General features: G+C 37.7%; 1 protein-coding gene and 1 pseudogene across 1 annotated transcript; both read left to right on the top strand.

The window, feature by feature from the left end:
* LOC116628404 overlaps nucleotides 1–3013 on the top strand; it is an 18875-nt pseudogene extending 15862 nt beyond the window's left edge.
* Nucleotides 3014–71276: 68263 nt separating this feature from the next.
* Nucleotides 71277–132670, top strand: VAMP7 (vesicle associated membrane protein 7). Its single transcript, XM_032398751.1, has 8 exons — nucleotides 71277–71410; nucleotides 81287–81441; nucleotides 87059–87116; nucleotides 89128–89265; nucleotides 91615–91705; nucleotides 124153–124220; nucleotides 126806–126898; nucleotides 130696–132670. Exons 2-8 carry the CDS (start codon nucleotides 81296–81298, stop codon nucleotides 130762–130764), a joined length of 663 nt encoding a protein of 220 aa, XP_032254642.1. The 5' UTR covers nucleotides 71277–71410; nucleotides 81287–81295; the 3' UTR covers nucleotides 130765–132670.
* The last annotated feature ends 11509 nt before the right edge of the window (nucleotides 132671–144179 follow it).

Raw genomic sequence — 144179 nt, 5'->3', positions numbered from 1 at the left:
TGTTCTGCTTGGTATTCTCCCAGCACCATGGTCAAGAAGGTGTCTCCAAGCACAAAATCCTAATAGGGCCCACTTTATTTGTTTTCCTTGTTTTAGAGGTCACAATCCTTTGCTCTTGTTTTCCAAAGTCTGAAAACTGTCATTGCATATATATTTGTCCACCTTTTTCATTGTTTATAGTGGGAAGATAATTTCAAATGTTAAGGTTTGAGTTTGGATCTCAGACATTTTCTTTTTTCTATACTCATACCTTAGGTGATATTATCCAATCTTATTGCTTTATATAATATTTATATCTTGACACATCTCCAAAATTTATTTTCCAGCCTGGACTTCTCTCAAATCCAGATGTATATAGTCAACTGGCATATTCACTTGAATGTTTAATGGACATCTGAAGCTTCACATATTTAAAACTAAAGTCTTGAGGAGAGAAAGGGAAGTGAGTGAGGAGCTGCCACCAGTCTTGCCAGCTGCCTGTCCTTGGACTCACTCCAACAGATAAAAACCCTGAGAATAAAGAAGAAGCATAAATTCAAACAAGTAGCTGAGGCATATGAGGTGTTATGAGATGCTAAAAAACAGGACATCTAAGACAAATACAGCAAAGAAGGATTAAATGATGGAGGTGGAGGTGGAGCTCATTTTGACAATCCGTTTGAGTTTGGCTTCACATTCTGTTGCTTAGATGACATTTTCAGGGAATTTTTTGGTGGAAGAGGTCTGTTTTCATTAGACTTCTTCAAAGACCTATTTGAGGACTTTTTTGGGAGTCTAAGAGGCCCCCCGTGGAAGCAGGAGCCAAGAAACAGGGTCATTTTTCTCTGCCTTCAGTGGATTTCTGTCTTCTGGAGAGGGTTTTCATCTTTTGATACAGAATTTACTTCCCTCAGGTTACCAGGTCATGGCCTCACTTCATTCTTTTCCATGGCATTTGGTGGTAGTGGGATGGGCAACTTCAAATCTATATCAACTTCACTAAAATGGTTAATGGCAGAAAAATCACTACAAAGAGAATTATTGAGTGGTGAAGAAAGAGTAGAAGTTGAAGAAAACAGCTAAGTCCTTAATGATAAATGGTAAGGAGCAGCTGCTACACTTGGATAACAAGCAACTCGATGCACATATGTCTGAGGGTTACAGAAGGGAGGGAGTGGGGGGATGGGGTAAGTGGGTGATGGGTATTAAGGAGAGCACGTGTGGTGATGAGCACTGGGTGTTATACACAACTAATGAATCGTTGAACACTACATCAAAAACTAATGATGTATTACATGTTGGCTAATTGAACATAATAAAAAAAATCAATGCATACATGTGACAGAAATGTTACCTGTAACCAGCACCATCGAGGATTAACAGGAACATTTTTTTTGAAGATTTCAAACGAACTCAACTTTCAGCATAACTGTAACTAATCTGAAGTATTTATACACATTGGAGCCCTATTTGTCATAAACTTTTGAGTTTATTGTTAGGACCACATAGTAGGACCATTACTTTGGGGCATTTTGTTTTTTTGGTTTTGTTGAGGTTTTTTTTATTGTTGCTTTTTGCTTTTGTCTTTAAAATTGTTGTAAATCTCTGTATGCACTTTGCTTTTTATTAAACATAATCCAAGGTGGCCATGATTCCTACACTAACACCAGCATGGACCTGCTTTTCCATTGTGTTTCAAATGTGGCCCAAGTAGTCAGCCTGCTGTGAAGTTAACATTGCCAGGATGAATCTTCCACAAAAATAATTTCAATTTTTATCAGTATTTAATAACGAGAGATATTAATGCATTAATGGTAATAGATTTTTCATTTAATATAAATTGAGGATGCTTTTCTAGTTGTGAATGAATGCTGACAATTTAGTAAGTTTTTTTTTTAAGATTTTATTTATTTGACAGATAGAGACACAGTGAGAGAGGGAACACAAGCAGGGGGAGTGGGAGAGGGAGAAGCAGGCTTCCCGCTGAGCAGGGAGCCCGATGGATGCGGGGCTCCATCCCAGGACCCTGGGACCATGACCCGAGCTGAAGCCAGACGCTTGACGACTGAGCCACCCAGGTGCTCCAGACAATTTAGTAAGTTTTAAAAATTGTTTAAATATGTAACATCAAGCTTAGGTTTAAAAAAGTAAAGCTGGTAAACTGGATCTTTGTCATTTGCTTAAAAAAATGCAAAGGTGTTTGGTGCAAAAAACCAAACCAAAACAAAACAAAAAACTCAAAAAACCCTAAAGTCTTCATTCCTTTATCCTTTCTTTCCAAACCTTCTTCTATAGCAGTGTCCATTTACATAAGTGACAACTCCATTATTCTAGTTGTTATGTCCATCCTTGAGTCTTTTCTTTCTCTAACACCCCACATGTAATCTATCAAGAAGTTCTTTTGGCTATGCTCCTCAAAATATATATAGAATACAACCCCTTTTTATGACCTGAACTCCTACTACCCCATCAAAGCTTGCATTATCTCTCACCTATATTACCTTAATAGCCTCCTAACAGATTTTCTTACTTCTGTTACTGTACTCCCCACATTCTATCTCCTCAGAAAAACCAGAGTGGTTCTGTTAAACGATAAGTGAGATAACATCATATCTCATCTCAAAATCTGTAATAGCTTCCCAGATCATTTTCTTTCCTTGATCATTCCACCTTAGCAGGGCCAGGACTAGAGTGAGGCAAAAGAGGAACCGAATACACAAAATTTAAGGAAGCATTCATTCTCAGGGTCGTGTGAGTGCCTAACCCTTGTCCTGGCCCTGTACTCTAGCCATATCAACTTCTTTGCTGTCCTTCAAAAATCCCAAGAATGTTTTGGCCTTGGGTCCTTTGCATTTGATGTGCCCACTGCTTTGAATATATTCTTCCGCCCAGTACTTGCATGTTTTGCTTGAGCTCTTCATTCAGGTTGCTATGAAAATCGCCTTGTCAATGAGGCTCTACCTCACACTCTCACTCTGTTATTCTGTCCCTTTATGCCTCTCTAGTTTTCTTCTTAGCACTTACCACCACTTAATACATTATATCTTTATTCATTTATTGCCTATATCTACTACAAGAATATAAGCTCATTGAAAACAGAAATTTTGTTTTATTTTGTGCTGTGTCCCCAGGAGTTGGAATAGTGCCTGGTCCATTGTAAACATTCCATAAATTATTTGTTGAATGAATGAATATGCATGGCCTCTTTTTACCTCTTTTCATTTCATTCCTTGCAAACAACACATGCTTAGATGATTTGTTACTCAATTTTACAGCCTTTGTCTTTTAAAGAGATAACTGAGATTATCCATATTTTGTATAATATTTGATACACTTTATTTAATTTCTTACATATTATTTAATACACATTATTTAATAAATGTTATCTATTTTACATTGTTTTGCCCAAGTTTGCTAATTTGATCAAGCTATTAATTCAGTCTTTCCTTTGTTAATTTGTGAGCTCTAATATGCCTTACCATTTCATTAATTGTTACCTCAACTTTCAAACACATTTGCCTCCACTATTATTTAAAAACATGATTTCTTCCCTATTAAGATTTCAGCTACTCCAATATTTTTATTTAGAATATTTTCTTATTTATTTGGAATACTTTCACTTTTTTCCCTCTACTAAATTCATACTTTTTCTAGTAAGATCTTTAGAATGTGTTTACTTCTCTGTTTGCACTCCTTTTTTATCCACAACTCTTATTTTTCATAGATGAGGTAGTACTTTTAGTTCTAGACATAGAAATATGGAACTTCTATTTCAAAAGTCCTTATTTAACATTTATATTACCCATTTCTAGATAGTCTATTATTATCCACTTACATTAACTACTATATTTCATATGCAGACTTTTTTTTTTTTCTCTTCAGGGATTATTCCCCTATTGTTTGATTAATTTGGTTACTATGTTTTTTTCTCCTTCTGGAGCTGAAATTATTCACATATTTGGCCTCCTGCATCTATATATCAATGTAGATCCATGCCACAGAGCTTTTTGATATTGATCCCTAGGCACTTGTGCAGCTCACAGTGTAAAAAGCCCAGCACCAATTCTTTTTATTATAATTATCACAGTATCAAAAACTCCATTTGTCTCCAGGCTATAGGTGCCATTTGATCCAGGTGAGGCAGATAATTCAGAGTTAGTAGAGGAAAAGTGAGCTTTGTTCAGATATCCATCTTTCTAGAGGGTAGGTTTTAAATGGCAGTTCACTTGGGAGAGCATTGTTTTCTTCTAAAAGTGTGGAGAGATAACATATTTTTTTCTCTTTCCCTATTTCTTCCTCATTTTTGTTTGTAATGGTAAGGGTACTTTCAGCTAGGTGTACTCAGAAACTTTGGCCTTCTCTCCTGCTACTTCTTTTATATACTCTTCCCCCAAAAACTGAAAAAATAAGAGTGGTTTGAGGCATACTCTTCTTTAGAAGAGGCTAAGCTATTTCTTAACCAGAGCTATTCTTTGTTTTTTTATCTGTTCATTCATTTAAAAATATTAAGTACCTATTCTGTGCCAAACACTGTTCTAAGTGAGTTAGACATATACAGTCTCTACCCTCATGAAACCTACATTCTATTGTGAAGAAATAATCACAAGTCAATTTCATATAGCTACAAATGAGGTAAGGAAATTGTGGGATGGTGGGGAGTACTGGGATAAGAATGTGAATCAATAATATCTTGGAGAGAAAGGTTTGAGTAAAGAAGCCTGGGGAAAAAAATCAAGGGAAAACTTTTGATAGTAGAAATCCTTGTCTACCACTACACAAAGGTAGGAAAAACACACAGGGCTTGCTCTTTTTCGGAACTTCATGTCAAATTATAAAAACAATTTGTGGCTTAGAAATATATAATCAGGAATAAGTTATACTCCTGACCAGGTAGAATAAAGTCTCATACCAACAATTTAACAAATTTCAGAAGAACCCCGGTGTTCCAACTAAAGCTGTGCACAAATCTTAACTGAGCTTCCCATTTATATTCACCTGCCCCCAAACTTAGAAATGAAAATTCATGGGCCCCTCCTCAGACATAGGAATTTGTATTTTAACAAGCCCTCCAAGTGACCCTTAGCTAAGGTAAAGTTTGATAAATGCAAATTTAGAGCATAATATATAGGTGGAAAGAACTTTAAGTTGCCAACATTTTATTAGTGCAAAAAAGGAGGTCTAGAATAGGTGGGATCACCCATGTTAACATATAAGCAAGGTGAAAAGAAATACCATAGCCAATATTCAAACACACTAGGGGAAAAGTAGTCAAAAGAACTAAATCTGGAAGAAAATATATAACAAATACTGAAAGTCACCCCTCATCTTCCTCAAGTAATAAAATTCCTGTGTTATGTCTGGGCATATGGTTGCACAGTTAGAAAATGACATTGCTCAGCCTTTGTTACAGCTAGATGTGGCCATATAATTAAGTTCTGGCCAATAGGATGTGGGAAAAAGTGATATGCTTCACTTTCAGATCCTCCTCTTGAAAGGAATGAGTATGCTCACCTTACCCTTCCCCCTTCTTACTGGCTGTAGATATGAAAATGGTAACTAGAGAAGCCTGCTTAGACACAGACATTGAAACTACACAATTTGTCCTACCAGCCACATACCACCTTACCTCTGAACTATAATGTGAAATAGGATAAAATCGTATCTTGTTTGAGCTACTGTATTTTGGGGTCTCTTTGTTACAGCAGTTTTGAATATACCCTAATAAATACACTGCATGAATCCGATAAAACAAGAACTGAAAGACAAATGATAAAACAACAAAATAAGATGAAAAGGTAGAGTGTAGAACTCAGGAATCAAATCAAAGATCAAAACAATACTATTGGGGCACCTGGGTGGCTCAATTGGTTAAGCAGCTGCCTTCGGGTCAGGTTACGATCCCAGGGTCCTGGGATTGAGCCCCACGTCGGGCTCCCTGCTCAGCGGGGAGCCTGCTTCTCCCTCTCCCTCTGCCTGCCTCTCTGCCTACTTGTGCTCTCTCTGTCAAATAAATAAATAAAATCTTTAAAAAAATACTATTGTAGAATTAATAATTAGGAAATTGAAAAGAATAAAAAAGATGGGTTAAAATATTGTTATTAATATAAAGAAATGTCTGAGATATATTTACTCAAGAAATACTTGTGTAGCAGCTACTTTTTTCCACAGTGTTCTAGGTACAAATAATTGGGAGAAAGAGTTTACATAGGTTGTATTTCAAACAAAGGAAACATTATGAGTGAAAACCTTGAGGCCGAAAAGAGATTGGTGTTTTTATTCATAATAGAAATGAAGTTGGTGCAGCTAAAGCCATATGAACAAGGGGCCAGAATTGTATGGGATTAAGGTGGAAAGTTTGAGAAGGACAAGATTATGCAGGGCCTCTATGGACCATGGTAAGAACTTCAATTTTATTCTAGGCTAATTGGGAAGCCACTGGGATATTTAAGGTGGTGGACAAGCATGATCTAATTTTGTATTTTGAAGCTAGCTGTTATATGAAGGATAGATTACAAGGGGATAAGAATGGGAGCAGGGAAACCCACTGCTCCCTTTCCCTCCAATAACAACTCTAAGGCAAGTAATAATGATGGTCCAAACTAGGAAATGCCAATGAGTAAATACCTAAGTGATGTTTCACAAAGATTCTGTGTGTAGATATGAGCTCAGACAAAAAGTCTGATCTGAAGATAAAAAATTGGAAGTCCTCAGCACATAGTCGCTGATTGAAGGCATAGAACCAAATGAAATCAGGTAGAGCTGAAATGTAGAATAAGAAGGTAAGAGAATTCAAGCCCAAGCTCTGAGAGACTCTCAACATTTATAATGGGGAGAGGGGGAGAAATTTCCAAGTAATATTGAAAGAGGGAATTCAGAGGGGTAGGAAGAAAGTAAGAAGAGTGTGGTGCCATTGAAGGTAGAAGAGTGTGTTTCACTAAGTAAAATGTTGCATGGAAAGGTCAAATGAGATGAAGACTGAATAGTGTTTATTGAATTTAGCTATAAAAAAGTTTTTAATGGGAACTCTCTTAGATTGCAGATGGTTAAAGAGTAAGAGACAGGTATATAAGTGTTTTTAATGATGACTGCCAGACTGTAGCTCCTAGGAGAAACCATAGCTTACTTTTTTCTCTCCTGTCCCCTTTCTTTTTTCAAACATAATGTCCGGGTCTAGGGAAAACAGTCTAAGTCAGCATAGCTGTAGGTACTGAGCAATGTTTTTCTTCCTTGATTCCACTTCTATGGCATTGGGAGATGTGGCCTTTCATGTTATTGGAAGGTAACATCAGAGGTTCTGGTTTGGGCTTGGAAGGAAGCCACTTAAGTCTTTAGGCTAAAAGAGAGAGGGAGGGAGGGAGAGCAGAGAGAGAGAGAGAAACAGAGAGAGAATTTTTCTTTCTTTTTTTTTTTTTTTAAAGATTTTATTTATTTATTCATTAGAGACAGAGAGAGAGAGGCACAGGGAGAAGCAGACTCCCAAGGAGCAGGGAGCCCGATGCGGGACTCGATCCCAGGACCCTGAGATCATGACCTGAGCCGAAGGCAGACGCTTAACCATCTGAGCCACCCAGGCGCCCCGAGAGAGAATTTTTCTATGTGACTCACACCAGCCTACTAGAGTTTTTATTTAATATTTGGTTCCAAGTTCAAAATATAATCTCAATAGATCCTTTTAACATCTCCCCATTTCATCTTCTTACATGACCAAGCTACCAACTTGAATTGCAGATCCTTTGACAGCCTGTCTTGTTCCCAAACCTGTGCTTGTACTTTTATATTGAAATCTTTTTGATATTCATATACCTCTCATCTATAGTAATAGAGTCATAACTTTAAACTTCAATCCTATGGTTGTCACCCTCCTGCTGACAAACTCTCCCAAGAAATTGACCATATACCTGGGCCAATTTCTATAGTTTGTTAACACTTTCCCAATATCAGGCTCTGTTCAACTACCTGACTGAAATTTCACATGTCATGTGCATTGAATCTGCTATTTAGTACTTGCCTTATGTTAATGAGCATATCTAGGCTTCTGTTACCAATCCTTCCCAATGTGATCTGTATAGTCATTGACCAATGTGCTAAGTTTTAGCCTCATTTCTCATACTTATAGAAAAAAAGTAATAACCAATTGTGGTTCCAATTGGCTTCTTGAAGAATAAAATGATCTAATTTTGAAAAGAGCTCATTGGTTCTTCTCTTTTAAATATATTTGTCCGTAGTGTTTCCTCAGGTCAATACTAACATCTCTACCATTTGCTTATTGTAATAACATTTCATTGAGTTTACTTTTGTGGCTACCTAGATTTGGGGAGAAGACCTTTTTCCCTTCACAAAATGACCTAATAGCTTAAAATTTTTATAAAGTTATTATGTACATACAATAAAGTTCATCCATTTTAAGTGTACAGTCAGATGAATTTTGATAATTGTATACAATTGTGTAACTACCACACACATAGCCAGGTTTGGGAACCACTGCTACCTCTATCTACATTCAGACTATTTTTAGTAATTTTCTCAGGTAGTTTTTATAAACACTCCAGTTTGAGCACCACTGACATATTTATTATTGTTGCTTGGCCCAGGGTTACTTTGAATCCGATCCCCTTTCTCTCTTTTTCTTTCATAGACTGTTGATATGTTGTGGGGGAGTTGGTTTCCCAGCATGCACAGATAGCTGACTTTTATTTTTCTTCTGATATTACCACATGCAGAGCCATGCATTCAACTGGTGGACTCAGAGAATGGAAATTGTCATTCTGTTTGGCTTAGCATATTAATGAGGCTTAGTGCTTCCACAAATGCATGTCCTGAAGTTCAATGCCAAAGAGAAATGCTTTTTGTCTAAACCACTGTTTGTAATTCGGTGGCTATAGGTACCACTGTGGCCTGATATTCCAGATATCAGGGATGCACCTATAGTAGGTAAAGAGGAATAAAGGTGATGAGGAAAACGATTACTTTTCATTTTAATAGAAAGCAATGACTTTAGAATTAGACGTTCAAAATTTATGTCCTGAGTTTCTGCACCAACATGATACAGAATAAAACAATGTGGGCCAGAAATTTTCTATGAGATGCACTGTTTAGTATCATTATACTCTTCTCCCAGTATTCTCTATGGAGGTATAGAGTGGGTGAGTAGTAAGTTAGAATCATTTTCCATAATAAAAAGCATTCTGAGAATGAAGAATACTTATGCATTAGAGCCATGGGATCTAATCCTGACTTTGCTACTAACTCTGTTCTAATGCACTTTCCCCATTTTACAATAAGGACGATAAATTAAATAATCTCTGAGGACCCTTCTAGCTCTGAAATTCAATGAAGCTGTAATTCTCACCACTTTTCTCCTCCCAAACTGTGGGGAGAGAGAGGTGTGTTGGATTGCTTTTACTCTTTCAACTTAACAATTAGCTCTTCAGTTGATTAATGCTCTGCTGGCAACAACAGCATCTTAGTGAAGATGATTTAGTATTTCAGCAATTGCTAGATGCTTATAAATGTGCCAGCTTGGTGTATTGAAATTAGTGAGGTTTCTAAAGGTATTTCAAACTGGCTTTAATTAATTAAATGCTGGATAGATGCAGTCCAAGGTTAACCACTTAATAAATTGGCAACCAAATAAAAAATTGAATCAAACATTTTGAGCAGTTTACTGGAAGAGATCTGGGCTTTCCACCAAGAGATTCTGTAGCAATGCTGGCAGCAGGGTGGGCCATTTTTAAGCTCCTGACTCATTGTCACTATACCCTTTCACCCAGGATTGAATCCTTCCCCACAAAAAAAACTGCACAGTGTCACTTGATTGGTAGCAACAATGTCTGTGTTAGTGTCCGCAGACTAAAAGAAAGTCCCCACATGAAATGTTAATAGTTGAGACAAAAGCCATCTTTAACTCACTGTGTATTTGAACATAAGAATATTGTAAATGGTGATAATTCTTATGTATGTAGAAAAGTTCCTTGCTATTTCTCTGAATTGGTATTTAAGTTGAAGACTAGAAAAAGGGATCATAAAGTAAGATAATATGATTCTGTTTGGAAGACTGTAGAGAGTGTTAAGGTGTTAAAGATCTGAAAATGAGAATTAAGGGTTGCCCATGCACCTACTAAGAGATTAATTCAGGGAAATTTCTGTTTTCTGAGAAACTAAAGGAGTAGATATTATCACTCAGGTTGTCAGGAAGCTGTATTTAAAAAAACCTGAGCATTTTGTTAAGTTATAAAACCAAGAAACACATTAAGCAGCTACTTCGTGCTCAACTCTGTGCTAAATGCTATGGAAAACATGAGAAAGAAATGAGATTCCTACCTGAGAGTACTTACAAAGACAGCATAATATAATGGAAAGAGTTAAGGACAGAAAGTCAGAAGTCTTGGATTCCACCAGCTTACTCTGTGACTTTGGTAAGGGACTTCTCTCCAAGTTTCAGATTCCCAGATCATTGAAATAGAATTCAATGTGATAATATGTGGCAGTACCTCAGAAATTATGAAGAGCTAATCACATGTGGTCAATGACAATACAGTTGCTAATGACTGGAGGTAATAATGGTATAGTAAAAACAAACAAACAAACAAAAAAACCCCCAGACACTCTGATAGACAAATTTGGGTTAGAATCCTGTCCTTGTCATTTACTGTGTGGCCTTGGGAAAGTTACTTAAACTCTATAAGCCTCAGTTCCCCATTTGTAAAATTAGGATAATGATAACAATAAAAACTTACCACATAATATTGTTGCCTATCACATAGCAGGTATTTGGTAACGGTAGCCTTTATTACTCATCAAAATAAATACAGTTAAGGGCGCCTGGGTGGCTCAGTCAGTTAAGTGACTGCCTTCAGCTCAGGTCATGATCTCAGGGTCCTGAGATCAAGCCCTGCATCAGGCTCCCTGCTCAGCGGGGAGCCTGCTTCTCCCTCTCCCTCTGTGGCTTCCCCCTACTTGTGCTCTCTCTCTCTCTGTCAAATAAATAAAAAAATAAAAAAAATCTAAAAAAATAAAAAAAACCCAAAACAAAAAAACAAAATAAATACAGTTAAATAGGAAACTGTATTGTATAAGCTGTAAAGGCAATGGGAATTTAAAATTCCATGTCAAAATATACTGTGAACAAAGCTACCATGACAGCTGAAATAGCTGAGAGTATCCCTTTTTAGAAATTTTACATAATGATTTTGTATTCTTTGGGTAAATACCCAGTAGCATGATTGCTGGATGATAAGGTAGTTCTATTTTTAACTTTTTGAGGAAACTCCATATTGTTTTCCACAGTGGCTGTACCAGTTTGCATTCCCACCAACAGTGCAAGAGGTTCTCCTTTCTCCCCATCCTCACCAACATCTGCTGTTTCTTGTGTTGTTGACTTTAGCCATTCTGACAGGTGTGAAGGGATACCTCATTGTAGCTTTTATTTGCATTTCCCTGAAAGTAAGTGATGATGAGCATCTTTTCATGTGTCTATTGACCATCTGGATGTCCTCTTTGGAGAAATGTCTGTTCATGTCTTCTGCCCATTTTTTAATTGGGTTATTTGTTTTTTGGGTGTTGAGTTTTGTAAGGTCTTCATATATTTTGGATACTAACCTTTTATCAGATAAGTCATTTGCAAATATTTTCTCCCATTCTGTAGGTTACCTTTTAGTTTTGTTGATTGTTTCCTTCACTGTGAAGAAGCTGTTTATTTTGATGAATCCCAATAGTTTATTTTTACTTTTGTTTCTCTTACCTTAGGAGACATATCTAGGGATACATGCACCCCCTATGTTTATAGCAGCATTATTTACAATAGCCAAAATATGGAAGCACCCCAAGTGTCCATCAATAGATGAGTGGATAAAGAACGAAATCTTGCCATTTGCAAGGACATGGATAGATCTATAGAGTATTATAATATTCTAAGGGAAATAGAGAAAGAAATATACCATATGATTCCACTCATGTGTGGAATTTGAGAAACAAAACAAAGGCTCAAAGGGGAAGAAAAAGAAACAGAGAGGCCAACCAAGAAATGGGCTTTCAACTATAGAGAACAAACTGATGGTTACCAGAGGGGAGGTAGGTGGAGAGTTGAGTTACATAAGTGATGGGGATTAAGGAGTGCACTTGTTGTGATGAGCACAGGGTGATGTATGGAAATTTTGAATCACTAAATTGTACACCTGAAACTAATATAACACTGTATGTTAACTAAAAACTTATAAAAACCTAAAAAATAAAAAGAAATTTTATATAATGAAAATAGGCCTTTAAAAGAAAACTATGTTTGTATGTTTTAAGAAATTATGTGAGATTAACTCAGGCAGAAGCAATGGAGATAGATATGAGAGTTGTTGAGGAGTTAAAATCTATGAGTTAATAACTCACTGGTGAGTGAAAACATGACAAGTGAGGGAAGGTGACTCTCAAGTTTTTGGCTTGAGTGATTGGATAGATGATGGTACCTGTTCATTCAACAAAAATTTACTGATGTCTACTATATACCAGGTCCTAGAAATAGGGCAGTAAGCTAAACAGACATAGTTCTTGTCCACATGTACGTTACAATCTAGTGGAGGAAACAGCATATAAACAAAATATACCAAAAAAGTAGTTCTAAACCATGTTAGGTATTAAGTAAGACAAGTACAGAATGCTATCTCAAAGTATGCCAAGGAGACATAATGAATGCAAAAGGATAAGGTTTTGAGTGAAAGACAAAATTATGACCTCATTTTTTGAACATGTTAAGTTTTGGAGTATCAGTGGGAAACATAGTTGAAGATATCCAGATATCATGTGAAGATAATAGATTTAGAACTCAGAGTAGATCTGGGTAGCAGATATTAAAAGAAAATTTATTCAGATGGTGACTGAAGTTATAAAATTACATGAAGTCACCTAAAAACAACATACAGAGCAGGGGCCCCCAGAGGGGTGTTTGTGTGTGTGTGTGTGCGCACGTGCAAATATGTGTATGTGTGTGTGTGCATGTGCAGTCTTGTTTTCAATTGGATTTGAATGTCTTCCGTTGGGGCACACACTCTATACTTCAAACACAGTCCATATCATTCCTTATTTTCTTATACCTGAACAACTTCAATTTCATAAATATATTTTACCTATTTGGCCTCTGGAAACATTTGAGTTTTTATTTCAGGTAGAATAAAAAGGAGTGGACTTCCTAACATTTAACATTTAAAACAAACACTAACCTACCAAATATGTTAAATATTATTTGTAAATTATCATACAAAAAAGCACTTTTTTCTATTTTGATGTAAAGTTCTACGAATTTTAGCATATGTATTGATACATGTAACCACCCTCACAATCTGGGCACAGAACAGTTTCAAGAGCCAAAAATAGCTACCTCATTCTACCACTTTATAGTCATCTCTCCCTCCACCCATAAACCCTGACAATCTGTTCTCCATCCTTTATAGTCTTGCCTTTTTCAGAATGCAATATAAATGAAACAATGCAATATGTGGCCCTTTGAGAGTGGCTTCTTTCATGCAGCATCATGTCTTTCTTCGAGAGTCATCCAAATTGTTCTGTATAACAATAGTTTGTTCTTTTTATTCTGAGTAGTATTCTATTGTATGAGTGTACTACAGTTTATTCAGTGTTTGCCCATGGAATGACGTTTAGATTCTTTCCAGTTTTGGACAATTATAAATACAGCTGATATACACATTGCTGCTTAGACATAAGTTTTCATTTCTCTGGAGTAGAGACTCAGGATTGAGATTGCTAGGTCATATGGTAAGTCTATGTTTGACTTCACAGGAAACTTCCAAACCATTTTCCAGAGTGACTGTCACATTTTTGTTCCTTCTAGTAATGTATGAGAGTCCCATTTGCCCATATCCTTGTCAGTGCTTGGTAGTATCAATATTTATTCAAATTTCTTTTTTGTTATAAAAGTAAAGGATGCATGAGTTGATTTTTTTAAGGAAATACACCAGAAAGGCAAAAAAATGTAAAATAAAATCCTCCATTGCCTCTCCCCCTAACCAGGATAAACCTATTGGTTTCAAGTGTATCTTTTCAGAAGTATTTAACTTATTTGTAAGTGTATATGGACATATACAACTATCCTTGTGCTGCTTTTTAAAATTCAAATGGACAAAGATATCAGACAAGAAATACTTACCTATACCTTGATGATAGGTAATATATTGCTTTGTCAGGAAAATGCCTTCAAAAAAAAAAAAACTATATTGTAATGCTTTGGTAAGAGTGAATTGTTACAACCATTCCCATTTCCATGAATTCATCCTTACTCTAAATGGGGATTTAAGAATACAGTAAGAATAAACTAAATGTTTATAGCAGTTTGCCAGTTTGACATCTAATTGCCAAAATTGGAAACAAGCTACGTGACCTCCAGCTGTACATCCATCAATGGAATACTACTTAGCCGTTCAAAGGAACACACTTCTGATAACGTACAGAAACATGGAGGAATCTCAAATGCATTATGCTAAATAAAAATAATTTGTTTAGCTGACTCAAGAGTTACATAGTGTCTGATTCTGTTTATATGACATTCTGAAAGTGGTAAACTATAGGGATGCAAAAAAATTCAGTGAAGGGTTTTGTACTCCAGGGATTGAGTATGGGGAGTAAAGATAATGACAAAAGGGACATAAGTGAATTTGGGAGAATGATGGAACCGTATTATACTTTGATTTGGTGCATATTTCAAAATGTAAAAATAATGACTTGCATTCTATGTAAATTATACCTCAATAAAAAACAAATACCACCACCCAATAAATAAATAAAATTCAAATGTATTATAAGTGAATATGGCTCTGTACATAAATGTACATTGTACATTAACATCTACAATCCACTTTGAGACAATTTCTTTGTAAGGTGTAAGGTTAAGGTTGAGGGTGTTTTTGTTTTATTTTGTTTGCATACTGATGTTCAATTGTTGCAACACAATTTGCTGAAAAAACTATCTTTACTAAATTGAATTGCTTTTGCACCTTGGCCAAAAATCACTTGGCCACATTTGTGTGGGCATATTTCTTTTTTTTAATTTAACACTTTGTTTTTTTATTTAACTTTTTATTTTTATTCTGGTTAGTTAACATACAGTGTTTATTAATTTCAGGAGTATAATATAGTAATTTAACACTTCCATATATCACCCTGTGCTCATCACAACAAATGCACTCCTCAATTCCCATTACCTATTTCCCCCATCCCCCACCCATCTCCCCCCTGGTAACCATCAGTGTGTTCTCTATAAATAAGAGTCTGAAAGCAATGAATCGTGGATCACTACATCAAAAACTAATGATGTATTGTATGGTGACTAACATAACATAATAAAATAAAATTTAAAAAAAGAGTCTGTTTCTTGGTTTGCCTTTCTCTCTTTTTTCCCCCCTTTGACCCTTTGTTTTGTTTCTTAAATTCCACATATGAGTGAAATCATTGGTATTTGTCTTTCTCTGCTTTATTTCACTTAGCGTAAATATTCTCTAGCTCCAGCAATGTTGTTGCAAATGGCAAGATTTCATTCTTTTGTTTGGCAGAATAATACACACACACACACACACACACACACACACACGTATGTATACCATGTCTTCATGTCTTCTTTGTCCATTCATCTATTGATGGACACTTGGGCTGCTTCCATATCTTGGCTATTGTAAATAATGTGGCTATAAACATAGGGGTGCATGTACACCTTTGAATTTGTATTCTTGTATTTTTGGGTAAATACCCAGTAGTGTGATTGCTGGATTATAAGGTAGTTCTATTTTTAACTTTTTGAGGAATCTCCATACTGTTTTCCACGGATCCTGCACCAGTTTGCATTCCCACCAATGATACACAAGGGTTCTTCTTCTTCTTTCTCCATATCCTCACAATTACCTGTTTTTTTCTTGTCTTGTTGATTTTAGCTATTCTGACAGGTGTAAGGTGATATCTCATTGTACTTTTGATTTGCATTTCCCTGATGAAAAATGATGATGAGCATCTTTTCATGTGCCTGTTGGCCATCTGTATGTCTTCTTTGGAAATATATCTATTCATGTCTTCTGCCCATTTTTTAAATTGGATTATTCATTTTGGAGGTGTTGAGATTTATAAGTTCTTTATATATTTTGGATACTAACCCTTTATCATATATGTCACTTGCAAATATCTTCTCCCATTCCTTAGGTTGCCTTTTAGTTATGTTGATTATTTCATTCACTGTACAGAAGCTTTTTATTTTGATGTTGTCACAATAGTTTATTTTTAATTTTTTTCCTTGCCTCAGGAGACATACCTAGAAAGAAGTTGTTATGGCTCATGTCAAAGAGGTTACTGCCTGTGTTCTCCTCTAGGATTGTTATGGTTTCAAGCTTCATGTTTGGTCTTTAATCCATTTTGAATTTATTTTTGTGTATAACAAAGTGGTCCAGTTTCATTCTTTTGCATATTGCTGTCCAGTTTTCCCAACACCATTTGTTGAAGAGACTTTCTTTTTCCCATTGAATATTCTTTCCTGTTTTGTTGAAAATTAATTGACCATATAATTGTGGGTTCATTTTTGGGTTTTCTAGTCTGTTCCATTGATCTCTGTGTCTATTTTGTGCCAGTACCATACTGTTTTGATGATTGTAGCTTTGTAATATAACCTGAAGTCAGGAATTGTTTTGCCTCCAGCTTTTCTTTTCCTTTTCAAGATTGCTTTGGCTATTTGGGGTCTTTTGTGGTTCCATACAAATTTTAGGATGGTTTGTTCTAGCTCTGTGAAAAATGCTAGTGGTATTTCGATAGGGATTGCATTAAATCTGTAGATTGCTTTGAGTAGTATAGACATTTTAACAATATTTGTTCTTCCAATCCATGAGCATGGAATGCCTTTTCAATTCTTTGTGATGTCTTCAATTTCTTTCCTCAGTCCTTCATAGTTTTCAGAATACAGGTCTTTCACCTCTTTGACTAGGTTTATTCCTAGGTATCTTATTGTTTTTGGTGCAATTATAAATGGGATTGATTCCTTAATTTCTCTTTCTTCTGCTTCATTATTGGTGTATAGAAATGCAAAAGATTTCTGTACATTGGTTTTGTATCCTGCAAATTTACTGAATTTGTGTATCAGTTCTAGCAGTTTTTGGTGGAGTCTTTTGGGATTTCCATATAGAGTATCAAGTCATTTGCAAATAGGGACAGTTTCACTTCTTCCTTGCTGATTTGGATGCCTTTTATTTCTTTTTGTTGTCTGACTGCTGTGGCTAGGACTTTCACTACTATGTTGAATAAAAGCAGTGAATGTGGACATCCCTATCTTGTTCCTGACCATAGAGGAAAAGCTCTCAGTTTTTCCCCATTGAGGATGATATTAGCTGTGGGTCTTTCATATGTGACCTTTACTATGTTGAGGTATGTTCACTCTAAACCTACTTTGTTGAGGGTTTTTATTGAGAATGGATGTATTTTATCAAAGGCTTTTTCTGCATCTATTGAAAGGATCATATGGTTCTTTTCTTTTATTGATATGATGTATCATGTTGATTGATTTGCAAATATTGAACCACACTTGCAGCCCAGGAATAAATCCCACTTGATTGTGATGAATGATTTTTTTAAATATATCATTGGATTTAGTTCGCTAGTATTTTATTGAGAGCTTTGCACCTATGTTCATCAGGGATATTGGCTTGTAGTTCTCTTTTTAGTGGTGTCATTGTATGGTTTTGCTGTCAGGGTAATGCTGGTATCATAGAATGAATTTGAAAGTTTTCTTTCCTTTTCTATTTTTTGGAATAGTTTAAGAAGAATAGGTATTAGCTCTTCTTTAAATGTTTGGTAGAATTTACCTGTAAAACCATCTGGCCCTGGACTTTTGTTTGTTGGTAGTTTTTGATTACTGATTCAATTTCTTTGATGGTTATTGGTCTGTTCAACTTTTCTATTTCTTCTTGATTCAGTTTGGGAGGTTATATACTTCTAGGAATTTACCCATTTGTTCTAGGTTGTCCAATTTGTTGGCATATAATTTTTCAAAATATTCTTTTATAATTGTTTGTATTTCTGTAGTGTTGGTTATTTCTCCTCCCTCATTTATTATTTTATTTATTTAGGTGCTTTCTTTTTTCTTTTTGATAAGTCTGGCTAGAGGCTTATCAATTTTATTAATTTTTTCAAAGAACCAGCTCCTGGTTTCATTGATCTGTCCTATTGTTTTTTGTTCGTTGTTGTTTTTGTGTTTTTTGTTTCTATCTCGCTTATTTCTGCTCTGATCTTCATTATTTCCTTCCTTCTGCTGGCGTTAGGCTTAATTTATTGTCTTTTCTAGCTCCTTTAGGTGTAAGGTTAGGTTGTTTATTTGAGATTTTTCTTACTTCTAGAAGTAGGTCTGTATTGCTATATATTTCTTTCTAATGATTGCTTTTGCTGCATCCCAAAGGTTTTGGACTGTCGTGTTTTCATTTTCATTTGCTTCCATGTGTTTTTTTTTTTAAATTTCTTCTTTGATTTCTTGGTTACCCATTCATTCTTTAGTAAGGTGTTGTTTAACCTCCATGTATTTGTGGTCTTTCTAGATTTTTTCTTTTGTTGGCTTTTAGTTTGATAGGGTTGTGGTGAGAAAAGGTGCATGGTATGATTTCATTCTTTTTGTATTTGTTGAGGCCTGCTTTGTGATCTAATACATGATCTATTCTGGAGAATGTTCTGTGTGCACCTGAAAAGAATGTGTATTCTGCTGTTTTAGGATGGAATGTTCTGAATATATCTGTTCAACCCATCTGTTCCAGTGTGTCATTCAAAGCCATTGTTTCCTTGTTGATCTTCTGTTTAGATGATCTGTCCATTGATGTAAGTGGGGTGTTAAAGTCCCCTACTATTATTCTATTATTATCAATGAGTTCCTTTATGTTTGTTATTAATGGTTTTATATATTTTGGTGCTCCTGTGTTGGGTGCATAAATATTTACAATTGGTATATCTTCTTGTTGGATTGTCCCCTTTATTGTGGTATAATGCCCTTCTTTATCTCTTGTTAGAGTCTTTGTTTTAAAGTCTAGCTTGTTCAATACAAGTATTGCTACTTACACTTACTGGTGTGGGCTGAGGTTTGTGCTAATCTTCTGGGGGAGGGGCCTGCCATACTGGGACTGAGGCAAGTGTGATTGAGAAGGGCAGTCCAGCCAGAGTGAATGGGTGTGGGGCCTTGTGTAAGCAAGTTAGGTAGCCAGGGTCAGTACTGTGCTGCTTCCTGCAGGTTGCTCTGTGTTTATGCTGAGGGGTCGGGAGGAAAAAGGCTCCAAACAGCTCTTTTGTTCCTGGAGAGGTGTCTCTGTGAATGCTGCCTCTCAGGGACACCCAAGAAGAGCTGATAATCTCCCCACTGTGTGCCCCAGGTGTTCTTCAGATTGCTGTTTCCATACTGTCTGCCCCCCCACCGCCCCGGGTTGTTTGCCTGCCTTCTCTCCAAGAGCAGCACAGTGCCCTCTGGGCTGTTTCCCAGCCAAGCCTGCTGACCTTTAAAACTCCAGGCTTTAAGCTCTGCTGGTTGCAAGAACCCTTGAAATTCAGCCCCTCCGGATTTCCAAGCCAACGGCTTTGGGGAGTTCTTGTGTCTTCCTCCGTGTGCTCCTCTTTGTCTCACCTTTCTCCATAAAAATGGCTTCTTCCCCTCCACAGCAGCCGTAGTACATTTCTTCCCTAACCACATCTCCCTAATTCCTACCTTCTTCAATGTGGCCTCTTCTCTCCCTTTGGTTATGGAGTTCGTTCTGTCAGTCTTCAGGTTGATTTCCGGGGTATTTAAGATGATTTGATAGTTATCTAGTTGCGTTCATAGGATGAAGTGAGCCTAGGGTCCTTCTAGGGGACCCTAACCCCAACTCTCTCTGTTTCTTCCAGCCTGCTGTTCATTCCATCAAGGGTGTTGCTCATTTCATTTATTGAGCCCTTTATTTCTGGTATGTTATTCCTTATATCTGTGTTAATGGTCTCACTGAAGTCCTCCACTCTTTTCTCGAGTCCAGTAAGTATTCTTATGATCATTGTTTTAAACTCTCCATCAGACATGTTACTTAAATCTGTTTTGCTTAGATCTCTGGCCATGGCTTTGTCATATTCTTTCATTTCGGATAAATTTCTCTGTGTTCTCATTTTGTCTAAGTCTCTGTGCCTGTTTCTCTGTGTTAGGAAAGTCAGCTAAGTCTCCTGTTCTTGAGAGTAATGGCCTTATGAAGAAGAGGTCCTGTAGTGCCTTGCAGTGCAGTGTCCCCTCCTCCCCACAGCCTGGCACTTCTGGAATGCTTCCACTGTGTGCTGCATGTACTCTGCTCTTGAGTACTGGCCACTTTAGACCCGTCATCTGCATAGGCTTTCTTTGCCTGTTGTGGGCAGTGTTTGGCCCCTGACCTAAATGCAGTGTGTGTGTGTGTGTGTGTGTGTGTGTTTAAAGATTTTATTTATTTATTTGACAGAGAGAGATAGCAGAGAGGGAACACAAGCAGGGGGAGTGGGAGAGGGAGAAGCAGGCTTCCTGCCAAGCAGGGAGCCCAATGCAGAGCTCGATCCCAGGACCCTGGGATCATGACCCGAGCCTAAGGCAGATGCCCAACAACTGAGCCACCCAGGTGCCCCTAAACGCAGTGTGTTTTAACTAGGTGTGCACTGGTCTGCTTGTGAAATGAGACCTGCTGCCACCAGAACCAAGGCTCTGCAAAACTCCCAGGTGGGAGACAAAGTTTTCCTTAATTAGCAATAATCGCGCCTCAGATAAACCTCATACTGCCACTGCGCAAAGCTTCAGGTGGGAGACAAAGTATTGGCAGGAGTTTGGGCCAGTCTTCCTGGGGAGGGGTCTCACTGCATTGGGACTGAGGCAAATGTGACTGGGAGGGGCAGTTCCAGAGGAGCATGTGGGGGCGGGCAGGTCTTGGTGTAAGCAAGTTAGGTAGTGAGTGTCTGCTCTGTGCTGGTTCCCACCAGTGTGCTTATGCTGAGAGGAGGGAGTGGGAAATGGAACTGGCCAGTTCCTTTGTTCCCAGAGGGGTCTCCTCGTAAATGGCTACCTTTATGGGATATGCTCTGAAATGAGCAAATAACCTCCCCACTGTGTGCCCCAGGCACTCTTCAGATCACTATTGCCATGCTGTACGTTCCTGGGAGGTTTGCCTGCCTTCTTTCCAATAGCAACCCCAATGCCCTCTGGGCTCTATCCCAGCCAAGCCTGCTGACCTTTAAAACTCCAGACTTTAAGCCCTGCTGGTTGTAAGAACTCATGAAATTCAGGCCCTCTCTCTTTCCAAGCCAATTGCTGTGGGGATTCATTTTCCCTGTGCACTCCCCTGTGTGCTAGTCTGTTTCTTGCCCTTCTCTATGACTGGGTCTCTCTCCCCACCATAGTGGCCATGATCTGTTTCTCTCCCAAACTGTGTCTTTCCCTATTTCCTACTTTCCTGATGTGACCTCTTCTCTACCTTTAGTTGTGGAGTTTGTTCTTCCAAACTTCTGGTTGATTTCTGGGGTATTTAGGATGATTGATAATTATCTAATTGTATTCATGGGACAAGGCAAGACTAGGGTCCTCCTACTCTGCTGCCATTTTCCCCTCTCTCTGGGCATATTTCTGGGCTCATTATTTTGCCCCATTGATCTATATGTCTATCCCTTTGCTAATGTTATATTGTTTTGATTAGCATAGCTTTACAGTAATTCTTAAAATAAGGTAGTGTGATTGCTCCAACTTGATTATTCTTTTTCAAAATTGCTTTAGCTAGGGGTGCCTGGGTGGTTCAGTCAGTTAAGCATCTGATTCTTGGTTTTAGTTCAGGTCTTGATCTCATGGGTCATGACATTGAGCCCTGTGTCAGGCTCTGCACTCAGCAGGTCTACTTTGATATTCTCTCCCTCTGCCCTTCCTCCCACTTGTGCTCTCTCTCTCTCAAATAAATAAATAAAATCTTTTTTTTTTTTAAAGATTTTATTTATTTATTTGACAGAGAGAGACACAGCGAGAGAGGGAACACAAGCAGGGGGAGTGGGAGAGGGAGAAGCAGGCCTCCCGCCGAGCAGGGAGCCCGATGCGGGGCTCGATCCCAGGACCCTGGGATCATGACCTGAGCCGAAGGCAGACGCTTAACGACTGAGCCACCCAGGTGCCCCATAAATAAAATCTTTTTAAAAAATTGTTTTAGCTATTCTGTTTTGTTTGTTTCCCTTATAAATTTTAGCATCAACTTATTTATATCTACAGAAAAAAGTCTTGCTGAGATTTTGATAAGAATTGCATTAAATTGGGGCACCTGGGTGGCTCAGTTTTTGGGCATCTGCCTTTGGCTTGGGTCATTACCCCGGGGTCCTGGTATCGAGCCCAGTGTCGGGCTCCCTGCTTGGCAGGAAGCCTGCTTCTCCCTCTCCCACTCCCCCTGCTTGTGTTCCCTCTCTCATTGTGTCTCTCTCTGTCAAATAAATAAAATCTTTAAAAAAAGAATTGCATTAAATTTATAATTAATTTTGAATATAATTTATATTTTTATATGCTGAACCTTCCAATCCATGAACATGGTATATTTATTTTTAGGTGTATTTAGGTCTTCTTTTAATTCTTTCATGAGCATTTTATAGTTTTCAGCATACAGATCTTATACATGCTTTGTTAGATTTATACTTAAGTATTTCACTTTTGGAGGGTTATTGTAAATGCATTATTTTTAGATTTTTTTCATTCCCAAATGTACACTAATAGTATATAGAAATATGATCTATTTTTGTTATTATTGACCTTATATCCTTTGATCTTGCTAAACTCACTTATTAGTTCTATATGGTTTTTGGAGATTATGTTCATATATCACTGAATTCAACTTGCTAATACTTTGTGTTGAATTTTGCATCTATGGTCCCAAGAGATATTGGTTTATCATTTCTCGTAATTTTTTGTAATGTCTTTGTCTGGTTTTGATATCAGAGTAACATTGGCCTCATAGAATAAGCTGCTAAGTATGCCTTTCTCTTCAATTTTTGTTAAGAGTTTGTGTAGAACAAACATTTCTTTCCTAAATGGCAGAATTCATCAGTGACAATCTGAGCCTGGTGTATGTCTGTTTGGGGGAGTTCATTATAAATTAAAAATATAAGGATATTCAAGCGATCTATTTTTTTTTTGTCACACAAAGGAAACTTTATTTGTAGCAAATAAGGATATCACGGGAATAACTTGAAAGTGGTGACTCCCCAAATGGGGGTGAGTGAGTTTCTTTTATTTAAGGATAGGATGAATACTCAGAAAAAGAAGTTTTGTCATCACATGTAGAGGTGGGTATAAAGCAACTGATGCTTACTTAGGAAACATGCTTATACGTGTACTGTATGTTATGTTAATGAGGTTTATGTTCCTCCTTGAGTGGAGATTTTAACATTATTATGAGGTAAATGTGACTATTGGACACTCCATGCTCTCTCTGCACAGGTGTGAGGGAATGGTTGAGCTCAAACTGGGTTTAGGCTGGCTGGAGCTCTTCCTGTTGTTTGCCTCTAAAAGATAAGGTTAACATTCCTGTGAAGAAGAAGAGAGGGTCATTGGGGACCTTTCTGATGACAGTTTTAACCTCATTGACCCCATGGGGCATGGTTTCAATCTCCCCTAGATTTATGATCATTCCTCAGTTTTGAAGGAATTGGGACAATGACCACTCTGGCTATGTCCTGCTAAAATGGAATGAAGTTTTGGAGTTTGAGGAATAAAACAACTTTGCACTTTGTTGGAAATCTACCCTGGTACTTGGCTAACAGTGTACATTTTGCATGGCCAAAATATTTGGAAAGCACATTTCATTATTACATATAACCCAAATTTTACTAGTCCTTGTAACATTGATTTAATCCTTTGGGGATTCCAGAAAAAGGGTCCAGTGTTTAGTATGATTAACTTGTTCCCAGTATAATGTAGTTCTCTGACTTAATTTATCATAACTGGGGGTTATCTATAAGAATCTGTCTCATATCTGGAATAAATTTCTATCAAAAGTTCTTGTGGTGTGGTTACAGATTAACATTCTCTCCTTTGACAAGATTTTTCTTAGAAAAACAACATAGATCAACATTCTTTTCTCTTAGCTGGAACTTAACTGTTCTGTTCTGGACCATAGGTGAGAAATTTGCTCCATATCTTATGAACTGGTCTTAGTCTTGAAAATAGGTTAGTTTAACAGTTGTCTCATTTCAGGAGGCAGTCTTGCAGGTGGGCTCTCAAAATTAGGTCTATATTGTGCAAGCAATTAGGTAATTAATGAGACATTTCTATGGAAACAAAAGAAAAACACAGATTAATGACTGGAGCAAATTATAAACCCAGTGTCTGAGTCCTGAGTGTTGCCAGTGAAATATTTCTAGATGTTGGGTTGGAAGCATCCTCAGTGGGAGTGGGAGCAGGCAGTGGCAATCTGATGGATTGTTTCTGGTTTGAACTTATTTGAACTCAAATGTCTCTAGTGATCTGAGTGGCCAATACAACAATAGGCATGAAGATTGTGTAAACATGGGGTGTCTGGGTGGCTCAGTCGGTTAAGTGACCAAGTCTTGATTTCAGCTCCGGTTGTGAGCTCAGGCCCCATGTTGGAGCAGTCTGCTTGAGATTCTCTCTCTCCTTCTGCCCCTCCCCCCAGTTCTGCACTCTCTCTCTCTCTCAAATAAATAAATAAAATCGTAATAAAAAAGATTGTGTAAACATGGGCCAGTGAGGCAATTTCTCTGAAGTTTACCTTAAGTTGTCTAGCTTCAGTTTTCAGGGCTTCAGGAAAAAGGGCAGTTTTAGGTCTCAGTGATTCCAAATCAAGAGAATGAAAGAAAATTGGAAACTTTAGTTTGGGGAGTCATAGCCAGATATTCAAGGAAACCAGAAGAATTCAGGATCCAGCCCAGTTTTATAGGAAACAACAAACAGTCAAAGATAATTAATCAGAACTAGAATCTAACATCTACAAAGATGTGTTATTGAAACAATTTTTCTCTAAAATCACACTCATTTCTGTCAAAGATAGCCAAATTAAGGCTAATTTTGTTTGTAAAACAAATCCAGTTTTAACAGATTTTAGCTAACTATTTACATATGTGTAGCAAGAATAGTGATTGGCCATATAGGTTTCCTTAAATCTGCTTTGCTGGAACTTTTCATAAGGAATTTTAGATTGAACTTTTAATAGCCTCTCAAGGCTAAGAAGCCAAGCCAAATACTTGCCATCAGACTCACCTGCAATACCTATAAATTTGGGTTACTTCTTCTTTTCCTGAGGTCCCCAAAACATCCTGAGGTTCCTGCACCTGCCAAAAAGTGACATTCTTTACTCACATGATAAAGTTGCTGGGAACTCTGTAAGCAAGGTATCAAGCCAACATCTCCAAGGGGCTTTATTGGCTTCCTAAAGTCAACCTTAGTTCTTTAAAGCTGTCTGGTCATATCTGAATCTATGTAAGTCTTTCTCAAATATGACATTCCAGTCAAAGTCTTGGTAATATAACCAGTGTTTCCAATGGTGTTCTGCTCAAGGAAAGCAGATTCTTATTGAACATATGCAAATAACTACAATTGCCATGAAAGAAAGAATACTCAATGAGAGTTTCTGAATTTTGGAGGGTTCAGGTAGGGAGAAAAGATAAATGTTCCAATTTGTTCACAAAGGAATATTTTACCAAATCTCTGTAAGTCATAGATAGCTTAAGAGAAAATGTTTGTTTTTTAAATCTAAAAGAACAAATATTAGAGAACCAGCAATGTTTTATACAAAAGTGATAAAAACTATAATCATCTTTCTCAAATCATTTAGTCCCATGTTACTAATTCTTATTCTGTTTGAATGCAGTTTTTTCATTAGTTCCAGAAATTCTTACTCAGTTTAGTTATACAATTCTAAGGGGATCAAAAACCTGTATTTGTTGAAAATCCTTCTCATGAATCTCCTTGAAGCTGAAACATTTTTGCAAGAGCATGAGAACAATAACTGTTAATGACAAAAGATTCAAAAATGGACATGGTTAAAGATCTGATGAGAATTCATTATAGTGTAGTTGACAATGAAATTCAGTTATTTTTGTGACACACATTTTAATAATTAGAATTTTAAGTGATGACATTATATCAGTACATATTAAAACTTTAGGAATTTCATATACTTTCTGGAACTGTTACAGCATTTACCCATACAATATAACCTATGAAGGCTTATCATCATTTGTTTGACAATGCTTGTCATGTAAATTAACATACCAAATAAACAAGTCTGATTAATCAGAAAGACTTCATTTAGAATTTGAATTTCTGGGAAATTTGTTAAAAAACCCAGAAGGTTTTAAAGCACATACCTAAGTAGGATCACAGATCACTATAAAATTTAATATTTTATTATCTATTTAACCAAGGTGGTGACAAGAGATTCCAAAGGCAAATATAGAGGGTTATACAGGTATTAGAGAAACTTAGCTCCTTTAATATTGAGAAGATTCAGGTTTTTTTTTTTAAGTAATCAAGGACCTGTTTCCAATGACTCAGGTTGCTGCTGTCTCCTTTGTCTGGGATTGTAAAGGAAGAAAGAGAAGTACAAGGACCAAGTATCCAGGGTGGAGATTTAAACAGGGAACAACAACAGTGTCTGGCATGCCTCACAAACACACCAAACAACCAGGTGAGGCAGAGATTTTTCTTTCAACCTCCCAGATTCTAAACTAGTCTCTGTTGGACCATTCCTTGTTTTGCCAGGCTGGGGCATCCAAGCCTCTGAATGGTCAGGTTGTGTGATCCTTCATCACAGGCTCAACTTGAATAAGTATTCAATCCCCCAGAGTACTCTGTTATTCTGGCTTGCCTAGACTTTGTGAGACAACTCTAGTTTTCCTCTAAAAGCTGTGCTATAAACCCAGCGTAACTTATCCCAACTGCGATCCTTTTGAGTAAAAAATACTCAAAGTGGCCTTTGGATTTCAGGTGAGGTCAGAACACTGGGCCAGTGTTCACAAGCACCAAGGTGAGTCCTCCAAGGAGTTGACACCAGGCCCTGGTAGCTTAACCCAGGTAACTAGAGGGCAGAACCTAAGAAGGACAAGTGTCCCATCTGAGTCACCAAATTTGTAATTGAACTAATATGAGTTTGCTCCTTGGTGAGTTACGGATAGAGACTACACCAGGTGGAGTTGTCACACGAAAAAAACTTTATTTGCAGCAAATAAGGAGATCACGGGGAATAACTTTCAAAGCCATGACTCCTCAAGTGATTTATTACTTCTTGAGTGAACCTTTTTTTTCAATTAGGAGAGGCCATCTATGATAAGACCTGAGTATCCCTTCAAGTTCTTGCTGGGTATGCCAAGAATACAAGGCCCTGAGCACTCTTTGCCTTGGTCATTTCTCAGTGTTGTGTTTTCAGTGAGCAGCCTAGAAGGATGAGGTAATGTCTGTCCCTTAGACAAAGAGCAGTGGTTCACTATAAAAATGGCAAATACCCTAATCTCAGTGTTTCTGTCCTGTAATGCAGCCCACAGAATGTGTATCTATCTAGGAGTCTCATGTTTTCTGCCAGCATTCATGAACTAGTAATAGTAATAATAATAGTAAATCTCAATTAGCTTGTAAGCAGGGTAAAATTCTAGACCCTCACAGTTCCTGATAGTTTTGGCAATGAGGATGGGTGTGTGCTGTGATATGGGATATGAGAAGATTCCCCAGTATGTAATAGAGAAAGAATGCTTTCTCCCCAGTGATGAGAGGGCCAATATGGGAATAAGGGTTCTCCACTGCTCTGTTAATGAGACCAGGAATTAGAAAAAGCCTTGTTAAAAAAAAAAAAAAAGATATTAAGAAGGGAAAAATGAAGGGGGGGGGAAATCAGAGGGGGAGATGAACCATGAGAGACTATGGACTCTGAGAAACAAACTGAGGGTTCTAGAGGGGAAGGGGTGGGGGGATGGGTTAGCCTGGTGATGGGTATTAAAGAGGGCACGTTCTGCATGGAGCACTGGGTGTTATACGCAAACAATGAATCATGGAACACTACATCAAAAACTAATGATGTAATGTACGGTGATTAACATAACATAATCAAATTAAAGTTAAAAAAAGAAAAAAAAAAGAAAAAGCCACTCCAAAGGTGTTTTGATTGTTGTTGAATCTCCTCTGGGTGGCAGTTTGTAGGGATGTTATCATGACAATGGGGCAGCAAGCCCTGGGACTCCAACCAAAATGCAATGAATGTTGTGACTGCTGAGTCAAAAGGCCTCCCATAAGGATATAGTGTCAGCATTGAGAATATAGAGCTTTGAGTGGAGCAAAACATTAGAAGTTCACTTGTTGAGCTTGAGCAGGTATTCACTTGAAAACAAAAGTAAATGTAAAGAAATTTCTTTCTCACTCTACACCCCCTGATCACTCTCTTCCATCCCAATCTCAAGTGATTTAGGAAAAAAAACAAAAACAAAAACAAGTATACTGGGGAATTTGTGGGGAGAGGAGGCACTCAAACTTTTATAACTGTTAGATATAAGCACCCAAGTCACCATCTTATCTGGTCCTGTGGGGGTTTAAAAACATTGAGGATTACAGGGAAAACATGCAGCAGCATTTGTGGGGGCAAAAAGGTAGCAACTGGGCCTGGGCCCTTGCCGATCTATAGGAGGTTCATGGGGAAGAGATAGCACCAACTCTGGGTTAAGGAGCCAAAGGGAAAAAAGCCTCCCTGCAGCTCAGCTTTATAAAAGATATCTACAAAAATATTGCAGCATGCATCATATCTAAAAATAAGAGAATGGATACTTTCTTCTAGGATCATGAACAAGGCAAGATTGCCAACTCTCAAAATTTGTATTCAACATAGTACTGGAAATCCTAGTCAGTAGGTAAGGGAAGAAAAAGAAATAATAGGTACTGATTGCAAAGGTAGAAGTAAACCCTTTATTCACAAATGACATGATCATGTATGCGTAAGATTTTAAGGAATCTATATAAAAAGTTATTTGAACTAGTAAGGTCACAAGACATAATGTCAATATACAAAAATCAATTGTATTTCTATGTACTAAGCAATAAACAATTGGAAATTGAAATTTTAAAATGTCATTTACAGAAGTATATAAAAACATTAAACATGGATGGGTCAATTGAATAAAATATGTGCAATACCTATACACCAAAAAATACAAAACATTGTTGAGATGAATAAACAGATATACCATGGTCATGTATTGGAATGTTCAATGTTTTTTAGATGTGTTAATTTTCTATTGTGTGAGAAATTGCCACAAACTCAATGACTTAAAATGACACAAACTTATTATCTCATATTTATGTGAATCAGGAGTTGAGGCACAAGTTAGTTGGATCCTCTCTGTTCAGGGTCTCACTAGGCTGGCTGAAATCAAGGTGTTGGCCAGGGCTGTGATCTCATCTGAGGTTCAGGGTCCTCTTCCAAGCTCATTGGTTATTGGAGAATTCAGTTCCTTGCAGTTGTAGGACTGAGGATCAGAAAAAGAGTTGCTGATAGGTCCTCTGAAGCACTAGAGCAAATGGGTAAGTTGGAGCTTTTCAGGGTAATCTAAAAATCCAATTACAGCAAGCAATTAAAGTAGGACTGATGGGGTTTTGAAATATAGGTCAGGTTCAGTGGAGTGAGGTCCGGAGCGGACGGCCAAGAAAGAATTCTTGAGACGTCTTTGATGCAAAAAGGTGGTTTATTAAAGCACGGGGACAGGACCCGTGGCCAGAAAGAGCTGCCCCAGGTTTGTGAGGGGTGGCTGATTATATATTTGAGAGTTGGGGAAGGTAAGGAAAAGGGAGGTTTCAAAGGATTTTCACATGTTAAAGAAGACTCAGAGGATACCAGAGGCCTTGCCATTGTCAAGTTAAGGTTGTTTTTCCCTCTAGCAAGGCATTAACATTAAGATTGTTGGGAACTTCCAGGAGGAACATTATACTCTGTCCACTTCAAGTATCTGTTACTGGGCTGCAGGTTATAAGGACATTTAATTGTATCTACATTTCCTTCTGGAAGCTAGGTTATTGATAGAAATGCTTTGTTCTTATAAATTGCTAAGACTCTTGTAAACTGAGGGAGACTCGTGTCTTGCAGGATTGTGATCTCTATAAGTTAACTATTTGTTTTTCCTTTCCTTAGCTTTAGGGCTGCCAGGAGTGCCTGAGGAATGTCACATATATCCCCCCTGGGGGGTGGGTGGGTTGTGAGGTGTCAGCTTCTGCTTTGTCCTCAGCTAGCCCTGTGCTCCCTCATCAGGACTATGAAGTAGGAGCTTATGTAGAGGTCTATGGAAAGCTGTTGCCTTTGTGTAAGCTGTCTTTTCTTTGGGGCTTAGTATCTGATGGTATATCTGGGGCCACTGTTGGTCAGCAGGGTCAGCAGTTGGAAAGAAGAGATAGATGCTGAGCAGAGGAGAGCAATGACAAACTGGAATCTCCAAGGCACCTCTGCATTTGTCTATCACCATATCAACAACAGATTTGTATTTTTCAAAGATGGTTGCAACAATATTCCATCCTATATGCTCTTCTGCAATATGACTTTGCCACTCCCCCATCAGGAAGTACAGTCTAGTTCTCACCCCATTGAATCTGGGCCCTATCTGTGACTATTTTGACTGAAAGAATATGGTGTAAGTGAAACTATGGCGGTTCTAGGCACAGCACTTACCTGGCATAAAACTTCTGATTCCTGCCTCTTGGAACACTCACTATTGATACAGTCCCTTGTGGAGCTTCCATACTATAGAAGCCCAAGCCATATTGTGAGGCCATATATAGCCCACAGCTCCAGCTAAGTTCCCAGGCAACAGCTAACCATGTGCATAAACCATCTTGGATGTCCAGCTGAGTTGATTTTTAAGATAAATCCAGCACCAGATACCATCTGAATGAAGTTGTGAAACCCCAAGTGAGAACCACTCAGCTGATCCCAGTCAACTCACAGAACAATAAGAGAGAATAATAATTTTTTCAGCCACTAAGATTGGGGATGATTTGTTATGTAATAATAGATAATCAGAACACCATCTGATCATGAAGACTCTCCAAGAATTATAGCCATTGTTTCACTTCTACCTCGTAAATCTCACACAGATTCCTTTAACATGGAACCATTCATATAAAGGGTTTCTAGGAAATGTAGTTTCAAGCTCAAATAAGTTGACAATAGAACACCTGGTATATTTGGCTTAGTTGTGTAACTTTGGCTATTAGAATATGAATTGACATGACATAAGCAGAGGGTTTAAATGTATTTGCTTTGTGTTGGCTTTTTCTTCTAGTTTTGCTATCTGCCATGAGATGAACCTGCCTTGGATAACCTCTGGTGTGGTCCTACAATGATAGGTGAAGACCTGAATCCAACTCTGGGTCTAGAGTTGAACTAGCCAATCCCAGCAAGGCTCAGCAGAACCACAAAGAAGTAGCAGACTTGTGAACAAGAAATAAATATTTGTTGTAAGCCACTGAGATTTTGAAGCTGTTTGTTGCATGGCATTATTTCAGGCCATAACCATCTATTATAACTAGTAAATAAATGGAAAGAACCAAACCTTTTTTCTGCCTTTCTTGATGAAAGTACTTCAAGGTAACCCAACAGTTGATGTAGAAAAGTTCTTCTTTACAGAAGAATCCCAACTTATAAATGCAGGAAGAATGATGGGATATCACCATTTTGAAACATATAATGAAATGATAGTTCTAAGCAGAGATCATCAAGAACTGTAAAAATTATTAGGTGAGAAGTGATTGGGTAAGTTTAAAATAGATTGATCAGGCTGTCAACACATAAACAATTTAATCAGTGTTTACATTGCAAAAAAAGAGAGACAACCAAATATTACGTCTCCTGATGTGATGCAATAGAAAATACAAACAACACCACTTATAGCTTATTCTTATTAAAAGTTGAATCTAAATCTGATAAACCTCTATACCTAGCTACAGGAAATACAAGAGTCAGAGGAACTGGTGAGTGGTGGTACCAGTTAATGAGTTGGGAACCCTGGAAGAAGTTAAATATTTGACACCATGGGGAGGAGCATTTAGCAAAACCCAGAGTGTGGGAAATTTTCCAGGACAAACAACTGATTTCTTCCACAAATACACTGAGAGGAAGGAGAAGAGAAATATAATCTATAGATTAAAAATATTAGAGACATAGCAATCAAGTCTGACTTATGTACATTGGTTGGATCCTAATTCAAACAAACCAATTGAAAAATAATGTGGGAGAAAACTAGAGAAATTTAGACACAATATTTGGTGACATTAAGGAATAGCTGTTATCCTTAGATGTGATAATATATTTAGATGCAACTAGGGGATAGTTGTTATCTTTACATGTGGTATTGTGATTATGTTTAAAAATGAGTCCTTATCTTTTTGAGATATATACTGAAATGTTTATAGATAAAATGATGTATCTTGGTCTTGTTTCAAAATGGAGGGCAGTGGGTGGGGGTATAGATGAAACAAGATTGGCTAAGAACCTGGGGTTTTGGCTGGAGCAATTGGGTGCATGGTGGTACAGTTAGTGAGATAGGAAAGTCAGAGAGAGAAACAGGTTTTGATTGGGACAAAGGGATCGGCAGATCAGGAGTTCTCTTTTTGACACATTAGATTTGAAATGCCTATTAGAAGTAGTAGGAGTAGAGATATTAAGCAGTAGTAGAGATATCAAGTAGTAGAGATATCAAGAAGTAGTAGAAGTAGAGATATCAAGCAGATATGAGAGTCATATGCTCCCTGAGAGGTCATGCTGGAGATGTAATTTTGGTGTCTCCAGATTGTGTAGTTTATACTCTTCCTATGTGAACTCATCCATCCACATGTCTTTAATACTTTCTAGATTAGGTAGGAGCTATTCTGTTTTTTACAGTTTCTAGCATTCCTACAGGGAGTGTCAGTGTGTTCAGCCATTTTGGATAAGTTAACAGTATGTATTAAAATTAAAATGCACATCCTCAATGACCAATTCCACTTCTCTGTATCTACCCTAGAGTTACATTTGTACATGAGCAAAAGCAGACATGACAAGAATGCTCCTATTTATTTGTAATGGCAAAAATCTGAAACATTCCAAATGTCCACTGACAGGGGAATGGCTAAATTAAAAATATTTTCACACTATGGAATATTATGCAACAGTTAAAAAGAAAGTAGGATATCTCTGTGTATTGTAATGAAAAGATCTTCAAGGTATATTGTTGAATAAAAAATGCAAGTTGCACAGGAATACTTCTACTTCTATGTTGATAACTTTAAAAAACTATGTGTGTGTATGTGTATATACATATAGTTACATATGTGTATTCAAATTTAAAAGTATTTCAAATACTATACAACAAACAGATAACATTGGCTCTATCTGGGTAGGATACTAATGTGGGTGGCTGGTAAAAAGAACTTTTAGCTTTATCAGTAATGTTTTCATTTTATAATAAAAAGATATTTACATATTACTTGCAAATTTATCTTTTATCTAATATAAAAGAGTAAAGCAATTACATGTAACTATCTGCAATCAAGTAATAGCAAATGACATAGTGAAGTGGCTAGGAACAGGGGCTTTGGAGTGCAACCTCCTGGGTTTACACCCTGGCTCTGCAATTTAGTAGCTGTGTCTGAGCAAGATGGATAAATTCTCCATGCTTCTATTTCCTTATTTTTATTATTTTATTTTTTTAAAGATTTATTTATTTATTTATTTGACAGACAGAAAGAGAAGGAGAGAGAGTGCACACAAGCAGGGGGAGCTGTAGGCAGAGGGAGAGGGAGAAGTAGGCTCCCCGCCAAGCAGGGAGCCCAACGCTGGGCTTGATCCCAAGATCCCGAAATCACGACCTGACCCTAAGGCAGACGCTTAACCAACTGAGCCACCCAGGTGCCCCTATTTCCTTATTTTTAAAATGGAGATAACAATAGTACTTGTTTCAGGGCGCCTGGGTGGCTTGGTGGGTTAGGCGTCTGCCTGCAGCTCAGGTCGGGATCTCAGGGTCCTGGGATCAAGCCCCATGTTGGGGTCCCTGCTCCATGGGGAGTCTGCTTCTCCCTCTCCCTCAGCCCCTCCCCCTCTCTCATGTGTGCACTCTCTCTCTCTCACATAGATAAATAAAATTTTTAAAAAAAACAATAGTACTTGTTTCAGGGTTGTGTTAAAATAATATATGAAAGAGGCTTATAAGACTGCCTAGCACATAGTCAGTGATCAATAAATCTCTGCCATTTTTATTATTTCAAAAATCTATTCATTTATTAAATTCAAGTATAATTAATATACAGTGTTATATTAGTTTCAGGTATAAATGTAATCATTCAACAATTTTATAATTATTCAGTGCTCATCATGATAAGTGTACTCTTAATCCCCTTCATCTATTTCACCATCAGGGAAATGGAAATCAAAACCACAATGAGGTATCACCTCATCCCTGTCAGAATGGCTCAAATCAAAAACACAAGAAACAACAAATGTTGGCAAGGATGTGCAGAAAAGGGAACCCTCTTGCACTATTGGTGGGAATGCAAGCTGATGCAGCTACTATGGAAAACAGTATGGAGGTTCCTTAAAAAATTAAAAATAGAACTACCATATGATCCAGTAATTACACTACTGGGTATTTACCCAAAGAAAATGAAAACACTAACTTGAAAAGATATATGCACCTTATATTTATTGCAGCATTATTTACAATAGGGAAGATATGGAAGTAACCCAAGTGTCCATCCATAGATAAATGGGTAAAGATGTGGTATATACATATATATACAATAGAATATTACCCAACCATAAAAAAGAATGAAATCTTGTCATTTGCAACAACCTGGATGGATCTAGAGGGTATAATGCTAAATGAAATAAGTCACTCAGAGAAAGACAAATACCCTATGACTTCACTCATATGTGGAATTTAAGAAACAAAACAAATGAGCAAAAATTATTGTTATTATTTCCATTTCTTAATAGACTTCTGGTTTGGTATATTAAGGGTATCTGGATATTATTCTTGTGAGTGAGATGGTGAAATGTGGGCTGAATGGTATTGTTAGGATATTCATAGCAGATTCATTCATTAAATATTTTGCATACCTATTATGTGCAATTATGTCCAATGTGTTTTCATTCATAGATGGCTTTCTGCTTGGAAAGGCATGATATGGTACTATTCAATAGTTTTATCAAAAATTTGAGAAGAGGGACGCCTGGGTGACTCAGTTGGTTAAGCATCTGTCTTCAGCTCAGGTCATGATCCCAGGGTACTGGGATCAAGTCCCACATCAGGCTCCTTGCTCAGCAGGGAGCCTGCTTCTCCTTCTGCCTGCCACTCCCCATGCTTGTGCTCTCTCTTTCTCTCTGACAAATAAATAAATAAAATCTTTAAAAAATTTAAGAAGAAAGAAAGAAAAAAGAAGGTGCAAATTACATAAATCTTCAAGGGAATACGAATTCCACAGATAACATGTGGGGTTGAATCCAGTAAGATGAAAGTATTTTTTTCATAAAGTAAGATAATCTTAAATTAGATCTTAAAGTTTCTTTCATCCAGCCACTCCATGCTATAATATTCCTACAAGTATCCCAAATAAGAATCATTGTACTTCTTAAGTGTTGTTTTGAACAGAGGACTCATTATTTCATGAAGAAGACTGTTCAATTGTTGAACAGCTAGAACTGTATCTTATGTTGATCCTAAATCATCAACTCAGCAACTTTAAGAGGTGGCTCATTTTCCTACGATAGCTACACAAATCAATTCTCTTTCATCTTTTACATGGCAACTTTTTGAATATTTGTAGACAGTGATCCTGCCACCCTAGAATCATTTCTTCTTCAGGCTAAAAATTCCTGAACTTATTTGATTTTCTATCACCCTCCTTATCCTTTGGACTAATTCCAGTTCAGTGGTGTTCTACTTAAAGTGTAGGACTTAGTATTTTTGTTGCTGGGAGAATATATCTGCTATTGCCAATTCTCCACTTTCGTACATAACAGAGAGATAATCTGGAGCAGTTGTTCTTCTAATGACCTCATATAATTAACCCTTCTGGTGTCTAATTAAAAATAAACATATATCAGGGTCTCTATGTTTCCCTGTGGAACTGTTCTAATTCATCTTTGTCCTCTGGTTACTATTTTACATAAGATAACCATAGGGCAGTTAATTTTGGAAACACATATGATAGAAACTTGTAGTTCAGTTTTTTCTCTTAATGTACTTTCAATCAGTCCTTCCAGTTATACTCGGTGATAATTTTCTTATATCTGTTTATTCTTCCATTCATAACCCTACATAGGAAATACTGAAAAGTAAATCTTAAAATGACATGGCCTAGAGCATTACCCTGATATCAAAACCAGACAGACTGTACAAAAGAGAAAAAAAAGAAAAATACAGGCCAATATCACTGATAAAGATAGATGCAAAATCCCCAACAAAATATTAGCAAACTGAATTCAATAATACATTAAAAGGATCATTCACCATGGTCAAGTGAGATTTATTCCAAAGATGCAAGGGTGGTTCAATATTTTCAAATCAATCAATGTGATATGTCACATTAACAGAAGGAAGGATTTAAACAATATGATCATCTTAATAGATGCAGAAAAAGCATTTACCAAAATACAACATCTGTTCATGATAAAAAAAAAAAAACCCTCTTAAAAAATAGAGTTAGAGGAAACACACCTCAACATAATGAAGGCCATATATGGCAAACCCACAGCTGATATACTCAATGGTGAAAAACTGAGCTTTTCCTCTAAGATCACGACCTCTAAGATGTCCACTCTGGCCACTTTTATTCAACTTAGCACTGGAAGTCCTAGCTGCAGCAATCATACAAGAAAAAGAAATTTTTAAAAAGTCCAAAATGGGCAAGGAAGAAATAAAACTGTCACTATCTGCAGATGACATGATACTATTAGTAGAAAACTCTAAAGACTCCATCAAGAAACCATTAGAACATGTAAATGAATTCAGTAAAGTTGCAGCATGCAAAATTAACATACAAAAATCTGTCGCATTTCTATACACTAATAATGAAGTAGCAGAAAGAGACATTAAGAAAACAATCCTGCTTACAATTGCACCAAAAAGGATAAAGTATTTAGGAATAAATTTAATCTAGGAGGTGAAAGACCTATTACTCTGAAAATCATAAGACACTGATGAAAGAAATTGAGGACAATACAAATAAATGGAAAGATATACCATGCTCATGGATTGGCAGAATTAATATAATTTAAATGTTTATACTACCCAAAGCAATCTACAGATTCAATGCAATTCCTATCAAAATACCAACAGCATTTGTCACAGAACTGGAACAAATAATTCTAAAATTTTTATGGAATCACAGAAGACCTCAAATGGCTAAGTAATCTTGAGAAAGAACAAAACCGGAGATATCACAATCCCAGATTTCAAGATACACTACCAAGCTATAATAATCAAAACAGTATGGTATGGGCACAAAAATAGACACATAGATCAATAGAACAGGATAAAGAGCCAAGATATAAACCCATGTTTATGTGTTCGGTTAATCTATGACAGAGGAGGCAAGAATATACAATGGGAAAAGACATTGTTTTCAATAAATGGTGTTGGGAAACTGGACAGCTACACAAAAGAATGAAACTAGACCACGGTCTTACACTATACACAAAAATAAACTCAAAATGAATTAAAGACCTAAATGTGAGACCTGAAACCCTAAAACTCCTAAAAGAAAACAGGCAGTAATCTCTTGGATATCAGTCTTAGCAATATATTTACGGCTATGTCTCCTCAGGCAAAGGAAACAAAAGCAAAACATGAACTATTGGGACTACACCAAAATAAAAAGCTTTTGCACAACAAAGGAAACCACTGACAAAACAAAAAGGCAATGTATTGAATGGGAGGAGATATTTGCAAATGATAAATCCAATAAGAGGTTAATCTCCAAAATATATAAAGAACTTACACAACTCAAAGCCAAAAAAATAAACAAAAACAAATAATCTGATTAAAAATGAGTAGAGGGCTTGAATAGACATTTTTCCAAAGAAGACATACAGATGGCCAACAGACACATGAAAAGAGGCTCATCATTACTAACCATCAAGTAAATGCAAACCAAAACCACAATGAGATATTGCCTCACACTTGTCAGAATGGCTAGTATCAAAAAGACAAGAAATAACAAGTATTGGCAAGGATGTGGAAAAAAGGAACCCTTGTGCACTGCTGGTGGAAAAGTAAATCAGTACAGCCACTGTGGAAAACAGCATGGAGTTTCCTAAAAAAATTAAAAATAGAAATAACACATGATTTAGTAATTCCACTACTGGGTATTTACACAAAGAAAATGAAAACTGATTTGAAAAGATATATGCACCCTTATGTTTATTTATTATAGCATTATTTACAACAGAGAAGATATGGAAGCAAGCCAAGTGTCCATCCATAGATGAATGGATAAAGAATATGAATGGATAAAGGAGATACACACAACGGAATATTACTCAGCCATAAAAATGAAATCCTACCATTTGCAACAACATGGATGGACTTAAAGGGTATTATGCTAAGTGGAATAAATCAGATAGAGAAAGACAAATACCATATGATTTCACTTATATGTGGAATCAAAAAAACAAAACAAAAAAACCCCTAGACTCTTAAATACATAGAACAAACTGATGGTTGCCAGAGGGGAGGTGGGTGAGGGGATGGTTGAAATATATAAAGGGGTTTAAGAGGTACAAACTTCCAGTTACAAAATAAATAAGTCATGGAGATGAAAAGTACAGGATAAGGAATACAATCAATGATATTTTAATAATGTTGTATGGTGGGGTGCTTGGGTGGCTCAGTCAGTTAAGTATCTGCCTTCAGCTCAGGTCATGATCCCAGTGTCCTGGCATCGAGCCCTACATCAGGCTCCCTGCTCAGTGGGGAGCCTGCTTCTCCCTCTACTGTTCTCTCTGCTTGCACTCTCTCTCTCTCTCTCTCTCTCTCTCTCTGTCAAATAAGTAAGTAAATAAATAAAAATCTTTTTTAAAAACCCTCAGATTAAAAAAAATAATGTATGGTGAATACATTTATTATCGTGAATTTTGAGTAATATATAGAATTGTTAAATTGATATGTTGTACACCTGAAGCTAATATAAAATTGTATGTCAATTATATTTCAATTAAAAATGACATGGCCTATGTTATTTCCATCCTCAGATCTACCCACGTTTCCCCTCTGTAGCCAGGTAACAGATATTTTCCTCAACCAGAGAAAATCTTGGCCTACTCTCTCTCAGAAATAAGAGAAATCCTGGGGAGGCCACATCAGCGTACCTGAGTCTGTATCTTTAGGCTCTTATTGACCCTGTGGTTGTCAAGTTCTGACTCTTAGCACAGAATTTGCTCTTTTATTAGGATCACTGAGTTCAGAGCTGTTTTGTTCTCCTGGCACTTTAAGGTAAGTCTCAGTGGATTCCCATAAGATTGAGTAACTTTCAAACATTGGGGCTCCATCCTTGGATCTCTTCCCTGTCTACACTTACTTTCCTCCATCAACCAGTTTTGTAGTGTTAAATACCATATATATGTTGGTAATACAAAATGTGTATATCCTGTTCAAATCTCCCTGTTGAATTCTGACATCCATGTTGTGAGATTCATCCTATGGCTGACTCCCTTTAAAGTCATAAGATGGCTGATGGCACACATTGGAACTACATTCTTCCTTGTTCCTGTCTAGTGAAAAATAGACTGCATTGCTTCCCACAGTCAAAATGTTATTTATTTTTAAGGCTTTTTCTATAACAGATTTCCATTATCATGTAGTTTTCTCTTTTAATCTGTTAATATGGTGAATTACTTTTATATATGTTCTAATGTTAAACCACTCCTGCCTATCTAGCATAAGACCAACCATTGTATTCAATTATTAATATTTCATGTAGGATTTAACATTTATAATTATAAATGAAACTGAAAAGTCATTTTCCTTTTATATAATGTGTTTGTCTCTTTGGTACTATGATTATGCTGTCTTCAAAGATAAGTTATGAAGTATTCTTTTTTATCTGTTGCTTGGGAGAGTTTGATTAAAATTAGGATGATCATCTTGAAATTTAGTCAAACTTGCCTGTGAAACCATCTGGACCAGGTATTTTCATTGGAGGAATATTTTTAAAGTACTGCTTTATTTCATGATTCTAGGACTATTCAAAATTATTTTTTTTTTAGGTCAGTATTGGTTAGTTTAGGTCAAACTTCTTGTGATGTTGATATCTTCTATACTCTTCTGGATTATTTTTGTCTCCTTGATCTTACACTAATTGAAAGAAATGTATTAAAATCCCCATGTAGTAGATTTATCAACTTCTTTCTGTAATCCTACCAATTAAAAAAACTCTTCTTTTTGGCTAAGTTCTAAACACCTGATGCCATTATTGTTGACTTTTAAGAATTTTAACAATGTATATGTAACCTTCAAATTGGCACATTTTGATCACTTACCCTTTAATTGTACATGGAAGTTAATTCAGAGAAATCCCAATTATGCAGTTGGCCCATAACATAGGCAGACTCAATGACACACATTCAATTGTGCAGTTAGTTCATAATTATTTCTAATTGTTGAAGCTTGCTGCAGGTACAGTTCATGTCTAGTACTCCTCTATTACTGCATATTCCTGCATTTAAATGGTGGATTTAAAATAATGATAGTACAGTGGTTGTAAAGATTAAGAAAAAACCCTTGAGTTACTTCATTTCCATCATTCTGTTTGATCACTTGGGGTTTTTGTTTTGAACTCTGTTACTAGTGTAAGAGAGTATGAACTGAAAGATACAATATTTTTGTGTCATAGTGAAAATTTTAATTCACACATGAAATATTTTGCTCATTTTGAATAAAGTGCTTAAAATTGAAATTTAGTCCTTTTAAGATATTGTTTTTAAACTAAAAAAGAAACCAAAAAAATAAGGATGAAACCAAGATTTTTACTTATTATTACATGATTATCATTGAAAATAATTTTGCCATAGGAAGGAAGAGAACACTAAAAAATGATCTGCTCCAGTAATAAATACACTAGGTATGCCACTGTTAGGCAATTTGCTCATTCACTTTATAGGCTCTTAGAATTTTGTCTTTAAGATATTCCAAAATTTCGGGCGCCTGGGTGGCTCAGTTGGTTAAGTAACTGCCTTCGGCTCAGGTCATGATCCTGGAGTCCCGGGATCGAGTCCCACATCGGGCTCCCTGCTCAGCAGGGGGTCTGCTTCTCCCTGTGCCCTCTTCCCTCTCATGCTCTCTGTCTCTCATTCTCTCTCTCAAATAAATAAATAAAATCTTTAAAAAAAAAAAAAAAAGATATTCCAAAATTTCAGGGTGCCTGGGCAGCTCAGTCAGTTAAGCATCTGACTCTTGATTTTGGCTCAGGTCATGATCTCAGGGTCCTGGGATTGAGCACTAGGACAGGCTCTGCACTCAGCAGGGAGTCTGTTTCTCCCTCTGCCCCTCCCCCTGCGCACTCTCTCTCTCTCAAATAAATAAAATCTTAAAAAAGAGAGAGAGAGAGATTCCAAGATTTCACTATCACTAGGTGTGGGTTTTTCCCTATTTATCCTTAAGAGCACTATCAGTAAGAAATGTTGTTTATCTTTAATTCTGGAAAGTTCATCTACATTCTTTCTTTAAATTTTTCTCTTTCGTATTTTAATTTTCTTCTTCATTTCTGGGACTCCCATTACTCAGATATTTTACTTCTATCACACATACTTCCAAGGTTTTCTTTTACATTTTCTTTTTGATTGAAAAATGTCTTCAATCTAGTTTTATAATTTGTTAATCCATTCCTTAGCTGTATCCATTCTCCTATTTATCCCAAATGTTATACTGTTTTTTATTTATCTTAGATATTGTATTCTTTTTTATACAAAGTACTTCTGCTTTGTTCTTTTTTGTAATGTTTTAACCACCTTTAATCACTAAGATATACTTTATATACAGTAAACGTACCCATTATAGTTTGGTGAGTTTTGACAAATGTATATAAACATGTAACTACCATCAATATCAAGATGTTGAACTTCTTTTTTTTTTTTAAGATTTTATTTATTTATTTGAGAGAGAGAATGAGAGAGAGCACATGAGAGGGGGGAGGGTCAGAGGGAGAAGCAGACTCCCCGCTGAGCAGGGAGCCCGATGCGGGATTCGATCCTGGGACTCCAGGATCATGACCTGAGCCAAAGGCAGTCGCTTAACCAACTGAGCTACCCAGGCGCCCAAGATGTTGAACTTCTTATGAAAGTTCACCCATGAAAGTATTCTTACCCATGAAAGTAATTCCATCACCCATGAACGTAGTCTCAAGCCCCTCCCCCAACCCTCAAGTCCATCTGCTTTCTGTCACTGTAGTTTACAATTGAATTTCATAAAAATGGATTCAGACAAAATGTACCCTGTGGTGTCTGGCTTCTTTCAATTAGCAGACAGTTTTTGAGATTCATTTATGTTGTTTCAGGTATCAGTAGTTTATTCTTTTTTTTTTTTTTATTACTGGGTAGTATTCCATTGTATGGAAGTAATAATTTGTTTATTCATCTGTTGATGGGAACTTTGATTGTTCCCAGGTTAGGCCTACTAACTACTAAGCTGATATGAATATTCAAGTACAAGCCTTCTTATGGAAATATCTTTGTATTTATTGGATAAATACCTAGGAATGGAATTACAGGGTTGTATGGAATGCATATGTTTAGTTTTATAAGAAACTGTTGAACTGTTTCCTGCAGTGGTTGTACCATTTAATGGTCTTACCAATAAGATGTGAGAGTTTCAGTTTCTCCACATCCTTACCAATACAGGGTATTATTACATCCTTTAATTTTGGCCGTTCTAGTGGGTATACATTAGTATCACTTTGTGATTTTATTTGTATTTTCCTTTTGACTAGTTTTGCTGAGGATCATTTCATGTGCTTATTGGCTTATGTATCTTCTTTTATAAAATGCCTGTTCAAATTTTTGGCCCACTTTTTCTGTAGGTTGTTTTCCTTTTATTATTAAGTTTGAGACTTCTTTGTATATTGTCAATACAAAACCTTTTCAGATATGTTTTGCAAACATTTTTTCACAATCTGTTACTTGTCTTATTTTAACAGTATATTTTGAAGAATAAAAGTTTTAAACTTTGGAGAACTCCAGTTAATCAGTGTTGTTGTTTTTTTTCTTGTGTGGCCCATGCTTCACAGTTGTGTCCTAAGAAATTTTTATTCACCCCAAGGTTGAAAATATTTTGTCTTGTCTTTTTCTATTGCCCATCTTTTTTTTAAAAAAGATTTTATGTATTCATTTGAGACACAGAGATAGAGAGAGAGAGAGAGAGCATGAGCAGGCGGAGAGGCAGAGGGAGAGGGAGAAGCAGGCTCCCCTCTGAGCCAGGAGCCTGATGTGGGGCTTGATGTGGGGCTCGATCCCAGGACCCCAGGATCATGACCTGAGCTGAAGGCAGATGCTTAACCATCTGAGCCACCCAGGCGCCCCTCTATTGCCCATCTAAAGTGAATTTTTGTGTGGCATGAAGTGTCAAGTTTTGTGGGTTTTTTTTTTTTTTTTTTTTTGGTATATGGATATCTAGTTGTTCCAGCTCACCTGCTTTAAAGATTTTCTTTTCTCAATTTAATTATTTGGCACCTTTGTCAAAGATCAATTACCCATAACTGTGTGGGTCTATTTCTGGATGCTCTATTCTGTTCCATTGATCTAAATGAATGTCTTTTTGCCAACATCAAATTATCTTGATTTCAGCAGCTTTATATTAAGTCTTAAAATCAGGTAAATTTTGTTATTTTAGAAAATTTTTTTCAGCATTTAGATTGTTTGCATTTCCATATAAATTTTAGTATCAGTTTGTAAATACCTTTTAAAAACCTGTTGGGATACTGATTGTTTGAGTTACATTTGTGAATTAATATGAAGAAAATTGACACTTTGACACAACTGAGTCTTCCGATCTATGAATATGATGTATCTCTCCATTTATTTTTCTTCAAATTTTGTCAGCAAAATTTGAAGTTTTAAATGTACAGGCTTGCACATATTTTGTTAAATGTAACATTAAGTAATTAATGTTTTGGGATGCTATTTTAAATGTAAATGCTTTTTTATGTCAACATGCAATTGTTATTTGTTGGTTTATAGAAATACAATTGACTTTTGTATGTTGATCTTATATCTCATGATCTTGCTCATTTGTGTATTTAACAGTTCTCTTGGAGATTTATTAGGATTTTCCATATATACAATAATGTCACTTGTGACTACAGATGGTATTGGTTTCTCCTTTCTATCTTTATGTCTTTTATTTTTTACACTGACCTTATTGCAATGGCTCAGGCCCCCAGTACAGTGTTGAAAAGAAATGGCAAGAATGGACATCCTTAGTTTGTTCTCAATTTTAAGAGTAAAACAATAGGGCTTTTTTAATTTTAATTTTTAAATTTTTTTGTAGATGCCCTTTATCAGTTTAAGGAAGTAACCTTCAGGTTTGTTTTTTATTTTTAATGAATTAGTCTTGATTTTTTAAAATGCTTTTTCCAAATCTATTAAGATGATCATATGGCTTTTATTCTTTATTCTGTTTATGGTGAATTACAACAATTGATTTTCTTTTTTAAAAGTTTTTATTTAAATTCCAGTTAGTTAACATACAGTGTAATATTAGTTTCAGGCGTACAATTTAGTGATTCAACATTTCTATGTAACAGCTGGTGCTCATCACAAGTGCACTCCTTAATCACCATAACCTATTTAATCCATCCCCCCACCCACCTCCCCTCTGGTAACCATCAGTTTGTTCTCTATACTTAAGATCTTGTCTTTCTTGGTTTGCCTTTCTCTTCTTATTCCCCTAGTTTGTTTTACAACAATTTATTTTCAAATGTTAATACAACCTTGCATACCCAGAATGAATCCCACTTGGATATAATGCATTATCCTTTATATATATTGCTGGATCCACTTTGATAGTATTTTGTTAAGTATGTTTATATCTTTGTTGATAAGGGATGTTCTGTAGCTTTCTCTTCTTGCAGTATCTTAGTCTGGTTTTAATATTAGGATAATGCTGGCCTAAATATTACTTGAGAAATGTTCTCTCTTCTAATTTCTGAAAGAGTTTGTGTAAAGTTGATATTATTTCTTCCTTAAATGTTTCATAGCATTCATCAGTGAAACCATCTGTCCTGTAGTATTTTATCTTTTTAAATTTATTTTCCTTTATTAAAATTTTTATTTTATTTTTTATTAACATATACTGTATTATTAGTTTCAGAGGTAGAGTTCAGTGATTCATCAGTTACATACAACACCCAGTGCTCATTACTTCAAGTGCCCTCCTTAATGCCCATCACCCAGTTACCCCATATCCCCACCCACCTCCCCTTCAGTAACCCTCAGTTTGTTTCCTATAGTGAAGAGTCTCTTATGGTTTGTCTCCCTTTATGTTTTCATTTTATTTTATTTTTCCTTCCCCTCCCCAATGTTCATCTGTTTTGTTTTTTAAATTCCACATATGAGCAAATTCATATGGTATTTGTCTTTCTCTGACTGACTTATTTCGCTTAGCATAATACCCTCCAGTTCCATCCACATCATTGCAAAGGGCAAGATTTCATTCTTTTTTTTTTTAAATTTTTATTATTGTTATGTTAATCCCCATACATTACATCATTAGTTTTAAATGTAGTGTTCCATGATTCATTGTTTGTGCATAACACCCAGTGCTCCATGCAGAACGTGCCCTCCTCAATACCCATCACCAGGCTAACCCATCCTCCCATCCCCCTCCCCTCTAGAGGAGATTTCATTCTTTTTAATGGCTGAGTAATATTCCATTATATATATACCACAACTTCTTTATCCATGCATCTGTCGGTGGACATCTGGGCTCTTTCCATATTTTGGCTATTATGGACATTGTTGCTTATAAACACTGGGGTGCATGTGCCCCTTCGAATCACTGTTTGTATCCTTTGGATAAATACCTAATAGTGCGATGACTGGGTCATAGGGTAGCTCTATTTTTAACTTTTTGAGGAACCTCCATACTGTTTTCCATAGTGGCTGCACCAGTTTGCATTCTCACCAACAGTGTAAGAGATTTCCCCTTTTTTCCACATCCTTGCCAACATCTGTTGTTTCCTGACTTATTAATCTTAGCCATTTTGACTGGTGTGAGGTGGCATCTCATTGTGGTTTTGATTTGTATTTCCCTGATGCCCAGGGACATTGAGCATTTTTTCACGTGCCTGTTGGCCATTTGTATGTCTTCTTTGGAGAAATGTCTGTCCATGTCTTCTGCCCATTTCTTGACTGGATTTTTTGTTTTTTGGGTGTTGAGTTTGATAAGTTCTTTATAGATTTTGGATACTAGCCCTTTATCTGATAAGACATTTGCAAATATCTTCTCCCATTCTGTAGGTTGCCTTTTAGTTTTGTTGACTGTTTCCTTTGCTGTGCACAAGCGTTTTACCTTGATGAAGTCCCAATAGTTCATTTTTGGTTTTGTTTCCCTTGTCTTTGGAGACATGTCTAGCAAGAAGTGGCTGTGGTCAAGGTCAAAGAGGTTGCTGCCTGTGTTCTCCTCTAGGAGAATGTTAAATTCAATGTCTTTATGAAATATAAACTTATTCGGATTTTCTATTTTTTTAGTCAACTTCAAAATTTGATTTTTCAAGGAATTTGTCAATTTCATCTAAGCTGTAAAGTCTTTTGGCATGAAATTATTCATAATATTTCCCTACTAACCTTTCATATATGTAGTATCTGCAGTGACATTCCCTCTTTCATTCCTGCTAGTTCTAATTTGTATCTTTTCCCTTTTTATCTTATCATTATTACTTAAGGCTTATGAATCTTTTCAAATAACCAGCTCTTGATCTTACTGATTTCCTCTATTGTTTTTCTGATTTCAATTTCATTGATTCCCCTTCTCTGTTCTATTTCTACTAATCAAGGTAGAAGCTTAGATTGTTGATTTGAATACTCTTCTTCTAATATAATGAGGACCTTAAGTTATTTCCCTAAAGCACTGCTTTAGCTACAACACACAAATTTTGGTATGCCATGTTTTCATTTTCATTTAGTTGAAAAGTTTCTAATTTAACTTATGATTTCTTCTTTGACCCATGTGTTATGTATAAATATCTTTTTAATTCCAAACATTCAGGAATCTTTGAGATATCTTATAGCTATAGATTCCTAATTTAATTCCACTGTGCATCATAATTTGTATGATTTCACTCTTACTAAAGTTATTGAGACTAGTTTTGTGGCCCACAATATGGCTATTTTGATAAATGTTCCATGTACTATTTTATGTGATATTAATATAGGTACTCCAGCTTTCTTTGATTTTTTATATTGTATACTGCTTGTCACATATTTCCTTTTAACCAATCTGTGTCTTTATAATAAAGTGAGACTCATAGACAACATATAGTTGTGTCTTGGTTTAAACCCAAGAGAGAGCAGAGAAAATGATTCTTTCCTTTTTTTCTTCTTCTTCTTTTTTGTAATATAGAAACTCTTATTTGAAAGTCAAAGTAAGTGAAGTCAAATGAGTATATTTTCCAAGATGAGTCAACACTGCCTGACCCAGCAGGATTTGAAAAGCTGCAGTAGGAAATAAGGAAGAATTAAAAGTATTTCTGGGCATTTTGACATTGAATGAATAATGCATGACTTTTAAGCAGTAGATAATGCAAATTAAAAATTTTGAGTCGGCAGCTCAGGTACACTTTATAATAGGATTGTAATAGAAAATGAAGAATAGGTCTAAGTCATAGACATGGTTGAAATATGTATATCCCTCAGTTTTATGCTTCAGTATAACAGAGTAAAGACAGTGATCTATAATGAAAAATAATTTGAAACAGTTATATTTGTCAGTGGAATAGACTGTAGTACATTGATATGTATTATTTTTTTCTAGCAGTTTTATAATATTCCAGGTAGGGAAGGCACAATAATTAACAATACAATTATTATCCCTGCCCTCATAAAGTTCATATTTTAGTAGAAGAAAGAAATATGCAATTAAATAATTATATGGTATTGAACAATTACATGTAATTACTAGTAGTGAGAGCACTGAATGCTAAAGAAGTGTATAATGAAGGACATAATCTAGTGTTCAGGGGACCAGAACCAAAGTGGATAGTTAAGAGATCTAAAGAATGAGGAGTAAGCTATGTGAAGGGGGTTGGTTTGATAGACTAAGAGAGATATGGGCAAATGCCTGAGGCAGGAGATAGCTTGGAATGTTTAAGAAAATGAAAGAAGCCTAGTATACCTGGAGTAAAGTGAGGGGAAAAAAGTAGGATATGTGACAGGAGAGAAGCAGGCAGTGACCTGGCAATATTAACTTTGATTTAGTAATTAGGGAACTGCAAAAAGCAATGGAAATCAAAGCAATGACATAATCAAATTTGTATTTAAAAATTTTTTACTCTTTGCTATGTGGAGAAAATATTGGAGTGGAAACAAGATATTTTTTATAAGATTTTATTTATTAGAGAGAGAGAGAGCGCATAGAAGCAGGAGGAGCAGCAGAGGGAGAGGGAGAAGCAGGCACCCCTAAACAAAAGATTTTATAAGGAAATTAGCTAAGAAGCTATTGAAACACTACAATCTGGCATTGTTAATAGCTTTGTGGTCAGTAAGTTATGGTTGTAGAGATGTAGAAAAGCTAATCAATTGGAGAGATTTTAAGAAAGTAGAATCAGGGTGCCTGGGTGGCTCAGTCGTTAAGTGTCTGCCTTTGGCTCAGGTCATGATCCCAGGGTCCTGGGATCGAGCCCTGCATTGGGCTCCCTGCTCAGTGGGAAGTCTGCTTCTCCCTCTCCCACTCCCCCTGCTTGTGTTCCCTCTCTCGCTGTGTCTCTCTCTGTCAAATAAATAAATAAAATCTTAAAAAAAAAGAAAGGAGAATCAAACGGACATTTTGATTCATTGTATATATGGGTTGAAGGAGAAGATAAGATCAATTCATAAACTTATGGCTTGAGTAGTTGAGTGGACAGTATTAGCATATTTGAGTCTGAGACCCCCAGAAGATGAGCAGTTTTGAGGGGAAAAAAGATAATTAGTTCAAGTTTGAGCATACTGAACTTGAGGTAACTAAGATATTTGCAGATATAGAATATGCAGTTGGATATAGTCTTGAGTTTGAAAAATGATGGATGCTGGAGATACAATTGTGGGATTCATCAGCATATTGATGGTGGTTGGTCATAAGAATGGATAACAGACATTTTCTAGGTTAAGTGTGTAGAAGTGAAAAGCAAAGGGCCCAGGAAGAGTCCTGAATATCCAACACTGAAGGGCCATGTTGAGGAGAAGGACCCAGAAAAAGAGACTGGGAAGTAGCCACATAAATAGGAGGGAGACCAGGAAAATACAGCTTAATGGAAGCCAAGGTAGAAAAGAACTTCAAGGAAAGAAGGGTCAATTGTGCTGAAAGCTATTGATAGATCTGATAAAATGAAAATGCATGTTTAATTTTTATATACACATTCTAAGTGGATAGAATTAGCAAATAAGGTATTGTTGTAGCGTGCAAAGAACATGATGTTTGGTTGAGACAAACCTGGTTTTAAATCCACAGGAAAGTAATGTCAGCAACGTGGTGGAATAGGAGTTTTAGCCCTCATCCCCCACAAAGAAACAGATTTTGACAACCACCCATGGATGAGGTACAGAAATCCACAGAGAGGTTCTAGCACTTCATTGGAGCTAAAAAATCTGAGAATAGACTCATTGAAGATGATAAACAAGAGCAGTTTCACTTTACCTGTGTAACCTCTCCCCAAAGGCAGCACAGCTCTGTGCCAAGAGAGATCCCCACAGCCTGTGATTTCTCCCATGGGGGAAAGTGAGTATCTGACTTCCTTAGCTGCTCCATTCTCATCCTACCCATGACACTTAGGAGATTGGCACAGCTGAGTAGTCAGGGGGCAGCAAGGAGCAGGGAAAAGGGGTGGGGACTCAGAATAACTGGAGGGTTGAAGTCAACAAAGAGTCATGGATTCTACTACTCACTTTGCATAATCTGCCAAGAGGCCCACTCGTAAACCTTGTACGATACATCACCTGCAGTCTCTCCCAATTATTCTGCAAGTGACCCCTAGATCTCCATGCATCCCTCACCCCTTTGGAGCTGGTGCCTGCCCCCCTCCCCACACTCCCACAAAATACACATGCAAGCCTCTATAACTTGTGCACAAGCACATACAGGTGGCTCAACTCTGCTGGGTTGGGAGAAGGCACATAACCTTGAATGTTTCAGGGCACTGCCTAGGGAAAATAAATGGGAGGCTCTCAGCACATGGCCTGGCTTTGTAGGATTGAGAAAGTGCATACAATCCTAAAATTACCCCCCAAGAGGGAACAAGAGGAGTGGAGTGGGTACATCCATAGCAAATGTCTGAGAGACCCCCAGAGTGCCTAGCTAGGCTGACTGGTGAAGGTCTTTCTCTCTCAGAGCTAATCAGTAAAGACCAGAAGGGGTGATTGCTTTAAATGCAAAGATGGCAATGAAAGAATTCAAGGAATATGAAAAATCAAGGAAACATAACACTATTAAAGGAGTGTAATAATTTCCCAGTAATCAACCCCCCAAACATGGAGATCTATAGTCTAACAAATAATTCAAAAAGGAAGGTCAGAAAGCTTCAAGAAAACAGGCAATGCAATTAAATCTGGAAAACAATTCATGAACAAAAGAATTTCAACAAAGAAAATGAAATCATTAAAAAAGAACCAAATAAATTCTGGAGCTGAAGAGTATGATGAAAGAAATGAAAGATGCAATAGAGCTTCAACAGTAGACTTGTCAAATGGAAGAAAGAATTTGTGAACTTAGATAATTTGAAATTATCCAATCAAGGGGAAAAAAGAATGAAGAAGAGTAAAGGAAGCCTATTGGTTTTATAGGGCACTATCAAATGAATATATGCATTATGTGACTCAAAAAAGAAGAGAGAAAAGAACAGAGGTTTATTTAAAGAAATAATGGCAGAAAACGTCCCAAATTATGGGAGGAACATGGACATCCAGATGCATGAAGCTCAAATAGTCAAATAGAATCAACCCAAAGAAGATTAAACTGAGACACATAATAATCAAATTCTCAAAACTCAAAGAGAAAAAGAAATTTAAAAGCAATAAAGGAAAAGCAACTCATCACATACAGAAGAAACCCCATTAGGCTATCAGTGGATATCTCAGCAGAAACCTTACTGACCAGGGAAGAGTGAGATGATATGTTCAAAATGCTGAAAGAAAAAAACCCTGCCAAACAAGAATAGTATACCTAGCAAAGATGTCCTTCAGAAATGGAGAGATAAAAACTTTCTCAGAAAAACAAAAATTGAGGGAGTTCTTCACCACTAGACCTGCCTCACAAGAAATGCTAAGGGGAGTTCCTTCAGTTGGAATGAAAGGATGCTAATTAATAATATGAAAACATATAAAAGTATAACTCAATGGTAAGGGCAAGTATACGGTCAAATCAGAATTATCTAATACTATAATGGTGGTGCTTAAATGACTTTTAATTCTAGTATAACAGTTAAAAGACAAAGGTATTAAAAATAACGAGAGCTACAATAATTTGATAATGAACACACATTATAAAAAGATATAAACTGTGACATCAGTAACATAAAATGTGAGGTAGAAGTAAAAGATAGAGTTTTTGTATGCAATCGAAGTAAAGTTTTTATCAGCTTAAAACAGACTATAAGCTATTTTATGTAATCCTAATACTAACCACAAGGAAAACACTTCTAGTAGATACACAAAAGATAAAGAGAAAGGAATCAAAGAATACCACTACAAAAAAGCAATCAAATCACAAAGGAAGACAGCAAGAGAGGAAGAAAATAAAAAAAGGAAATATAAAGCCATCATAAGACAATTAACAAAATGGCAAAAGTAAGTCCTTACCTATCAATAATTACTTTAAATCTAAATTGATTACTTCTGGGGCAGAGGTCACCAGCAGCCTTGGCTTGGCCTGGGCTTTGGTCTGTGAAGCAGGTTTGCAGTCGATGAGGACCTTCTTCCAGGCAGTGAGCAGCAAGAAGGTCCATTCCACCAACTTCAACTGCTTGGTGATTTTGTGGATGTTCTGTTCAGAGAAAGCATTGCCTGATTATGTACGGTGACCACCTCATGGTCCAGGAAATGCTCATTGCCTTGCCTCTCACATCCAGGCCAGGGCTGTGGCAGGTGCTGGTACCAGGCACTGACAGTGCAGAAGAGACCAACAAGCAGATTTTAGCTTGGGATTGCTAGGACACTTCCCTAGGGCCACAGAGCAAAGAAAATAAAAAGACAGAGAGAGCAAGCAAGCGAGCAAGTGTGAGACAGAGCCATATGACTACTAATCCAACCAACATTTCTAGGACGAAACACGTTCAGAGACGGGTCTGGACAAACTCGAATTTATTTCACTTTCTTACCATCACTCCCTGCCGAACTTGTTTGAATTTGGCTTCTCCCACCATTCACTCAAGGTACCTTTTACTCTTATTAACCAAATCCAGTGCTTTTTCTCAGTCATCTTTCTATCTCAGTAGCATCTGCCACTTTTAATTCACTCCCTTGTGGAAGTTCTCTTCCTCTTGGGTTTTTTTTTCTTCTCTTAACCATAAAAGTGTACTACTCTAATCCTTCATTTTCTTCTCTATTTCTGGGGTATCTCATTCTCTATCATAACTTGAACTACCCTCTTGGGTTAAATCCTACATTTCTGTTTGGCTTTAATCTCAATTACTGTGGTATAGTCAGATTACCTACTCCCAATTTCCTCCAAATCCTACCAACATTCTTTGTCCAAAATAGAATTAATCATCTTACATGCACATATACTTGCCTCTCCCCCTGACTTCCCCATTCCTTTTAAAGGCACTTCATCTGCTTAGCCACCTAAGCTGGAAACCACAGCATTATCTCTGGTTCTGCCCTCTCCCTTTCTCTGCATATCCAATAAGTAAGTTCAGAATATTCTGTCTTAAACAAAAGCTTCTGAAATGTTCTCTCCATTCCCACTCACTGTATTGTTGTATTCTCCCACCCAGTCTCCTTTTCTCTGATCATTTTTGCTGCTGTTTAATTTTATCTTTCAAAGCACATCACTGGTTTTATGTATCTCTACTACTTGTTTCACATTGTGCCTAATGTGTTTTTCATACTGGGTTACCACCAATTTAGTGTGGATCACGAAATCAATTTAGGGGGTTAAATCAGCCTTTAAAAAACAGAGTAAAATAGAATAAAAAGTATCAGAGTGCATGGCACAGAGAATGGGAAGCATTCTTTTAAGGAATTTAAGTTTTCAGCATATAATCATGAATATACATATAAAATATAAAGTATGTGTATGTGTGTGTATACTTGGTTGCAATATAGAATTACTTCTTACCATGGGTTGTAGGAAAAAAATGGTTGATGGCTACTGGTTTAGAGAACTTCAAAATGCTCAGCCAGGCAATCAATGATCTCTAGACACTGGCCATTGTGTACTTTGCCAAACAAAAACATTTTCCATGACTTTGCTACAGCATTACTGTACTGCTTCTCTGCTTGAAAGGGTGCTACCTTCAAGAGCCGGTTTTACCCCTCCCCCTTTAAAAAAGAAACTACCAAAAAACAAACAAAAAAACCTATCAGAAGGCAGTATAGTATAGTAAAGAGCCAGAATTTCTGGGGTTGAAATCCTAGCTTTGCCTGTAAGTAGCTCTGTGACTGTGGAAAAATTACTTAGTCTCTCAGTGCCTGTTTCCTCATTCATAAAATGGGTATGATAGTACCTATCTCCTAGGACTGCTGAGAGGATTAAATGAGTTGATATCTGTAAAGTGCCTCGAACACAGTAAGTGTTGTCTGAGAGGCCTTATGCTATAGTTGAAAGGATACCGACAGCCTAGATTTGAGTTCCCCGGCTGCATGCTTAATTAGCTGTTATTTCTAGCCAGACTGTACCGCTCTCCTCATCTGTAAAAATGGGGATGGTTCAAACATTGCTGCAAAAATAGACTGAATGCTGGCACTGTGAACTTGAGGATCAGGCTGTTTTCTCTATGTCCCCAGCACTTTGCATAGTGCCTGATACACAGTGTGCAATAAACATTTGTTGAATTTACAAATTAAAAAAATCTAAATTGATTAAATTTTTTCAATCAAAAGACAGAGTGCTTGAAAGGCTTTTTAAAAACCCACATGATCTAACTATAAGAGAATCACTTCAACTTTAAGGACACACACAGGCTGAAAGTGAAAAGATGGAAAAAGATACTCCATGAAAATAACCAAAGGAGAGCAGGGATGGCTATACTCGTATCAGAAAAATAGACTTTAGGTCAAAAACTGCCAGAAGAGACATCATTATATAATGATAAAGGTGTAAATTCATCAAGAGGATATAGCAATTGTAAATAAAAATAAGTATCCCAACACTGGAGCACCTAAATATGTAAGGAAAATATTAACAAATGGAGAAATAGTAATAATAAAATAATAGTAGGAGACTTCAAGGAGACTTCATTTTGAACAATAGATAGATTATCCAGATAGGAAATGGATAAGGACACAGAACACTTGAATAACACTCTAGACCAAACAGACCTAACAGATATATACAAATCATTCTATCCCTGGCAGAATACATATTCTTCTCAAGTGTACATGGAACATTGTCCAGAATAGATCATATGTTGGGTCACAAAACAAGTTTTAATAAAATTAAGCAGATTATGGGGCGCCTGGGTGGCTCAGTTGGTTGGGCAACTGCCTTCGGCTCGGGTCGTGATCCTGGAGTCCTGGGATCGAGTCCCGCATCGGGCTCCCTGCTCGGCGGGGAGTCTGCTTCTCCCTCTCCCGCTTCCCCCCTCTTGTGCTCTCTCTCTCTCAATAAAATAAAATAAAATTAAAAAAAAAAAAAAATTAAGCAGATTAAAATCATATCAGTACCTTTCCAACTACAATGATAAGAAACTATAAATTAATAATAAGAGGAAAACTGAAAAATTCACAAATATGTGGAAATTAAGCTACGCATTTTTAAACAACCAAAGGGTCAAAGAATTTAAGTGGGAAATCAAAAAAATATCGAGGCAAATGAAAACGGAAACACAAAATACCAAACTTATGGGATGTAGCAACAGCAGTTCTAAGAAAGAAGTTTATAGTGATAAGTGCCTACATTAAGAAAAAAACCTCAAATAAATGACCTAATTTACTCCTCAAGGAGCCAGAAAAAGAACAAACTAAGCCCAAAGTTAGCAGAAGGAAGGAAATAATAAAGATTAGAGCAGAAATAGATGAAATAGATTAGAAAACAATAAAAATAATCAATAAAATTAGGAGTTGTTTTTTGAAAAGATAAACAAAATTAGCAAGCCTTTAGCCAGACTACCAAGAACACAAGAGATTAGATTCAAATATATAGAATTATAAATGAAAGAGTAGACATTATAATTGATACTACAGAAATACAAAGGATCATATTGGACTACTATGAAGAATTACAGGCCAACACATTTGATAGCCTAGAATAAATGGATAAATTCCTAGGAACATACAACCTGCCAAGACTGAATCATGAAGAAATAGAAAATCTGAATAGACCAATAATGAATAAGGAGATTGAATCAATAATCAAAATCTCCCAACAAATAAAGTCCAAGATTAGATGGCTTTTACTGGTATATTCCACCAAACGTTCAGGAAGAATTAACACCAATCCTTCTCAATCTCTTCCAAAAAAATTGAAGAGGATGGAACACAGCCAAACTCATTTTATGAGGCCAGCATTACTCTAATATCAAAGCCAGACAAGGACACTACAAGAAAAGAAAATTACAGGCCAATATCCCTGATGAACATAGATGCAAAAACCCTCAAAAAATACTAGCAAAATGAATTCAATAGCATATTTAAAAGATACTATACCATGATCAAGTGGGATCGATCCCTCTCATGCAAGATGGTTCAACATATGCAAATCAATAAACGCAATACAGCATAGTAACAGAATGAAGAGTACATGATCATCTCAATAGATATAGAAAAAAAGCATTTGACAAAATTAAACATCCTTTCACAACAAAAACTCTCAATAAATTAGGTATCAAAGGAATGTATATTGGGGGAGGTCACTGAGAGGGTGTGACCACTGGCTGACCCATGAGCTGGATCCCAGCGATCAAAGGGTCCTCATCTCCTCCCCAGTCTTTTGAATGTGCATTCTGCTTGCCTTCCTTGCTCCCAGAAGCTGTCCTAAAGACACAGCCTTGAGACAGTGATATGGTATTGAGACCATCTGGACAGTATATGTGACTGAACCCAGTTAAGGCATCTATATAAAATTTTAAGATTTGGCGGGTGCATGAGGAGATCTACTCATCTTGTGGCCACTTCAGACAAGCCTCCTATGTAATTTCCCTTGCTTATTAAATCTGCCACATACCAATCTGGAGTGGTCTGCCTCTTTCTTTGGTCTCTCCCTGCCCTCTGCATATAGGGGCTGGTTTCAGATTATAACCAAGAAGTTCCTGAGGTTGTGAACCAACAATGTACTTCAACATAATAAAGGGTGTATATGACAAGCCCATAACTAATATCATAGTCAACAGTAAAATAGTCAAAAGCTGAACACTTTTCCTCTAAGATCAGGAAGAAGACAAGGATGTGCACTCTCACCACTTTAATTCAACATAGTATTAGAAGACTTCGCCAGAGCAATTAGGTAAGAAAAAGAAATGGAAGGCATCCAAATAAGGTAGAAGTAAAAATATACTTTTTTGTAGATGAAACGATTTTATATATAGAAAACCCACAGATGCCACCGAAAGAACTAAACAATGAATTCAGTAAAGTTTCAGGATACATCGACACAAAAATCAGTTGCACTTCTATACACAACCAAATATCCCAAAAGGAAATTAAGAAAACAATCCCACTTGCAATAGTATCAAAAAGAACACCTAGGAATAAATTTAACAAAGGAGGTAAGTGATCTGTACACTGAAAACTATAAAACACTGATGAAAGAAATTGAAGAGGACAAAAAATCCTGTGTCCATGATTGGAAGAATTAATATTGTTAAAATGTCCACACTACCTGAAGCCATATACAGATTCAATGCAATCCTTATGAAAATTTCAATGACATTTTTCATAGAAATAGAAAAAACAATCCTAAAATTAATATGGAACTACAAGAGACCCTGAATAGCCAAAACAAGCTTGAACAAGAAGAACAAAGATGGAGGCATCACATGTCCTACTTTTGAAAGGTATTACAAAGCTACAGTAATCAAAACAGTAAGATACTGACATAAAAGCAGACATCTGTATCAATGGAGCAGAATAGAGATCCCCAAAATAAATCCATACATCTACAGTCAATTGATCTTTGACAAGGGTTCAAAAACACACAATGAGAAAAAATAATCTCTTCAATAAATGATGCTGAGAAAACTGGATATCCACATGCAGAATAATGAAATTGGACCCTTATCTCCTACTATATACAATAATTAACCCAAACTGGATTAAAGACTGAAACATAAGATCTGAAATTATGAAACTACTAGAAGAAAACATAGAGCAAAAATTTCTTGACAATGGTCTGTGCAATGATTTTTTTGGACATGACCCTGTATTAGTCAGGGTTCTCCAGAGAAACAGAGCCAATAGGATAGATAATGATATAGATATAGATACAGATGATATAGATTTACATATAGATTACAGATATAGATATATGAGGAGGTTGCTTATAGGAATTGACTCATGTAGTTATGGAGATGAAGAAGTCCTATAATTTGATGTTTACAAGCTGGAGAACCAGGAATGCCAGTGGTAAAATTCAGTCCATGTCTGAAGGCTTGAGAACCAGGGGAGCCAATCGTGTAACTCCCAGTCTGACACTGAAGGCCTGAGAATCAAGGGGCCACTGTTATAAGTCCTGGAGTCCAAAGACCCAAGAACCAGGAGCCCCAATGTCCAAGGGCAGGAAAAGATGGGCATCTCAGCTTGAGGAGAAAGAGAATTTGCCCTTCTGGTTCCACTTGGGCCCCCAGAAGATCAGATGTTCCTCTCCCTCATTGTTGAGGGCAGATCTCTTTACTCAAGTCTGTTGAGTCAAATGCTAATCTTTTCTACAAACACCCTCACAGCCAGAAATGATTTACCAGCTACCTGGGTATTCCTTAGTCCAGTCAAGTTAGCAGATAAAATGAACTATCACAGACCCCCAAAACAAAGGCAACAAAAGCAAAATAGACAAGTCAAATTGCATCAAACCAAAAAGTTTCTGCAAAGCAAAGGAAACAATCAACAGAGTATATAACCTATGGAATGGGGAAAAAAAATATTTACAAACGATACATCTAATGAAGTGTTAATATCCAAAATATATAAGAAACTCAAACAACTCAATAGCAAAAAAAAATACAAATAACCAGATTAAAAACAAGCTAAAGAACTAAATACACATTTCTCCAAAGAAGATACATAAACAACAAGTATATAAAAAGGCACTTATATCAGTAATCATCACGGAAATGCAAATCAAAACCAGTGTGGTACCAGCATAAAGACAGACATATAGACCAATGGAATAGGATAAAGAGCCCAGAAATAAACTCTCATGCATATGGTCAAATGATTTTTTACAAGGATATCAAAACTATTTAATGGGATAGGACAGTCTGTTAAATAAATGGTGCTAGGAAAACTAAATATCCACATGCAAAAGAATGAAGCTGGATCCTAACACTATATACAAAATTAACTCAAAATAGATTAAACATCTACATGTAAGACATTACTATAAAACTCTTAGAAAAAAACATAGGGGAAAAGTTTCATGACATTGGATTTGACAATGATTTCTTGGATATGACACCAAAGACATACACAAAGAGGAAAAAAAACCAGACAAATTGGACTTCATGAAAATTTAAAATTCTGTGCATCAAAAGACAGTATCAACAGAGTAAAAAGGTAACTCACAGAATGGGAGAAAATATTTGGCAAATTATATATCTGATAAGGGATCAATATCCAGAATATATAGAGAATGTCTAAAACTCAGCAACATCAACAACAACCTGATACAAAAATGGGTAAAGTCCTTGAACAGATACTTTATCTAAAGAAGATATACCAAATGGCCAATATGAACATAAAAAAATGTTCAACATCTTTTGAAATGCAAATCAAAACTCACACCCATTATGATGACTAATATCAGAAGAACAGAAAATAAGTGTTGGCAAGGATGTGCAGAAATTGGAATCCTGTGCATGGTTGATGGGAGTGTAAAATGAAACTACCACTGGGAAAACAATATGGCAATTCCTCAAAAAATTAAAAATAGCAGTACATTACCCAGCAATTCCACTTTGGGTCTATACCCAAAAGAACTGAAAGCAAACAAGGTCTTGAAGAGATAGTTGTCTACCAATGTTCATAGCAGTATTATTCACAATAGCTAAAATGTGTAGGCAAACCAAGTGTCAATTGACAGATAAGTGGATAAACAAAATGTGATATATCTATATCTATATCTATCATCTATGGCACTGTTGTAGTGGAAGTCTCTCTGTCAGTCTACCTATTGCACTGTTGTAGTAGAGGTCCTAGCCAGAGCAATCAGGCAACAAAAAGAAATAAAAGGCATCAGAATCAGAAAGGAAGAAGTAAAAATTCTCTATTTTCAGGTGGCATGATTTTATATATAAAAATCCTAAATACTTTATCAAAAAACTATTAGATCTAATCAACAAATTCAAGGGTCCAAAAACATAAAATACTTGGGAATACATTTAACTGAGGAGGCAAAAGATCTCTACACTGAAAACTAAGACACTGATGAAAGAAACTGAAGAAGACACAAATAAATGGAAAGATATCCCATGTTCATGAATGGAAAGATTTAATATTGTTAAAATATTCATAATACCCACAGCCATCTATAGATTCAATGCAATCTCTATCAAGATTTCAATGGCATTTTTTATAGAAATAAAAAAAATCCTGAAATTCATTTGGAACCACAAAAGACCCCAAACAGACCAGAAAACCCTGAGAAAAAAACGAAGTGGGAGGCATCACACTTCCTGATTTCAAACAATCTTACAATGCTATCATAATCAAAACAGTATGGTAGTGGCACAAAACAGACACAGGCCAATGGAACATAATTAAGATTCTAGAAATACATGCCTGCATATATGGTCTACTAACATTTGACAAGGGAGTCAATAATACTAAATGGAGAAAAGACAGTCTCTTCAATAAATGGTGCTGGGAAAGTTGGATATTCTCATATAAAAGAATGAAACTATAGTCCTACCTTACACCCACTCATAAAAAATAACCCAAAATGGATTAAAGACTTAAATGTAAGACCTGAAACCATAAAACTCCTAGAAGAAAACAAAGGGGAAAAGCTCCTTGAACTTGATTTTGGCAATGATTTTTTGGGTATGACACCTAAAGCACAAGCAACAAAATAAACAATTAAGACTGCATCAAACTAAGAAGCTTCTGCACAGCAAAAGAAATGATGGACAAATGAAAATGCAACTTATGGAATGGGAGAAAATGTTTGAAAACCACACATCTGATAAGAGGTTATCATCAAAAATATATGAGTAACTCATACAAACCAATGACAAAAACCCCAAAAATAATCCAAATAAAAATGGGCAGAGGAACTCCACAAACGTTTTTCCAAAGAAGATACTCAAATGGCCAACAAGTACATGAAATAACCAACATCACTAATCATCAAGAAAATGCTAATCAAAACTACAATAAGATTTCACTTCATTTCATCTCATACCTGTTAGAATGGTTATCATAGAAAGACAATACCAAGTGTTGGCAAGGATATGGAGAAAATGTGCACTGTTGGTGGGAATGTATATTGATGTAGTCACTATGGAAAACAGTATGGAGGTTCCTCAAAAAATTAAAAATAGAGCCATATGATCCAGCAATTCTACTTCTGAGTATGTATCCAAAGGAAACAAATCACTAACTTAAAAGATAGATGCACCCCCATGTTCATTGCAGCATTATTTACAATAGCCAAGACATGGAATCAAACTAAGGTATCATCAGTGGATGAATGGAAAAGTAAATTTGGTGCATACATACAAAATGGAATATTATTCAGCCATAAAAAGAAGGACATCTTGCCATTTGCAACAACATGTATGGATCTTGAGGGCATTATGTTAAGTAAATAAGTCTGAAAGACAGTGAAAGACAAATACTGTATGATCTCACTTATATGTGGAATCTAAAAACAAACAAACAAACAAATAAACAAACTCCTATAGAACAGACTCATGGTTGCCAGAGGTGGGGAATAGGGGTAGGCTGCAAAGGTGAAGGTAGTCAAAAGGTACAAACTGCCAATTATAAAATATAAGTCGTGGGGATATAATGTACAACATAGCATAGTGACCATAGTTAATAATACTGTATTGTATATTTGAATGCTGCTGAGAGAATAGATCTTTTTTTTTAAGATTTTATGTATTTATTTGACAGAGAGAGAGACAGCGAGAGAGGGAACACAAGCCGGGGGAGTGGGAGAGGGAGAAGCAGGCTTCCCACGGAGCAGGGAGCCCGATGTGGGGCTCGATCCCAGGACCCTGGGATCATGACCTGAGCCAAAGGCAGATGCTTAACAACTGAGCCACCCAGGTGCCCCGAGAGAATAGATCTTAAAAGTTCTCCAAACTGAGGGTTGATGGAGGGAGGTGAGTGGGGGATGGGCTAAATGGGCAATGGGTATTAAGGAAGAACTTGTTATGATGACCACTGGGTGTTATATGTAAGCGATGAATCACTAAATGCTATTCCTGAAACCAATATTACTCTATGTTAACTAACTAGAGTTTAAATAAAAATTTGAAACAAACCAAAAAAGTTCTCATCACAAGAAAAAAATGTAACTATGTGTGGTTATGGATGTAGACTTATTGTGGTAATCATTTCATGATATATACAAATATCAAATCATTATGTTGTACAACTGGAACTAATATGTCAATTATTATATGTCAAACAAAAAGAAAACACTACCATGCACATACCTACAAAGTCCTCATTATCTAAGGACAACTAGTACTTAAAATGATACCTGAAGAGAATCAACCTAAAAGGGTAACAAAATTTCATCACAAATGGAAAAAACAAGGTTTGTTTAGGATTTCATCTATGAAAATAAAACGAAAAATTGTGAAAATATGCTTGTTAATCTCATATTTAAAAGATTTTAGGTTTTAATTGCAGTTATGCACTAATTTTTAGAACGGACAAAGAATGAAATAATTGGGGGATTTGGGGCATTGCTCCAATAAAAGTATTACATGATACAGTATCCTTCACCACATTTTTTATTCTCCTAGCATAAAAAGGGTTATTTTTGCCCAAACATTTGAACAATTCATTTCTTCTAAAGATCCCCTCATCAGTTTGATATCAAAACCCATATCACTCATCATCCATGTAGATTTTCGTCACTTCAATTAAGTGATCTAATTCATGTATCAGTGCCTATGGTATGTTGAAGCAGTTATCCAACACCACTTTCAACTTTACGAAATCTTGTATCTTGTGCAAAAATTATAATTTTACCTTGCGATTAATTTGTAATTTTGGCACTGTTAGCATTCATTAGTCAACAAAGGACCAATGATGTGATGGATGATATAGAAGCTATTGCTAAACAGGGAGGGATTTTGAGGAGAAATAATTTTATAAGTGATCAATTTATTGGTGATCTTATCCATGGTATAATGAATTTTGCTTTCCTATACAACCTCATAAAATATAAGCACTCAGGATAAGTGTAATGTAATTCTACACACATACATATACACATCTATACATGTATATATAATCTTGTGAGATATATATCCTAAACGGTAGGATTAAAGCTAATTTTTATATTTTCCTTATTACCTACCTGCATTTTCTGATTTTTCTATTACTGATCATACATGATTTGTGTAACTAAAAAAAAACCTGCATGATTTATCAAATGAAAGTAAGCTTTGAATAATATTTGAAAATAATGAGGCTTAAGGTCTTTGTCTAGTCACAGATTTTGTTTGCATTAGTTTTACAAACTGGCAACTGAAATTAGGCCTTGATAGTTGTATATCCTAGAGTCATTAAGCCCAGAATTATAGGGTACCACTTGCTAGGGATAGTAAACAGACCTGAAACTACAGAATGAAAGATTTGGGTTTTATTTACTAAATAACATTCTGACAGTTTGTGTTGTTAACTTTGGTAGGCATTACTACAAATTGAAAAATTTGATTCTAGTTTAGGATTAAATCTGATCCTAATTTGAGATTGAGGGATTAAATAAATAGTTTTTCATAGTCTTTTCCAGTATTTTCTAAGCTTATCAGCATCACCTAGGTCCCTTGCTACAAATACAGATCCTCTTCTTCTGCTCTTAAAAATGTGATTTTTGTAGGCCAGGAATCTATATTAACAGCTAACACCCTCAGGTGATTCTGATGTAGCCATATACATATACTGGTGTTAAGGAATCAGTGTTTTAGTCCAATGGTTCTGGGACGAAATCACCAAACTCTTGGTGAATGGACATTTACATTCACTTCTTTATGATCCTATAATGAAGAGAATTTCTTAGGGTATGGCCTTCCTTGGGTAATACAAACATGGTGCAATTTCTATTTGTATCATATCAATGCCAGCACCTGCCAACCAAGAGAAAGCAAATGATCCTCAGTATCAAGTATCAAACATTAGAATGCAGCAAAATTTGAAAGAGAAAGGCATTACAACACAACACATACCCTCCCCAGATGAGCACTGGGTATTGTATAAGACTGATGAATCACAGATCTGTACCCCTGAAACAAATAATACATTATATACTAATTAATTGAATTTAAATTAAAAAAAGAAAAAATATAAATCAAATAAAATGAAAAAAGAAAGAGAAAAGCAATCACTTAAAGCAAACTTTTCAATAGATTTCAATACAGCAAAATCATAAAAATCTCTCTTAAAGATCAGCTAATACAACCTCATAATTTTACAGATGAAAGTCACAAAGGTGAAGTCATATGAATTGTATTAAAACCAGAATTGTGACAAAATTCAGGACACAATGACTCCTACACTTGCATGTTTTTAATGAATCAATTATGTATATTAATTGAATTCCTTGAGAGCACGTATTTCTAGTACTTAGCATACTTCTTGGCACATGATGCCTCAGTAAAAGTTTGTTAAAGTGTTCTGTTTAATTTTAGGAGGTCAAAACAAAAGTCATGGTGATAACTTGTAACAAAAATTCTGTTTAGAGTATTTGAAAGCTGTGAATACATATGCAACACAAAGAAAATCAAGGGATATATTATATATATATATATCTTTTAGGCACGGAAGCCCAGGAGGCAGGAACAGAAATGGAGGAGGACTAGGGATGCAAATAGGTTGTGTACTGACCTGGGAACTGCTAGATTTAGGCAATCAACACCAACTGCCCACCCCTCCTTTTGTTCCCTCTTAAAGAGCTTCTGAAATTTACACAAGAGGGGCAGACAGGAAGCCAAGACCTCCATAGGCAAACCTTGGCCCCACTCAGTTTCTGTGCTGTTTGGAGCCTCCGTTTCCTTGTCTGGAAAATGAGGTTGACAATAATAATAATTAGTTCACAGCATTACTGTGGTGATTAAGTGCAGTAATATATATTTACCATAGAATATTATTTGGTACCAGAGAAGTGCTAGCTCTTCTTCTTAGTATGGATTCTTTCAACAAACTAATTGAGCACCAACTCTATGCCACCTTGAGGAGATACAACGATGGACAAGAGCAATAAAGTTCCTTCCTGTATGGAATTTATATGTTCTATTATTGAATAAAATTAAATGGGGCAGACAATAAACAAGGAAACATTGAAAAATTATTTTGAGCATATATTCTGTAAAGAAAACAAAACAGAAAAATGTTTAGTGATCAGTGGTCATGGAGAGTCCATCTGAGGAGGGACCATATAAGCTGGGACCTGAATTACAAGAAAGATATGTGCACAGATCTGGAGGTTCAGCATTCAGTGCTGAGTAAACAGCTGGTACAAAAACTCAAAGGTGAGAACATACTTGATCTGTTCCAAGGTGGAACTCATGCACCTGCAATATGATCATGCCTTGGAGATGTATTTCTACCCCTGCACATGTGAAGATAATTTATATGGGCATCTTCATCCTCACCAAGTAAGAGTTGGAGAATGAGGAAGAAGTAGCTACATGTCCTGGATGTTCTCGCATTATAAAATGGACAAAGGTCAGTTTACGTGTAGAGAAACAATCCCAGTCCCTTCCACCAATGAATGATTAGTTAAATGCTGAAGGCTTGAGGAGTCAAAATCCTGAACAACTGGGAATGAGCCAAGGTGGAAAAAACCAAATGCCAAGTTACAGGCCTCTTCCCTAGGGACACCAGGTTTGTGGTTAGCTATTCTATTAGAATGTAGATTCTTTACATCATATTAGAAACAAGCGAAAAGATGTGACATACTTGGATTTTACGTTTAGACTTTTGAACTGGAAGTGTTCTTAATTTTCCATCAGAATTTTAAAGGAGGATAATTTCCAATCAGTGTTTTATTTCCCTCCATTTGATCATTTTTATGCCTTAAACCTAATCACTCGCTATCTGATAGCAGCAGTATCTACCTCAAAGTTATTAGTATCCCTTTTTTTGATTTGGTTATGAAGATAATTCAAACTAACCCTTCTTGTAATTTGACATCACCTTTGCTTTAGAAACTTTAAAGCTTGAGAAAATGAGTCGTCTTGTTAGTGTTGCACTTCCATGTTCTGTACCAAACCTCAGGCTTGCCCTTGGTTTGGTCCTTTTTAGAATGTTCATGTTCTGTGAAGCAGGTCTTTTCTGTTACATACCATTTAGTGTTAGTCATGCTATTAAAGAGAAAATTTAGATAATTTAGTGGAGAAAATTTCTCCAGAACTAAAATTTCATGCATAAAAGTAAAAAAGTGAAATGGTTACCAAATTTGGAATTTCCTTATGAATACTCCATATGTTTCTTGAAAAACTGGGAAAAGATAAAAGTCAAACAGCCAAGGGAAGCAAAATTGATAACAGAATGAGAAGAATAATATATACCAACTTAGTAAATAAAATGCTTAAATAATTTTGCCAGACCAGGGCAGATATTTCTATATATGGATGCTCAGTGGTTTTTAGAAAGGGCTAATGAAATTGCTCTCTAGATGGGAGTTGATGTCAACTCTTCACGACTGGCAACAATGTTCCCAGCATTTTCACAATATCATATCACATCACCTAAAAAATAAAGGATCTCTAAAGTAACTGCTGAAGCTTGTCTTGAAAATAAGAGGCCAAATCTGAGTAGATGCGCTCATGGGGTACATCTAATGAACCTCTATAATCTGCAACCAAACTAGAGGCACACTGTGCCAGAAGAATGTTGTCCTGGAGAAAAATAAATATATAAAGAGAGATGGGTCATCAGCTTTCCTTTGTTACAGTGCTGGGAGAAGCAAGAAATTAGATTCACTTATATGGAGATTTGAAAACCCCCTTTGTATATGTAAATTTCCTGTGTGTATATAAAGTTAACAAAAATGCACTGACATCTGGCAGGTTGTTTGGGAAATGGCTCCTGCAATTAGAGAGAAAAATGGCTTACCAGAAAACATTCTATTACTGATAGCTGCACATAGACACTGGAGGTTTAAATTAAAACAAGTCTATAGGGTTTTTTTCCCTACAAATACCATGGCTATGTGTAGCTATTAGACTGAGAAACAATAAATCATCAAAAGCTGGATGCTGAAAGTGTTTGGTACATTATGAGAAGCATTGTCCTACTGCAGATGTAAATAAATGGCATGTTCTTGATATAATGAGAAATTTCATTGCTGTGTGGGAAAGACACCTCAGAATTGCTTTGCCAAAGCTGGTGTTGGAATCATTGATGGCTCAGAGAAACAGAGCAGGATAAGTGATGACTCTGACTGGAATTGAGCCACAAAGAAAAAATGAACTCTCCCATACTCAAATGCCAATGATTTTGTAGATATTGATAATGTGTTAGCTCCCTCTGCTGATTGTGAATTTCAAAGGAGAACAGGCACTCTTGAGGCAGATCTATTCTGAACACAGAACAAGAAGAAAATTTGCCCAAGGCCAAATATCCAGGAGAAAAGAAGCATAAACAGCACTGGTGATCAGTGATAGAATGCAACAATGTGCATGATTTTGATGCCAACGCAACAGTCACTGGATTTGTTTGTGAATCACAAAATAACACATCAGGATCCAATCCTGTTAAATGGAATGTAAAACCAGGGTCTCCTAGATAGGATTAGAGCTCTGTGTAATATATGTATCTTGTTTTAGCCCAACAGACATTTCTGGAGCATCTAGTACACGAGAGCTGGTTTGTAATCCAGACTCCATCGTTTCTTAGTTTTGTAATCTTTGTCAAGACCAGAAGATTTCTAATGTATACGATTAGGAGACTGGATTAGGTTATCTAAACCATCAGTTCTATAATTCCAGGCTTGGTAGCTGCAGGAACTGAAATGGAAATTGAAGCCTTTACTCCATACGCTCAAACTATCTAAAATCATGCATTATAAAAAAGAGATTGCATTCTTCAGTAACTTGATGAATTAGTAACAGAACTTCTGAATTTGAAAACTATAAAATTATAAAGTCACCTATTTAAATGGTTCTGTATGCACGTTAGTATACACATCCAGAAGCATTTTTCTTGGAAACTACCCAACATATTTTTAAAACTGTAGATATTAATTTATTACCAGGATAGACGGTGTATTGGCATGCTAAATAAAGCTAATTTTTTTTTTAAAAAAACCTTACATCAGATCATATCACTGCTCTGCTCTAACCTCTCTAAAGATTTTCTGTTACACTTAGAATAAAATCCAAATTCCTTCTGGCTTCCACAGCCTTGCAAGACCCTCTGGCCATAAGATAAGACATAATAGAACTCCAAGCAGAGAGAGCTGGTGCAAAGATCATAAAATGGGAAGGAGCTCACAATATTTAAAGACCAGAAAGAAACCTGGTGTGATCTCTCCTCCTACCACTCTTCTCTCACTTCTACTACCTTCCAGTCACTCTGGCTTAATTTTGTTCTCTCTTATCTTCTTGTGGCTGATTCCTTCTTGACATTCAGATTTCAGCTTAAATGTTACCTTCTGAGAGAGACCTTCCCTGATTTCCCAATGTAAAGGGTTTTGCTAGAAATACAAGTTTTGGAGCACAGATACGTTACTTTAGGAGAGAACATGGAGTAAGAAGAGAGGCTTTGATAGAGCCCTAAAATCTCTAAATTGAGGCAACATTTAGGGTTCACAGAGCTCTTAACTCAGGACTGTCTAGTTCCAAAACTCATTCTCTAAGATACTATTCCCTCTCACAAAGAATAGGTACTGAATAAAATTAATACTAATGCGAAAATTAAACCCTTACAGATGGTGGATAAAGGTGAAAAAAGAAGCATATACTTTGATGTAAAATGAAGAAGTGATATTTGAGATAGGCATTGAAAAATAAATAAGATTTGGACAGGAGAGGCAGCATGTGCAAAGGCGTTGAGACATGAAAGAGCATGGTACTGAAGTGTTAGCTCCATGTAGGCAAGGGCATTGTCTGTCTTTTTCACTGCTATATCTCCAGGATATATAATAGGCCTGGCTCATAGTAGGCACTTAGTACATATTAGTGGAAGGAATGGATGGATGGATGAATGAGTGAATGCCACCACAGAGAAGCAGGGTTGAACACAGAGTGTGTTGGTGAGAGAGACAGAATATTAAGCAGGAGAGGTAGAGAGAGGCCAGATCATGGAGGGCCTTGAATTCTGTTAAGAATCTTAGACCTTATCCTCTATATAATGTGGAGCCAATGAAGGTTTTAAGTAGCATTTCAAAGTGATCAGATTTTGTTTTAAATAGAATAATCTCAAGTGACAAGAAGGGGTAGGTGGGGAGATGGTGAAGGAGATACTATAGGTACAGACATTATTTCTGATTTCTAGTGCCCTGATCATTGTAGTCATGAGTCTCTTAATGTACTTCAATTTGTCTATAGCCCACCCAGAGCCAATAACAATAACTAAGGTATGGTATATCCTGCACATATTAGATTAGAACCATGTGTATAGTGCCTCATGACCAGTACTACATTTTTGACATGCTTGGAAAAATACAGAGGAATGGAGTAGAGGTAATTTGCACAAACTATCTCACCATTTCCCATTTTTCTTTTTCTTTCTCCCTGAATATAAACTAAATAAAAGTAAATGTTAGTTATCGCTATGTAAGACCAAATGAAGGAGAACCAATGACAAACACAGTGCTTGTTTGATAAATACTTATTGTCCTCAAGTGCTTACTCTCTGCCTGGCACTACTGTTCATTAATCATTGCAACAACCCTTGAAGACAGGTGCTGTTATTATCCTCATTTGAAAGATGAGAAAACTGAAGCTTGACAAGTGAGGTATTTAGGAGATAAAATTAATATTGGCTTGCTGATTGTTTGGATGTGAACTTTGAGGGAGTGAAATGATAGCCAGCTTTCTGGTGTGAGCAACTGATTGCACGGTTGTGCTATTCACTGAGGTGGGATTAGAGGAGAAGGAAGAACAGGTTATGGGAGAGGGGAGAGTAGAAATGTACTAGGTCATCTGAGGACTACATTAAGTTTTAAGTGCTTGAAAGAGATGCCCAGCTGTCATTAGATATTTCAGTCTGGGTTACAGGAGTCTTTTCTGGGCTTCCTATATGTGGGAATCCTCAGCATACAGATGACAACCAAATCAGTGGGAATGGTAAGATCACCCAAGAAACGTGTGAGCATAGGGAAGAGCACTATGGATTGTGAACATTTCAAAGGAAAATGAGGAGCTGCCATAAAAGTGGGAGGGGAATGAGGAATGTGCACCATCTTAGAGATAAAAGAATAGAAAGTGCTATGAAGTGAATGTTTGTGTCCCTCCCCCCCAATTTATATATTGGAGTCCTGCTCCTCAATGTGATGGTAGTTGGAGGTGGTGCCTTTCTGAGTTAATTAGGCCAGGAGGGTGGAGCCCTCATGAATGAGATTGCTGCCCTTATAAGAGATGTGTGAGAGCTGATATCTCTCCATCATGTGAAGATACAGCAAGAAGATAGCAGTTTGCAAGTCAGCAAGCAGGTTCCCACCAGAACTCAACCATAACCGGCATTCTTGTCTGAAACTTCCCAGCCTCCAGAACTGTAAGAAATGAATTTCTGTTGTTTAAGCCATCCAGATTGTGACATTTTGTTAAAGCGGCCCATACTAAGAGGATTTAAAGAAGACGAAAATAATCAACGTAAAATCCTGCAAGTTTGAAGTATGGTAATTGTTTTAGCAACACAGTTGATAATTTTGACTGGAAAAGAGAGGTGGGAAAAAGACTACAGGTTAAGTTTGTGTGGTGACAGGTTTGGGGGGTGTGAAATTGAGAAAGGTGACTTTGGAATGTTTTAGATGAGAGAAATTCTGCCAATCTTTAAATGCTGATAATAAGCAGCGAGTAAGCAGGGAGCCATTTGAGGAGTCATGAGACAGAAGGGTTCATCAGTGGGGCTAGACTCAGTTGGCAAGAGGGAATAGGAATGTAAAGGGGACGGGGCGGGGGGAGCTTATATCAAATGAGAGGAGGAGAAGGAGGAGGGGTTATTATTATTATTATTATTATTGCAAAAGAATGGGAGAAAGGATTGTTGAGGGGTCTAAGGAGGTTAGGAAATTTCGTGGCGAAAGTAGAGAGTTCCTGTGACACGAATTCTACTTTGTGAAATAACAGGAGACGTTACCTTCTGAGACTAAGCACGGAGATGGCGGGGCAAGCTTCGGTCTTCATTTATCCCCACCGACTCAATGCTGGTGAACTCTTTGTGGCCCTGCATCCTTCCTTTTGCCGGAGGAACAGCGCTTGATGTTGTTTACCACAAGTTATTGACTATGTGACAGGCTGGGCGATATGCCAGTTGGACTACCACTCCCAGAATGCAGTGCGGCTACTGGGAAGTGCCGGGGCTGGGAATGCAGCAGGCCCCGCCCTACAGCCCACTCCCCATTGGAGGAGCGCTCACATTCCCAGGAGGCCGCGCGCGGGCGGGGCGCTTTACGCGGAAGCCGGTGGCGTCCGGTCCCAGCCTCCTCTGGGAGCGGGCAGTCGGCGGCCCGGCTCAGACTTGCGCCCCTCGGTTCTGAGCCCACGCGCTTTCAGGGGGTGCACGAACAGGTAAATGGAACGGGGCGCACTCGGCAGAAGGCGGGGAAACGACGGCGGAGGGAGGGCAGAGGGGTGGACGAGAGGGTGCTGGGGTGGAGCGAGGAGGCAGTGCAAGGGTGACTTGGGCTTCTCTGGTGTCGACGGTGCGAATTGTCGGGCAGGTTCAGTTTTGGCGAACTGCGTTTTGTGCCGCTGATAAAGAGTGTCAGAATGCGTCACTGAAGTTGTTGTTACAGGAGGGCAAAATGTTAACTTTCCCTCAGTTCGCATTCTGCAGGACCTTTCTTTAGCGTTTGAGATTCAATCTTGAGATCTGAGTCTTCTGAAAACTAGTCTCTGCGCCCTTGTTTTGATGACGTCACTTTGTGCTTCACCTACTTCTGTGCTCCTTCGTGGGTTTGTACACCTCCGCGTGCCCTTTCTTCACCGCCCATTGTTTCATTCCTCTTCTGCCTCAGTTCGGATAGGGACTCATTATCTCTACCCAGACCTATTTACACAGCGTCGACCTGTATTTTACTGTTATAACTGGCCAATATTTAACAAACTCTGACCATGTACTAGACTCTTTGGTAAATGTCTTACATCTCCCTCTACCGTAACCCCCACAAATGAGCAGTTGTTAAGTCCTTTTCTTTCTCTTATTAATTGCGCTCAACTACCTGTACCTCCATTGGCCCACCCTCGATCCCAGAGACATGTGTTCCCTTTGAATAGCTGTGGCTGAGAGCAGACTCACTCATATGTTTAATAAATATTTATTGAACAGCTAATATGTGCTAGAGACTCTTCTAAGTTCAAGGGATATAGCTAGAAACAAGACCTAGGAGATCGCTACTCTCAGTAGCTTAGATGTTTGTATGTGTGTGTTGGCAAACAGGAATAATCCAGATGATGTGATGTGATGTGGTGGTTAATGCAAAGTAGAACAGGTGGTTGACTTGACAGGGTAGGCTCCTATCCTGAGAAAGTCAGAGGGATTGGGTTGGGTCTCAGAACATCACCATAAAAGAGTATTTGTAACACCAACAAGAATACAAGAAGTCTGTAACCAGACTTCAGGCTTTTCATAAACATCTCTTCTTTTCCTCTGTCATATCAATATTTGTTCTTCATTCTTCTGTCTCCTCCAAGGTTATTACATCAGAACTGGTGGTTTATCTGTCGTTGGTTTATTTCCTCCTAAGACCCAGACAGAAAGTTGGGGATTAGATTAGATTAAAGCAGCTCAACTGCTTTATCTTAATTAAGGAGATAGTTTAGTAATCAAAATATCCTTCTTCCTAGGTCCTACTGAATATAAAGTTATCTGTTGTTTAAACCAAAACATGCTCAGTATTCATTCATTTATTTAACAAATATTTGAGGGAAAATTATATGCCAGGCACTGTGCTGGGCACTGGAAAGCTAGTGAGGATAAAATAGACCTTGACCTCTCTTCCAGAGAAATAATTGTAATGGTATGTAGAGGAAATTCCTAATACATAGGCTGATGCCTGCATTTTTTCTTCACCCAGGGTGAGATAATCACAAACCTTTAAGAAGTCTGAATAACTTTGTACATTTTTAGATTATTCACTGGTTACACTTCATTGCACTTATTTGTTTATGTCTGTCTTTCCCATTGTACTATGGCTCCCTTGAGTATAGAGATCCTTTCTTACTGGCCTTCATATCTCCAGTGTCTACTACTTTGGCTGTCATATAGTAAATCCTGGAAAAATATGTGTTGAACTGAAATAGAAAAACGATTTGATCCAATCCCTTAATTATTTCATTTACACAAGGCCTTCTTTATAAAAGGTCATTGTACTTATCCCTAAAACTTCTCATTCATCAAATGTGGACCATTCTATCTCATCAGGCTAGTTTACCTTCCCTAGTTTGTTCTCACTTCTATGCCTTCTCTTGTTCCATAGCTCTCCCATAAAATGTGTTCCCATCTCTTCGTGAGCACTTCCCATGCCCCCTTCTCATTTAATTTAATGGGCCAATTTAATAGTATATAAGGGTGGAAACAATCTAATTTCCGTTGTGTCTTTCCTATGAAACATTCTGCTAATGAACTGTTGCAAGGATTAACATAATACATTCCTTTGCAATAATATAAATAATGATATAGAATGCATTCTTTTGATTTTGCATTGATTATTACCATGTGCTATGTGAGAAGTCAATTCTTCCACCTTTTTTTTCTGTTTGAACAGTTGCACAACCTTTATTCATACAACACATTATAGTGTCATTTGGTTTCCACTTGGTAGAGACACATCTTTAAATATTATTTTCTCCTTAGCCTGAGATAATTTTTATTTTGTCACTCTGTTGTTTTCAGAATGTAAGTCTCAATTCTTCAAATAAAAGATTTTTATTATGCAGATATCATTCAACTGTAAATTGTTACTGCAAAAGATAAATTTTGTCTTTATAACTGATTAAAAAACACAACAGGAACACAAGAGTGCTGGAGTCATGATTGTCATTATGATTTTAGGATATGCCAGCCTAAGAGCAGCCAGACATGCTTCCAAGACATTAAAAATTAGGCACTGTCATTTTAGAGAATTTCTTGGCTTTTAGGCCTTCATAATGCAAATGCAGCATGGAATTGTGTGCCATCACTCATTTATAAGGTATATGTGTAGATCCAGAATATTAACGTACATTTTTTAATGTTATCAAAATAAAAATATAGAATTAAAAAAAATCCTCAGAATACACAGACTTGAATGTGAGAAAAACTGACTTGGCCTTTTTCTTTATTCAGTTCCCTAAAACCATCTTCACCCTTTACTTGAAGATGCCTCCACTGAGGAGCAGTGTTTTCATTGTTGCTGTTATATTTGCAATTTGTTCTTTATTTTTATTTTTATGTATTGTTTTCTAGAGAGGGACATGGGGAGTGGGGAGCAATTTTTTTAAGATTTATTTATTTATTTGAGAGAGAGTGTGTGTGGGAGGGCAAGGGCAGAGGAAGAGAGAGTCTTAAGCAGACTCTGCGCTGATTGTGGAGCGCGAAACGGGGCTTAATCTCATGACCCTGAGATCACACCCGAGCCGAAACCAAGAGTTGGATGCTTAACCAGCTGGGCCACCCAGGGGCCCTGAGCAATTTGTTTATAACACAGGTAATCCCTTACTTATAAATGGATATGTTTTGAAAATTAGTTTTTAAGATTTTTTGAAACTCGATGCCTTTTTCATTATAAATAATGCTATTCAGGGTATTTCCGTTATTATGCCAATTGGTAACATCTTAATCTTTAATGGACTTAAAGATCTTCACCACAATTTAATAATTCCTCTGTAAAAAACTACATCTAGAATTCTCAGTAGGATTCCCCCATAGCATTTTTTTTTTTTTTTTTGAATCCCGGCAACTAAAACAAAAATGTCCTTTCCTTGGAATCTTCTAGGCAGTAGAAACAGGCCTTTCTAACTCCAAGCTGTTGGAGATTGCCCTTCTGGCCCATCTCTTTAAGGACAGGCCTCTAATGAGAGTAAGGAAAGAGTGATGTGAATATAGAGAGAGGGAAGAGTAAGAATGATTTGGGAGGAACAGTGGGTTTCTAAGATGTTTTGTGTCCTCAAAAAAGATATGTTGCATCTTGACCAGTGGTACCTGTGAATGTGACTTTATTTGGAAATAAGGGTTTTTGCAGGTATAGTTAAGATGTAAGTTAAAATGAGGTCATAGCGGAGTGGGTGTCCTAATAAGAGAAAAGACCCAGAGACTGCTATGTGAAGACATGGACACACATGAAGAATACCATATGACTATGGAGGCAGAGATTGAAGTGCTGCAGCTGAAAGCCAAGGAATGCCAAGGATTGTCAGCAGACTACCAGAAGCTAGGGAGAGATAAGAAAGGATTGTCCCCTAATAGATTTCTGAGGGAGCCTGGCCCTGCCAACATCTTGATTTCAGTAAATTTCTGTTGTTTTAAACCTTTGTGGCTTTTGATACTTTGTCAAGGCAGCCACAGGAAACTCATACAGGATTCTTAGCAGGAAGGAAGTAGAACTGGGATAACGGCTGTGGGACCAAGCAAGGCATGAATAAGAGAACGGAGGAACAGTGTTGAGACAGGGCTTTCCTTTATATTTCATTATTGGGTTTTTTTTTCCTTCTCTTTTCCCTCTGGCTTATCTTTTTCATTCTTTTTTTCTTGCATGTTATATTTATATAGCACTTTATGGTTTATTAGACATTCACATACTGCTAGTAATTAGCAGAACCAGGTTTTCTCACTTTAAATGCAGTATTCTTTCATAGTTTCTATTATCCCAATATTCATTAAGACATTAGATTCAAGTAATGGGGATTAAGGAGTACCCTTGTGAGCACCAGCTGTTGTATGGAAGTGTTGAATCACTAAATTATAAACCTGAAACTAATTTTACACTGTTAACTGGAATTTAAATAAAAACTTAAAAAGACATTACAGATTCTATTGCAAGAGAGTTACAGTGGTGGCAGATGAGACTTGATAATAGGTGAGGTTTTTAACAGTCTAGAAGAGAGTAAGAAATTCCTGTTATTGATGTCTGAGAAGAAAGTTTCTGTTGCTATGTACCTGATGTTTAACAGACATTTTTTATAACTCTTTTTTTTTTTTTTAAGATTTTATTTATTTTTTTGACAGAGAGAGATAGCCAGAGAGGGAACACAAGCAGGGAGAGTGTGATAGGGAGAAGCAGGCTTCCTGCCAAGCAGGGAGCCCAATGTGGGACTCGATCCCAGGACCCTGAGATCATGACCCAAGCCAAAGGCAGATGCTTAATGCCTGAGCCACCCAGGGTCCCCTTAACAGACATTTTTTAATTGGGGGCTGATTTTCTTGAACAAAACACTGCTTCCCTGTAACATATATCCGTTGTTCCAAGTCCAAATAATGCACACCCTGTTCTAGGTGACTGTACTTCATGTAAAATTGAAGGCTGTTGTCACGTTCCCTCTAAATCTTCTCTTTTTAATATTAAATATTTTTAGTTTCTCTAGTCATTCTTCAAATGATAGAATGTCCAGGTCTCTGTCCAGGTCTCTTACCCATCCAGTCTTGAAATACTGTACCCAGACTTGAACTCAGTATTCCACATACATTCTAACCAGCAGAAAGTATAATGGTAATAGTAGTTAAAAAGATCAAGACACCCTGTTTTTAAATGTAATTTAGGATTATGTAAGCATTTTAAGCAATTACCTAATGTCAGTTCATAATGAACTTATGGTCCACTAAGACACTAGATTTTTTTTTTTTTTTTTGTATTGTTGCCAGTTCAGTTTTCTTCTTGAAGCTATTAAGGGATTGAAGCTGCTACTTTTTCATTTGTCTCAGGGACCATATAATTTCTCATCTCGGTTTCTCTTTGTGTTATTGTTCCACTCTACTGCGTATCTGTTTGACTAACCAATAACTTCCTTCTTTATAAAATTTCAGTGGCTCTTTATAGTCTTCCTACTGTGCATCAGTAAACACAGGTAGGAGCTGACATTTGTTCCTTCTTGAAGCTTGCTTTCCCTTTGGCTTCCAGGCCACCACACACTTCTGGCTTTCCTCTCATTTTCTCAGTTGGTCCTCCTCAGTTTTCTTTGTGGGTCTCTGTTCATCTACCTTTCCCTCAACTATTTGTTGTGCCTTGGGTTTTGTCTTTGGCTTTCTCTTAACTTTGGTTGTGCCCTGATTTTTTTTTTCTATATGCAATATGTCTTCAACAAATAGATGATGTTTAAAATGACAGGTGTAGATGAGCTCTTCTTGGGATGAGAGAGCATAGAACCAAGACCCATGGAAAGTCAACATTTGGAAGTCAGCTAGAGGAGGAGGGCTCATCAAGAAAACAAGGAGCAGCCAGATATGTGGGAGTGTTTCAAGAAGGAGGGTTAGTCAACGATGTTGACTCTTCCTAAGAGGTCAGGTAAGTGAGAATAGAGAAGTGTCCACTGAATTTTGTAGCATAGAGGCTGTTGATGATCTTAGCAAGCATGGTTTTGTGGACCGTTGAGGGCAAAACCCAGTAAGTTGAAGAGTTAAAAAGAAGTAGAGGGGCGCCTGGGTGGCTCAGTCATTAAGCGTCTGCCTTCGGCTCAGGTCATGATCCCAGGGTCCTGGGATCGAGCCCCGCATCACGCTGCCTGCTCCGCGGGAAGCCTGCTTCTCCCTCTCCCACTCCCCCTGCTTGTGTTCCCTCTCTCGCTGTCTCTCTCTCTGTCAAATAAAATTTAAAGAAGAAAGAATGAGGGCAGAATAAATTATTTAAAAAAAAGAAGTAGAGAAGCAGAGATGGTGTATAGATTATGATATTAAGAAATGGAGCAGTACCTGGAGCATGTTATAGGGTCAGTTGAGGCTTTTAAGATTGAGGGATATGATGTATGAGAAAGTGATTTGGAAATTGTAACTTACTACATATGTGTCAAGAGAAATCCAGAAAGATGATGGCTAAGGACACAGCCCTGAGGAATACCCTCATTTAGAGAGTGAAGAAGAGACCCTGAGAGGTGTTCAGCTCAAGACACAGATGAGCGCTTCTTCTGCTCTATGTGCGGTTTTTCAGTGCTGGGATTCCAAGAAGGAATCTTTGGATTCCCCGACTTCAAGCACTTTATGGTCTGTTGCTGTGTTTCACAAAATATGGTTAAGTGAATGACCTGCATCTAGATAGGCTTGTTTTAAGTATGTTATTCCAGGGTCTTACCTCAAGCCTACTGAATCAGAATTTTAGGTGATGATGCCAAGAATTTGAATTTTTAACAGTGACTGTCACTCTTCCACCCAAGATAACTCATTCACCTACAGTTTAAGAACCACTGGCCTGTTGGATGAAACTGAATGTGTTAACAAATAATAGTAAGTTGAAGAGTTAGTAGAAGAATAGGAAGGTACTTGGACATCTCTTTTTATAAATTTATTCCATTAGATAAAAGAAATGGGGCTGTTAGGTGAAAAAAATAGTACAAATTCATTAACACGAGAAAAAGAGACTTAAACTCATGTTGTATTTTTTAAAGAAATGTTTTGTTTATGAAGGATCTTAACATAATTTAGAGAACCATTCCTCTTGTGGAAGGTTTGGGTTCTTTTCAGTTTGTTTCTATTATGGATAATGCCTTTATAGTAGAGGCAGTACGTGCTATACAATAGAATTACAGGTTCTAGAACCATACTGCCTGGGTTTGAATCCCAACTCTTATTATTTACTAGCTCTGTAATTTTGGGCAAACTTTGTAAGTCATCTATACTGCAGTTTGCTCATTTTAGTATAAGTATCATAATAGTGTATAATTTAATTGATGTAAGTATTGAGTGAGTTAATAGTTGTAAAGAGCTTAAAATGGTGCCTGGTACACAGTAAGCACTTAATAAATATGGGCTATTAATACTGTTAATATGTATCTTTCTGAATCTAGAGTCAAACTTCTGTTGAACTATTAGGATAAATTTTCAGGATGGGATTATTGCATATGTGGAATTAAGAAACAAAACAAAAAGACAAACAAAAAACAGACTCTTAAATACAGGGAACAAACTGGTGGTTGACAGAGGGGAGGTGGAGGGGATGGGTGAAATAGATAAAGGAGATTAAGAGTAGACTTATGGTGATGAGCACTGAGTAATGCGTAGAATTGTTGAATCATTATATTGTGTACCTGAAACTCATATAGCACTGAATGTTAATTATGCTTCAATAAAAAAAGGATGAACCACCTCTTATGTCCCTTTACTATTTATGGTAATTGCTTTTCAAATGGTGATATCCAATTATGCTGTATAATTTGTAAATGCACCCTATCTATCAGTGTGTATGTGACATACACATTACAGTGTATACACACACGTGTGTACATATTTGGTGTGTCTCTATATATGTATGCATATCAACATGTTTTAGGGTTGTAAGCTTGTACAAGACTGTGACCTTTGTGTTAAGCCTGTTATTAAGTGTCTTACATTAATATTATAGCCCCTTGGTCAATACTGTTTCCAGGTCCACAAACAAATGGAAGGATATTCTGTGCTCATGGATTGGAAGAACTAGTATTTTTGAAATGTCCATACTACCCAAAGCAATTTTCAGATTCAGTGCAATCCCTAACAAAATACCAATAGCATTTTTCACAGAACTAGAACAAATAATCCTAAAATTTATATGGAACCACAAAAGACCCTGAATAGCCAAAGCAATCCTGAGAAATAAGAACAAAGCTGAAGGTATCACAGTCCCAGATTTCAAGATATATTAGAAAGCTATAGGAAGCAAAACAGTATGGTGCTGGCATAAAAACAGACACATAGATCAGTGGAACAGAATAGAGAGCCCAGAAATAAACCCACAATTATATGGTCCATTAATTTTCAATAAAAGAGGCAAGAATATACAACAGGGAATAGACGGTCTCTTCAACAAATGATGTTGGGAAAACTGGACCACTGTCTTACACCATACACAAACTCAAAATGGATTAAATACCTAAATGTGGAACACAAAACCATAAAACTCCTAGAAGAAAAGTAGGCAGTAATTTCCTTGACATAGGCCTTAGCAACATTTTTCTAGATATGTCTCCTGAGGCAAGGGAAACAAAAGCAAAAATAAACTATTGGGAATACATCAAAATTAAAAGCTTTTGCACAGCAAAGGAAACCACCAACAAAACTAAAAGGCAACCTACTGAATGGGAAAAGATATTTGCAAATGATATGTTCATAAGCGATTAGTATCTAAAATATATAAAGAACACCAAAACCCCCCTGATAATCACTTAAAAAAGTGGGCACAGGACTCAAATAGACATTTTTCCAAAGAGGGTATACAGATGGCCAACAGACACATGAAAAGAGGCTCACCATCATTAATTAACCATCAGGGAAATGCAAATCAAAACTACAATGAGATATTGCTTCACACTTATCAGAATGGCTAGTATCAAAAAGACAAGAAATAAGTATTGGCAAGGATGTGTAAAAAAGGGAACCCTTGTGCACTGGTGGTGGGAATGTAAATTGGTGCAACCACTGTGGAAAGCAGTATGGAGGTTCCTCAAGAAATTGAAGATAGAAATACCATATGATTCAGTAATTCCACTACTGGGTATTTACTCAAAGAACTAAAAAACACTAATTTGAAAGGATATATGTACCCCTATGTTTATTGCAGCATTATTTACAATAACTAAGATACAGAGGCGACCCAAGTGTCCATCGATAGATGAATAGATAAAGAAGATATACACCATATATACATGCAACATATCTTCTTTATCCATATATCCATATCCATCTTCTTTATATATATACACACACCATGGAATATTATTACTCAGCCATGAAAAAGAATGAGCCTCTTGCCATTTGCAACAACATGGATGGACTTAGAAGGTATTATGGTAAGTGAAAAAGAGACAAATACTGTATAATTTCACTTATATGTGGAATCTAAAAAAAACAAATGCATTAAAAAAACCAAAAAGCAGAATCAGACTTATAAATACAGAGAACAAACTGATGGTTGACAGAGGGAAGGGGGATGGGCAAAAAGGGGTGAAAGGGAGTGGGAGATACAGGCATCCATTCATGGAATGAATAAGTCATGGGAATAAAAGGTACACCATAGGGGATAAAGTCAAAGTGTTGTAATACTTTGGCATGGTGACAGATGGTAGCTACACCTGTGGTAAGCATAGCATAAACTGTAGACTTGTCAGATCACTGTGTTGTATACCTGAAACTAATGTGACGTGTGTCAAATATACTTCAATTAAAAAATAAATGAATATTGAAAAAAATACTCTCTTCAGGTAGATGTTGGTAAATGATAGTTTTCTTTTGAAAGATCATGTCAAAGAAATATTCTAAGTTTTGTGTGTCTTTTTTCCTTTTGATAGATTGAAGCCATGGCCATTCTTTTTGCAGTTGTTGCCAGGGGAACGACTATCCTTGCCAAACATGCTTGGTGTGGAGGAAACTTCCTGGAGGTGACAGAGCAGATTCTGGCTAAGATACCTTCTGAAAATAACAAACTAACGTACTCACATGGCAAGTGAGTTCTGCTCTGCATGGGTAGAGGGTGAAAGAAGTGAACTGTATTATAATCAGAACAACAGAAAACAGGGTTCTTGGTAGATAATTTAAATAAGCTGACAGAACAGTAATCTTTACCAGCTTAGATAATGGTCTGGTTCTATTCATTATAAATTTGAATTTAAATTATTTTTATCATCAAAGTGATATTAATATTTTAAAGAAAGATATGGTAATGTTACTTGTAAAAAATGACTTTGCTATAGAGCTCTAGGATATGTGCAACATGATACAGATAAAAGATATAATATTCCTTTGTTCATTCAGTAAATATTTACTGGGCACTTGACTATTGCCAGGCACTGTGCTTGGTGCTGGGGATACAACAAGAAATTACACAGTATTTGCCCTCATAGAGGTTACAGTTTAATGGAGGAGACAGTCAAATCCATAGATAATTGTAGTAGATGGTGGAAGGTAGTGGATAGGAGGATGGCATTCTAGCTAGAAGGAATAGCTGGTAGAGAAGTATGGAGTTACAAGTTCATAGCACATGTTTAGGGAACTGCAGGTGGTATTCTGTGACTGGTACCCAGCATGGTGAAAATAAAGCTAGAGAGATAGGTAAAAGAGAAATCATATAGGGTCTCATAGGCCATATTAAGAGATTGATTTTACCCTGTGGACAGTGGGAAGGCACTGAAGGTTTTCAGCTGGGGTGTGACATGGTCAGGTTTTGCTTTAGAAAGATCACTCTGGTGGCTGATTGGAGAATGGATTGGGGAGGGCATAGGTGGGAAATCTTAGTAATCAGATAAAAAGTACCTCAACCTTCCTCATCAATACCTAAAAAACTTTTGTCATTTAACCCCTCCTAATTTCCTTAGTTCCTATCTCAGAAGGAGGTCCTTAATACTTTCCAGAGCTAGCTCCTTGTATAATTTAGGACCTACTCTAAACTACTGTAAGAGAGATACCCAAAATACAGTGTTACTTAAATGAGATAGCCCAGAGATGAGTACTTCCAGGCTGGTGGGGTGGCTCTGTCATTTTCAGTTAGTGTCTTCAGTTAGCTCTGGCCAAGGCAGCTCCTTTAGTTCTTGTTAACATCCTGTGCTCAGTAATTTTAAGGGCAAAGCCCAGAAGTAGGGTGACATTTTATTGTTCAGAAGTTTTGGGTTATGTTTTATTTTTCTCTACATAGTTATGTAGCTAACCTAGCTGGAAGGGAGGCTAGATTTTGTCATTTATAGCTGTGCAGCTGTATGTTCAGCTAAAATTCTATTACACTAGAAGAAGTTATAGGATATTAGGAGACAACTTGCAATCTTCCATTCTACTCTTTTGGGCCACTCAAATACCTGGGTGTACTCTTCTTCCCAAACAAAGAGCACATATCCTCTCTGCAGGAGATGGCTCCAAAAACTCATCTGGTCGCTGTCCAGTTCAGAGAGTCTGGGTGATACACAGTCTTCTCCATCAGGCCCAGGGGTGGCTCTTGTGACTTACCATAAACTAGAAGAGAAGTGACATGTTCTTCCTGCTCCTCCTGTCCAACACATTAGACAATGGTAGAAGTAGAACAACATCATCAACGTCGAAGTTACAAATTCACATTTAGAGAAGAGAAGGATGAGAAACACATAGAAGTCACTGCTTCCTAGCAGTGTTCCAGTAACTACTTCACAGCAATTTCAAAGATTCCCTATTCTGACCCTGGAGTGGTTAGTGGTTCTGGTTCATTGGAGGAACTCCCTTGTCTTTTCTCCCTGAATCCTGGCTTTGTTCTCCACGAGGCTCTTCCTTGTCCATTATCACCTGGCCACACCCAAAATGGGTGTTAGTGTGTCGTCTTTTGGAACTGTACAGGTTTTGTAGTCTGCTGCCTGCTGGTATGGTTTAGAGGTCCAGACGTTGTCTTAGGGGTCAAATGATCCCAGCTTCTTGTGAGTATGGCTTTATAGTGTTTTCAAAAACTTACTAGACTTACAGTCTCTGTGTTCCTACTCAGCTCCCAGGAAAATGCCCAGGGAAAGCACATTCAGTCCTTTTAGAGGCAAGACTGGGAAGTGGGGATATACCTTCCACTCACATTTTATCAGCCAAAATTAGTCACGTAGCCGTATCTAGCTACAAGGGAAGCTAGAGTATGTAATCCAGTAAAAATGTGGTTATAGTACAAGAAGGCAACATTGTCCATCTGTTGTGCCTCTCCACTTGTATCCTGATCCAGTCCTGCCCAGTATCCTCTGGAGTGAGGTTCCAGCACTCAGTTTTTCCTTTTAACATTCTGCCTTCGTTTCTTTCCTATAATCATATTCCATCATCTTGATTAAAAATACCCATTATTGTACACTGAAAGAAAAAGTCCATGTTACTGTAAGACAACCATTTCCCCCTGAAATTTGATCTTCCTCTTGCTATTTCTCTCTTCTTTAACAACATCACCAGCCATTCAGTTGGCTAAGCCTAACATTGAAGAATCATATTTGACTTCCTCACCAAATCCTTGCCATTCTCCTCCAAGAGATTTTTCAATCCATTGCCTTTCCTCTATCCCCACTTGCCAAAGTGTTTAGTTTAGGCCTTTATTGGTTTTCATTTTTAATAACCTCCTCATAACTTGTTTTTCAGCTTCTAGTTGTTCCTTCCTTAAATTTGTATTTCACGTTCCTATGATACACTTTCTTGCTTAAAACCCATTACTTAAAAAATAAATAAAACCCATTACTTTGGGGCGCCTGGGTGGCTCAGTCATTAAGTCTCTGCCTTCGGCTCAGGTCATGGTCCCAGGGTCCTGGGATCGAGCCCCGCGTCTGGCTCCCTGCTCAACGGGAAGCCTGCTTCTCCTTCTCCCACTCCCCCTGCTTGTGTTCCCTCTCTGCTGTCTCTCTCTGTCAAATAAATAAATAAAAATCTTAAAAAAAAAAAAAAAAGTAAAACCCATTGCTTTTAGAGTAAAGCCCAAACTCTACCTTCATAAGTTTGTCCATTCCTGACCTTTCTGCCCTTATCTCTATAGGAGTCCTTGCCGTTCTCTGACCTAGCTGTGTTATTTCAAGCTTCGTTACATCTTTTTTTCATGCTTTTGAACTTTCTCTCCCCTCCCAGCCCAGTGGTAAACTTCTGCTCATTTTACAGGTCCCAAATGAGATACTTTCTTCATCATTATTTAATCCTTCTAAAAGGGCAATTCTGATCACGTCCCTTTTATTCAGCAGTTACTCTGTGCACTCAGGGTGAAGTTTCTTGGTGACTCGGAAGACTCTTCAGTATCTGCCTCTGCTTCCTTCTCTGGCCTCATATCTCACTACTTTAGCCTTCGGTTTTGTTCTCCTGCCATACTTAGCTATTTGCATTTCAGTGCTGGGTTCTTTCTCTTTCTATTCTTTGCAGTAGCTATTACCTTTTACTTGAATATGTTTTTCTTTTTAAAAATCTGACTTTGCCTTTCTGAGCTTAGATATTTTCTTTTCTGGAAACCCTGAACTCCAAGACCAGGCCAGGTGCCCCCTTTTTGCTTGTCTCCATAGTATCCTTTGTTTATTCATATTGTAGCACTTAGCACACTGTAGTATAATTGCAGTCTTTACTTTTTGTCTCTGTCATCTGACTGTAGGCTGCTTGGTGGCAGGGACCATACATTGTAACTTTTTGTGGTCTTCACACCAAGTTACTCCCTAGGGTACAAATTTTCTGGAGAAAATGATGACTTCCATTTTGGACACTGTGTTTAAGTTGTCTATGCTATGTCCAGTTGGATGTGTCTAGTAGACAGTAGTGTATGTAGGCCTGGAGCTCAGGAAGTAAATCAGATCTAGGTTTGGGAATTATCATCATAATTGTGGTAGCTGAAAACAACAGCAAGACATGACAGTGGATGCCACCATCCAGGGACTGTGTGTGAGAAGAGCAGAGAGCTGAGGATGTTGGAAAACATCAATAGAGAGGGAAAGAGACTGCCACATTAACCAGGCAAGCCTGGTGTTGGGAAATCTAGTGGAGAGAAAACACTTTTCAGAAGAAGGAAGTGGTCAACAGTATCATGTTTCAGAGAGGGCCACTGGATATGGCAACGTGGAAGTTATTGGTGGAATTGATGTGAACAGTTTTAGAGTAGTGGAGGAAGACATTTTGCCTGAGTTACCATACCTCCTTGTAATTCATATCAAGCCTTTATGTGAACATTAAAAGTATAATTCAGCAGGTACTCTTATCTATCCACTTGCCCAAGGTAGAAATCTGGGAGGCAAAATTGAGTTACCCTCTGCTTCATTTCCAGTAGCCAGTTATCAAGTTCTGTTCTATTTCTCCTGCCTTTTCTTTTTCATTGCCCGTAGTACTTGAGTTTATTTCCCTCTTCATTTGCTTACCTGCTGTACTACAGTACTCTCCTATCTGGTTCTTTTTTTTTTTTTAAAGATTTTATTTATTTATTTGACAGAGAGAGACAACAGTGAGAGAGGGAACACATGCAGGGGGAGTGGGAGAGGGAGAAGCAGGCTTCCCGTGGAGCAGGGAGCCTGATGTAGGGCTTGATCCCAGGACCCTGGGATCATGACCTTAGCCGAAGGCAGGCAGACGCTTAATGACTGAGCCACCCAGGCGCCCTTGTCTGGTCCTTCTTTCAGTGAGTTTCCCATGCTCTAGCCAAAACATCCTTTTGCATGACAAATCTTACTACACACTCTTCAGGCTAAAACCTTTTGATGCTTGTTCATTTTTCTTAGGATAGTGCATAGTGAGGTTTTAACATCTTACATAACCTGGTATTTGCTTACTTCTCCAGCCTCATCTGTGCAGGTAATTTGTTTTTTCCTTCTATTTCACTTTCTAGTCATGTGAACTCATTTGACTGTACTAAAGCCATTATGTGCTTTTTTTTAAAAAAATCTCCAGGCCTTTATGCTTGTTGGTTTTTCACTCTGGAACCCTCTTTGTCTCCTCTTTACCTTGCCATCTCTTACTTATTCTTCAGGTCTTGACTCAGACATCACTTGCTCCAGGATGTCTTTCCCATTACCCTTTGCTAAACTCTGTTAGGTGTCTCCTTTATGTTGCCAGAGCACCATACTGCCTTTTACTCCTCATCCTGTTTTACCATGCTGCTCAGTAATTCCCTGCACTGTGATCTTTGTGAAGGCAGGGACTGATGGTTTTGCTTATTTGTATCCTCAGCACCCAACCCAGTAACTGGCTCAAAGTAGATGTCAAACAGTTGTTAATGTTGAGCATTTGGTACAAAAAGTGATTGCTCTGAGATTTTAAAAGAAGGCAAGGAAGACGTATGGCTCATTGGAGGTTAATCTTAATTATGTGTCCCTCCTAAGATGTCATCTCTTGTTGAGGCCCTAAGAGTCCAATTATGCTTTTGCAGCTACCATTTTAATGGGTAATGTGCATGCCGTTGTGCTACATAGTTAGGGTAGAGACTTTATTTTAATGTCTTATTTATTCTTATCAGTTTGACTTGAGAGAAACAGGTGTATAGGGGAGCAGGAGAGGGAGAATAGATAGTATCTGTAAATGATATGGTCACATTGGTGGTACTAAATTTGCTTATACATAGATAGAAGATGGAAGTGAAAGCGATATTGCTCATAACCACAATAAGTTTTATATCTTTTATTCTACAGTTACTTGTTTCATTACATCTGCCAAGATAGGATTGTATATCTTTGTATCACTGATGATGTAAGTAACTTGAAAACATGTTGCTATTTAACTATGTGTACTGTTAATAAAGTCAGTTCTTAATTATCTGAATCTGTAGTAGGTAAAGGTGATGTGATTATAACTGTTCATAGCTGGAAATTTTTTCTATACTTTGCATTTATCATATGGAGCAGCAAATGACAAGAAGAGTTGATGTCTGGATATATGCAGATCAGCTCAGTTTTGGTAGAGTTTTAGCTTAACTAACCTCTTGCAACTTCTGCATTTCTCCCATTGTGTAGTGAGAATTGGTCTTCATCATCATGACCCTTTGATATCAAATCCTCAAAATTTATTTATCTGAAATATTAAATAGGTTATTTTATTCAATACTGAATTTTTTTATTTGAATCCAATTAGCCAACATATAGTACATCATTAGTTTTAGATATAATGTTCAATGATTCATTAGTTGCGTATAACACCCAGTGCTCATGTGAATAGTGAATTTTTTAATGTATAATGACCTTTGGAAAACAAAATCACAATACGTCATGATCAGCTTTGTAAACCTGTAGTTCACATTGGTAGGTTGTTTTTTGAGTATTTACAGGTTCTAGACCAAAATGCTCAGTAACTTAACAATGCCATCAAGGTCATTTCTCTCCTCTGTTATCTTTAGCGTCAGCTTCTTCCTAGTACATTCCCCTATGGTTGCATGGAGCCACATGCTTTTTTATTTGTGTCCAGAGGAACTGTGTCTTCCCAAATCTCTTATTGTAAGAATGAGGAAAGTTCTCAGAAGCACACGCTCCTCTCCCCCTCTTTCAAAGTGAACTTCTTTTCATGTCTTATTGGCTAGGACTAGGTTACATACTTATTTCTAAATTGATCAATGACAAGAGGCGTGGAATTGGCATGATTGCCATAGGTCAGGGTTTTTAACCTTTATTGTGTCACAGATCCCTTTGACACTCATAGGCCCCTCCCAGGATGTTTTTAAATGTATGAAATACATGATTATAAACAAAACCAATTATACTGAAATACAGTATTCAGAGTATTTTAAAAATTGATACAGTAATATATATGATTTTTATGAATTCATTAAGTAACAAGATCTAGTCATAGGTCTGATAACTAATAATTTTGAAGTGATGAGTATAAATGATATTTTGAGATATCTATAACTGATGGTATGTGAAAAAAAGATTTCTATTGGTGACAGTCACAGGTACTGTTTGGTACTATTCTGGTTTGTTATCTACAGTCAGATTTGAAACTTAAGTTAAAACTTAATGTGGTTTATTTTCTATCCAACTACATGGACCCCTTGAATTTGGACCACTGACGCCAGTGTAAGAACCCTTAGCTTAGACTAATCATCTTGGGTGACATGGAGATGAGTGTCAACCATAGTGACCATCACAGTGATTTTTATCCCTAGTTTCAGAGTGTTTTCTAAAATTATTTTAAAAATTCAGCTATGTCTGAAATGACTAATGTGAAAAGGCTTGGAATAGATAAGAAATATGACTAAATTTGGGTTCATCAGAGTTGAGTTTTCTTTTTCTTGACTGGGACCAGACTAGAGTACATGACTTGATCTTTTCAAGTATACCACCACTATTAAAAAAAACTCAATTCAAAGTAGTGTTATCTTTGTGTGTGAAAGACTGTACTATTATTATGGATTTATTAAGCATCTTCTTGTGCTGGGCCTTCTAATAGATCCTGTGAAAGATATGGAGGAAGTAATACCCAATTCTTACTCTCAAGAAACTAACCTAAATACTGTTATCTTTAGTTGGCAGTAGTCAAATAAATATATTTGGATTGGACTCTCAGTTCTTTCTTTTATTAGTCGTTTGACCTTCAGCAAGTTACCTTTTAAGAGCCTTTGTTCTCTTATTGTAAAATGAGGTCAGTGCTAGTTCCTCCTCATGCAATCATTGCTTAGTAAATGTTAGCTGTTCTTATGGTTGTTGTTAATCATCCATATCATCTTTGTTTATTTTCTAATGTGAACTCTGTGTTGGTCTCTTCTCAGGATTTTGAACGTTCTCGAGCATTTAATTTTCTGAATGAGATAAAGAAGAGGTTCCAGACTACATATGGTTCGAGAGCACAGACAGCACTCCCATATGCCATGAATAGCGAGTTCTCAAGTGTCTTGGCTGCACAGTTGGTAAGATCTTTTTCAGGATATAGTATTTTGATTCGTATCTTCTTTATTACCTTCAGACACTTTGAATATAGGGGACTGTGACCTGCAAATATATTTTTCTGATTGTGCTATTAAATGGCAACGTAATAAAACTTCCCAGACAGAAAAATTTTAAATAATCAGTGATACTCTCTATATAGTGTTCAAAGTATCTAGGAATGGGGAAAAACATTAAAGATCATCTACTTGAGCTACCCATCTAATGCATAAATCCACTCAGTATGCCAAATGGCCTCTTAACTTGTACATTAACCTTCTACCCTCCCATGAGGCAATTGTAATTTTTTTTTCAGTGAGAGAGAGTGCATGCCTGCCTGCGTGGCGGGGGAAGGAAGGGGAGAGTGAGGGAGGGGCAGAGAGAGACTTTCAAGCAGGCTCCACACTCAGCATGGAGCCCAATGCAGGGCTCAATCTCACAACCCTGAGTTCATGACCTGAGCTGGAAATTAAGTCAGATGCCTAACGACTGAGCCACCCAGGCACCCCAAGGCAACTGTAATTTTTGAACAGCTTAACTTAGTCATTTGAAAGTCTGTTCATCTATGTGAATACCAAACTGTCAGCTCAGTGAAGTTTTGCATACGTATACACCTGTGAAATAACACCCTTTTCAAAATACATCTCCATGACCCTAAAAGTTCCTGATGGCCCTTTGCAGTCAATCCCCTCCCCAGCACTCTGCCCCAGGCAACCTCTGCTCTCTTTTCTGTCACTATGAATTAGTTTTGTCTTTTCTAGAATTTCCTATAAATGGAATTATGCATTTCATACTCCTTTGTGTCCTGGATGCTCTGTGTAAGGCTTTTGATATTCATGTTGTGTAAATCAGTAGTTCCCTTTTTTTGCTGAGCAGTGTTGTGTGCATATACCACAATTTGTAATAAATTATCAAACTTTTTTCCTAAGTGGTTGTACCATTTATATTCCCACCAGCAGTTCTAGTGTTTCTACATTCTTGCCAATGCTTGTTATGGTCTGTCTTTTTAATTTTAGTCATCCTAGTGGGTGTGTAGTGATATCTCATTGTGGTTTTAATTTGCATTTCCCTGATGACTAATGATGTTGAGACCTTTAAAAATGCTTCCCTTTTAGCGATGAAACTATTTGAGTGCAAAGACATATGTTCTATCTATGATTGTATTGTGAATGAGAAACAAAAGAATTATTGTGATTGAATACTTTACTTTTCACTTCTTCTTTAAGTGTTCTTTTTAGTACTTTTTGAGTGTTACACTTCTAAATATGTATTCTTTGGGGGATGAAGTTCCTTTAAATAGTTATAAATCTTTATTCAGTCAGTTTGTTTGTTTCATACTTCCCACTAGAAAACATTCATACATGTGATACTGTGTAAAACATCACCAACCAAAAATATACCAATATATAGTCAAAGGTAACGGGTGAGCTGGCAGCAAAACTTTCAACTTAACCAGTTTGTCATTGGCTCCGTATCTATGTGTGACCCTCTGAACCAGTCTGTGCCAGGATTGTCATTTACAGATGGAGATGATAATAAGAGCATCTTCATCATGGAGTTTTTGGGTAGATTAAATAATGTCCTCTCTTTGAAGCATTTAGCACAGTGAAGTGACTAGAATGTTGTATATTAAGGACTTCATGGATAGCTATGGATAATAATTTCAAAATACATACAATTATCAATGTCTTAGATTTCTAGATCCTATAAGAAGCCAATGAAAATAGGCTGCATACTCTGATCCCAACAGATAGAAGAATAGATGCTCAGAAGGTGGGCCAGCCTCTCCTCATCATACCCAAGAATTGGGGAACAATTTAGTGTGCTTTTCCCTGTTCTGTTCTCCCCAACTATGGTCTTCTTTTCTCCTTTCTTGTCTGAGCACATATTATATAACCCTGTACTTCTGCCCCAAGAGTCTCAGGTATATATATTGATATAATACATTTACCTTTATTTTATGCTGCCTATATTTTTCCCTAGGCCTAATAACAATTTTTTTTAAAGATTTTATATATTTATTTGACAGAGATACAGCGAGAGAGGGAACACAAGAAGGGGGAGTGGGAGAGGGAGAAGCAGGCTTCCCGCTGAGCAGGGAGCCCGATGCGGGGCTCGATCCCAGGACCCTGGGATCATAACCTGAGCCGAAGGCAGACGCTTAATGACTGAGCCACCCAGGTGCCCCCTGATAACAATTTTTAAATGAAATGGCATGTATCTTTTATATCAATACAGGCATAATTTAGTAGCATTCCTCAGTGTCATTCCTTTTCTTTTTGTTTTCCTATTGTAAGTAATGTCTGGATAAGTTAAATGTTGTTTTCTTATAGAAGCATCACTCTGAGAATAAGGGCATAGACAAAGTGGTGGAGACTCAAGCCCAAGTGGATGAACTGAAAGGAATCATGGTCAGAAACATAGGTATGTTTCATGGCATAGTCCACATGCATATGGGCAAAAATGATAATTGATTACTTGATTGGGGTCAAATTATTCTAGAAAGGCTGAAATAGTACTTCCTGAATCTTACTTTTGGAAACTATCAGCTGAGATATGGATGTTGCCTACCTATGATACTGTCTCCTGTATGAATGTTTATTTCTTAGTACTTATGACTGTTCTTCATTCTAATTTGTTAGTTGGCTTAGCAAGAATAATTTGAGATTCTTGCAACAGTTCAGCAATTAAGAATAATTTAGTCAGTTTTGGCTGGAGATACCCAGATAGCTGATGTTATCAGTAGATACTTAAAGTATAACTTTGTGACCTCCTCAGAAAGTTTGTAACACTTGATTGAGAGAAAGAAAGAATTGGTCCAAAAAAACTGTTGTACTTTTCAAAGAATGAACTATGATATAAATTCTGTCAGCCTATGTTTTGTCAAGCTATTTAAGCACATTAAAATAATCCAGAGAAATGCATCAAGTTTATTTTTTAATTGATTATGCAATTGTATTTAGATTTAGGATGATGCTAATTTTTTAAAAGCACTGGTTCTCAAAATGTAGTCCCTGGGCCAGCAGCAGCAGCATCCTTTGGGAACCTGTTAGAAATGCAAGTTTTCAGGACCCACCCCAGAGCTATCGAATCAGAAACTCTGTGAGTGGGACCCAGCAATCTGTGTTTTCACAAGCCCTCCAGAGGATTTGAATGCATATTCAGGTTCGAGAACCACTCTTTCTAAGGGGAATATCTCAGACAATAACTTGTATAAAATTGAATGAAAATGATATTGTTTTATAAGATATTTAATTGAGACATTGTCAAATTTCATAAATGTCAGTTTACTTATAATCTTGGATTTACTATTTGAATTACTTGTACATTTATTGTTAGCACAGGTACAAGCTGTAAAGACATTTTAGAAAAAAAAATACTCTTGATCCCAGCATCCTAAAGATTCATTTCCATTTTTTCTTTTAAGGTTTTTATCCATATATATACGTATTATAATAATCACATATATTCAGTTTTGTTGAGGCAATGCAATATAGTGACCAAGATTTAGAGTCATATGTGCCTGAGTTTGAGTCATGATTTCACTTCCAACCTGCTGTTAGCCCTTGGTCATCCTCAAACTTCTCTGAGCTTTGTTTCCTAATCTGCAAAAAGGAGATGGTAGAACCTAAGGTTACCAGGATAAAGGAGATAATGTATGTAAAGCATCTTGTACAGTGCCTAGCACATAGTAAGAGCTGAATTATCGTTAGCTATCATTAATCTACTTTATGCTCATACAGTATTTCATTGGGTTATGTTATAGGTTAGAATCGTGTCCTTATTTTGGACACTTTGGTTCTTTAGAGCAATGTTACTCAGAGTACTGTTTTACAACCAGATAAAGAGCTTGCACCAGCATGTAAGTCAGTGCTGTGCTTCTTTCATTGAGAACATCTTATTATGAATATGTCAGTTGTGTGCTTAGGGACTTAGTTGAAGCAATAATAAACACTCTTAGGTAGCACTGATTTAGAGGTTTGTGTTACAATAACAGTACTGCTCTAAATGGTTTTGTGCCTATTTTTCTTATTTTCTTGAAATTAAGTCCCAGGAATGAGATTAAAAATCAAAAGGGAGAAACTTTTTTTTTAATGTTTATTTTCATTCCAGTTAGTTAACATGCAGTGTAATAATAGTTTCAGATGTACAATATAGTGATTTAGCAGTTCCATACTGCACCCAGTGCTCACCACAACAGCTGTCTTCCTTAATCCCCATTACCTATGTAACTCATTCTCCCACCCCACCTCCCCCCTCTGGTAACCATCACTGTTTTCTCTCTGTGTTTTTAAAATATTTTATTTATTTATTTGACAGAGAGAGAGTGTGCACGCACGAGCAGGGGGAGCAGCAGAGGGAGAAGGAGGCTTCCCGCTGAGCAGGGAACCCGATGCAGGGCTCAATCCCAGGACCCTGAGATCATGACCCGAGCTGAAAGCAGCCGCTTAACCAACTGAGCCACCCAGGCGCCCCATATTTTTAATTTTTTGAGGAACCTTCATACTATTTTCCATAGTGGCTGAACCAATTTATATTCCCACCAAAAGTGCATAAGGGTTTCCTTCTCTCCAAACCGTCACCAACACTTGTGATTTCTTGTCTTGATGATAGCTGTTCGAACAGGTGTGATATCTACAATATCTCATTGTGGTTTTGATTTGCCTGTCCCTGATGATTAGTGATGTTGAGCATCTTTTCATGTGTCTGTTGGCCATCTAGATGTCTTCTTTGGAAAAGTGTCTATTCAGTTCCTCTGCCTGTTTTTGATATTTTGTTTGTTTGTTTGTTAACTGAGTTGTATGGATTCCTTATTTTAGATATTAACCCCTTATCTAGTATATGGTTTGTAAATATTTTCTCCCATTCTGTAGGTTACCTTTTCATTTTGTCGATTGTTTATTTTGCTGGGCAGAAGCTTTTTAGTTTGATGTAGTTCCACTTGTTGAGTTTTGCTTAAAGACCAGTGAGAAAAAAACCTTCTTCCCTATGTTTTCTTCTAGGAATTTAATGGTTTTAGTCTTTGAATTTAAGTCTTTAATCCATTTCAAGTTATTTTTTGGGAGCTGTTGTAAGGGATCCAATTTTAGATTCTTTCACGTGGTTATCCAGTTTTCCCAGCACTGTTTGTTGAAGAGACTGTTTTTTCCCTAGTGAGTGAAGTTCTTGGCTCCCTTGTAAAATCTTGGTCAACTGTATATGTGGGAGTTTGTTTCTGGGATCTCTATTCTGTTCCATTGGTTCATGTGTCTATGTTTATGCCAGTACCATACTGTTTTAATTACTATAGCTTTATAGTATAGTTTGAAATCAGGAACTGTGACGCCTCTGGCTTTGTTCTTTCTCAGAATTGCTTTATCTGTTTGGGGTCTTTTATGGTTCCATAGAAATTTTAGGATTGTTTTTCTATTTCTGTGAAAAATGCCATTGGAATTTTGAAAGACATTGCATTGAATCTGTAGATGGCTTTGGGTAGTATGGCCATTTTAACAATATTAGTTCTTCTGATCCATGAACATGGGACATATTTACATTTGTTGTGTCTTTAATTTCTTTCATAAGTGTCTTGTAGTCTTCGTTGCAGAGATCTTTCACCTCCTTAGTTAAATTTATTCGTAAGTATTTTATTATTTTTGATGGTATCGTGATTGGGATAGTTTTCATTATTACTTTTTAGGATATTTTATTGTTAGTATATAGAAATTTAACTGATTTCTGTATGTTGATTTTATATCCTACAACTGTATTGCATTTGTTGATTAGTTCAATTTTTGGTTGAGTCTAGGATTTTCTGTATATATTATCATATCATCTGCAAATGATGCCAGTTTTACTTCTTCCTTTTCTATTTTGATGCCTATTATTTAATTGTCTTGCCTGATTGCTCTACATAGGCCTTCCAGTACTATATGAGTAACAGTGGTGAGAGTGGGGATCTTTGTCTTGTTCCTGATCTTAGAGGAAAAGCTTTTAATATTTCACCATTGAGTATGATGTTACCTTTGGGTTTGTCATATATGGCCTTTATTATGCTGAAATATGTCCTTATATACTCAGTTTGTTGAAGGTTTTTATGATGAAATGATGTTATGTTTTGTAAAATGTTTTTTCTGCATCTGTTGATTTGATTATAAGTTTTTATCTTTCATTATATTAATGTGGTGTATCACATGTACTGAGTTGTATATGTTGAACCATTCTTATATGCCAGGGATAAATCCCACTTGGTCATGGTATATGATCATTTTTATGTGGTGTTGAATTCAGTTTGCTAATATTTTTTTTGAGAATTTTTGCATCTGTGTTCATCAGGGATATTGGTCTATAGTTTTCTTGTTGTGTCCTTAATCTGGATTTGGTTTCAGGGTAATGCTGGCCTTGTAAAATGAGTTTGGAAGTATTTCCTCCTCTTTGGTTTTTTTTGGAAGAGTTTGGGAAGGTTTGGCATTACTTTTGCTTTAAATGTTTGGTATAATTCACCAATGAAGCCATCTGGTTTTGGGTTTTTCTTTGTTAGGAGGTTTTTGGTTACAGATTCAATCTCCTTACTCATTGGAATGTTCAGAATTTCTATTTCTTCATGATTCTGTCTTGGTAGGTTATATGTTTCTAGGACTATATCCATTTCTTCTTTATTCAGTTTGTTGTCATATAATTATTCATAAGAGTCTCTTATGATCCTATGTATTTCTGTAGTATCAGTTCTAATGTCTCCTCTTTCATTTCTGATTATATTTGAATCTTCTTTTTTTCCTTAGTCTAGCTAGAGGTTTGTCAATGTTATTATTTAAAAAAAAAAAACAGCCATTAGTTTTGTTGATCTTTTCTATTTTTCTGGTTTCTATTTCATTAATTTCCACTTTGGTCTTTGTTTCCTTCCTTCCACTAACTTTGGGCTTAATTTGTTCTTCTGTTTCTAGTTCCTTGAAGGTTCAAGTTAGGCTGTTTATTTGAGGTCTTTGTTTTCTTAACATATGCATTTATCACTATAACCTCTTGCAGAACTGCTTTTGTAGCATCCTGTGTGTTTTGGTGTGTTGTGTTTCTGTTTTCATTTGTTTTCAGTTATTTTTTTATTTTCCTTTTGATTTTTTTCTTTAACCCATTGGTTGTTCAGGAATGTGTTGTTTAGTTTCCACATATTTATAGATTTTCCAGCTTTCCTCTTGTTGATTTCTAATATCATACTACTGTGGTTAGAAAAGGTACTTGGTATGATTTCAGTTTTCCTAAATTTGTTAAGACTTGTTTTGTGTCCTATCATATGATGTATCCTGGAGAATGTTCCTTGTGCACTTGAGAAGAATGTATATTCTGCTGCTGTTGGATGGAATGTTCTGTGTATTGCCTGTTATGACCACTTGTATGGTTTAAGTCATGTTTCCGTATTGATTTCTGTCTGGATGATCTAGCCATTGCTAGAAAAGGGTGTATTGAAGTCACCTACTGTTATTGTATTATTATCTGTTTCTTCCTTCAGATCTGCTCGTATTAAGATACTTAGGTGCTCTGATATGGTGTGCATAATTTTTTTCAAAGATTTATTTTAATTTTAGAAAGAGAGTATGCCAGTGGGGGAGGGGCAGAGGGAGAGGGAGAGAAAGAATCCCAAGCAGAGTCCTCGCTAAGCACGATGTGGGGCTCAATCCCATGACCCTGAGATCATGAACTGAACTGAAATCAAGAGTCGGACACTTAACCAGCTGAGCCGCCCACACCCCTGTGTGCATATATATTTAAAATTGTTATACCTTTTTAATGAATTAACCACTTTATTATTATGTAATGACTGTATTTACCTTTTTTTTTTTTTCTTTTTTTACAGTTTTTGGTGTACAGTCTTATTTTATCTCCACTTTCTTTTGGTTTCCACCTGCATGGAATATCTTTTTCCATCCCTTCACTTTAAGCCTATGTGTGTACTTAAATCTGCAGTGAGTCTCATGTAAGCAGCATATTGTTGGATCTTGTTTTTTTTATCCATCCAGCCACTCTGTGCCTTTTGATTGGTGAACTTATTAGAGTAATTTTTGAAATGTAAAGACTTACTATACTAATTCCATCTTATTCATTGCTTTCTGGATGTTTTGTAATTTCATCGTTCCTTTTCCCTTCCATTTCTGCCTACCTTTTTATTTTTTTTCCTTTAATGTATTTATTATTTTTCCCCTAGAATATGTATATGTATGTATGTGTCTGTGTATCCCAGAAAATATATGTAATTTTTAATTGAGATATAGTTGACACACCATATTATTATTAGTTTCAGGTGTACAACATAGTGATTTGACAATTATATACATTAGGAAATGCTCACCACAATAAGTGTAGTTACCATCTCTCACCATAGAAAGTTATTATGAGGGGGTGCATGGGTGGCTCAGTCGTTAAGTGTCTGCCTTTGGCTCAGGTCATAATCCCAGGGTCCTGGGATTGAGCCCCACATCGGGCTCCCTGCTCAGCGGGTAGCCTGCTTCTCCCTCTACCCCTCCCCCTGCTTGTGTTCCTGCTCTCTCTGTCTCTCTCTCTCTGTCAAATAAATAAATTAAAACATTAAAAAAAAGAAAGTTATATTATGATATTATTAACTATATTCACTGTGTTGTTCTTTTCATCCCTGTTAACTTATTTATTTTATAACTGGAAGTTTGCCCCTCTTAATCCACTTCACCTATTTCACCTATCCCCCATCCCCCTTCCCTCTGGCAACCACCAGTTCTCATTATTTATGCATCTGTTTCTGTTTTTGTTTTTTAGATTCCACGTATAAGTGAAATCATATGGTATTTGTCTTTCTCTATCTGACTTACTTCACTTAGCATAATACCCTCTAGGTCTATCTATATTGTCCCAAATGTCTGCCTACCTTTTAAAATTGGTGATGTTTTGGGATTGTGTGTTCCATTTCCTGTTTCTGTATCTTTTGTGAACCTACTCTAGGTTTTTGCTTTTCAGTTACCATGGGGCTTACATAAACCATCTTATAGATAAAATAGTCCATTTTAAGGTGATAGCAACTTTTCATACAAAAACCCCACATATTTTACTCCCCTGTTATACTCTTGGTGTCACAATTTACCTTTTTCTGTTGTCTTTTTGTTAAAATTTATAGTAGCTATAGTTATTTCTAATACTCTTTTTCTTTAACCTTTATACTATATTTAAGTGTTTAACACACCATCCTATTACAGAATTAGTTTTGTAAATCTGTATATTTAACCTCTACCAGTGTATTATATACTTTTCTGTGTTTTCATGTCACTAATTAGTGTCTTTTCCTTTTAGCATTTCTTGCATGGCAAGTCTAGTGGTAATGAACTCCCTTAACTTTTATTTGTCTGAGAATATATTTATTTCTCCTTCATATTTGAAGGATAACTTTGTCATATAGACTATCCTTGGCTGGCAATTTTTTCTTTCAACACTTTGGATGTGTTATTCCACATTCGTTGCTGGCCTTTAGGGTCTCTGCTGCAGATACACTCATAGCCTAATAGGAATTTCTTTGTAGGTTACAGTCTTGTTTTTCCTCTGGCTGCTTTTAAGAGTCTCCCTTTATCTTTGATTTTTGACCATTTTCTTATAATGTATCTTAAGAAGGTCTTTTTGCATTGAGATAATAAGGTGATCTCTTACCTTTATGAACTTAGATGTCCAGGTCTCTCTCCAGGTTTAGGAAGTTTTCCGCTATTATTTGTTTAAATAAGCTTTCTGTCTTGTTCCCTCTCTTACCTCCTCTGGAACCCCAATTCTAATATTTGTACGTTTGATGGAGTCCCATTGATCATATAGGCTTTTTGGGTTTTTCATTATTTTCTCTTTGTTGTCCTCTGGGTTGTTTCAGAGTTCCTATCCTCTAGCTCACTTATTATGTCTTCCATTTGGATTACTTTGAGGTAGATGTTTTCTGTTGAATTTTTCATCTCATTCATTCTTCAGCTCCAGAATTTGTTTGATTCTTTGTTATGATCTCTATCTCTGTTAAATTTCAGATTTTGTTCATGTAGTGCTTTCCTGATTTTGTTGATCGTTTTTCTGTGGAGTTTTTTTTGCAGCTTGTTGAGTTTTTCAAAATAGTTATTTTGAATTCTTTATTAGCTAGATTGCAAAATGTCACACTTTTGATTTCAGTTATTGGAGAATGATTGTTACCATACAGTGTTGACATATTTCCTTGATTCTTTATGTTCCTTGAACTTCTGTGTTGCTGCTTTCCCTTTCAATGTGTAGTAGACACCTCCTAAAATCTTTCCTAGTTACCCTCAGGTAGGAAATAGCATTTGTGGTTCTGCTATCTGGGGTTCTCTCCATCCTTGTCTGGATGCTCCTGCTCCATGCTTCTTACTCATTCTTGTGGCAGAGTTCTTAACTTTTATGTCTTCTCTGATCTTACAACTTACCATGCTGGCTGCTGGAAACCTCTTTTTTTTTTTTTTTTCCAGAAGATGACACTACAGCTCAAGTTTATGGTTTCTCCCTTGCCCACAGACCCTGGTCTAATATTCTGAGAGCACTACTTTTAACTGGAGCTCACTCTTGCCACTGCACTTGGGAGCATGCATAAGGAGTTGGCCGCAGAGTAGGAGGAGGTGACTGTGGGACTGGTGAGGGAATCATTGAGTAAGGGTCTCCCAGAGGCTTGTGGGTGGACTTCCTGCTTAAGCCCTGAGCACAGCTATCAGGGAGTATGTTCTTTTAATATCCTATGACATTTTTATTGGCCTCTTTCCTGATCTCCTCCCTGCCCCCAGTCTTAGAGGTCCTGCCTCTGTACCCTGGGTGCTGCTGGAGAGAAATGGGTTTCTCCAGTAGCTTGTCACATAGGTGGAGTAGCCAGGCACTCACTCACTGTTCTCCCTTTCCCCTGGGGGAGAGACTGCCACCAGCAAATCGAACTGTGCTCCTATGTGATGCCCAATGCTCCTGTGTATGAGGTGGTCCCGTTGGAGTGCTTCCTGGTGCCCATCGAGAGCACTGAGCAGGCCTCAGGACTGCTCTTTGTGCCAAATAGTCCATCGTGGGCAGGCAGCCTCAAGGCCATCACTGCAGGCAGCAAGTGAAGGCCATACCCTGCCAGACTGTGGGGGCTGGGAGGTGGTGATTTTTTTGGGGAAAAAAAACTTAGTTCAGCCCTATGCTCTGTCACCTTGGGCAACGGTCAGTGCTGGAAAAGTTCCTCTTACCCTCTCCAGTGCATCTAAATTCATATCTATATTTTATGCTCCAGTGCCATGCTGAAGTCTCCTCTTGGCAAGGCTAGCCTTCTACAAATTCTCTCTCATCCATGAGTACCTGCCTAAATCAGTACTCTTCAGGTTTTCCCCAACTGCGACCAAGAGGGCTGTGGAAGCAACACTGATCATGTTGGTTCCACAGCCTATACTTAGGTTTGTCTGCCTGTTACCGATGCGCAGGTGCATGAGACCCCCTCAGGTCCTTTGGCCTATGGTACTGGATCCCACAGGTCCCACAGAGGCACTTTTTTTGTGGATGGATGCCTTAATTAGTTTTTTAAAAGGGGGGCGCAAAGTGGAGGGATGTCTTACAGTGCCATGATGCTGACATCACCCCACTTCTTGTTATATTGTGATAGTCTTGACCCCTGTTGCAGTAGTCTAGAGTAGGAAGAATAAAATCTTCCTTATCATTTTTGGCAAGTGTGAGAATAATTTCCCTTTAATAGTATCTCTCTCCCAACATCCTTCTTGCCTTGTTTCCAAGTATTATATTTTTTAATTTTTTGATGCTATTGTAAATGCAATTTTTCTCTCTCATTTTTGGATTTTTCATTGCTAATGTATAGAAATACAGTTGATTTTTTGCATATTGATTTTGTTTTTTTTTTTTTTTTTTTTAAAGATTTTATTTATTTATTTGAGAGAGAGAGAATGAGAGACAGAGAGCATGAGAGGGAAGAGGGCAGAGGGAGAAGCAGACCCCCTGCTGAGCAGGGAGCCCGATATGGGACTCGATCCCGGGACTCCAGGACCATGACCTGAGCCGAAGGCAGTCGCTTAACCAACTGAGCCACCCAGGCGCCCGATTTTTTGCATATTGATTTTGTATTGTGCAACGTTATTGAACATTTTTTTATTAATTCTAATAGCATTTTAGTGAGTTCCTTATGATTTTCTATATACAGGGTGTTAGATTCTGCCAGGTACTTTTTTTGCATCTATTGAAATGTTTGTGTGGATTTTGTCCTTTATTCTGTTAATACAGTATATTACATATTTTGGTTTTTGGATATTAAATCAACCTTGCATTTCTGAAATAAATGCCACTTCATCATGTTGTAAATCCCTTTAATATATTGCTGGATTACATCTAATATATTACTGAGGTTTTATGTCTATATTCATGAGATACTGATCTGTTTTTCTCTTGTGATGTCTTATTCTTATTTAAATTCAATTAACATACAGTGTATTAGTTTCAGAGGTAGAGTTCAGTGATTCATCAGTTGTAAAAAAACACCCAGTGCTCGTTACATCATGTGCCCTCCTTAATGCCCATCACCCTATTACCCCATCCCCCACCCCCTCCCCTCCAGCAACCTTCAGTTTGTTTCCTAGAGGTAAGAGTCTCTTACTTATGGTTTGTCTTCCTCTCTGATTTTATCTTGTTTTATTTTTCCCTCCCTTCCTCCATGTTCCTCTGTTTTGTTTCTTAAATTCCACATATGAATGAAATCGTATGATAATTGTCTTTCTCTGACTGACTTATTTTGCCTAGCATAATACCCTCTAGTTCCATCCACATCATTGCAAATGGCAAGATTTCATTTTTTTGATGGCTGAGTAATGCTCCATTGTGTGTGTGTGTGTGTGTGTGTGTGTGTATACATTACCACATCTTCTTTATTCGTTCATCTGTCGATGCACATCTGGGCTCTTTCCATAGTTTGGCTATTGTGGATATTGCTGCTGTAAACATTCAGGTGTGGTGCCTCTTCGGATCACTATATTTGTATCTTTGGGGTAAATACCTTGTAGTGCAGTTGCTGGGTCATAGGGTAGCTCTATTTTTAACTTTTTGAGGAACCTCTGTACTGTTTTCCAGAGTGGCTGTACTAGCTTGCATTCCCACGAACAGTGTAAGAAGGTTCCCCTTTCTCCACATCCTTGCCAACATTTGTTGTTTCCTGACTTGTTAATTTTAGCCATTCTGACTGGTGTGAGGTGGTATCTCATTGTGGTTTTGACTTGTATTTCCGTGATGCTGAGTGATGTTGAGCATTTTTTCATGTGCTTTTGGCCATTTGCATGTCTTTGGAGAAATGTCTGCCCATGTCTTCTGCCCATTTTTTGACTGGATTATTTGCTTTCTGGGTGTTGAGTTTGATAAGTTCTTTATAGATTTTGAATACTAACCCTTTATCTGATAAGACATTTGCAAATATCTTTTCCCATTCTGTAGGTTGTCTTTTGGTTTTGTCGACTGTTTCCTTTGCTGTGCAAAAGCTTTTTATCTTGATGAGGTCACAATAGCTCATTTTTGCTTTTGTTTCCCTTGCCTTTGGAGATGTGTCTAGCAAGAAGTAGCTGCGACTGAGGTCAAAGAGGTTGTTGCCTGTGTTCTCTTCCAGGATTTTGATGGTTTCCTGTCTCACATTTGGGTCTTTCATCCATTTAGAGTTTATTTTTTGTGTATGGTGTAAGAAAATTCTTCTGCTTGTGGCTGTCCAGTTTTCCCAGCACTATTTGGTGAAGAGACTTGTCTTTTTTTCCATTGGATATTCTTTCCTGCTTTGTGAAAGATTAGTTGACCATAGAGTTGAGTATCCATTTCTGGGTTCTTTATCCTGTTTCATTGATCTATGTGTCTGTTTTTTTGCCAGTATCATACTGTCTTGATGATTACAGCTTCAGTAGAGCTTGAAGTCCAAAATTGTGATGCCACCAGCTTTGGTTTTCTTTTTCAACCTTACTTCAGCTATTCAGGGTCTTTTCTGGTTCCATACAAATTTTAGTATTATTTGCTCTAGCTCTGTGAAAAATGATGATGGTATGTTGATAGGGATTGCATTGAATACATAGATTGCTCTGGGAAGCATAGACATTTTAACAATATTTGTTCTTCCAATCCATGAACATGGAATGTTTTTCCATTTCTTTGTGTCTTCCTCAATTTCTTTCATGAGTGTTTTATACTTTTCAGAGTACAGATCCTTTACCTCTCTGGGTAGGTTTATTCCTGGGTATCTTACGGTGTTTGGTGCAATTGTAAATGGGATTGATTCCTTAATTTCTCTGTCTTCTGTCTCATGGTTAGTGTATAGAAATGCAACTGATTTCTGTGCATTGATTTTGTATCCTGCAACTTTGCTGAATTCCTGTATGAGTTCTAGCAATTTTGGGGTGGAGTCTTTTGGGTTTTCCACATGGAGTATCATGTCATCTGTGAAGAGTGAGAGTTTGGCTTCTTCTTTGTCAATTTGGATGCCTTTCATTTCTTTTTGTTGTCTGATTGGTGAGCCTGGGACTTTTAGCATTATGTTGAACAACAGTGGTGAGAGTGGGCATCCCTGTTGTGTTCCTGACCTTAGGGGAAAAGCTCTCAATTTTTGCCCGTTGAGAATGATATTCTCTGTGGGCTTTTCGTATATGGCTTTTATGATATTGTGATATGTTCCTTCTATCCCTACACTGTGAAGAGTTTTAATCAAGAAAGGATGCTGTACTTTGTCAAATGCTTTTTCTGCATCTATTGAGAGGCTCAAATTGTTCTTGTCCTATCTTTTATTAATGCAGTGTATCACATTGATTTGCAGATGCTGAACCACGCTTGCAGCCCAGGAATAAATTCCACTTGGTCATGGTGAATAATCCTTTTAATGTACTGTTGGATCCTATTGGCTAGTATCTTGGTGAGAATTTTGGCATCCATGTTCATCAGGGATATTGGTCTGTAATTCACCTTTTTGGTGGGATCTTTGTCTGGTTTTGGGATCAGGGAAATGCTGGCCTCATAGAGTTTGGAAGTTTTCCTTCATTTCTATTTTTTGAAACAACTTCAGAAGAATAGGTATTAATTCTTCTTTAAATGTTTGGCCATCTGGCCCTAGACTTTTTTTTTGGGAGATTTTTGATTACTGATTCAGTTTCTTTGCTGGTTATGGGTCTGTTCAGGTTTTTATTTCTTCCTGGTTTAGTTTTGGTAGTTTATATTTCTAGGAATGTATCCATTTCTTCCATTTGCCTAATTTGTTGGCAGATAGTTGCTCATAATATGTTCTTATAATTGTATTTCTTTTGTGTTAGTTATGATCTCTCCTCTTTCATTCGATTTTATTAATTTGGGTCCTTTCTTTTTTCTTTTTGGTAAGTCTGGCCAGGGGTTTATCGATCTTATTCTTTCAGAGAACCAGCTCCTAGTTTCATTGATCTGTTCTGCTGTTCTTTTGGTTTCTATTTCATTGATTTCTGCTCTGATCTTTATTAAATCTCATCTCTTGCTTGGTTTAAGCTTTATGTGCTGTTCTTTCTCCAGCTCCTTTAGGTGTAGGGTTAGGTTGTACATGTGAGACTTTCCCTGTTTCTTGAGAAAGGCTTGTATTGCTATGTACTTCCCTCTTAGGACCACCATTGCTGTATGCCAAAGGTTTGAATAGTTGTGTTTTCATTTTCATTTGTTTCCATGCATTTTTTAAATTCTCGTTTAATTTTCTGGTTGTGACCCATTCATTCTTTAGTTGGATGCTCTTTAGCCTCCATGTATTTGAGTCCTTTCTGACTTTCCTCTTGTGATTGAGTTCTAGTTTCAAAGCATTGTGGTCTGAAAATATGCAAGGAATAATCCCAGTCTTTTGGTACCAGTTGAGACCTGATTTGTGAGCCAGTATGTGATCTATTCTGGAGAATGTTCCATGGGCACTCGAGAAGAATGTGTATTCTGTTGCTTTAGGAGGCAATGTTCTGAATATATCTGTGAAGTCCATCTGGTCCAGTGTGTCATTCAAAGTCCTTGTTTCCTTGTTGATCCTCTGCTTAGATGATCTGTCCATTGCTGTAAGTGGGGTGTTAAAGTCCCTACTCTTACTGTGTTATTGTCAATGAGTTTCTTGAATTTTGTTATTAATTGTTTTATATAATTGGCTACTCCCAAGTCAGGAGGATAAATATTTACAATTGTTAGCTCTTCTTGTTGCATAGAACCTTTAAATATGATATAGTGTCCTTCCTCATCTCTTATTAGAGTCTTTGGCTTAAAATCTTGTTTGTCTGAAAGAAGGATTACTTTTTTTTCCATCTCCATTATAGCATGATAAATGGTTCACCTCCTCACTTTCAATCTGGAGGTGTCTTTGGGTCTAAAATGAGTCTCTTGTAGACAGCATATCGACGGGTCTTATTTTTTATCCAATCTGCTACCCTTTGTCTTTTGATTGGAGCATTTTAGCCCATTTACATTCAGAGTAACTACTGAAAGATATGAATTTAGTGCCATTGTATTACCTGTAAAGTCACTGTTACTGTATATTGTCTCTTCCTTTCTGGTCTGTGTTACTTTTAGGGTCTGTCTTTGCTTACAGGATCCCTTTAAATATTTCTTGCAGGGCTGGTTTAGTGATCACGAATTCTTTTAGGTTCTGTTTTTCCTGGAAGCTCTTCATCTCTCCTTCTATTCTTTTTTTTTTTTTTTTAAAGATTTTATTTATTTATTTGACAGAGAGAGACACAGTGAGAGAGGGAACACAGGCAGGGGGAGTGGAAGAGGGAGAAGCAGGCTTTCCGTGGAGCAGGGAGCCCAATGCGGGGCTCGATCCCAGGACCGTGGGATCATGACCTGAGTCGAAGGCAGACACTTAATGACTGAGCCACCCAGGCGCCCCTCTCTCCTTCTGTTCTGAATGGCAGCCTTGCTGGATAAAGTATTCTTGGCTGCATGTTTTTCTCATTTAGCACCCTGAATATATCATGCCAGTCCTTTCTGGCCTGCCAGGTCTCTGTGGATAGGTCTGCTGCCAGCCTTATGTGTCTACCTCTGTAGGTTAAGGACCTATTTATTGTCCTGAGCTGCTTTCAGGATTTTCTCTTTGTCTCTGAAATTCGCAGCCTTCACTATTCTATGTCGAGGTGTTGACCTATTTTTATTGATTTTTGAGAGGGTTTCTCTGTGCCTCCTGGACTTGGATGCCTGTTTCCTTCCAGATTAGGGAAGTTCTCAGCTATAATTTGCTCAAATATACCTTCTGCCACCCTTTTCCTCTTCCTCTGGAATCCTAATCTAATATTGTTTCACTTTATGATATCGCTCATCTCTTGACTTCTCCCGTTGTGATCCAGTAGTTGTTTCTTTCTTTACCTCAGTTTCTTTATTCTCCATCATTTTATCTTCCATCACTGATTCTGTCTTCTGCCTTGTTTATCCTAGTAGTTAGAGCCTCCATTTTTTATTGATTCTCATTAATAGCCTTTTTTATTTTGACTTGATTAGATTTTAGTTTTTTTATTTCTCCAGAAAGGGATTCTGTAGTGTCTTCTATGCTTTTTTCAAGCTCAGCTAGTATCTTTATAATCGTTATTTTGAATTCTAGCTCTGACATTTTATAATATCCATATTTGTTAAGTCTCTGGCAGTACTGCCTCTTGTTCTTTTTTCTGAGGTGAGTTTTTCTGTCTTGTCATTTTGTCCAAAGAAAAATAGATGGATGAGAGAACAGAATACAAAAATATCAACCATGACCCCAGCAAAATATACAGTAAACAAATCAGAAGAGATCAGTAACCAAAAAAGAAAAAAAGGAAAACGAAAAGAGAATATAATCAAAGAGGTGGACAGAACAGGGTAACACACTAGGTCCTGGGTGTATTTTGGTCTGTTAGAAGAAACTAGATCCCAAATGATAAAGAAAGAAAAACTTCTATATATACAAAAGTAAAATTGAATATGATGAAAGGAAGCCAAAAATGAAGAATATATATAGATAGATAAAATGTAAACGTAAAAATAAAAAAGACTTAAAAAAGAGTTGATAACATAAGAAAATAGTTGAAAAGTAAAAAAAAGAAAGAAAAGAAATTTTAAACTGAAAGACTAAAGAATCATGAGAAAAAAATCTCAAAATCTATATACTCTTTTTCCCTAGTTCTGGAGTTTTGCAGTTCTGTGTGATCCGTAAACTTGGTATTAGCCAGATGTTCCTGCTGGTCTTCTGTGGGGGGGCCAGTTTTGCTAATTCTCAGGTGTCTTTGCCTGGGCAGAGTTGTACCACCCTTGCCAGGGCTTAGTGTGAGCTGCTCCAGATTGCTCTATGTGGCTTTTGTTCCCTGAAGGCCTTCTGTGCCACTTTAGAGGATGAAAATAAAAATGGTGGCGTCCAGTTCTCCAGCCCCAGAGCTGAATGATCCCGGCCCCCACTCTTCATTATGCCCTCAGGGAAAAGCAGTCAATCAGTTTTGTCTCCCTGGTTTCCATCCACACTCTGTTCACCCAGCCTGTGACCAAGCATTTTTATCTCAGGCACCGACCCCCTTTTGGGTCTCCAAATCCTGCAGATTCCTGTGGCGCTCACCCACGCCGGTCCTCCCTGGGGGAAGGAGGAGGGTCTTGCTGTGGTTCTGCTGCTTGCTGGGCCCCTGCTCGAAGAGCAGTCACCTGATCGTGTCGTGGTTGCTGGTTTATGGCAAAACTGAGCTGAAAGCCCACTCATAGGCTCACTGATTGCAGCCGGCTTCCCTGCTCTAATGCTTGCGATCTCTGCCGCACTCAGGCACCCCCGTTCTTTCTGTGACCCTGGGGATCCTGAGACCACACTGCCCCACCTGGGATTCTGCCCTACTTCACCACCTGAGTGCCTTTCAGGCAGGGAAGTCCCTCACTGGAGCAGATTTCTAGAAGTTCCAATTTTGCAGTCCACTGCTATATCACTTTCAGGTAGCTCGCTGACTGAGGCTCCCTCCCCCCACGGCTTATTTTACGATATGTTGGTTCATATTCACTTCTCCATACCTCTTACCTTGCAAAAAGTGGTTGTTTTTCTATTTGTAGAATTGCAGCGATTCTTTCCTTACATCTCAGATGAGTTCGCAGGTGTTCAGAATGATTTGACAGCTATCTAGCTGAATTCCAGGGACAAGATAAAACTAGGATCTGCTACTCCTCTGCCATCTTCCTCCTTCTCAGCCTCTTGTGCTGTGGTTATCTGATTTTGATATCAGTAAAACTGGCCTCATAGGATGAGTTGAGAAGTGTTCCCTCCACTTCTATTTTGGAAGAGTTTTTGAAAAATTGGTATTAATTCTTCTTGAAATGTTTGGTAGAATTCACCTTTGAAGTGATATGGACATGGGCTTCTCCTTCTGCAAAGTTTAAAAATTATAGATTCAGAGCTTCCAGTCCAACATGGTGACGTAGGGGAGGATCCTGATCTCACCTCCTCCATGGAACACACCAAATTACACCTATTTACAGAGCAGTTCCTCCTGAGGAGGAACTGAGGGCCACCTGAACAGCTTCCACACAACAAAAGATAGAATAGCAAAACAATAGCGGGAGAGATGGAGACACAGTAATGCAGGGAACCCCTACCCCAGATGCTGCAAACTGCAGTGGTAAGAGATAGTACTGAGGGACTGGGAGCACAGTCATCTGTCCTTGGGCACAGGAAAAAAGCCATGGTTTAAAAGAGAAACTAGCTCATAAAATAGAACTAGAACTCCAGCAAACAACAGAATAGCTGCTGGAACTCTCCGGGTCAGAGGGACTGGTGAGCGACGTGGTTTGTGCTCCCCCTTCCCCTTGAAAGCACTGACCCGAGCAGAGTCTGGACACCATAGCCAGTTCGAGGTCTCAGTGAGCCCCAGGTCCCTTACCTCACATCAGCCCTGAACTCCTGGGGCACAGAAAAAACACAGTTTAAAAGATCAATTAGCATATAAAAGAGCCAGCACTAGAACTCCACCAAATGGTGAGGGAGCTGCTGGAACACTCTCTGGATGGGAGAGGCTGACAGACATGATCTATTCTCTCCATTCCCACCTTGAAAGCACAGACCAGTACACAGTCTCGGCACCAAAATTGGTCTGCTTTGCCTCAGTGAGCCCCAGGCCAGCCCCAGCCATCCCACCAAGGTGGCCACAGAGCAGTGCACGCTGGGATACCCCTGGTTAGTGCTCAGTACAGCTCCAGCCATTGTGCCAAGGTGATACAGGTGCAAGGCACCCAGAACACTCCAGGATCACAACACTTTGGCTTCAGATACCTTGCTAGGGAACCTCCAATGCAGAGTGCTCTGGAACCTCCTGTCTGATGTCTGCTTTGGATCCAGCTGCCCCACCAAGGCACCCCTATGTGGAGCACCCCATAACATCCCTGTCCATGCCAGCCTCAGCTCCATTCACCTGGGCAAGGCACCCACTACGTCAAGCACCCCAGGACACCCCAGCTTGCACCCACTTCAGCTTCAGCTGTCCTGCCAGGGCACACTTCGTGGGGAGAGCCCAGGGACCACACCAGTCCATGTCCACTTCAGCTTTAGCCATCCTGTCAGGATGCCCCCTGTATGGAACACCCCAAGACCCCCTGACACGTACCCTACCTTGGCTCCAGTTGCCCTTCCAGGGTACCCTCTGTGAAGAGTCCTGGAACATCCTGGTTTATATCCACTTCAGCTTCGGCTATCCAGCCAAGATGTCCTCTGTGCATAGATGTCCAGGACCCCCCAGCTTGCATCCACTTCAACTTCAGCTAATCCTGTCAGGGCACCTTCTGTATGGAGAGCCCAGGGACCTTCCGGCCCACACACAGCCTCAGCTCCAGCCACCTTGCCAGGGCACCCCCACATGGAAAACTTGAACTACCCTGGATAGCACCCACCTGCTGTGTGGAGAGCCCAGGGACCATACTGACCTGTACCCACTTCAAGCTTTAGCTTTCCTGCCAGGGCGCCCACTCTGTGGAGAGCCCTGGGACCCCCAACCCATGCCAGCCACAGCTCCAGCCCGCCAGCAGAAATCACCAAGCATACAGTCTACACAGGACCATTCCTTCAATTTTAGAAGTAGCTGTTCTGCCTAATGCATAGAAAGAAAGATAGAAAGTTAAACTAAATGGGGGAAATAAGGCAACATGCTCCAGAAGAAGCAAGACAAAACATCAGTAAGATAACTAAATGAAATGGAGATAAGCAACATGCCTGATAAAACATTTAGAGTAATGATTGTAAAGATGCTCACCGGTCTGAAGATAAGAGTGGAAGAACTCAGTGAAAGCTTTAATAAAGATATATAAAATATAAAAAAGAACCAGTCAGAGGTGAAGAATACAGTAACTGCAATAAAAAATACCCTAGGGGGAATCAACAGATTAGTGGATGCAGAAGAACATATCAGTGATCTGGAAGACAGGGTAATGGAAAACACCCAAAGCAAATAGCAAAAAGAGAAAAGAATAATTTGAAAACATGGGGATAGGTTAAGGGATCTCTTGGAGACATCAAGTAAGCACATGTTCACGTTATAGGGATCCCAGAAGAAGAAGAAGAGAGAGAAAGGGACAGGAAACTTACTTGAGGAAATAATAGTTGGAAACTTCAGTAACCTAGGGAAGGAAATAGACATCCCGTTTCAGGAAGCACCAGAGAATTCCAAACAGGATGAACTGAATGAGGTCCACATCATGACACAAAGTAGTTAAAATGTCAAAGATTAAAGATAAAGAGAGAACTTTAAAAGCAACAAGAGAGAAGCAAAAACTTACCTACAAGGGAAACCCTATTTTTCAGGAGAAACTTTGCAGGCCAGAAGGGAGTGAAATAATACATTAAAAGTGCTGAAAGGAAACCAAAAACCCACAACCAAGAATACTCTATCTGTCAAGGTTATCATTCATAATCAAGGAGAGAGAAAGAATTTCCCAGACAAATAAAAGTTAAAATGAGTTTATCACCACTAAACCAGGCTTACAAAAACTGTTAAAGGGACTTCTCTAAGTGGAAAGGCCAGAAGTAGACATAAGAAAATTATGAATAAAAAGATGTGAAATATGGCAGCATATACATAAAATGTGGAGGAGGAGTTAAAAAATGTTTTTTTTTAGAAAGTGTTTGAACCTAAATGACCGTCAACTTAATATAGACTGTTACATACTTAGGATGTTACCTCATGGTAACCACAAACTCAGAACCTGTAAGAGATACACAAAAAATAGAAAGCCACACATAACAGTACAGAAACTCATCAATGACAGAGAAGGAGCAAGAGAAGAAGAAAGGAACAGAGAAATACAAAATCAACCAGAAAACAATTAACAAAATGGCAATAAGTATATACCTATGAATAATTATTTCAATTGTAAATGGCTTACGTGCTCCAATCAAAAGATATATGGTGGCAGAATGGATTAAAAAGAACACAAGACCCATTTTTATGCTGCCAACCAGAGACTCACCTCAGATCTAAAGACACATACAGTCTGAAAGGATGAGAAAACATTTACCATGAAAACGGAAGTGGGGGAAAAAAGTCCTGGCTAACAATACTTATATCAGGCAAAATAGGCTTTAAAACAAAGACTGGCAGAACAAACTCCACAACTAAAGGCAGAGAAGAGGCCACATTGAAGACGGTAGTAAGACGGGAGATGTGGTGGGGCGTGAAATGGACCACAGCAATCTGTGGTGGGTAGGGGAGGGAGCCATGGGATGAAGCAGAGAAAAATAGAGTATCACACCGGGAACCCTGCATGGGGAAGACGAATCCACATAACATTTGGCTTTGAAAGCTAGAAGGGCCGAATTTCATGAGTTTTCATAACCGCGAGACTTAAGGCCTGGAATTTTAAAAATTGAGGCTCAGTTCTGGAAGAGCCTGGAGGGTAAGAGTGAACTGAGTCCCCCACCCTTAAGGAGACAACACAGTGAACAGCCTGTGGAGATACAGCATAGAAGCAGCAGTTTGGAAAATGCATGGGACACATGGGAGGCAGAGTAGTCTACTCATTTCAGAGTGTGTCCCATGAAGCAGGGATGGCTGACAGACTTTTCCAGGAACAAAGTAGCTCGCAGGCATCATCTTCCATCCCCACACCCCAGCATAAACACATGGCACCTGGGGGAACCAGTGACTAGAGGAAACAGAAGAGTGAATTAGTGATCTGGAAGACAGAGTAATGGGAAGTAATCAGGCTGAGCAGCTGAGTGAAAAATGGTTATGCAAAATGAGAACAGTCTTTGGGAACTCAGTGACTCCATCAAGCATAATACTCACATTAAAGGGATCCCAGAAGAAGGTGTAGAAAATGTATCTGAAGAAATAATAGCTGGAAACTTTCCTAATCTGGGAAAGGAACCATCCAGATGCAGGAGGCAGAGAGATCCCCCGAAAAAATCATACCAAGGAGGTCCACACCAAGATACATAGTAACTAAAATGGCAGAAAGTAGTGATAAAGAGAATTTTAAAAGCGGCAGAACAGAAGACAGTGACACACAAGGGAAACCCCATAAGTGTATCATCTAATTTTTCAGCTGAAACTTGCAGGCCAGATGGGAATGGCATGATAAATTCGAAGGGCTGAAAAGAAAAAATCTGCAGCCAAGAATACTCTGTTTAGCAAGGCTATCATTCGGAATAGGAGAGAGAAAGTTTCCCAGAAACAAAAGCTGAAGGAGTTCATGACCGCTAAACCAGCCCTATAAGAAATATTAAAGTGGACTCTCTGAGTGGAAAGGAAAGACCATAATTAACAGTAGGAAAAGTAGGAAACCAAAAGCAGTACAAATAAGTATATCTGTAAAAATCAGTCAAGAGATTCACAAAAGGATGTAAAATATGACATTATATACGTAAAGCATGGAGGAGGGAAGAGGAGTGGAGAATGGGTTCACACTTAAATGACCATCAACCTCATATAGACTGCTATATGCAGAAGATATTATATACAAACCTAATGGCAACCACAAATCAAAAACCAGTAATAGATATGCAAAGAATAAAGAGAAAGGAATGCAAGTATATCACTAAGGAAAGCCAACAAACTATGAAAGACAAGAGAGGATCAGAGAACTAGAAAAACAACCATAAAACAAGTACCAAAATGGCAATAAGTACGTATCTATCAGTGATTACTTTTAATGTAAATGGACTAAACATTCCAATCAAAAGATATAGGGAGACAGAGTGGTTAATAAAATAAGAACCATCTGTATGCTGCCTATAAGAGACTCATTTCAGACCTAAAGATATGTGCATACTGAAAGTGAGGGGATGGAGCAACATTTATCATGCAAATGGAGGTCTAAAGAAAGCCAGAATAGTAATAATTATATCAGAAAAACTAGACTTTAAAACAAAGACTGTAACAAGAGACAGAGAAGGACACTATATAATAATAGAGGGGAAAACCCAATAAGAAGATATAACAATTATAAACATTTATGCACCCAACACGGGAGCACCCGAATACATAAAACATAAAGGAACTAATTGGTAGTAATACAATAATAGTAGGGAACTTCAACACGCCACTGACATCAATGGACATCATTCAGAAAGTCAACAAGGAAACTGTGGCTTTGAATGACACACTGGAACAAATGGATTTAACAGATATATTCAGAACATACCATCCGAAAACAGCAGAATACACATTCTTTTCGAGTGCACAGGGAACGTTCTCCAGAATAGATCACATATTAGGTCACAAAACAAGTCTCAACAAATTAAAAAAGATCGGAGCCATACCTTGTATCTTTTTTGACCACAAAGCTATGGAACTAGAAGTCAACCACAAGAAAAAATCTGCAAAGACCACAGATACATGGAGGTTAAATGACATGCTACTAAATAATAAATGGGTCAACCAAGAAGTCAAAGAAATCAGAAATTACATGGAGAGAAATGCAAATGAAAATAAAAGGGTCCATAATCTTTGGGATGCAGTAAAAGTGGTTCTCAGGGAATTTTATAGCACTATAGGCCTACCTCAAGAAGCAAGAAAAATCTCAAGTAAACAACCTAACCTTACACCTAAAGGAGCTAGTGAGAGAGCAAACAAAACCCAAAACCTGCAGAAGGAAGGAAATAAGGATTAGAGCAGAAATAAACGAAGTAAAAAGTTAAAAAAAAAAAAAAACCAGTAGAACAAATTAAAGAAACAAGCAGTTTCTTGGAAAATATCAGAGAGAGAGAGAGCGCGCAAATAATCAGAAATGAAGGAGGAGAAATAACAACTGGCACCACAGAAATACAAATAATTGTAAGAGAATATTATGAAAAAGTATATGCCAACAAACTGGGCAATCTGGAAGAAATGGACAAATTCCTAGAAACAACCTACCAAAATTGAAGCAGAAAGAAATTGAAAATTTGAACAGATCAGTTACCAGCAATGAAGTTGAATCAGTAATGAAAAAACTCCCAACAGACAAAAGTCCAGGACCAGACAGCTTCACAGGGGACTTCTACCAAACATTTAAAAAGAGTTAATACCTGTTCTTCTCAAACTTTTCCAAAACATAAAACAGGAAGGAAAGTTTCCAAATTCATTCTCTGAGGCCAGAATTACCCTGATACCAAAACCAGATAAACAAAGACACCACAAAAAAAGAACTACAGACCAATATCTCTCATGGACATAGATAAAAAAGTCCTCAACAAAATACTAGCAAACCAAATCCAACAATACATTAAAAAAATCATTCACCACACACAAGTGGGATTTATTCCTGGGCTGCAAGGGTGGCTCAGTATTCACAAATCAGTTAATGTGCTACATCATATCAAGAGGAGAAAAGATAAAAATAATGTTATCATTTCAAAGGATGCAGAAAAAGCATTTGAAAAATAACATCCATTCATGATAAAAACCCCCAACAAAGTAGTTTTAGAGGGAACATACTTCAACATTCTAAAGGCCTTATGCCCACAGCTAGCATTGTCCTCAATGGGGAAAAATTGAGAGCTTTACCCCTAAGGTCAGGAATAAAACAAGAATGTCCACTTTTGCCACTTTTATTCAACATAGTACTGGAAGTCCTAGATACAGCAATCAGACAACAAAAAGAAATAAAAGGGGGCGCCTGGGTGGCTCAGTTGGTTAAGCGACTGCCTTCAGCTCAGGTCATGATCCCAGGGTCCTGGGATCGAGCCCCGCATCGGGCTGCCTGCTCGGCCGGAGGCCTGCTTCTCCCTCTCCCACTCCCCCTGCTTGTGTTCCCTCTCTCGCTGTCTCTCTCTCTCTCTCTGTCAATTAAATAAATAAATAAAATCTTAAAAAAAAAAAAAAGAAAGAAATAAAAGGCATCCAAATTAGTAAGGAAGAATCCAAACTTTCAGTCTTTGCAAATGGCATAATACTATATAAAGGAAACCCTAAAGACACCACCAGAAAACCAGTAGAAATGATAAATGAATTCAGTAAAGTTGCAAGATACAAAATCGATGTATAGAAATCTCTTGCCTTTCTATACATTAATATTGAAGCAGCAGAAAGAGAACTTAAGAAAACAATCCTTTTTACAATTGCACCAAACATAATAAAATCCCTAGGAATAAACTGAACCAAAGAGGTGAAAGACCTGTACTCTGAAAGCTATAAAACATTGAAAGAAATTGAAGATGACACAAAGAAATTGAAAGACATTCCATGCTTATGGATTGGAAGAAGAAATACTGTTAAAATGTCTATAATACCCAAAGCAATCTACAGAATTAATGCAATCCCTATCAAAATACCAAAAGCATTTTTCACAGGAGTAGAACAACCAGTCCTAAAATTTGTATGGAATCACAAAAGACCCTGAATAGCCAAAGTAATCTTGAAAAATAAAAACAAAACTGGAGGTATCTCAATTCCAGACTTCAAGTTATATTACAGAGCTATAGTGATCAAAACAGTATGGTACTGCCACAAAAATAGACCTATAGATCAATGGGACAGAATGGAGAGCCCAGAAATAAACCCACAATTATATGGTCAAATAATCTTTGACAAAGGAGGCAAGAATATGCAATGGGGAAAAAGTCTCTTTGACAAATGGTGGGAAAACTGGACCTCTTCCTTATACTATACACAAAAGTAAGCTCAAAATGGATTAAGGAGTTAAATGTGAGACCTGAAACTATAAAAATCGTAGAGAAGAGCACAGGCAGTATGTTCTTTGACATTGACTATAGCAACATCCTTCTAGATAATGTCTCCTGAGGCAAGGGAAACAAAAGCAAAAATAAACTATCGAGACTTCATCAAAATAAAAAGCTTCTGCACTGAGAAGGAAAGAACAAAACTAAAAGACCGCTTACTGAATGGAAGAAGATATTTGCAAATGACATATCTGTTAAAGGGTTTGTTCCAAAATATATTAAAGAACTTCTAGAACTCAACACCAAAAAACCCTAAGTATTAAAAAATGGGCGGAAGACATAAACAGACATTTTTCTAAAGAAGACATCCAGATGGCCAACAGACACCTGAAATGAGCTCAACGTCATTGATCATCAGGGAAATCTGAATCAAAATTACAATGAGATATCACCTAACACAAGTCAGAATGGTTAAAATAAAAAAAAAACACAAAGTGTTGGATGAGGATGTGGATAAAGAGGAAGCCTTTTGCACTCTTGGTGGGAATGCAAACTGGTGCAGCCACTGTGGAAAACACTATGGAGGATTCTCAAAAAGTTAAAAATAGAACTACCCTATTATCCTTAATTGCACTACTCTGTATTTACCTAAAGAATATAAAGCACTAATTTAAAGGGATATATACATGCCTGTGTTTATAGCAGCATTATTTACAATAGCCAAACTACGAAAGCAGCCCAAGTGTCCATCAATAGATGAATGGATAAAGGTGTTACACACATACACACACACACACACACACACACACACACACACAGAGGAATATTATTCAGCCATAAAAAACGCAGTTTTGCCATTTGCAATAACATGGATCAATCTAGAGAGTATAATGCTAAGCAAAATATGCCAGAGAAGGACAGATACCATATGATTTCACTCATATGTGGAATTAATAAACAAAACAAATGAACAAAGGGAAAAAAGGAGATAAACCAAAAAACATACTCTTAACTATAGTGAACAGATGACTACTGCTAGGGAGGTGGATGATGGGGTGTGAATCAGGTGAAGGGGATTAAGAGTGTAATTATCTTTTTTTAAAAAAGATTTTACTTATTCATTTGAGACACAGAGATACGGAGAGAGAAAGAGCATGAGCAGGGGGAGAGGCAGAGGGAGAGGCAGAAGCAGGCTCCCTGCTGAGCCAGGAGCCCGATGTGGGGTTCGATCCCAGGACGCTGGGATCAGGACCTGAGCCAAAGGCGGATGCTTAACCATCTGAGCCACCCAGGTGCCCCAAGAGTGTAATTGTCTTGAGCACTGAGTAATATATGGAACTGTTGAAACACTGTATTGTACACCTGAAACTTATAACACTGTATTATCTATACTGGAATTAAATTTTTTTTAATTTAAAAGAATAAAAAGAGAGGACTGAAATAAATAAAATCAGAAATGAAAAAGTGAATGACACCACAGTAATAAAAAGATTACAATAGAGTACTACAAAAAAATATATGCCTAGAAATTGGGCAACCTAGAAGAAGTGGGTAAATTGTAAATATTTTGCTTTTGAAGATTTTATTTATTTGAGAGAGAGAGCATGAGAGGGGTGAGGGGCAGAGGGGAAAAGCAGACTCCCTGCTGAGCAGGGAGCCCAACGCGGGACTCGATCCTGGGACTCCAGGATCATGACCTGAGCTGAAGGCAGTCTCTTAACCAACTGAGCCACCCAGGTGCCCAGAAATGGGTAAACTCTAGAAACATATTACAAAATTCCAAAACTGAATTAGGAAGAAATAGAAAATCTGAACAGACCAATTACTAGTAACAAAATTGAATCAGTAATCAGAAACCTACCAAAAAATAAAAATTCAGGATCAGACGAATTCTACCAAACATTTAAAGAAGAGTTAATACCCATTCTCTTCCAACACTTACAAAAAATAGAAGAGGAAGGAAATCTTCCAAATACATTCTACGAGGCCAGCATTACCCTGATACCAAAACCAAAGACATCAGAAAAATAAAACAGATCAGTATCCCTGATGAATATAGATTCAAAAATCCTCAACAAAATATTAGAAAACCATATCCAACAATACATTAAAAGGATCATTACCACGATCAAGTGGGATTGATTCTGGGGATGCAAGGATGGTAATATATTTATGAATCAGTCAGTGTGATACACCACATCAATAAAACAAAGGATAAAAATCATATGGTTATTTCAAAAGATGCAGGAAAAGCATTTGACAAAATTCAATATCCATTCACTATAAAACTCAAAAAGTGGTTTTTAGAGGGAACATACCTCTAATAAATAAGGGCATATATGACAAATCCATAGCTAACATCATGCTCACTGGTGAAAATCGCAGCACTTTAAGATCAGGAACAAGACAAGAACGTCCACTCTCACCACATTTTTTTAAAGATTTATTTATTTTGGAGATTGAGAGAGAGAGAGAAGGGTCAGAGGCAGAGGGAGAATCTAAAGCAGACTCAGCACTGAGCACAGAACCCGATGTGGGGCTTGATCTAATAAATAAAGGCATATATGACAATCCCATAGCTAACATTGTGCTCACTGGTGAAAATTGCAGCACTTTAAGATCAGGAACAAGACAAGAACCTCCACTCTCACCACCTTTTTTTAAAGATTTATTTATTTTAGAGATCGAGAGAGAGAAGGGGCAGAGGCAGAGGGAGAATCTAAAGCAGACTCAGCACTGATCTCAGAACCTGATGTGGGGCTTGATCTAATAAATAAAGGCATATATGACAATCCCATAGCTAACATCATGCTCACTGGTGAAAATCGCAGCACTTTAAGATCAGAAGCAAGACAAGAACCTCCACTCTCACCACCTTTTTTAAAAGATATATTTATTTTAGAGATCGAGAGAAGGGGCAGAGGCAGAGGGAGAATCTAAAGCAGACTCAGCACTGAACACAGAACCCGATGTGGGGCTTGATCTCATGACCCTGATATCATGACCCAAGCTGAAACCAAAAGTTGGACGCTTAACTGACTGTGCCACCCTGGTGCCCCCACTGTCACCACTTTTATTCAACAGACTACTGCAATCAAATAACAAAAAGAAATATGAGGCATCCATATTGGTAAGGAAGAAGTTAAGCTGTGTCCATTTGCAGATGACATGATACTATACATAGAAAACCCTAAGGACTCCAACAAAATGTACTAGAAGTAATACAGTAAAATTGTCAGAATACAAAATTAGTACTCAGAAGTCAGTAGTGTGTCTATATGCTTATAACTAAAGTAACAGAAAGAAATTAAGAAAACAATTTCATTTGCAGTTGTGCCAAAAAAAAAAAACAACAAAAAAAAACCTAGGAATAAACTTGCCCAAGGAGGTGAAAAACTTGTACTCTGAAAACTATAAAACATTTATGAAAGAAATTGAAGACAACATAAGCAAACAAAGATATTATTCCCTGCTTATGGATTGGAAGAATTAATATTGTTAAAATGTCCATACTACTCAAAGCAATCTACAGATTCAGTACAATCCCTATCAAAATACCAATAGTATTTTTCACAGAATTAGAACAAGTGATACTAAAATTTGTATGGAACTGCAAAAGACTCTGAATAGCCAAAGCAATCTTAAGAAGTACAAAGGTGGAGGTATCACAATCCCAGATTTCAAGATATATTACAAAGCTATAGTAATCAAAACAGCATGATACTGGCACAAAAATAGACACACAGATCAATGGAACAAAATAGCTCAGAAATAAACCCACACTTAGGTGATCAGTTAGTGACAAAAGAGGCTGGAACATACAATGAAGAAAAGAGTGTCTCTTCAAGAAATGGTGTTGGGAAAAGTGGACAAGTACATACATGGAAAAGAATGAAACTGGACCACTTTTTTTTTAAATCATACATAAAAAGTAAACTCAAAGACTAAGGAACTAAATGTGAGACCTGAGACCATAAAAATCCTAGAAGAGAGCACCAGCAGTAATTTCTTTGACATTGGCCTTAGTGACATTTTTCTAGATATGTCTCCTGAAGCAAGGGAAACAAAAGCAAAAATAAACTATTGGGACTATCTCAAAATAAAAAGTTCTTGCACAGTGAAGGAAACCATCAACAAAACTAAAAGGCAACCTACAGAATGGGAGAAGAATTTTGCAGATGATATCTGATAAGTGCTTAATATCTAAAATATACAAAGAATTTATATAACTCAACACCAAGAAAACAAATAGTCTGGGTAAAAAATGGGCATAAGACATGAGCAGACATTTCTCCAAAGAAGACATTGAGATGGCCAACAAACCCATGAAAAGATGCTCAACATCACTCATCATCAGGGAAATGCAAATCAAAACTACAATGAGAGATCACCGTACACTGATGAGAATGGCTAATATCAAAAGGACAAGAAATAACAAGTATCTGTGAGGACGTGGAGAAAAACTCTCATGCAGCATTTGTGGGTATGTAAACTGATACGGCTATTGTCCAAACTATGGAGGTTCCTCAGAGAAAAAAATATGGAAATACCATATGATGCAATAATTGTACTACAGGGTATTTGCCCAAAGGAAATGAAAGCACTAATTGGAAAAGATATATTCATACTTATGTTTATTGCAGCATTATTTACAATAGGAAAGATACAGAAGCAACCTAAGTGTCCATTGATAGATGAATGGATAAAGATGTGGTATGTACATATAATGGAATATTATGCAGCTATAAAAATGATCTCTTGCCATTTGTGACTACATGGATGGACCTAGAGAGTATTATGCTAAGCGAAATAAGTCAGTTAGAAAAAGACAAATACCATTCCATATATGATTTCAGTCATATATGGAATCTAAACAACAAACGAATATACAAAAAAAAGCAGAGGGGCTCCTGAGTGGCTCAGTCGGTTAAGTGTCTGCCTTCAACTCAGGTCATGTTCTTGGGGTCCTGGGATTGAGCCCTGCATCGGGCTCTCTGCTCAGCGGGGAGTCTGCTTCTCCCTCTCTCTCTGCCCCTCCCCCCCACTTATGCTCTCTGTCTCTCTCAAAATCTTTTTTTCTTTTTTTTAAAAAGATTTTATTTATTTATTTGACAGAGACACAGCGAGAGAGGGAACACAAGCATGGGGAGTGGGAGAGAGAGAAGCAGACTCCTTGCGGAGCAGGGAGCCCAATGTGGGGCTCGATCCCAAGACGGACCCTGGGATCATGACCTGAGCCGAAGGCAGACGCTTAACGACTGAGCCACCAGGCGCCCCCTAAAATCTTCTTTTCACAAAAATCAGAAATAGACCCATAAGTACAGAGAACAAACAGATGTTTGCCAGATGGGAAGGTGGTGGGGGATGGACAAAATGGGTGAAGGAGAGGGGGAGATAATAGGCTTTCAGTTATGAAAATTAATACGTTACAAGGATGAAAGGTAGAGATAGTCAATGATAGCATTATATGGTGACAGATGGTAGCTACATTTGTGGTAGGCATAGCATAACATAGAGAAGTTGAATCACTGTGTGGTATACCCGAAACTAATGTAACATTGTGTGTCAACTATACTCAAATCTTAAAAATTATAATTACTCAATCTATTTGTTGTAATTATTCAGATTTCCTATTTCTTCTTGAGTCTGTTTTGGTGGTTTATGTCTTTCTAGGAATTTATCCATTTCATCTAAGTTATCTAATGCATTGACATACTCTTGTTAATAGTATTCTCTTAGGACCCTTTCATTTCTGTGAAGTTGATAGTGATTATTTCAGTAATTTGAATTGTCTGTCTTTTTTTCTTGGTCAGTTTATGCAAGGTTTTGTCAATTTTGTTGATCTTTCCCAAAAACCTATTTCTGGTTTCATTTATTTTTCTCTGGTGTTTTCTGTTCTGTATTTAATTTTTTCTGCTCTGATTTTTATTTCCTTCTTTCTGTTAGCTTTGGATTTAATATGTTCTTTTTCCAGTTCATTAAGGTAGAAAGTTATTAGTATGAAATCTTTTTTTTTTTCTTAGCCTGCTCAGGCTACTATAAAAATTTACTGTAGACTGGATAGTTTAGCAGAAATTCATTTTCTAACAATTCTGGAGGCTTGAAGTCCAAGATCAAGGTGCCTGCCTAGCTAGATTCTGGTGAGAACTCTCTTCCCAGATTGCAGAAGGCCCCTCTCACTATGTCCTCACATGGTAGAAAGTAAGACAAAGTAAGCTCTCTGGTGTCTCTTCTTACTAGTACACTAATTTCACCATAAGCCATCATGGCGTCATCTAAACCTAATGATACCTTAAAGTCTCCCATCTCCAAGTACCATCACGTTAGCGGTTAGGGCTTCAATATATGAATTTCAGAGGGATACAATTCAGTCTGTAACATCTTTCTTCTCTTTAATGTAGGTGTTTACTGCTATAAATTTCCTTCTATGCACTGCTTTTGCTTTATCCCATAAGTTTTCCTTCTGCTACTGATTTCCAGTATCATTCCATTGCTAAGTCCAATAGCTGAGCCCCCCCCCCCCCCAAAGTAAGTTTCTAACAACTCTGCTCTTTTTCCTGTATATTGATTACTGTTTCCTGGTTTTTTTGCCATATCTCATAATTTTTTGTTGAAAACTAGATGTTTTAGGTCATGTATTATAGCAACTCTGGGTACTGATTCCCATCCTCCGGGGTTTGTTGTTTGGTTATTTGCTTAGTGACTGGGCTGGACTTTTTCTTTGAACTTTAGTTTTCCCACAGTGTGCAGTCTCTAATGTCATTTCTCAGAGGGATAGCCTTGAGCATGTGTAGTCACACTGGAGTGACACAACTCTGAGTGTCTCTTTTCCTAATCTCCCTGTCAAGCTTCTAGTGCTTGTCTGCCTCTGTTGGTGTCACACCCAGATGTTAGCCTCCACTAACTGTATTTTTTGGTAACAGTTCCCCCAGACATAAATTGATCCAGTGTAATCTAATAGAGCTTCTAATAGAACTTCTGCCCTATGTGTAGGGCTAGGTGAAGGAAAGGAACCTCAGACCTGTCGGGCATGCCTTGTGGGAATAGAGCTTCTGCATCATGGAGCTAGGGGTAGGATGGGATGGGAGGAGAAATGTTAATGACTTTCCCCTGCTGGGGAGAAAGCATAGCTTTTGACTGAGACCTGGAGGGAAAGAGCCTCCAGGTTTTAGTTGCCTGGAGTAGAGCTTCTGTCTCAGCTGAGGGATGGAGCAGGTCATGGCTTAAATGCCATAGACTTGCTGTTCTTACAAGAATTAGATAATTTTCTTATATGTGTTTCTCCATTTGCTGTATGCCCTTAGGATATTCATAGTTTTCAGAGACTTTAAATGGTGATGGCTTTTGTTTTCATAATTTTTCAAGTTACAGTTGTTTTGTTGGGGAGAGGGTCTGTAGAACTCCTCATACTATAATTCTGGAAGTGTCCAACTCTCACTCATTTTGAGGGCTCCATTTTTTAAAACTCTCAGATCATACCCTTAATTTAGGCTTTGGAAACTATAATCCTTGGATCAAATCTGCACAAAGTTTCATTGGAATACCATGATGCCCATTTATTTACATATTGTCTATGTCTAACAGAGTTGAGTAATTACGACAGAGACCATTTGGCCCAGGAAGCCTAAAATATTCAGTATCTGGCCTTTTACAGAAAAAAAATGCCAACCCCTACTTTAGTTTATCTGCTTTACTAAAGTCTTTTCTTACTTAAAGATAAAAGTGCTTCTGTAGTAAATATGAGTTGTCAAGAATACCAACTATAATTAAAATCAGATTTGGCTTAAAGATAAAAATAGCAGATTTGTAATATAAACATATTTTCTGGTTTTTCCAACATTTTCAGATCTGGTAGCTCAGCGAGGAGAAAGATTGGAATTATTGATAGATAAAACAGAAAATCTTGTGGATTCGGTAAGTATGGGATATGGTAATATTTTTCAGGATCTAAATAAAGTAGAGAAACTGGTTGATGGCTAACACAATAGGGAGACATGTTAAATTTAATAATTTACAGGGTTTTTTCCTTTCTAACTCCATTATGTGATTATGTTGTGATGATAAGGATAACAATGAGGCATAGAATAAAAGCCACAACCCATTAGAAACCATTAATGAAATTTTGGTTTGGAAAACATACTCAATATACAGAAACAATTTTTTAAAGCTGTAGATTAATGCCTTTATAGTTTAGCTCAGTGGCATATACCATTTATTTGTGTACCAAAGTTTTGTGATACATGAAACAAATGTGCAGGCCAGTTGTGATCCAGTATGAATCCTGAAAACTGGACAATTCAGTCACTTTCTTGCTTACCATGATAGCTTGAGCCTTCATTGTATCAAGCAAGAGTCAAATTGGGAAGGGCCAATGAGCCTTAAAAGAGTCAGTGTGTCCCTGTGACCTACTTACGCTACAGTTGTGTGTGTCTTTGCATTTTCCATCTGGATAGTGGATGGGGGTTTTCAGGAAAGATGATAGATATATAGTGAATAGATGGAGGGCAGAGATCAGTGAAATTCTAGGTCTACACAATTACAAATTTAAATGCGGAGTAGTTTACACCTTGAAATGGTTTAGTGAGTGATCATGTTTATTCGCACCGGCAGCTAGATTGTAGTGGTTAGGAGCACAAGCTCTACAGTCAGGCTGCCTGGGATTGATTCCCCTCTCTGCCACTTAGTAGTTGTGCAACCTTAGACAAGTTACTTAACCTCTCTGTGCCTCAGGAATCATTGTCTGTAAAATGGAGCTATACGTCATTAAATCAGATAATGCACGCAAAGTGCCTAACACGGTGTCTTGTGCATAGTAAGAGCTATTTCAGTGTTTATTGTTATTGTTAGTTTTATAGGGACATGTATTAACAGTAGTTTTTAGGAGGATAATAGTTTTAAGTCAAAGCACATGGTAACTGGAGGAAGGGTGGTACCATACAGCAAGTCAAAATACCAGGTTTTTATAATGGCTCACTTTGTAACCCATTGCTATGGGGCAAAGAAATATCTGATCCCAGATCTGCAGATCAAATTCTTAATCGAAGATTACTCTGTTTAGCTAGAATGGTCTTGTATTTAGCCAGTGCTAGTATAGCCTGTAATTTCCAAATAAGTCTTTAATTTTGTTGACTATGTGACCCAGAATAACAGAAGGTACTAATTAATTAACAGATGTCTCTCTTTGTGGAGGCATAACATATGTAGAATAAAGTGCAGCAAGTGTACCATTTAGTTATTTTTTACACGTATGTCTATATGCATGTAACCGCCACTTAGGTCAAGAAAAAAAAAACATTTCGAGTACTGCAGAAAGCTGCCTCATGCTCCTTCCTGTTAATAATCCCCAACAGAGGTAACCATTTTATGACTTACATTACCCTAGATGATATTTTGTTTGTTCTTAAAGGTACAGAAATGGATTCATCTGTTATATACTAGCTTCTCTCTGGCCTCTTTCACTATTATATCTATGAGATTCATTCATATTGTTCAATATGGTAATAGTTTATTTTATTGTTTTGTACTATTCAGTTGTATAAGTCTGCCTACTACAATTTGTTTATCCATGCTCCCCTATTGGGAATCCCTTCTAATTCCAGATTCTGTAGAATTATCTGTTGATCTATTGATCTAGTCATTTTTTTCAGTCTTTTTTTCCTTCTGTGTTTCATTTAGGATAGCTTCTGTTAGTTTTCTTTTGTGGTTTGTAATCTGCTGTTATTCCCACCTCATATATTTTTCATCTCTACAAGCTTGATTTGGTTCTTTTTTAGATCTTCCACATGTCTCCTTTACATGTGCGTATTTTCCTCTCCCTTCTTGAATATATGAAGTATATGTACAGTTGAACTGTTTATTCCACTTTTGGTGAATTTGGGCATACAGCTCTGTTGGATATATACCTAGGAGTGGAATTGCTGGGCTGTTAGGGAATTTTGTTGTTTGGTTGCTTTAAACTCTTTGTGTCTGGTGGGAATGGTTCAGTAGATACTGAGAAGTCAATGTTGCAAAAGAAAATGAATAACTGAAGGAGCAAAGTTCCTTGGGTTTTGGGCCTCATACAAGTAAATACATATCTTCTTAATGGAAACTGAACAGATTTTTATGGCTCAAAAATCCCAGGATTATATTGGGTAGAACAGGCAAATGTGTTTGCAACCAACTGGCTTAGAGGGAACCTTTCTTCCTGGAAGCATAAAGAGGAAGAGGCTTTCACACTAGCAGGAAGAGCCATTTGTGATTCTTGACACCACATGCATTACTTCGGTGGACAAGAAAAAGGGGAGAAGCTTTTCCAGTGGGCTCGTACTGCTTACCATACACCTGACCAAGTCCTGCTTCTGAGAACTAGTGATTATGAATGGCTAGTCTCGACCTGTGAAGACAGTAATGAATTCATGATTCAACATGATTAATGAAAGTAAAAGTTTTACAGGTATTACTATAAATTGGTTATGTAGTCAGTGCCAGGGATCAAATAAATCTTTTTTTTTTTCTAGTCTGTCACCTTCAAAACAACCAGCAGAAATCTTGCACGAGCCATGTGTATGAAGAATCTCAAACTCACTATCATCATCATCATCGTATCAGTTGTAAGTTTTTGTTATTTTAGTGTATTATTTTATTTTTCAATCTTTAAGAAACTGGATGCTGGAATTCTTTCTCAATGATTAGCTGTCCTGTGAAATCACTCCAAAATATTGTACTTAAACTCCATCTTCCTGAATGTTTATATGTAAGGAACCAGGCAAGGCATTCCAAATATTCCTGGATATTTAATGTTTCTGTCATCCCATTTGAAATGGGATTCTTTTAAAATTACATTTTGTAATTCCATATTTTCTAATTATATTTCTATTTTCTAGCTGATTGCATGCTCCGTTTCTTTATTTCTGTTTTTTTCTAATTGATCTGTTTTTGTGTCTGGCAATTTTGTATAACTCTTATTAGTTGTAATAGTTTGTCAGTTTATTCTTCTGTATTCTGATTCTTCTGTCAGGAATCAGCAAACGTTATGTAAAGTGCCAGATAATAAATATTTTATGCTTTTCAGGCTGCATGTAGTCTCTGTCACATATCCTTTTTTTTTAAACCTTTAAAAATATAAAAACCATTCTTAGCTCACAAGCCATGGGCTGTCATTTGCTGACTCATGCTATAGGTAAATTATGTTACCGTCTGTTAATAATTTCAACGTTATCAAATTTATATACACACGTTCTATATAATTCTACATAACTATATATAGGTATGTATATGTATATATAATTTGCAGTTACTAGCAATGTTGAATAATTATGGTGCCAGTGGGCATCTTTATTTAGTTCCCGGTTTTAAGTGGAATGCTTCTAATATTTCATTTATAAGAGTGATATGTAGGGGCGCCTAGGTTGGCTTAGTCCGTTAAGCATCTGCCTTTGGCTCAGGTCATTTGGAGCCTCCCTCACGTAGGGCTCTCTTCTCCCTCTACCCTGCTCCCCCACTCGTGTTCTCTGTCTCTCAAATAAATAAAATCTTTTTTAAAAAGAGTGATATGTATTATGAATTCTTGTTAGATTTTTATCATCAAAGTTAACTTTATTTTTGTTTCTAGATGACCTAAAGTTTTAGTCATGAATAGGCGTTTAATTTTGGGAAATGATATTTCTCTTCCCAATGAGTTGACAATATGACTATCTGCATTTAATAGTAATATATAGAATTACAGTAATAAATGTACTTATAACTATCCTTTCATTTCTGGGATAAATACTAAGTGGCCATTATGTAATCTTCTTTTAATGCATCATGAGTTCAATTTCCTAATGTCTATTTAGTAGTTCTCGTGTTTATAAATGTAAATGAGTCTATATGCTGTTCTCCTTTTGTAACCCCTATGTAAACAGATATTGGACCTCTTTGAACTATCCTGAATGTCTGATAACCTTTTTAATATGCATTACATTTGAGAGAATTATTTAGCTCACTCTTGCCTGCAAGCTAATTTTCTTTTCAGCTCAGTTCATCTTATGTATTCATTTTTCATAGATATGCTTTAAATTTCTAAGAACTCTTATTATTCTTAATGTAACCTTTTTTTTCATGGAGTTCTCCTTGTTAACAGATGTACCCTCTCTTTGAATTTCTCTGGATATATGTTAAGGATACATCACAGGGAATTAGCTTATGTGATGGTGGGAGTTGGCTTGGCAAGTTCAAAATCCTTAGGGCAGGCTGTCAGGAAGGGCAGTCTGGACTGCTGGGGCAAGAGCAAAGGCATAATTCATAGACATAATTTCTTCTTCATCAAGGAAACTTCAGCTCTGCCCTTAAGGACTTCTAACTGAATCAGGCTAATTCGGATTATATAAGATAATCTGCTTTACTTGAAGGCAACTGATTTATGGGCTTTAATCACATCTACAAAATACAGTAACACCTAGGTTAGTGTTTAATTGGGTAACTCTGTACTATAGCTAGCCAAGCTGACACAAATAAAAGTGATCTGGGAGAAATACAGTTATGTTTATCTATAATGGGTTTATTATTTTTGTTTTTAAATGAATTATATAGGTATTTTTAAAGCTTTATTTCTAATATGGTAAGTGTTGATAGTTATAATCCCCCTATGTAAGAGCTATTTGGACTCCTCAGTAATTTTTGAGAGTGTGAATAGGTCCTGAACCAAAAGTTTGAGAGCTGCTGCTCTAAGGAGGGTGGGAGGGAGATGCTTTACTTTGGGGGTAGTTTATGGCTGGGTGAAGCAGCCTTTCTCCCCATCCTCTTGCCATTTGCAGAAGCCCAAAGTTAACTGTGCGCAGATGCCTCTGACTCAGCTCCACTTTTCCTTGACCCCTGTTGAAAGACCTCCACCTTAGATAGCTGCATTTACCTAACAGAGAAGAGCAGCCATCAAGTTGATGTTATACTAGAAATTGTGCCAGAGCCTGGAATGTCACATTGCTCAGGATACTCAGGTGGCACATTCTAGGCTCCTCAGCTTAGCTTCTTCCTTCTACTTGGGTCTGCAAATTTACAATGATTTATAAAGCTGGATTATTGTTAAATTCAGATTGTATTTATTGATTACTTACTACATACATAGCACTGTTCTTAATGCAGTATCAGTCTCTCCCAAAAGCTGTTGTTGTCTAATATATTGTACTTCAGCTTTAAAAATCCTTGTATTTCAGCTGTGGCAAATAGTCAACTTCATGTCATACTGGAATATCTGTGAATGTGTGTGTGTGTGTGTTTGTATGTGTACCTGTGAGTAGTTTATTCGTTAAGAACCAGAATTTGCTGTAAACCACCCCCTCCCTCACATTTGTAGAGAAGTAAGGCAAAAGCACTCTGCTGACTTTCGGGAGCAAGCATGGAATTCATAAATGTGTTTTTTTTCTTAGCATTGAGTAATGAAATCAGCCACTTAAAGATATCAAAAAAGTTGTAATTTAAAGCAAGACAAATGACGAAATCAATGCAGTGATCCTAATGTTTAAAATAAATCTGTTTTTTGGAATTTAGTAATGTGAACAAGCGTATACTATTAAAAATATAGTTCAGGGGCTGCTGGGTGGCTCAGTCGGTTAAGCGTATCTTAGGTCATGATCCCAGGGTCCTGGGATTGAGCCCCACATTGGGCTCCCTGCTCTGTGGGGAGCCTGCTTCTCCCTTGGGCTCTGCCCCGCCCCCTGATTGTGTTCTCTCTCTTTCTCTCCCTCAAATAAATAAAATCTTTAAATATAGATTATATATATATATATATATATATATATATATATGTATATATACACTTCAAAAATCCAATACAATTAAAAAGTTAATCCATCTGTAATAGGACCAGCATTTTTACTGTGTTACTTGTATCATCAGCTTTCTTTTGATTTGGTTATTGTAATTATCATGTCATTATTCACCAAAAGGTTCATAGCAACATTCTTGCTCATAGGCGATATAGAGCAGAGTCTCTACTCAAACTTTTAAATATTTCTAATCATCCTAATAATGAAAAGTGACACGTGTGTAAAACCTAAACATATGCTTCATAATAAAATTATACATCAGGAGAATTAAGATAATTTGTGATTTTGATAATTAATGATGTCTCAATAAGAATTGTTCATGTAGCTTGATTCTGCCTGGTTTCCAGTGAAGAGAAACAACCCCACTGCTTTCTCTCCCAATGAAGAACATATACTAGAATTCAACTGTGTGAGAGTTATATCAGAAAGGATCCCTTTAATTCCACTTCTGCCTTTGAAAATACTTGATTGGTGTATTATATTATTACACAACTACTACTGTAATGGAATCAGTATCTGTTAATAGGTTTTTACTATGCTTTATGTATTATTTATGAGCCTATGATAGATTCAAGAAAATAAAATTGCCTTCCTTCTCCCTCTAGGTGTTCATCTATATCATTGTGTCACCTCTCTGTGGTGGATTTACATGGCCAAGGTGTGTGAAGAAATAAAAAAAAAGTTGTCATTAACCAAGGATATGAGACAACAAGGAGTTAAAAGCAATCCATGTGATTCAAGCCTTTTAATACTGACAGATGGTGTCTGCCAGTCTCTTCAACCCTCTTCTATTTCCTTTTTTTTTAATCTTGTACGCTTCCAGATTTATCTTTGTCCAGTTTATTCCAGTGCACTTCAGATTTAACCATTTATTGCAGTAGTAGCCTTAAAAAGGCTTTTGTTTCTTTAGTTTGTTAATTAGAGTCATCTATTTAGAGAAATGTTTTTGTTTGTAATTGCACATAGCTGTCACCAAGGTAGAAACCACAAGTCTTATGAGCTGTCTACTAAGACTTTGGATGACCTTTGTATTTGCACACAAAAGTATTCCAGAGACAGCATTGCTAACATCTCGTCTTAATATCTTTTGCTATTGAAGAGTTTTAGGTGCTTGAAAACAATTTAAATGGAGAATCGTTATTTGGGGAATTGTAATTAATTTGTTGGTGCTGCTTGTTTCTAGGAGCCCATGCAGGTAAAGTTTTAAACATTTTCTGTCAGTCATATGGGGAACATTTTGCTAGCCCATTAGAAATACACAGAATTAACTTTGTCCTTCTAGTATTCACTTTCAGGAAGAACGGTTTGACCTTTCACAAACCTTGCAGAGCATGATATCCTCTCTTTCCCCATTGCAGTTGATTTGAAAAGATGATGGTTTAAATATTGAAGGTTGTGGTTTTTTATATACTTCTTTCTTTTTGGTGGATATTTAGAGCAATTGTATAGTTAATAGAATGGGTAGTGGAGGAGGTGGAGAGGCAAATTCTTCTGGCTCCCCAGAGAAAAATAAGAGAACCACGGTGGATGTACTAGTGTTTTAGGTATATAAGGGAGAGATAGTATGGGGAATTTTTTCCAGTCTGGGAAAAGCCCAAACTGAATATAGTGAACAGTCAACTCTAGGGTTTGGGTTTGAGTTCTGTTGAATAATAGTTTTAGTATCCTTGATGGATTAATAAATTCTGTAATCTAGTTTTGAAGAATTTTTTTGTGAAACTTGAGAATAGACAGTATGATATGTATATAGAAATAATACCGGACAGTTTACCATCCATTTAACTGCAGTGTGGGAAAACTGGAGTGTAATCATTCTGCTTTGGCTACACTGGCATCTGTTACCTATTACGTACTTGTGGTGTGTATCTGAAAGGACATTTGCTGCCCTAAATCATTTATTTATCAATAAATGCCAGTAAATGGAAATTATATTACATTTGACTATTTTCCAAATGAACAAAGTAGTCTATAAAACTTAGCCACCTGTGTAATCCTAGTCATGTGCCTTGAATATATATCTGTCTCATAATCTGGCTCATGCTATCTGTTCTTCCATCTAAACGTTCTGATTCATGCTACCAGATTCATTTATTTGACATATACTTTAGGCCCACTAGAACTCTTCTTGGTGATCACACATGGCGCAAATGTTTCTTGGTCTTCTTTATCAACACTAATGCCTTTTAATTATATCAGCATTTCCTATTGGAAAACACATTTGTTCCGGGAAAACATTTGGCATTCCTGAATAATAATTTCCAAATGTCTTTAATCCAAAGAAAAAGACTTAAAGCGTATTTCCCTTTCTTATACACACCTGAATAAAAATGATGTGCATGTTTTAGGGATAAATTACTTAACTATTCATTGGTCTATTTATGTATAAGAATGCTTTTTAAAGCACATATCTTGTTTTAAATGACGCACAAACTGAAGGCATTAATAAAATTTAAGAGTAATGTAATGAGCTTTAGAATTTCCTCCTGGAATCTAATTTCTTCTGATGACATTTTGCCATAGTTTACTTACACTAAGAATACATTAAGAAGTGTGACCTGGGGAGGAATTAAGATGGAGGAGGAGAGAGACCTTATACTTGCCTCATCCCTTGAACACAGCTAGATAAATATCACATCATTCTGAATACCCAAGAAATCAATCTGAGAACTGAGAGAATAGACTGCACAAATAGCGGGAGAAAAAAGGCCACACCATGGGCGGTAGAAGGTGTGGAGACATGATTTGGGGGACAAAAGAATTTCAGGTCCTGTGAAGGAGAGAGAGTCCTGATCAGGGAGAGTAGAGGGAAGAGAGAGCAGTACACAGAGCATTGCACAAGACACACACTTCCCCAAAACCATTGATGGAAAGCAAGAGGGGCTGATTATTGCAAGTTTTTATAAGCAGCAGAGCTCAAAGTGTGAAGTTTTAGAAGTCTGTGCCATCGCTGGGGTCATGCCTGGCAGGCTTAGCAGTGCTCCTGTGGGGAAGGAGGGCAGAGGCTTGAGTGGATATCGTAGCCCGAGGATCCCCTGGGTCACACCAGGAGAGACCATTCCTCTTCTTGGAAGTGCATTTGGGAGAGGTGGCATGGCCTATCTGGGGACAAAAGAGCTGGTGGGCACCATTGAGCTGCCCTGTTCATTAGCATAGGAGTAGAGGCACATGCTGAGGGCAGCTAACCTGGACACCAGCTTTTTGCTGTATTTTACCATAAACTCCAAACCCCTGTGCATTTGTGTGACTGCCGTGGGACAACCTGCACAGCCACAGCATGGTGAGAATCTCACCCAGAGGATGAGCACGGGTCTGTGAAACCCAGCTGGTGAATCTGAGACAAAACAGGAACACTGTGCTGCCAAGTGGGCAGACACTTTGGATGCAGGGTGAAGGCAGGGATCTGAGAGTAGGCTGATGCCATTTTTACCCTCACCCATCAGCACAGAAGGACTTCAGTGAGCAACACAGCACTCACAGTGGAGGCTTGAGCCACTTACACCAAGCCCTGTCCCTCCCCCCACACACTCCACAGGTGCTTTTTTACTAGGGCAAGTGTGCCTGAGAGAGCAGCAGTGGGCCCCTCCCCCAGAAGACCAGCACAACCCTCCTCCCACACCATATGCACCAAGTCTACTGACCATAGAGTGTTACAAAACTTCAGCTCTAGGGGAAATAAGATCTAGCCTCTTAACAAGCAGACCAAAACACACCTAATTAAAACTTGCTATACAACGGACAAGGTGCAAACACTCCCCACTGTAGCCAAGGAGAAATTCTGCAGAGAACTGACCTGAGCGAAAGAGCAGCTAAAACACAACAGCAGAGTGCACACAGCATAAAGCAGAAACCTTTCCTGAAGCACCAGGCCTTGAACAGTATATGACCTCTTCTTAATGTAGCCATTACTTTCAGGAGCAGGAAACATAATAGGCTTTCCTAACACATGAAAGAAGAGACCCAGACAAGATGCCAAGATAGAGGAATTCTTCCCAAAAGAAAGAACAAGAAGAGGTACAGCCAGGGATCTAGTCAAAACAGTTATAAGTAATATGCCTGAACCAGAATTTAAAACAACAATTATATGGATACTAGCTGGACTTGAGAAAAGCATAGAAGACACTTATCATAGAGATAAAAGACCTGAAAACTCATCAGGCCGAAATAAAAAATGCTATGACCAAGATGCAACAGTGACAGATGTAATGACCACAAGGATGGAAGTATCAGAGGAATGAATAAGTAATATAAAAGATAAAATTATGGAAAATAATGAGGTTGACAAGAGGAGGGAAAGAAAAATACTGGATTATAAATGCGGACTTAGGGAACTCAGTGACTCAATAAAGCATAATATTCATATTAGAGGAGTCCCAGAAGAAGAGAGGGGAAAAGGGGGCAGAAGGTTTATTTGAGCAAATTATAGCAAAAAAACTTGCCTAAGTTGTGGAAGGAAGTAGACATCCAAATCCAGGAGGAACAAAGAAGTCCCATCAAAATCGACAAAAGCAGGCCAACACCAAGACATATCATAGTAAAATTAGCAAAATACAGAGGTAAGGAAAGAATCCTGAAAGCAGCAAGGGAAAGCTACAGGGGAAGACAGATAAGGTAACAGGAGATCTCTCCACAGAAACTTAACAGGCTAGAAGGGAGTGGCATGATATATTCAACGTGCAGAATGGGAAAAATATGCAGCCAAGAATACTTTATCCACAAGGCTGTCATTCAGAATAGAAGGAGAACTAGTCTCCCAGACAAACAAAAACTAAAAGAGTTCATGAGCACTAAACAAGCTTCCAAGGAATACTAAAGGGGGACTCTGGGAAAGAAAGACCAAAAGCAACAAAGACTGGATGCCTGACTAGTTTTTAGGTCTTTTCTCTCTGTGGTCTTTTCTCAAGTCCAGCTAGTATCCATATAATTGTTGTTTTAAATTCTGGTTCAGGCGTATTACTTACACCTCTTTTGATTAGAGCCCTGCCTGTAATCTCTTGTTTTTCTTTTGGGAAGAATTCCTCCATCTTGGCATCTTGTCTGGATCTCTTCTTTTGTGTGTTAGGAAAGCCCAATATGTTTCTTGCTCCTGAAAGTCATGGCAGTCAATAAAACTGAAAGGCAGCCTACATAATGAGAGGAGATATTTGCAAATGACATATCTGATAAAGAGTATCCCAAATCTATAAAAAACTTACCAAACTCAACACCCAAAAACAAATAATCCAGTTAAGAAATGGACAGAAGACCTAAACATTTTTTCCAAAGAAGACATCTAGATGGCTAGATGAGGAACAGAGAAAAATCTTCGGAAACAATGACTTTATAGGTAATAAAATGGCACTAAATTCGTATCTATCAATAACCACTGGGGCGCCTGGGTGGCTAAGTCATTAAGTGTGTGCCTTTGGCTCAGGTCATGATTCTGGGGTCCTTGGATCGAGCCCCACATCGGGCTATCTGCTCGGTGGGAAGCCTGCTTCTCCCTCTCCCACTTCCCCTGCTTGTGTTCCGTGTCTCGCTGTGTCTCTCTCTGTCAAATAAATAAATAATCTTAAAAAAAATAATCACTCTGAATGTAAATGGACTAAATGCTCCAATGAAAAGACATAGGATATCAAAATGGGTTAAAAAAAAAAAAAGGCCCATCTATATGCTGCCTTTCAAGAGACTCATTTTAAACCTAAAGACACCTGTAGATTAAAAGTGAGGGGATGGAGAAATGCTAATGGACATCAGAAGAAAGGTAGCCATACTTATATCAGACAAATTAGATTTTAAACCAAATACCATAACGAGACGAAGAAGGGCACTATATCATAATAAAGGGACTGTCCAACAAAGAAGATACAATTGTAAATATTTATGCTCCCAACTTGGAGCACCCAAATATATAAGTCTATAACAAACATGAAGAAACTCATTGAGAACAATACAGTAATAGTAGGGGACTCTAACACCCCCATTTCAGCAATGGACAGATCATCTAAGGAGAAAATCAAGAAAGAAACAATGACTTTGAATTACACACTGGATCAGATGGACTTAATAGATATGTTCAGAACCTTTCATTGTAAAGCAGCAGAATACACATTCTTTTCGAGTGCACATGGAATGTTCTCCAGAATAGATAACATAGTGAGTGACAAATCAGGCCTGAACAAGATTGAGATCATACCATACATATTTTCAGACCACAACACTATGAAACTTGAAGTCAACCACAAGAAAAAATTTGGAAATACCAGCAATACATACTGGTTCATTGAAAGAATTAATAAAATTGATAAACCCCTAGCCAGACTTATCAAAAAGAAAAGAGAAAGATCCCAAATAGATAAAATCATGAGTGAAAGAGGAGAGATCACAACCAAGACCACAGAAGATCAAACAATTATGAAAAACTATTTGCCAACAGATTGGGCATTCTGGAAGAAATGGATAAATTCCTACAAACATATAAACTACCAAAACTGAAATAGGAAGAAATAGAAAACTTGAATAGACCTATAACCAGCAAATAAATTGAATCTGTAATAAAAAATCTCGCAACAAAGAAAAGTCCAGGGCCAGATGGCTTCCCAGGGGAATTCTACCAGACATTTAAAGAGTTAATACCAATTATCAAACTGTTTCAAAAAATAGAAATGGGAGGGAAACTTCCAAACTCATTCTACAGGCCAGCATTACCTTGATTCCAAAACCAAAGACCCCACTAAAAAGGAGAATTACAGGCAATATCCCTGATGAACATGGATGCCAAAATTCTCAACAAGACACTAGCAAATTGAATCCAACAGTACATTAAAAGTATTATTCACCATGATCAAGTAGACTTTATTCCTGGGTTGGAGGGGTGGTTCAATATTCAGAAATTAATGTGATATACCACATTAGTAAAAGAAAGGATAAGAACCATATGATCCTCTCAATAGATGCAGAAAAAGCATCTGGCAAAGCACAGCACCCATTCTTGATAAAAACCATCAGCAAAGTAGGGATAGAGGGAACATACCTCAACATAATAAAGATCATGTACAAAAGATCCATGGGTGATATCATCCTCAATGGAGAAAAACCGAGAGCTTTTCTCTATAGTCGGGAACAAGACAGAGATGTCCACTCTCAGCATTGTTATTTAACATAGTACTGAAAGTCCTAGCCTCAGCAATCAGACAACCATAAGAAAAGGTGTCCAAATCAGCAAGGAAGAAGTCAGACATTCACTATTTGCAGATGTCATGATACTCTATATAGAAAACCAGAAAGACTCCTCCAAAACAATTGCTAGAACTGATACATGAATTCAGTAAAGTCACAGGATACAAAAAGCAACATACAGAAATCTGTTGCATTTCTATCCATCGATAAGGAAGGAGCAGAAAGAGAAATTAAGAAAGCAATCCCATTTACAGTCACACCAAAACCAATCAGATACCTAAGAATAAACCTAACCAAAGAGGTGGAAGAACTATACCCTGAAAATTAGTTTCCAGTAGAAAAAAAAAAAACAACTTATAAAACACTGATGAAAGAAATTGAAGATGAAGGATAGCAATGGAAAGACATTCTATGCTCATGGATTGGAAGAACAAACATTGTTAAAATTTCCATACTATCCAAAGCAATCTACACATGTAATGCAATCCCTATCAAAATACCACCAGCATTTTTCACAGAGCTAGAACAAACCATCCTAAAATTTGTATGGAACTACAAAAGACCCCGAATAGCCAAGCAATCTTGAAAAAGAAAAGCAAAGCTGGAGGCATCACGATTTTGGACTTCAAGCTATATTACAAAACTGTAGTCATCAAGACAGTATGGTATTCACACAAAATAGACACATAGATCAATGGAACAGAATAGAACACCCAGAAATGGACCCACAACTCTATTGTCAACTAATCTTCGACAAAGCAGAAAAGAATATCCAATGGAAAAAAGATAGTCTCTTCAACAAGTGGTGTTGGGAAAAGTGGACAAAAAAATGCAGAAGAATGAAACTGGACATATTGAAGCTCAATAATGAAATTGAGACTCAAAGAAATGACCAGTGCAGTCAGTTTTTATACTTTTTGGACAAAAGGAAAGTAAACTTGTGAGGAATTCAGAGGACAAAGAAAATGTAACCTTGGGAGTTTCAATTTGTAAGGAATTCTAAACAGAATTTAGGCTGGGGTAGTAAATAAGTAAAAAAGTAAGAATGGTTGTTCAAATAGGCTTCTTGGCTCTAAATTTCCCATCACAGTTGATAAGGAAATCTCTTCACCTCCTAGTACAGGGAGATCTTCACATGGGATATTTATTTCCTGCTTCCAGGGGGACTTGTAGGGGAGAGTCTGAGTGTCTTTCCTGCATAGGCTGTCTCTTAAGTAACTGTTATTCAAAATGATCAATGTGCCACTTTGGCCTGCTCTTGGCTCCTACACCATCCTGTGATACTCCCACATCCTAAATAATTTAAGTAGATTATGATTACTGTTTGGGATGTCAAAATGTTTGGATTTTGACAGATGTATAGTGGCAGGTATAAATCATTAAAATATCATGGAATACTTGAAATCCCCCATCCTTTGATCCTGTTATCATGTCTATTGTTTTGCCTTTTCCAGAATGTCCTATAAATGGTGTTATACAGTGTGTAACTTTTTCAGACTGGACTCTTTCACTTACCAAAATACATGTAAGATTCATCCATGTCATTGTATGGGGTGATGGTTCACTGCTTTTTATTGCTGAATAGATAAACAGGAGAAAAACAGAAGTTTAATAACATGCATAGGTCCTGTTTACATGGAAGATTCCCAGGAAAACAGAGTAACTCCCTGAAATGGCTCAGCCATCTCCATAAATGCCATCTTCAGCTAAATACACAAAGATTTTGGGTGGTGGGAAGGCCAGTTAAGGGACATTATCAGGCCAAGCACAGCAAAGGAGGGTATGGTGGTTACACAGATTCAAGTCTGTGCCTTCTCCTTTGATAAGAATGTGTTGAGATTTAGTCATTCTTCTGTTCCTGTTCCAGAGAGGGAGACAGCCTTACAAACGGAGCTTTCCTTTATAAGTGTACATTTTAGTCACCAAATGGCAACCTCTGCTCAGTTTTCAGAGATTCTTCTGTATCCGCTGTTACTTAAAAATAATCAGCCGCGGGCGCCTGGGTGGCTCAGATGGTTAAGCGTCTGCCTTCGGCTCGGGTCATGGTCCCAGGGTCCTGGGATCGAGTCCCGCATCGGGCTCCCTGCTCTGCGGGAAGCCTGCTTCTCCCTCTCCCACTCCCCCTGCTTGTGTTCCCTCTCTCGCTGTGTCTCTCTCTGTCAAATAAATAAAATCTTTAAAAAAAAAAAAAAAAATCAGCCGCAAATAATCCTTGCGCCAAAGAGGCATATTTGGGGTGGCATATTCTGCTTCTTTCACATGAATGCACTCCAGTTTGCTTATGGATTCATCTACTGAAGTACAACCTGATTTCTGTAAGATTTTAACCACTAGATATAGAGCTGCTGTGCGTAAGCTTGCAAGTTTTTGTTTGGAAATAGCTTTTCAAAGCAGTTGTTTAAATACCAGAAACACGATTGTTGGTTCCTAAAGGTGAGACTTATTTAACTTTGGAAAAAACTGCCAAACTGTCTTCTGAAGTGGCAGTTGGTACATTCCCCCGGTGTGAAGTACAGTTGCTGTCATGTGTCATCTTCCAGCAATTGTTATTCTTGTTTTTTTGTAGTTTAACATTTCTAATAGGTGTGCAGCGCTATCTCACTGTTGTTTAAATTTGTAATTTACTAATGATAATGGATGTTGAGCATATTTTGTGTGCTTTTTATTATATGTATATCTTCTTTGTCCAGGCATCTATTCAGATATTTACCCATTATCAATTAGGTTATTTCCTTTTTGTTGAGTTCTGAGAGTTTTTTGTATATTTTGAAAGAAATACTTTATCAGATATGTGCTTTGCAAATATTTTCTCCCAGTGTGTGGCTTGTCTTTTAGTTTTCTGAGCAAGGTCTTTCACAGAGTAAAAGTTTTAATTTTAGGAAGTTCATGTTATCAATTTTTTTCTTTTTGTGGATTGGCTTTTGGTGTTGTGCGTTAAAACTCCTCACCAAACCCAAGGCTATGTAGATTTTCCTTTATGTGTTTTTTTTGATATTTTGATAGTTTTGCATTTTAAATTTATCTACAATTTTGAATGAATTTTGGTATAAGTTGTAAAGTTTATATCTGCATTTAATTTAATTACATATAGTTTCCAAATAATTGTTCCTATTTTTGGAGATGTTAGGGGATATTGGGCTTGATTTCAGTTTTAATTTCCAAAATACCAGGGGAGGGGACAGGTGCCTCCACTGAACTGAGTGCACCACATATTGCACTGCCTCCACGCCTGCAGGGGGCGCCGGAGCCCAGCTCCCCGACCCGTGTGGGGCATGCGCGTTCCTTCTGACAGGAGCTGGAGCTCCTCAGGACCCTCTGTGGGGGCTTCTGGAGGACGTGGGTTCGCATCCTCAATGACAGGAGCCCAGCGTCCTTAGGACTCGCTGTGGAGGCCTGGGGAGGACGTAGGGCCGCGTCCACGCTGACAGGACCCGCTGGGGAGGACTTCAGGCTCATCCACGCGGACAGGAGTCCGGACTCCTCAGGACCCACTGCGTGAGGAGAAGGTGAGGAGAAGGCGCCTGAGCGGGGACTGCTGAGGGCGCCCGTGGTCACAGGACCCTGCGGAGGAAGGGCGCGCTGTGCAGACGGTGGGGTTTCTGTGGCTTTGTGTGAGGTGACGTGGGGTCCCGGTGGGCGCTGTGCCGGGGGCTGTCGGGTCTCCCCTTTCTGGGCTCTGAACCGCTCCAAGGGTCCCGGGTCTGTGTTTATGCGCCACACGGATTCGGTTCCTCAGACAGTCTGCAATCAGGGAGCGGTTGCCTGTTGTGGTGCTCGTGCTCCCGCCGCCTCAGCCCTGCAGGGTCCTTCCCGCGTCTACACCCGCTTCAGGGTTGTCCGTTCGTTGTCTGGAAGTTCGGTAGCGACGGCGCGGACTCTGTAGACAGCTTTGGGGAGAGTAGATATTTTCACAGTGTGGGTTCTTCCTTGAGCACAGAGTGTCTTTCCGTCTCCGTGTGTCTCCGTTGATGGCTGTCATCAGTGTCTCACGGGGGGTGTGAGAGAACAGGTCTGTCAGCTCCTTGGATAAATGTACTCCTAGGTATTTTGTTCTTTGTGATGTAGTTGTCAATGAGCCTGTTTTCCGAATTTCTCTTTCTGATGGTTCCTTAGTAGTGTATGGAAATGCAATTGATTATTGTATATTGCTTCTGTTCCTTGAAAATTTATTGAATTTATTAGTTCTGTTAACCGTAAATTAAAACTGCCAGTTATTTTACCAGCAAAATGGGTTTATTTGGGAATAGCAGAGACTTGCAATCCGGGACAAGCAAGCTACGGCCACATCAGAGGCAAGTACAAGAAAGAAAGGAGAGGAACATTATTTCTTGGAGAAGGTGGGGGAATTTGGGAGGGTTGTTTTGAAGGAAAGTGCAGTGGAGAAAAGCAGGGGTTCAGGTGATGGAGGGTTCTCACCTGCTGAGCTGCAGGGAGGGTGGATTTCTTGTAGGAGGTGAAACCTACATCTTCCCCTTTGGGGTCTGTGACTGATGAGTCTCTCCTGTGGGGGATTCTAATGTTGGTTCTGTAACTGACAGTTGTTCCTGTAACTGAGACTGAGTGGTAGGCTCCTCCTTCCAGCCTCCCCTTGTGGCGTCCCCATTCCACTTTACTGAGGCTTCCCTTCATTCATGTTCACAGTTGTAACCATTTTTTGGTGGAGCATTGTGGAAAATTGGAATTCCAGATCCCACTGATCCTACTGCACCCAAGATACAGGGGCCACCAATATAATCCTCTCACAAGTCTCTTGCTAGCATGTGGCCTCCTACAAGGGCGAATGGCCTCTCCATGGTGGGTGAACTGGATCTGGAAGGGCTTGGCCTCCATCACAAAGTTTGAAGCCATCTGTGCTTCTGTGGTGTGCTGCAAACAAGGTTGTTTGGAAGAGTAATTTACTCAGCGGTGATTTCCAATCTGTATTAACTTGTCACAGCAGCACACAATATCTTTACTACATGTGCCACTTCACACGGAAGAAGTCACTGCATTTTACGAAACCAAGGACACTCTCCCAGGGAACCACCACAGAACCCTAAATGAGGAAATGATTACAGATTCTACATTATAACCCAAACCACAGGCCCGTTTCTGCTGTGTCCACCTGCACCACTATCTGAAATGTCTTTTACCATTCTGGTCCAAATTTCTTCTTCTAGATAGGATTAGGGTTAGGCATTAGGGGTTAGGCAATAGGAGTTAGGGATAGGATTAGGGTTAGGGTTAGTGTTAGGTTAGGTATACGGTGAGGATCAGGCTTAGTGTTCCTGTTCTGAGGGGGCAATGATAGTGTGGGGTGGTTTAGGTTTCCCTCAGAATACTATTGCTCTAGCATTATTCAGGTCTTCCAAATGGCACTATATATTTCTGTGTTGGCGACAGACTTCTGGTGACACTCAGGTGTCCCAAGTCCCTAGGTGTTTGGAGTCAGGCTTTTGTGTCAGAACCCATTTGAGTGCTAGGGTTAGGACCCAGGAAGTCGAAGGGTCCAATCGGCCCGAAGTGTGCAGAGCTTACAGGATGGCTGAGTTGAGGGGAGGTTTAGGGTGAGGGTTAGGCTCAGGGTTTGTGTTCAGGGTGGGGGGGTGCTGATGTGCGAATGTCTTCCATTTTCATTCATATTTCTCGTGCTCCAGCTCCTTTCCGGTGTTCAAAATGGCATAGTTTCCTTTCGTGTTGCAGGCTGAGTTCTCTGGTATTTCTCAGATGTCCCCAGTCCCTCGGGGTTTGGAGTCAGGCTTTGGGTTGGAAAGTGTCAGAACCAAAATTAGGGTTAGGGTTAAGTAGCAGAAACTTGGAGGGTCCTCTCGGCCAGCAGTGTGAAGACCTTCCCAGAGAGGTGAGTTGAGGGTGAGGGTTATCTTGAGGGTCAGGCTCAAGGTTTGTGTTCAAGAGGGCAGTTAAGTTGTGGGTTGGCTCAGGTTTGCATTCACATTTCTTGTGCTCCAAATGCTTTCCGGTCTTCCAAATGGCAGGATTTCACATTGTAGTGCCCTCTGAATCTTCTGGAATTATTCAGGTGTCCCCATTACCTCAGGGATTGGAGCCAGGATTTTGGAGTGAGTTGTGGCAGAACCCAGCCTAGGGTTAGGAGTAGGGCCCAAGAGTTTGAAGGGTGTGATTTGCTAGCAGTGTGAAGACCTTCTTGGAGGGCAGAGTTGAGGGTAAGAGTTAGGGTGAGGGTCAGGCTCAGGGCTTGTGTTTAGGGTAGCTCTGAATGTGTGGGTTGGCTTAGGATTTCATTCAGATTACTCCTGCTCTAACTCCTTTCTGGTGTTCCAAATGGCACGATATCCAATTGTATTGCCCTGTGAATATTCTGGGATTGGTCAGGGGTCCAAAATCCCTCGGAGATTGGAGCCAGGAATTTGGGATGGGTCGTGTCAGAACCGAAACTAGGGTCAGGATTCGTGCACAGGAGCATGAAGGGTCCGATCTGCAGGCAGTGTGAAGACATTTTCAGAGGGCTGAGATGAGGGCAACGGATAGGGTAAGGGACAGGCTCAGGGTTTGTGTTAAGGGGGGTGGCAAATGTGAGTGTTGGTTTGATTTGGATCGCATTTTCATTCAATATGCTCCTGCTCTAAACCCTTTCCAAATTCCAAATGTCAGGATTTCCATTGTGTTGCAGGGTGAGTCCTCTGGTATTGCTCAGGTATCCCAAATCCCTTGGGGTTTGTTGCCTGGCTTTTGAGTGTTGTGGTGTGAGAACTCAACCTAGGGTTAGGATTGGTTCCCAGGAGCTTGAAGGGTCCAATCTACTGGCAGTGTGAAGACCTACGTGGAGGGCTGAGTTGAAGGCGAGGGATAAGTTGAGTGTCAGGCTCAGGGTTTGTGTTCAGTTGGGTGCTGAAAATGTGTGTTAGGAGGGATTGGCTCTAGTTTTCATTCCAATTTCTCCTCTGTCTCCTTTTTGGAGTTCCAAATGGCATGG

This window comes from Phoca vitulina, unplaced genomic scaffold, assembly GCF_004348235.1.
Source record: "Phoca vitulina isolate PV1807 unplaced genomic scaffold, GSC_HSeal_1.0 scaffold119, whole genome shotgun sequence".
NCBI lineage: Eukaryota > Metazoa > Chordata > Mammalia > Carnivora > Phocidae > Phoca > Phoca vitulina.
This window is presented reverse-complemented; position numbering and strand designations above follow the sequence as displayed.

Coding starts and splice junctions, on each gene's coding strand:
- VAMP7 (XM_032398751.1), top strand. CDS start 81,296: ATGGCCATTCTTTTTGCAGTTGTTGCCAGGGGAACGACTATCCTTGCC. Junction 87,117..89,127: donor ATCTTTGTATCACTGATGAT/GTAAGTAACTTG, acceptor GTCTCTTCTCAG/GATTTTGAACGTTCTCGAGC. Junction 124,221..126,805: donor CAGAAAATCTTGTGGATTCG/GTAAGTATGGGA, acceptor TTTTTTTTCTAG/TCTGTCACCTTCAAAACAAC.